The sequence below is a fragment of the Cyprinus carpio genome, chromosome B8 (genome assembly GCF_018340385.1).
Source record: "Cyprinus carpio isolate SPL01 chromosome B8, ASM1834038v1, whole genome shotgun sequence".
In the NCBI taxonomy this organism is placed as follows: Eukaryota; Metazoa; Chordata; class Actinopteri; order Cypriniformes; family Cyprinidae; genus Cyprinus; species Cyprinus carpio.
This window is the reverse complement of record NC_056604.1, coordinates 20,543,201-20,687,379: the sequence shown is the minus strand read 5'-3', so window position 1 is coordinate 20,687,379 and position 144,179 is coordinate 20,543,201. Positions and strand designations below refer to the sequence as shown.

The 144,179-nt window shown below is 36.1% G+C and overlaps 6 protein-coding genes and 1 pseudogene across 12 annotated transcripts in view; 4 read left to right on the top strand and 3 right to left on the bottom strand.

Annotated features, from left to right (window-relative positions):
- LOC109058686 overlaps positions 1-7,973 on the bottom strand; it is an 11,934-nt pseudogene extending 3,961 nt beyond the window's left edge.
- A 2,172-nt stretch (positions 7,974-10,145) lies between these two features.
- On the top strand, positions 10,146-18,715 carry LOC109086200 (eukaryotic translation initiation factor 2D-like). The gene is made up of 7 exons (XM_019100675.2): positions 10,146-10,323; positions 10,412-10,654; positions 10,966-11,022; positions 11,204-11,276; positions 11,354-11,452; positions 11,811-11,930; positions 18,533-18,715. The coding sequence occupies exons 2-7, from the start codon at positions 10,459-10,461 to the stop codon at positions 18,570-18,572; spliced, it is 585 nt and encodes a 194-aa protein (XP_018956220.1). The 5' UTR covers positions 10,146-10,323; positions 10,412-10,458; the 3' UTR covers positions 18,573-18,715.
- Positions 18,716-40,131: 21,416 nt separating this feature from the next.
- On the top strand, positions 40,132-90,576 carry LOC109092015 (solute carrier family 12 member 5-like). Its single transcript, XM_042730083.1, has 26 exons — positions 40,132-40,378; positions 68,805-68,905; positions 68,994-69,125; positions 69,335-69,481; positions 72,910-72,964; positions 73,260-73,390; positions 74,252-74,499; positions 74,590-74,801; positions 75,265-75,432; positions 75,702-75,800; positions 76,041-76,098; positions 76,447-76,621; positions 76,724-76,842; positions 78,000-78,098; positions 78,377-78,496; positions 79,515-79,619; positions 79,762-79,930; positions 80,018-80,213; positions 81,258-81,427; positions 81,753-81,884; positions 81,975-82,082; positions 83,185-83,310; positions 83,707-83,894; positions 84,852-84,866; positions 85,046-85,179; positions 85,288-90,576. The coding sequence occupies exons 1-26, from the start codon at positions 40,324-40,326 to the stop codon at positions 85,377-85,379; spliced, it is 3,354 nt and encodes a 1,117-aa protein (XP_042586017.1). The 5' UTR covers positions 40,132-40,323; the 3' UTR covers positions 85,380-90,576.
- A 3,043-nt stretch (positions 90,577-93,619) lies between these two features.
- On the top strand, positions 93,620-97,698 carry LOC109058683 (ammonium transporter Rh type B-like). Its single transcript, XM_042730084.1, has 2 exons — positions 93,620-94,109; positions 95,092-97,698. The coding sequence occupies exons 1-2, from the start codon at positions 93,663-93,665 to the stop codon at positions 96,091-96,093; spliced, it is 1,449 nt and encodes a 482-aa protein (XP_042586018.1). The 5' UTR covers positions 93,620-93,662; the 3' UTR covers positions 96,094-97,698.
- A 2,602-nt stretch (positions 97,699-100,300) lies between these two features.
- Positions 100,301-113,372, top strand: LOC109054883 (RNA-binding protein 39-like). Of its 7 annotated transcripts, XM_042730080.1 has the most exons (18): positions 100,358-100,574; positions 100,881-100,940; positions 101,515-101,585; positions 102,877-103,026; positions 103,309-103,361; positions 103,466-103,657; positions 105,725-105,790; positions 105,915-105,968; positions 107,264-107,381; positions 107,496-107,648; positions 107,737-107,874; positions 107,968-108,033; positions 108,580-108,784; positions 108,912-108,992; positions 110,186-110,300; positions 110,419-110,524; positions 112,467-112,545; positions 112,648-113,372. In XM_042730080.1, the coding sequence occupies exons 7-18, from the start codon at positions 105,726-105,728 to the stop codon at positions 112,746-112,748; spliced, it is 1,281 nt and encodes a 426-aa protein (XP_042586014.1). In that variant the 5' UTR covers positions 100,358-100,574; positions 100,881-100,940; positions 101,515-101,585; positions 102,877-103,026; positions 103,309-103,361; positions 103,466-103,657; position 105,725; the 3' UTR covers positions 112,749-113,372. The 7 variants fall into 7 exon arrangements, with proteins under 7 accessions (XP_042586011.1, XP_042586010.1, XP_042586015.1 ...); XM_042730077.1 differs by lacking the exons at positions 101,515-101,585; positions 102,877-103,026 and adding an exon at positions 100,301-100,351 and having other exon boundaries at positions 100,486-100,574; XM_042730076.1 differs by lacking the exons at positions 101,515-101,585; positions 102,877-103,026 and having other exon boundaries at positions 100,320-100,371; positions 100,486-100,574.
- A 9,404-nt stretch (positions 113,373-122,776) lies between these two features.
- LOC109054869 lies at positions 122,777-136,530 on the bottom strand. Its single transcript, XM_042730075.1, has 9 exons — positions 136,243-136,530; positions 135,114-135,227; positions 134,957-135,019; positions 134,262-134,432; positions 128,589-128,775; positions 128,098-128,234; positions 123,986-124,032; positions 123,792-123,832; positions 122,777-123,204 (listed from the first exon to the last, which is right to left on the bottom strand). The coding sequence occupies exons 1-9, from the start codon at positions 136,279-136,281 to the stop codon at positions 123,149-123,151; spliced, it is 855 nt and encodes a 284-aa protein (XP_042586009.1). The 5' UTR covers positions 136,282-136,530; the 3' UTR covers positions 122,777-123,148.
- Positions 136,531-142,588: 6,058 nt separating this feature from the next.
- Positions 142,589-144,179, bottom strand: part of LOC109070272 (renin-like) — an 8,465-nt gene continuing 6,874 nt past the window's right edge. The window contains exon 9 of the mRNA XM_019086853.2: positions 142,589-143,053. Within this exon, the coding sequence (XP_018942398.1) occupies positions 142,892-143,053 (162 nt within the window). The 3' untranslated portion in view covers positions 142,589-142,891. The remainder of the gene's footprint in view (positions 143,054-144,179) is intronic.

The window sequence follows — 144,179 nt, the reverse complement described above, 5'->3', positions numbered from 1 at the left end:
CCACTCCTTACAGGTCTTCTTCCACAAGTAACTTCTCTAACGTTCTCAACTTGCTGTCATGGATCACAATGAAAATGTAAACCGTCAACAGGCCACAACCAGCTCAGGCAAGTAATCAACTTTCCAAAAGTGGGGTGCTGACAATGCAAAATGCACAATTGAATTATACATACACACTGACAGAGAGCAAAATAGACAAGGTAATTTAGTTATAGCAAAAAATAATGCATTACAACTGTATATATTTCACTTTTACAGGTATTCCGCGATACAACATTGTTTTCCCCAAGCAAAATAAAGATTGGTTGGCAAGGAAAATTTATGAACCAACAACACAAAACTTCAGGGATGAACTTCTACAAAGGGTACAGGAACGGCGCAGTGACCCTAATGTACGTTTCAAGGACCCTTCCTCTCAAGTTTCTTTGCCTGATATACCGTGCAATATTGCAACAAAACCCAAACCGGACAAGGAGGCTGCTATTGCAAAACATGTGTCAAGGTTTTCCAAGTAAAAGACTGTCAACAGAATACTGTAAAACATTTTTTGGCCTTTTCTTATTTTGTTAGATTTTTCTTTTGGTGAAATGCTATCTCATGATGCATATTTACATATATATAATTTTTTTTTTTGGTTAGAAAAATTTGTATATAGTTTTTGAAACTGTTGATAATAACAAATTGTGCATATCTATTGCAGTGATAAAGAAAGCTCTCTGACTAAAATTCTCCTTTAACATCTAAACTAAAACTGTTTGGCAAACCTTAAACCTAAATTACAAACAAAAGACAATATATTTTTATTAACATTTTTATTTAACAAGTATATCAACAATACACAAATGTTAAATGTAAATATTCAAAAAAATAAAAATAAATTAGTGTATTGACTTGCTTTTAATTTCTTTACATTAGGATAAAAGCTTCTTCGGCATCCTTGAAACCAACATATACTCCCGAGGATGAGGGATATCTTTCCCGTATAGCTCGCACTACACAAGATGGAAGAACTTTCCTGTTGTGTCTTCCAAGTTTTTTACCTTTCAATATCCATTCGAGAACCACGCGGTATGCCACCAGTCTGTACTGACTGTAAACAGAAAAAAAAAATATTAGAAAGTGTTTACACACATAAGGATAGATGATAAAGAAAACACATTGTAAAAAGCTAGGCTGCACGTGTAATTATTCTACAGTCAAAACAAACCTACTTACTCCATAGATAAAGTGCCAGCCGGTCCTTCTGGCCTCGGACGTCTCTTCCAGTTCACTTTAGGCAAATTAAAAAAAACACTTCTAAAACACTTCGACTTAGCAAGGGCGGAAAACCGGGATCCTCGGTTATACAGCGAAATACACTTGTCCCATTGTCTGCGTTATCCAAACTTTCAAGCTGTGGCATGATAATGTCCCAATCGATGCAGCACATGCTCTCCTGTTCAGTTGGCATCGCCTGGCACTGATTACATTTACACCACCAGCTCTCCAATGTTCTCTGTCTTTCGGAAGCTTGAGACTGTGGTTGTGTTGCAGCGGCAGCCTCTTCCATCTCTTGCAATTCAATATCTGTGTATTCAGGTTCGAATAAGTAAGGTTGGTTAAAAAAATTCAAGTCTTCATCTACGTCAAAATCTGCCGACATATTTACAAATAATGGTTTTAACTACCGCGCGCGTGTTCACCTGCTTGTAAACAAAGTTTAGCGCTTCCGGCTATGCCAGCACTTCATCTTGTACACTAGGTGGCGGTAATACTCCTAAGGAGTGAGCAGCCAGTAACAAGTAGTAGTAGAAGAAGATCGTCGTCAGTTTAGTTCTCGCGCATGCGTCATGGAGCTCTCGTGAACTAACGTCAGAGGCCTACAAGAGAGAAAATGAATAGTTGAATAAAGTCGTTCTTTTGTTTGTTTTTTTCGCACAAAAAGTATTATCGTCGCTTGAGAAACGTACGGTTGAGCCACTGTAGTGGCATGGACTATTTAAACATTTTCTTCACTGACTTTCTGGACGGACAAGTTTGGGCCCCCTTAAAGCCAATGGAGGAGTATTCCAGCGCTCATATTTAATCACAAAAATATTAATTTGTGATCCGAAGATGAACGAAAGACTTACATGGTTGGATCAACATGAGGGTGAGTAATTACTGACAGAATTTTCATTTTTGGGTGAACTATCCCTTTAAGGCAATCGGTTTCCTCAAACGGTTTGAGTTAACCTAACTTGTCAGGTTTTTAAGGATATCTGTTTACTCAAACGGTTTGAGTTAAGTTACTTGTCGGGTTTTACAGTGTAGGAACAATTAAATATGTTTTATGATTCAACAGAAAAGCATTTATCTGGAAATATAAATCCTTTTTTATACTAACCCCAAACTTTTTGAACGGTGCTGTATGCATGATAAACTATTTGCTTTATGCATATCCGAATGCATGATACAGAGAACAGACCTTGACTTCATCCCAGACGTGACTCTCTTCCTTAAGAACTCGACTTGTGTGTAGATGTGTTGGAGGAACATTCATTGACTTCTGCATACATCCCGAGAGAGAAACACACTAAGATATGCAAATTATTAAATATGCAAATTAAATAGTCTTACTAAAAGTTAAAGGGGTGGTTGATTGCGATTTCACTTTTTTAATGTTAGTGTGTAATGTTGCTGTTTGAACATAATATCTGCAAAGTTACAAAGCTGAAAGTTCAATGAAAACGGAGATATTGTCTTTTAAAATTCTGGCAGTTTAATGCCTACAAAAATGGCTGGTAGGGACTACAACAAGTTACTACCAGGGTTCGTGACGTAACAAACCCAGATAAACCCTGCCCACGGCAAAAGGCAGCAAAGGGGGCGAGGCCATACTATGCTGCTTTAGAGAAGAGGAAGAGAAAACTAGAGGTGCATGTAAAAATCTATTCAAATATGAATCGCGATTCTGTCTCTAACGATTCTAATGGATTCACAAGTTTCAAAATCAGTGTTCTAAAGCAGTGATTCTCTGTTCCTCGTGTCCCCTGCTCTGCACACACTCTGCATCTCTCTCTCTCTCTCTCTCTCTCTCTCTCTCTCTCTCTCTCTCTCTCTCTCTCTTTCTGCTCAGCTCCAACAATGAACTGTTCCAATTATACACTTATTTTCACATAGCTATGAAAAGCGTTAAACATGGATGCGAGTGCAGTTGCCATACTGTATTAAAGCTTTAATCAGGATAAAGCTGTATATTAAAAGCTAACAGAAGCAGTAGCATTTACAAATAAAATCGTATCTAAAAGTATGAGACAACAACAAACAAAAAACATAGGCCTACCATTAAAAGCCATGCTTGCACAGGTTCTGAACGATCCTCTTCAATAATATCCTCTGCTTCACAATCGGGCTCAAACTGATAAGCAATATTAATGGCGGCATGGTTTACAATACAACCGGAGCACATGCCACTGAGGTGAGTGGCAGGATGTTTAGATGCACACTAGAGGCGGTTTAGCCAATCACAACACACTGAGCTAGCTAACCAATCAGAGCCCATCGCCTATTTCTGAGGGAGGGGCTTCATAAAAGCAGGAAAAGATCAGCTCGTTTCTCAGAGAAGGGACAGAGCGGTGTGGAATAAAAGTAAATTATGTGAAAATTAATGCATTTTTAAAAAACAAAACTAAAACAAAGCATTAACACATGTCAGACTGTACCCCATAAACACAATCAAGCTTAGAAAAAAAACAGTGAACCACCCCTTTAAATATGGAAATAAATATAGGAGCAAAATATTATGTGTATCATTGTCCCCTATATTTACATACATAATTTATACTTGAAAATCAGCATTCAAACTTAATTCTCAAAAACAAGGCTTTAATTGCCAAAATGGTAAAGCTCACATTGATCCAAGATTGGTTCATGAATTGTGCGATGGTCATTCTCTCTGTAGGATCTGTTTTCAATAGCTGGCAAATGAGCTGCTTTGCTGTTGAGTGAAGACAAAAAAGGGATATCACATAATGTATTTAATTATGTTTGAACAAAACGTGGCATTAGAAGTGTTAAATATTATAAAATGACCTTCCTCTGACACCTGTGACCATTCAGGGTTCGGAAATTCATACTGGCCATTCCTTATGCGTTTTTTCATTCCCGGTGAGAGCGGTAAGCCGTGGTTTGAGTAAAATTGTGGATATCCACACAACCTAAGAGGATACATATCGGTTGTGAATGAAAGCAAAATAACATATGAAGCACTGATGTGATATTTCATAACCATCAGATTGTTTTCACTCACAAGATGTACATGATGACTCCTAATGACCACGTCACATGACTTATCATATTTCTCCGGACCAAACACCTCTGGGGCTGAGAGAGAGGAATAAGCTTTAGACTGACTGTATTATGATACCGAATGAAACTCGAAACTGACTTGTCTTCTTACCCACATAATATGGTGTATAGCATGGGGTGGTCAGGCAGTTGTTGGATGTGGTCTCTTTGGCAAATCCAAAGTCTGTAAGCTTGAGCTGGGCATCCGGATGCTTTGAAGAGTACAATAAATTCTCTGGCTGCCAATCAAGAGAAGATTGAAAATTAAATTTAAGAGAAATGCATTGAAATATAGCTTTATGATGTGTGTTACAAAAGTATGTCCTATGTCATTAATTATTAACACCTACTGGTACATTTCACAAATAGCTACAAAGAAATGGCAAGTAACACATTGAATTAAATGTGAAAGTTGTGAAAGCAACTAGAACCTAATAGAAACTAATTTCTTATGATCTTCTTTGAAGCTTTCACACTAGGACTTAACAAGTAATTGGAAACATTTTCAGCAGGGTTTTTTAATGGTCTGAAATACTGATTGACTTCTAAATGAACTCTACATGTTGAGTTGTCCTCTTGGCTTCCAGCAATGAGTGAGTATAAGATTACAGAATGACTGTTCTTCTATAAATGTGCTGTGAAATGTATTCTCAGTTAGATCATTTGCAAGTTTTAATGCAGTTATTAAACCGCCATGTTCAATTAAAGTCAAAGAAACCTAATTGGCTACATTTTAAAATGGAAACCACTGCAGGATCCAACCGTTACATAATATGTAGGATAAGCCAAATGGCCTCAGGAAACCAAGAAAATTTACAAAGTTACAGTATAGCTTTAATAAGTTCTGCCTTAATTATACTTCAACTTAGTGACGCTCATCCAGAGTTTAAACACCATCTCTAACCATTCAGCACTGTTTGTGTGTATCTTTTGGCTAGGTTATGTTAAAGGTTCTATATCATAAAATAATTTGGCTAAACCTGATATAAAAACAGTAATATTGTTAAGTATTATTGCAATTAAAAATAAATATTTTCTTAATTAATACAAATTTTTAATATTAAAAATGTGTTTACAGTCACTTTTGCTCAATTTATTGCATTCTTCCTGAATAAAAGTAATACAAAAGATCTTGCTGACCCCAAACATTTGAACAATAGTGTATAATGTAATATAATGCTGATGCATAATAATGGCTAAACAGTAGCTCACCTTAAGGTCTCTGTGAGCAATATTAATACCATGCAGATACTCCACAGCTTCTCCTATATTTCTCATTACTTCCGAGGCTTCTACTCATTGTGTGAAAGGAAAAAACGAAAACAGAGAATTAGTAATTGTGATGTGTTCAATATTTTCTCATCAGTTTTCAACATGCATGTGTGTTTGTGTGTGTGTACTTGTTTATGCTACATAGTGGGGACCAAATGTCCCCAAAAGGATAGTAAAACCTAAAAAAAATTTTGACATTGTTGATGACACTGGCCTGGGGTCCCCACGAGGGGGAAAAGAAAAATAGTAAATGATGTTTTTCATAAAGTGTAACAATGCAAACAGATTCTGTGAGAGGTAGGTTTAGGGTTGGGTTAGGGGATAGAAAAAATATTTTGGTCAGTATAAAAGTAATGGAAAGTCCCCACAATTCACAGAAACAAATGTATGTGTGTGTGTGTGTGTGTGTGTGTGTGTGTGTGTGTGTGTGTGTGTGTGTGTGTGTGTGTTGTGAGGATCTGTACCTCTTTCAGTGAAAGCTTGATCACCACGTTCCTTAATGTGGCGAAAGAGTTCTCCCCCCTCCATACTGTTTAAGAAACAGATGCAGCATTTTGACTTATTAATCTTTTTTTTTTTCTTTTTTTCTTTTTTTCTTTGTCAGGGACTTGTATTTGAAATGGATAAACACAATACATTTATAAAATAAAAAAATAAAAAAATCGAAAACAATACCCCATCCATAAAAAACATAAAAGAATCCTAAAAAGCTCTTTGAAAAAAATATGTTATGAAGGCACTTCAGTTTGGTTTATTATAAATGGTATATTGGTTTTGCTTTAGTTGTGTTAAAAGCCCTACCACTCCATGATCAGAAGCAAACACTTTTTGCCTTGGTAGTAATTCTCAAAGACATCTTCAATTCCTACGATACGGGGGCAGCTCGATGCCCTGCAGTGAAGCTCCACTTCCCGTCGTGCCTTAGGGGTGTCCCGCAACATCTGAAAGTGAGCGTTCAAGAGCATCAGTCTTCAAATGAAACCCTTATAGATAGCATAAATTAATAATATAATTTGTAAGAAATACCATTTATATTTTCAAATGTATTTTTAAATGTATTTCAAAATGTACAAAAAAAAATTATATAAAAATATATATTCATAAAATGCATATTATAAAAAGCATTTAAATATATATTTTGCCCTCTATATATTGGAAAAAAAAACCCATTCACATTTGAAGAAAAATAACCAAGGAACACTTCACAAAGAATGAATGAATAAATAAATATCTCTAGACTATTCCATCCACAATTGTATTTATCCTAAATGTATAGGCTATTGTTGGAAATTAATTTTCTTGCCCTGCCTAAAGTACATTTGAAAATATATTGTAATTTTTTTTTTTTTTAACTTGTTTTGTGTATTTGTCATGTGGAATAGTTTCAATGGCATTACATAGGCAGATAATGAACGACAGAGAGTGCCAGGAAGGATATCTGAGTAAAAATTAAAAGATAATGGAGGCTATATATAGGGTTTCTCAAATTACCACACTGGCAGAGCTCCTGGAGAATGTCTAGGCAGTTTTTTGAGGAATTTACAAAGTCTATAGCTTAAGTGCTTAATGGATCCCATAAGTTCCTGCCAGTACTCAACAGACGTTAATAGCTCCAGTAACCCTATTATAATGGAAAAGGTTTTAAGGCACCTCAGTTCCTTGACTGCATAACAAAAATCTGATGATGTTTTTACAGGATGAAAATGCCAATTTATTTCCAGGAATACCCGATTGGTCCTATTTGCCAAAGCCTTATAATGATATGAAAACCTGTACTAAAAAGGGACCATGTACAGTAGTATAAACTTTGAATGTCGGAGAGAAATTAATGTAACCACCATACCATAAGACTTTATCATACACAAACATCATTAATAATCACCCTTTTTACATTCCTTTTATTTGCTTGAAAAATTAGAAAACTAGTTTGGTATTGGAACATGCAAATAGACATACTTCTTCAAAAAGTAGGCTATTTTAAAATGATTAATAAAAATAAGTACCTTTAAGGCATAATTTTTCCCACTTTTCTTCTGGAATATTTCCCAGACCTTGCCGTTGATGCCTATCCCGAGCACCTGTCCTGCAAGCTTATACTCCTCCGTTATTACTTTCTTCTTTATCTTCAGTGTCGACTCTGGAGGCACAATGTTAGTCTGATGCTGACTCTCTTGCTGCTCATTGGAAAGCACTGAATCATTTTTATTTTCTGTATCATCTAACATAGTGGTAGACCATGTTCATCTCTGTCCGGGCAGCAGTGAAGACTTTTTTTTAGACCAGCTTAAAGGATTTTAAAAGGATCCAATTAACAGGGCAGGTTTGAATATCTTTACCTGCACAAAACAAATCTTCACACAGACACAACACCTCTCTACACTGATCTTTACTACACAAGGAGATTCAAAGCAGCCAGATATGCAGTTACTATATATATATATATATATATATATATATATATATATATATATATATATATATATATATATATATATATATATATATGCACTTGGACTCATTTGCTCTATGACTGATAAAGTCTTCACATTTAGGCAGTTAGTTAGTCAGTCAGATTTAACAGTGGTCAGTCACTATTGATTTTCATTGCAGAACAGTGTCTCAGAAGAGAACTGAATGATATTAATGACTGGTCTGGAGGTCACCGGTATTTTCCATTCCACATGTTTCAGCGTTGCACTCGCATGCCGCTCAGAGAACAACAGATGATTGAATTACTCTAATAAAATAGCTTTTAAAAAATGACAGATTAGAGAACTGCGTGTCATTAGGTGATTTATAGCGGCTTTTTGCAAATACCTCATCGGAATACTGAGATGTAAGCGTTTCGTGGGAAATCTAACACCGTTATCAAGGGATCTGACAGGTAACGTTAAGTTATTCAACCAGTTTGACTTTTAAACGTGAATTGAAATGAAAGAAATATTCTTGCAAAGTGAGTCTTATTTAGTTTTGACTACATCAACTGTGTTCGTGCACATTATTATTTCAGTCATAACTGTAACAAATAACGTCAGACTTGATATTGAATATGTGCCTCATGTGGTGTTTATTATGTTATTACAAGATACTATGTGCCTTTTACTCATTCAAGATCATCTACTGTATCTTCACATAAAGTGCCTTACAAAATTATTCACATGTTTCTGTGTGATTTCATATCCTTCTATGATATCTTAATGAAACCACTTTTTCCCTTTTAAAATATGTTAATACATAGGAATACTAAGGGTTCTAAACTCAAGATAAATGTGTAGTCGTTAAAAGAAACAAGATAAGGTCAATAAAGACTTTAAGCCAGAGTTCTCCCATTGTTTTCAGATATCAATTGTGAGTTTGTTTGTTGTTGTTGTTTTTTGATGCCTTGTCCTTGTAGTCCTTTCTGTCCATACAGGAGGAAGCTGAGAGCAGATATCTCTGCTGCTTTCCCTTCTCTGTCAGAAGAGGATCTAAATGAGCTGATCCCAAATAAAGAAGAGCTGAATATTGTGAAGATTTACACACATAAGTGAGATGCAGTCACTCTGTACGTTCTCCATAAAAATCCCATATTCATTCAGCTGGAGAAACAGCTGTTTCCAACAAGTGAGGCTGCAGGTAACCCTCAGTTTTTGTTAATGATGATGACATTTATCTGAATCATAAATGTGTGTGTTTTGTTCTCAGTGTACACACTATGGCGATATCCCTCCATTTAACCGGCATTCGTCACGTGGCCGCTGGTTCTCCAGAAGTTAACTGGTGGAGCAGGCCAGCACTTGTTTGTTGTTATTCATAGGGGTGCAAAATAAATATCGGCCGATAATTAATGCGCATCTCCTCAGTAAAGCCAGTTCTCTAATCAGCGGTAAATTCCAATCATCAGACCAGGCAACATTTTTCTAATCTTCTATTGTCCAATTTTGGTGAGCCTGTGCAAACTGTAGCCTCCGTTTCCCGTTCAGAGATGGTATTCTGCATTCCTTGGTTGTAACGAGTGGTTATTTGAGTTACTGTTGCCTTTCTATCATCTCTAACAAGTCTGCCCATTCTCCTCTGACCTCTGACATCAACAAGGCATTTTCGTCCACACAACTGCCACTCACTGGATATTTTCTCTTTTTCGGACCATTCTCTGTAAGAGACCATTTTCTTCCCCATTCTGATGCTCGGTTTGAACTTCAGCAAGTTGTCTTCACCATGTTGCTGCCATGTGATTGGCTGATTAGCAATTTGTGTTACCAAGCAATTGAACAGGTGTACCTAATAAAGTGGCCAGTGAGTGTATATATATATATACATATATATTAAAGGTACAATGAACTGTTTCATTTTAAAAACTTCTTATATGTCAGACTCCACAGGGTAAAAAAAACAAGTCGGATTTATTAGTCATTTATGAATTTTTGATTTCTGACTTTAAACAAAAGTATGTTTATTGTAATAGATTGTTTTTATTAGACTAAAACAAACAATGCATATGTTTACATGAGTATTGCATTTATTATGTGAGATGTAATGTTAAATAAAGCATTAAAAACCCCAGAGTATTTAAAAATGTCAGCAGGAACCTGGTATGGCATTCTCCTCTCACCAAAAAAATGTATTGGTTATTTTGTGTCTGTGTGGTGTTGAAGGGCACTTGTAGCTATTGGCACAGCAGCTGTGTCGAGCTCTGAGATGAGTAACAGTGGAAGTGAAGGGGAAAGGAGTGAATATTTTACACACATACATGGACCAGCTATGGTGAGCTTTGCATTGCAACATTATTCTGTCTTTACTTTCATTTAGGCTTAGTTCCTGCCTCTTTATACATCACATTCACTTTCTACAGACATCTTCTCTACCAGTCACAAACTCTCCAGCATAGGTGGAAGAGAAATGGAGGGAGAGGAATGCGAGGAGGAAGAGCAGGAGGTGCAGGACAGCCCTGATTCAGCTCCATTGGAAACATCTTGTCAGAGCATGCAGGAGCTTAGGCTGGATGAACATAAGCTGTTGAAGGAGGAAGAACTGGTTGAGGTTAAGGAGGAAGAAAACATTGAGGGAGAAGACGGAGACTCTAGATCTCCACAGGGTGAAATGTCTTTGACTTCCTGTCACATGTCCATTTTGTAGCTGTTTGCTACTTTTTTTAAATAAACTGATACTTTAAAAAATGACTTCAAAATGTCAAAATAATAAATGACAGTGAGAACATTTATAGTATTTGTAATGTAACAAAAGATCCTTTTTCCCCCACAGTCCTAAAGGAAAGTACCTAGATATCAAGAAATCCAGTTATAAAAACGTACTAACTATTCACAGATTGTGAGATTTTAGTCCATGTCAGTGTAGCCTTTCTATCTCTGTTTTAGTTGGTCACAATGTTTCTTTCTTCCATTCCAGCTTTCCAAGTTTCTGCAGTGCATGCAGAAGGATCACAGTCTGATTCAGGTGAAGGAGGTGAGTAGGTGTGAAGAACATTGTGGAAGTTGACTGGAGAAACCCTGAGTATGCAGACCATTTCACTGTTAACATCTCATTCATAAACTTTTAATACAATTTAAGTGGTCAGAACACATAATGAAGAAAATATCTGTTGCATTTTTTTTTTTTTCTTAAACAACTTGCACTCCTTTTTCAGGTTATGTTCTTTCAGCATACCAGAGGACTTTGAGCCGGAAAAAGAGTCTGAGGAGGGGGGTGGAGCTTCTGAGGTGAATATGATTACAATTTAACAATTTAATGGTTTCAAATGGATTAAATTGATCTTGTCTCTTCTCTTGTTCATCAGTTATGTTAACATTAACCCTACACTTTGTGACTGTTTGCTGGAGAAGTCTGAATACAAGGAAGTAGAGAAACTGAAATCTTTAGCAGACCTCTTTAGCAGGTAACTCTACACCAGCCTGTTCTTCGTTTTTGTTTAATTTCTATGAGAATCACATAATTGTCTTATTTCAAACCAATTTCCTAAACAGGAACAGCATTAACCCTCTGAAAATAATGTCAGTTTCCCTACTGTGTATAATTGGCAGCTGCTTAAATTGTCAGTTTACAATCAAGCTGTGTGTGTAATCACTAACATATGCTTTAGAACTAGTTTTTACATTTTCTGATAAAATACCTTTTTATGTTGTTGGCTGCATTTGTGTATTTTTTTTTTTCTTTTCTTTTTTTTTTTTTTTGATCATGTGCAGACATTGATCTGAACACATGTGAGTATGGACAGTGTTTCTCCGTATCCTTAGGACTTTCATCAGAATGCAAGCCTGCCATGAGGTGCTGTTTCCAGGTCAGCCTCCTGTGGTTAAGAAAGGACAGATGGAGCCCATAGACATTACTGTTGCCTCCAGGGGCTCCAATAAAAGGTATGAAGCTGTCCTAAGGCTATGACTATATATAGTGGCCCCAATAAATATTTGAATGCTTATGCCAAAAATCTATGAATATAATTTATTATAGAACCCTATATTAAAGTTTTAGAACTTAAATTTTTTGTGCCATTTTGAATTTTAATCAACTGGTTTTAAGATGATTATTAGTAGATATATGAAGTCAGTTCTCCTCAAGTTCACACACGTGTCATATCAGAGTAACCTAATTGTGTACATGTTCTGTTAACAACTAATAACAAGAAAGTGTTGCATTACTTTTTATCTTGAAAATTTGTTTTACATTTTTGAAAGAAGTCTCTTATACTCATTAAGGCTGCATTTATATAATCAAAAGTACAGTAAAAGCAGTAATATTATGAAATATTATTACAATTTAAGAGTGTTTTTCTTTTTAAATATACAGTATTTTAAAATGTAATTTATCCCTGTGATGTAAAGCTGAATTTTTAATATCATTACTCCAGTCTTCATTGTCACATGATCCTTCAGAAGTTATTCTAATATATTTGCTGCTCAAGAAACGTCTCAGGTAGTGTTAATTTCGTTAATGAAACCTATGAAGAAAAATGTTCGTCAACAAGGTTTTTTCCCCTGACGAAAAAGAGACTATGACGAGACAACAAAAATGTCATGAATAAATAACTGAGACTAAATGAATATGCAGTATCGTTGACAAAAAAAGACAAGACTAAAATGTAGTTAAAAGACCAAAAACTTTACCAAAACCTTTTTATTTTTGTTGAAAAAGGTAAAGCCAAAACATTTCAGACTGCTGTATAAGACTATTATGCGAGCGTTCATGTTTGCGGTTGCCAGATATCAAGATCTCAAATCCCCCAGTCAGAGCTTTTCTGTTAAATGGATACGTACTCTGTCTGTTTTTTAGCTTTATACAATCTGGCAACCATTCACACGCCCTCTCTCTGCAGAGGTGCCGTGATCTGAAATCACTAACATACAGTACTGTACAAGTAAGCTGGAGTTCAGCCATCTCCGTTTGAGGTATTCTGTTTAAGTAAGTGAGTGAAGTGACGTGACATACACCCAAGTATGGTGACCCATACTCAGAGTTCGTGCTCTGCATTTAACCCATCCAAAGTGCACACACACAGCAGTGAACACACACACACCGTGAACACACACCCGGAGCAGTGGGCAGCCATTTATGCTGTGGCACCTGGGGAGCAGTTGGGGGTTCGGTGCCTTGCTCAAGGGCACCTCAGTCGTGGTATTGCCGGCCCGAGACTCGAACCCACAACCTCAGGATTAGGAGTCAAACTCTTTAACCATTAGGCCATGACTTCCCCAAATTTTAAATGAAAGTGTCATTTAGCCAGTCTGTGTTCTGTCATGAATCTTGACTATATTATTTGCGATAGTCGTTGCGGATTGTAACGTTACCTATGCAACCTCTGTGCAGCAATATTTTTTCTTGGAATTCTTGGAATTACTATTAAGAATTTCTCTGTTACAATATTTGAGAGTAGGTTTTTGTTACACCAGTTTTCATAACGTAGATAGGGCGAGTGTATATCTGAAGTCTTTGGTGTTTATTTAGCCTCTAATTGGTAGCCGGTCATAAATCTGTACACTAGATGAGGTAAAATAATTCATGCATACGAGTTGATATTCTATTTATTTGTACTTATACTTGTAAGAGCAACTTCTGATGAAATGTAAAAATAACAGTTGCCAAATAACAGCAATCATTGCAATTTTTTTTTTTTTTTTTTCATCAGTTTAACCATGATACAGTAAGATGAAAATATGATAAATCTGTAAAGCCCCTTTCACACTGCGATTCCGGAAAATACACGGGTAATATGTCCCGGCAATTATTTCCGGGTCGCTAGATTTTGCCCCTTTCACACTGCCAGCGATTACCAGGAATATGTGTGTGCGTTCACACACAACCCGTAAAGGTCCCGTGAAGACACGTGGGTGTGACGTGTAATGTACAAGTCGAAAACGCTAGGCATGTTAACTTTCACTGAAGCTGGCGAACGATCTCAGCGTCAGCGCAGAAATTGAAGAACTAACTGATCTCTGCTTCGTTACAGTTTGCACATATTTGTTTTGTCGCGAACGTTGATCTGCCTTAAAAACACACTAAAAGAGTTGCGCGATAACGTGCGTCATCACTACGATACGTCATTAGTTCTGGCTTTTGTTCACACAGCGCTCATTCCGGGACTGAACCTGGCTATGTTAATAGGTCCCCGACCCGGGATCAATCCCGGAATCAATCCCGGGACGTGTTTGCGTTCACACAGAATGCGACCCGGCAATATTCCAGGTCCAACGTGGAGTGTGAAAGGGGCTTTAGTTTCCACTGACTAAAACTAGACTAAAATGTTTAGACATTTAGTCTACTGAAACTTGACTAAAACTAGAATAGGACAAGTTGACTAAATATGATAAAAACTAAAAGTTACATTTGACACAGGACTAAGATTAAGACTAAATTAAAAATAGTTGACAAAATAACACTAGTCTCAGGTTACATATGTAACCATGGTTTCCCTGAGAAGGGAACGAGACACTGCGTCCTCTAGCGGTTGTTATGGAGAACTCCTTCGTGTGACCGGTGTCTGAAGCATACATCTAAACACAACAATAACATTGGCCGGCGACAGCCTATGACGTCACTACTGGCATGACCACAGTATAAGAGGGCCCTGGGAGAACACGTCATCCGCTTGTTCGTCTGAAGCTTCCATCCAAAGCATAGCGAGGCTTCTAGAGGAAACAATGTCTTGTTCCTTTCTCAGGGAATCATGGTTACATACGTAATTTGAGACATTCCCTTCTGAGGGAACATCGAACTGCATCCTCTAGTAGCTGCTATGGGGAACGGTATACCATGCTGCCATGCTGAGGGGAGTGCATGTCAAGCATCAAGGCAAGCACTAAGCAACAACAAGGACGCCTTGACTGCTGACATTATCACCTTTGGCCAAAGGCCTGAGCTGCATTCCCCAATAACTTACCTGTTAAGGGCCAGGCCTCCTGGAACCAGGGTAGAGCTCAAAGGCTTGGAATCAGAAACAAAGAGATTCTTTTAAGGGGATACGGCCAAGTGTCTAGGATAATAGATTAGACCTTGGCCCGTCACCCAGGGGCTACCACCAGCTCTGCATGACCTTGCTCAAAGGAACTGGCCTAACAGGTCCTCGGTAGCAACACCATGCTCAAGAAAGTATCACCAGGGATACATAAGTACCTCATAAGTAAAGTGGGGCCCAAGGTGAAACCGGGGCCTAAGCCAACTCAGAGAAAGTGCTGACAGCGCGTAACCCATACCATACAGGATTTTAGGAACACAGGATGCTTAGTGTGCATCCTTACCACAATGTGGTTTTTAGAAAGAGCACAGATGCTTAGCATGTGCACTAGCCACGATGTGGCTTAGAAGAACACCGTTCCTAAGGGGTCAATGAGGCTGTCTGGCCTAGATACCCTGTGTGACTATAGGGAGCAGACCATTCAGCGAGGGCATGCATACTCAGAGCGCATGTGGATGGAAATGATGTACCTCATAGAAAAATCCTTCATATGAGGGGAGCATCACCAACCCATCATAATGGTAACAAGACTGGTCCGGAGCATTATGTTCATACATAATTTTAAGGTGCGTAGCACCCTGCTCTCAAACGAGAGGGGCACCCAAATGCTCAACTTTCAGCGTGCTCATGGATAACCTTCTAGGGTAAGGGGAGTAGTGCAAGCTCAATCATAAAAGCAGCATATCCGGGAGGCAGAAGAAAGGGGCCTAACAGCCTGATGTTGCTTATTCACAGAGCTCTGGGGAGCTGAGAACTCAACCCTCAGGATGAGAGGGAAACCCCAAACACCAGGAGTAGTGTGCTCATAAGTGACCCTCTTAAGTGAGGGGAGCACAACAGTGCTCACCATGAGAGGAGCCTAAGTGGGATGGTGGAAAGAAGGCCTGACCCCTTTATGTGGCTGCACAGTGGGGCCCACAGAGAGGAGAATTCAACTCAGCTTCAGGATGAGAGGGAAACTCAGACGCTCAGAAGGGAGCAGCATGCTCGTAGGCGACCCTCCATAGTGAAGGGAGTAATGCTAGCTCGTCCAACAGACAGCCCACCGGGCAGGCAGAAGGAGGATTAAGAACCTGGCATGTTTGATAACCAGAGCTCTAGAGAGCGGAGGCCCAACTCTTGAAATAGGAGAGGGACTTGGACACTCAGGCTAGGAGTGAAATGCTCATAGAAGACCCTCTGGGTGAGGGGAGCACTGCTAAGCTCATCCAGCACTGCTAGGCTCAACCAAATAGGACAGCTCATCAGGGAGGCAGCAAGTGGACAACTATCTGGTGTTGCTACCACGGAGCTCAATAAGCAGAGGGCTCAACCTTAACAAAGGGAGGAAAACCATGCTCGACTGAAGTGAGCGGCCAGTGGCCTAGGGGCAAGTTCCTAGCTCTCAGTAGAGAGGAGGACTCACCTGATCATCCCGGGAAAAGAGCCTGTGGCAGCGAGGGGAGCACTGCCATGTCCTGAAGTGGGCTGAGCGAGAGGGCGCATCAGAAATGGGATCCAACTCACACGGGATGAGACATTTCAGCAGAGACGAGTCTAACAACTTGGTATGGCTGCATTTGCGGTAGCATCAGTAAGGCAATTCTATGAAGCATAGAACCTAACCAAAACATCATAGGTTAAGTTTGAGACACTGTAATGCAAGCACAGGAGGCTCCTAACTGTCCTCGGTCAGGTGGAGTTGATGGTGATTCCAGGGGAATTAGAAAGAGGGAAGATGAAGGCAGATGTTAAAACCCTCAGAGGGAGGTGAGTTGATGTTTTCAGGTTTTACTCTGGTCTGGACTAGAGCATTGAGAACACCTCGTCTGGATCACCTCCCTCAGATCTTGCCTACCTTTTGACTCGCGACTCCTGGCCCCACCCGGAGGCAGGGGAGGGGCACGAGTTGCTATACTAGTATTCAGTGCCCATCTCTGATCCTCAGACCGGGATGGGCCAGGACCCCTTCGCTGTTTGGGCTCAGACCTGGACCTCCATGGAATGAAGGACCTGAAGGCAGCTGAGCGTGCCTTCGCCTCCTTAAACTTCTCGACCCACAGTCTTGACGGAGGTACCGAAAAGCTAAGAAGGCGAAACCGGCACATCGAGGAGAAATCCCTTCTCTTGCCTTCTGATATCCGCCAGGTTCACCCACAGATGTCTCTCCATAATCAAAATGGCCACCATAGGTCTGCCCATGGCAGTGGCGGCCTGCTTAGTGGCACAGAGAGCGAGATCCTCATCAGGGGAAGACCCTGACCTTTATCCAGGTCTTTCAGCAGGTCAGCCTGGTAAGCTTGAAGCATGGTGTGCAGTGAAGCCACATTCTGACCTGCTGTTGCGTAAACCCTGCCATTCAAGCAAGATGTATCTTGAAGGGGCTTGGATGGCAATGAGGGAGCCTCGAGAGAGGATGTCTCACCCACAGAGAGATAGCTAGCTAGCGTCTCTTCTACAAGGGCATCTTCTCATAGCCGTTTTCACACATCCCCTCAATACTGGCATAACTGGTATGCTGGAACCTATGGATGCGAGAGGAAAACAGATTTTCCATGCCTTCTCAATCTCTACATGGAGATTGGGAAGAAATGGAAGGCTCACTTGAGCTAGGGTGTTATGGTCAGACAAATAATGCTCATCAAGATGACTCTGCGGCCTGCTTAGCCTGCTTCCATGAAAAGTCAATCCTCACCGTGGCGTGTTCCATAACCCCCAACAGCTCAGAGTACACAGGCCGGGAGAACTGAGAGGACTCCCCTAAGACATTTCCTGCTCTTCCTGGCCGGAAGCCAGCAGAGCACTAGCAGCTCGATCAGACGATGTAAGAGAAATCACATCATCATCCAGCAGCTCGCTCTCGTCCGTGACTGATGAGCGTGAGAGGGAAAATCCCTTTTTTTAACTCATCAGCCAGGTCCACCTGCGAGCCCCACGAGCTAACTTTCCTCCGTACCTCCAGACATCACGTGCTCTTCACCCAAACAAAGGACGCAAAGATTGTGTGTCATCAGGTGTCAAATAACAAGGACACGGATCCACACACTTGTATGATGTATGATTCAGGCACCGGTCTCGCCGAAGGCATTCCCCATAGCGACCGCTAGAGGATGCAGTTCGATGTTCCATCGGAAGAGAACATTTAATATTACTATCAATGTAGAAATCAATTGTGCTGATTAATATTTTGGTGGGAACCATGATGCATTTATTTTTAGGATTTAAAAAAAATAAAAAATCAATAGAAAGTTAAAAAAAATAACATTATAAATGTTTTTACTGCCGATTTTGATCAATTGAATGCATCCTTGCTAAATAAAAGTATTAACTTCTTTTAAAAATTTTTTACTGACCCCTATTTTTTATGTAAATGTAGTGAGTCTATCGTTTCCATTTTTGAAATACGTCCTTCAGTTGGCAAGTTGACAAACTGTTGCTAGGTACCATATAGTCCAGTGCTTCATGACTGCTTATATCTCTGCCTGCAGCCTTTTGCTTGTATATGAGTGCACTTCTTCTCCTTTATTACAGATCGGTATCAGATCCCATGGAAATATGTACAAGGTCTTGACAAAGGTACCAAACCAGGCAAGAAGAAATGGCAGACAAAACCTCAACACAAGAGCCATATGTTGCTGTAATATTTCAAATAATGTCTAGCCTAACCATAACATAATTTCTGCAATAAAATAAATCTGATTTCATTCTGAGCAATCTCCTAAATTAATCTCATACTTGACATAATGTTTTCTCAACAGAGCAAAGTATATCTACATGCCGCAGTAACCACTCGTTCAGAGCTCGAGTCCCTTAAGCATCGGTTTGCCTATGTGATCTAACTGATAGAATGACTCCAGAATGACTGTCATCTTTTATAATGATGTATTGCCAGGTAGAAAAGTATACACTGTCACAAGCAGTGAATTGCAGCTAAACTTTAAGGAATGTTTGAGCAGGAGTCAACGTGTTTTGGAAGAACACAATGGTTTCAAAAATATGAGCCATGGACTGTGTGTTATGTTCATTAATTCTAATGAAAACCCATTAGAAATTGGAGCCCATTTCTAACTTATGGCTACAAAATTCTCCTTTTTGGATATTAGTAGTACAAGCCAATGTTATATTAAAATCACTGAGATGCTGTTATAGTTTTTATAAATTTTTTTTAAAAAAAAAAAAAAAAAAAAAAAAAAAAAAAAAAAATATATATATATATATATATATATATATATATATATATATATATATATATATATATATATATATATATATATATATATATTTAATAAAAACTATAACAGCATCTATATTATTATTATTATTATTATTATTATTAATACATTTTTTCCAGTTTTTATGTTATAGTAAAAAGATTTTTAGGAATTTTATTTTTCAGTTTTAGTTTTAATTATCAAGTTTTTTTTTTTACTTTTATCAAAGTATTAAAAATGAGAAATATTGCATAAAGATAAAATATTGTATAAACATACAGTGAAAATGTTTAACTATAATTGACCTGTTACAAACTGCACAGCTCTATTTTGGTTTGACCTGTTTCAGGTCAACATATGGAAGCCTGTTTCTGCCACAAAAAAAAATAAAATAAAAAATAAAATAAAAAATTAATTGTGACATTTTTACAAGTGACAAGTTTACATTTTTGAATCCAGTTTTTTTTTTCTGCAATGTTTTTCCAACTTTTTTTTAGGATTTTATTTATTTATTTTTTTTTTTTTTTTGTCTCACAAATGTGAATTTATATCTTACAATTCAGACATTTCTTCACAGAATTTCTGAATCTTACAATTCTGATCTTATATCTCAATTCTGAGGAGTCATAATTGCTAGTGATAAAAGTCAGAATTGTGAGATGTCTCCATTATCTTTAAGATTTTATTCCGCAATTATTTATTCCACCATTATTTAGATTTTTTTATTAGAGATTAGAGATTTTTATTAGAGAAAGAACAGCCTTCGGTTAGCACTAAGTTTTTATTTTACTATGAGCAGTTGGCCTACAGAAGCTTAGCCTCCTATTTTACTCTGTTGTGACATTGGTTGGTAGTCTATTAGACCAAACCTACTTCATGGGATTGTATATGTGTAGGATGGTGTGATGAAGGACCTGAATGGGCCAGCGGACCTTGGATTGAAAGCAACTCCAAGAACATGGGCATCAGCTGACCATAAATGATTGTATTAGTGACTAGTGGATGTAGTGCCACTTTGTGGACAGAGGGAGAACTGGCTTAAAGCAAGTCTGATCATGTTCCTGTTCTCAAGGAAGCTTCTGGACTTTGAGATAAGGTGGTTGTTTTTGTTTAACAAGTGGTACAGTTCATTATTTATAATGCTGCATCACCGGATTTTGGATTTTATTTTGGGACACATGAATATACATTGACAATGACAATTTCATTATCTTAGAAATTATATCAGAAATTATATAATCATATTAGTATCAGATTTAATACTGTATGCATAAATATACACTACATTTCAAAAGTTTGGGTCAGTAGGGTTTTTTGTTGTTTAGAAAAAGTAATCAGCAAATATTTCTTGAGTCGCAAATCAGCATATTAATGATTTGTGAAGGAATATTTTTCTCTATTGGATAACAAAACTTGAACTGAATTGAGCTAAATCAAAACACTTGCCTTCTGTAGAGTTGATTTGTGACCCTGAAGCAGAAAACCAGTCATAAGTAGCGCGGGTACAGTATATTTGTATCAATAGCCAACAATACATTGTATGGATCAAAAGTAAAGATCATGTTCCATGAAGATATTTTGTAAATTTTCTACCATAAATATGTCAAAACTTAATTTTTGATTAGTAACATGCATTGCTTAGAACTTCATTTTGGCAACTTTAAAAGCGATTTTTTTCAATATTTTGATTTCTTTGCTCCCTCAGATTCCAGATTTTCAAATAGTTGTATCTCAGCCGAATATTGTCCTTTCCTAACAAACCATGCATTGATGGAAAGCTTATTTATTCTTTTTTTTATGATTGGTTTTGTGGTCCAGGGTCACATTTGTTCATTAGTGTGAAGCTGCTTTGTAACAAGTGCTATTTAAATAAAGGTGTCTTGCCTTGACATATAAATGCCATTGGATTTAAATACGTATGAAGCCAAAAAAAAAAATCTTTGTCTGGAAACAGAGTCGAGTCAGAGTTCTACTCAAATTCTTATTGGCTGATGTACTTATAATGAGGCTGTGTCTATAGTCAGAGGAGCAGCTGTAAGCCTGTGAGTATTCCTCACTCCAGTAAACCAGGATTGATGATTTTCTCTGGTGTTTGTCAATGGCGCTGTTTGTGTTCACATTATTATTCACATTAATATTGTTACTGTGTAGCCTACATTATCTTGTAGAAAGTTAATAGCTTAGTATAAAGTTGATTATTATTTGGGATTATGGATTTATATAAAGTTTCAAATAATTTGTAAATAACAGGATTCTGTGTAAATAACTTTTATAATTGCATGTGACATGTATTTCGCTCTTTTTCCAGGAATGCATTCTATATTTCACAGATTTATATAGAGAGAGAGATAAAGATTTAGAGTGAACTACAATGCAGTTTAATACTGATGTCGTTTCTTCTCGGTTTTGCGGAGGGACATGCAAGGATGCTCTGATACAGAGAAAGAGTGTATATAGCCTAGTATGCAGTAAATGGAGAGGAGACTTGTACAGTAGCAGTATGGACTGAGCCTGATTTTGCAAATCCTCTTAGCTTTCTTGATTTCAAGATCTTGTTGTTGCACAGAACATTGCAAAGCAAACTTGGCTGCATCTGTCATAACCACCCAACAGAGCGAGCGGGTAAAACACACAGAGTAGACTAAAATTATCATTGTAATGTGAAGAATATACCCTTTGAGGAAAAGAACTTATCCACTTATTACGGAAGGTCTACTTTAAAAGAATAGTCTATACTAAAGCGTGAACTGAATGTAATGTTTTCAGACACTTAATTTTGGACACTTTTTTTTTCATTAGACATTTGCAATCATGACGTTGCAATTTAGTATATTTAAAATATCTAAATTTTAAAGGTAACATTGAATAGCATGAGAATAAAATTATAATCAAGTACTTTTCCTGTGCATATTTTTCCTGTAAATACAGTTATTTCAAATGTACTTTAAGGTAATATTTTATTTTGATATTATTACAGAATACACTTTTTTGCATGACCTGATGCTTCCATGGTGCTGGATGTTGAGAACACTCTCATCTGTCATGTGACTGAACACTTCCCTTCACTTGTCCTGATAATCTAAGAACAACAAGAATGTGACAGAGATTATAAATCTAAGTAAGTATCACCCAAAGAGAGACCTTCAACATTTTCTCCACTCTGAAGTTCTTGCCAGAAGAGGGAGACATTTGCTGCTGCGCTGTGTGCCATATAGCTCTCTAAAGCAAAACCAAATCATGGGGGGTCAATGTCAAAAGTCGTAGTGAGTATCTTGTGTCTCCATCAGTTGCTGTAAGTTCTACAGTTCATCTCATCCTCATAGATTGCAGCACATTTGCCAGTTCTTGCTCTGAGATGTTACTCCACTTTTCCACCAAAGCACTTACAAGTTCTCTATATGTCTGAGAGTACATATGTTAGGCATGATTTGCCACTGCAAGACTGATCAGCTGTCTGCAGTCTTACATTACAGGCAAGAATATCATAAATAAATAAAACTAAAACTCTTTACCATATCAAGACTTTTTTTTCTTCTAAATGCATTATGAGTTCAAGAAAAGGACATCCTTCCTGCAGGAACCACATGTGTGCATCTGTTATGAAGTTGACCAAGTCCAGTTTTGCCTCAGGCACTAATCTATCAGCAAAGATCATTTCTGGCATGGGTCCTCTGTGACTCCCTAAGAAGCTTAGCCCAAAACATTGACTCTTGGAATGGTTTCGCTTGTAATCCATGTCATCAGATATTCCTGACCATGAAAAAGATCAAGGCTTTGTTTTGCCTGTGGGATATAAACCGATACATGGACAAACTCAAGCCAGCGGGTGAAACGAAATCCAGTAAAGCTTCTTTTTTTCTTTTCTTTTTTTCTAGACTAATCGGAAAACTACACACTGATATAAATTCAGTTGAATGCATTAGGAAAAACTATTTGCGTATAGATTTTTGTAGATATCTCTCACATGATTTGATTTAATTGAACCCACGTGATTTTTATCAATTAATGACTTGAGATTTTCTCAACTGTATGACCCTCACAGGATCATCATTCAGGACATTAACCAGCAGGTGGCATCCTTTGAAAGTATTATATGATTATGGCTATAGGCTGATCAAAGAACTCAGCACACAAAGAGGATATGGAACAGACACCCTGCCTGTGCAGGATTTGTACAAGTCTCAGTACAGCCTTTAAGTCATATAAACAAGTAAAGGGATCAGATATCAACTTCAAGCCTGTGAGTTGATCTCATACTGTACCTGAGTTCAAGGCTATCGTGTATTCTGTAAAAGCATTACAGGAGATATAACAAGCAGACAGACCAAGAGGGAAAAAAAATCTGTTTCATTATCCAGCATTGCACTCCTCTATCCATAATATTGCTTTCTACAGTGAAAAAGCCATCTCATCTAATTCAGGAGATGAGCACAATTTATAGGTTAAAAAAATACAAAATTGCTATAATTTGCTCTAAATATATATATATATATATATATATATATATATATATATATATATATATATATATATATATATATATATATGGATTATGGACTCAGTGCACAGCCTAATGTTAAAACACCTTGATGGATTTGTTTCTTACAAACACAAAGCTTTTCACTTCACAAGGTGTTAAATAAAGGGAGTTGTGTGGATTATTGTGATGTTTTTGTTGTTTGTTTGTGGTCTGTATAATATATAATATATTCTGACGGCACCCATTCACTGCAGAGGATCCATTGATTGGTAAGTTTTTCAATGTCTGTTCCATTGAAGATACAAACTCATCTACATCTTGGATGGCCAGAGGGTGAGTAAATTTTCATACACACACAGGTTGCATAGGTTTCCAAGAAATTCTCTGGAGTCACTTTAATCAGTAGCTAACCCAAAGACAGAGAGAGAGAGGGGGGTGCCTAGAGCTGATTGGTATTCTGTGCGTGGTGCGGATGCGCTGCAGTTTTCCTCGGCTCGTGCAGCAGCACTCCGCTGGTCAGCTGAAGCGCTAAATGACGCCATGCGCGAGCTAATATGGGTTTGTGCGCGAGGGAATTCCGTTCAGTGATAGTTCCTCTGGGACACTCGCTCTCCTCGTGGATACTGCTGCTGCTGCTGCATAGCCGCGCTTACAAACACTTTTGTACCAAAATATTAATTTTTATATTCTTTCATGATCCTTAGGCTATAAAAGCGATGGTAACATCAAACACGATGTTTTAATTAACATCCACCCTTTACCTCCAGCTACCCACAATTGTTGCTAAGAGCTTATAAAAGATACTGTACAGTAGCCTATATTAGCTCCATTCAAATGCGTACACTAGCATTCTTCTAAAAGCAGTAGCCTACTCATTGCGGAAACGATCAAAAACCGCGAAATGAATGTGTATTCGGCTACTAATGGAAACTGCCACAATGAGCCTACTGTAGGCATATGAACTGGCGCAAAGCGCAACCAGTGCAAATGAACTGTTTTCTGTTTCGCGAATCGGAAAATTACTGCTTTTAACTGCTTTGAGGTGTAACCCCCTCCGGAGAGGATATCTTGGATCGCGGTATTATTTTCCACAACGCTTCTCCTCGTTTTATTTAGACCTTTGTTTAACTGTTTTCCCGCTCCACTTCAATCATGGACAGCTTATTTTTACCAGTTGATAACAAGTAGGCTAATACAGAAAGTATATACATAAAACATAAAATTTAGCGAAATTACCCTTGCATTTATTTATACTTTAAACAAAGTATACTTAAATTTAACATGTATAAACAATAAACACTCAGGTGACACTTTACAATTTACAATATGGTTTCATTTGTTAACATTAGTTACCTACCCAACATGAACTAACATGGCAAATACTTAACAGTAACCTTAGTTAACTGTAGTTTATATACTAAACTATTTAATTTCAACATTTACTAATACATTATTAAGAAATAAAGTTGTGCCTGTTGACATTATTTAATGGATCAGCGCTAACATGAACTAACAAACAACGAACAGTTTTTTTTTTTTTTGACAGCATCAAAGATTAATGCAAATTGTAACAAATGTATTGCTCATTGTTATTTAATGTTAATTTCAACATTTACTAATGTTAACTAATGATACCTTAATTGTAAAGATACACCAAAACTTAGTGTTTTGAACAACACATTAGTAAACGGCAAAGTTTTAAAATTAAAAACATTTTGTACTTTTATTTATCTAATCATTTACTGTACAACTATTACCATGGATCATTTTTGAGTGAAACAATGAGTACTTTTCCTTGGTTGTTGCCCCCTTTCAAATCGCTCAGGATTTATGGCTGCGGTGGTGTAACATGTCTTTCCACTTCTTAATCTGGTGACATCTTTGTTTGGGAGCTTTCCTTTCTGCACCTGTAAAGAGCAAATAATATGCAAGTATCTGTTAGTTAAGGTCTAACGTAATGCATCAATGTGAACTATATTAAATTTATGTTGTAGCAATGTACCTGTTATTTGACAGACTACTTACAGCACTAACTGCAATGTTAGCACAATAAGTGGTTGTGCCCATTTAGTGTGTGGCATGCCAATTAAAGAGAGATCACCCAAAAAATGAAAATCATTTAGTCCCCTTGATACTGTCCATACCTGACAAACCTCTTGGGTTTGATTACCAGCATTCTTCAAAGTATCTTCTTTTGAGTTCTGCAGAAAAACAAATGTCAGGGGTTTGGTAAACCATAAATGACAATTCTGGTTAACTATACATTGAAGTAAATGAATAAACACTTTTCACCATTCATCGCTATGCAGAAATATAACATTGAACACTTCAATAAAATTCTTGAAAAATACACATTCAGTAGATCCAAAGCTTGCTGTTGATCAGGTCTCCTCAGTTAATATTCCCCACAGTTACTGAAGAAAATAACACGGTGAAATGGTCAATGCAGACATTTTACTTGAACTTACTTTCTCATTAGCTCTAATGCTCCTTGCTAGTTCAATCAGATAATAAAGGTGATGTCCACTGTTTTGGACTCAAAGCACTGTTCAATGTTCACAAGTGTCTGAGTAATGTCTGCCATTCCTTCAGCAATGACACTTCTCTTGGTTACTACAAAACATAGAAATATTAAAAGAAATGTGTAGCATGTTAAGAGAAATAATCAGTTACTCCTGTGTGTCTCTACATCCTGAGTGAAGAAGCAATTAAAGTAGAAACAAAAGTGATGAACTGTGATGCTGTGTTTGTGTTGTAGTACGTGTTTTGGCAGAGATGAGCATCTGTACAAGTATAGTCTGCTTACATTTAGCATCTGTAAAAGCAGGACAGAGCTGTATTGCAGATGATCTCTGACATACTGATGCATACATGACTGCAGTGCATTCTCATCATAAAAATAACTGAAACTAGATTATGTATTTAGTTGAGGTTATTGAAAACAACGACTTTATACACATATTATAAACTTTAAGAAATATGGGGAAAAAGAACGTTTATGCAAACGCATTTACAAAAATAAGAATGTGGAAGCTAAAAATACAAACAAACCTTTCTCTTTGTAAATGCTGGACCGCCATCTTCCTCCTCTGTGTGTCGGCGGACTGTAGTGTTGCACGTCAGTTTTCTGCAGCATAAACACTCAAGACCAACACAACACTTCGATCAAAAATGAAAAATATATTGTTTATTTATTTTTAACTTACATTTCACACAAAGCCAAGTTCGTGAGGTGAACTTTTGCAAGTTCCTTTATGAGCCCCTGCACTAGTAAACTACTAGAAATAAATGCTCAAAGATGCTTACCAGAAGTGTTTTATCGAAATTAGTCCATACATCCATATCTCTTGGTAAATAATCCATTGTTTTGTTTGCATTCAAACTGCACAAACATGGCGGACAGCACTCACGAGCACAGGTACGAGACTCCGCCCACTCTGCGCGAGTGAATGTGAATGAATCACCTGAGAGCGCAATGCAGCACGTTCAAAATACATACAAGTAAGCATATATAAGAATGACCTGCTATGTTGCATAAATACAGATTTGCTATTGTTATAAATATGAGAATGTTCTGTCCTATAAAGCACTTTTTATTTTTTTTATTTTTTATTTTACATTTTATTGCAGATAATTTGTTTTTGACAAATTCACGACATTAAACGTGCAGTTAAAAATATAAGATACTGTAAAGGTCTTAAGTCAAGTTTAAAACAGTTTTATGTTAATTATTGCTATATTAATGTAACCATTTACTAAACCGAGTCATTGCCAGAAGTGGCCTGGACTCTACAGCCAGACTCCGGCCAGTTACGGTGAACAGGAATCGGGCCAGTGCTTTACAGCCGCATCACAAACACATGCCGAGTCTGAGCCGATTACTACATGCTATCTGGGTAGATTTAATAGATCATAATAAGGCCTATCTTAAAATATCTTGTCCTGTCAATTCTGGTCAACACATCAAAATAAACACTTTTTTGAAAAGCATATTACAGTTTATTTATTTCAGATGTAGCCTACTGTAAGTAAATCTTTTAAATTGGCATTAATATAACGTAACACTCATGAAAGTGTCTCTCTTTAATTAAAATTACATTACCTCAAATACAGTTTTTAAAATTATACTTTTAAGATTTGAAATACACTGCAGGTGTACATTCAATATATTTAAGCACACTTCTTTTTCACAAAGGTGTCATGCAGGTTAAGCTGGTTAAGCAGTCTAGTAGGAGCGCTAGCATACAGCATCCAGAACACATGTTGGTGATGCTTCCAGGAATATGAGAGGCAGAGTGAGGTGAAAAGATATGCACACCCTCTTATCCATCCAAATTATGACTGTGGTGCTGAGAGGCTTGCTGGACAAAATGGTTTACAACATTTATGTTTTTTACCTTCTTTTTTCTATTTCCCAAAACAGCTTAAATGATTTTGGGAAAAAAAAATGGAGGAAGAGAGAGAGAGAGTCAAATGAAATGGCCTAAAGCAAACAGATCAGGTTTTGGGCCCCTGTGCAGTTTGGATTGGTGCTCTTGAGTCACAGATAATTCATTTCGGCTGGACAGATATCCACACCAGATGTGCACAAGGTATAGTTAGACAACACTGTTATTCTTTAGCATTTTTTTATCCATTCATAAAGATCATTAATGTTTCAAACAGATGCTTTGAGCTTTCATTCATATCAATTTCATCAATTCAAATCAATTCACATGTAATTTTCCTCATTTTGTCTGACAGAAATCACATTAAAATGCTGTAAGATTCACTTCATAAAATGAAACTGAATGCCCGATTTGTTAAAAAAAAAAAAACAGTGTCATGATGACCAGTGTCAAATTAATTTCAAAAGCGGTACAGTTTACAGTAAAACCACATTACCCATTGTACTAAAAAAAATGTTTTTTTTTTCTGTTTTTTTTTTTTCTTTTCATTGTAATCATTTTAATTAAATGTAATTTATTGTGTTTTTTTATTTATTCTTAAAATATTATGAATCAGAAATTGACTTCTCATGTGCTATTTATCTCTTTTACATGAACAGGCCTACATTTAAAAAGTCTGGAGTAAGTAATATTTAAAAAAAAAAAAAAAAAAAAAAAAAAAAAATTAACAGCCTACTTATATTAAGCAAGAATATAATCCTGAAAAGAAAAGTCACAGCACAAAATATTAAGCAGAACACCTGTTTATTGTCAATATTGAAAATAATAAGATATTTTTCTTGTTATTAATTTCTAAGCAATATTAGAATGATCAGCATATTAGAATGATTTCTGAAGGATCATTTGACACTGAAGACTGGAGTAATGATGCTGAAAATTCAGCTTTACATCACAGGAATAAGTCTCAGTTGAAGATATATTACAATAGAAAACAGTTGTTTTATATCGTAATAGCATAACTTTTTTACTGTATTTTTTATAAAATAAATGCAACCTAGGTGAGCATAAAAACTTTCAAAAATATTTATAAAATATTACAGACCCATAAACTGTCCAACAGTATATGTCTAACTTGTAATTAAACCTGCTAAAATCCAGTCAGATTTCCTAAAACATCCAGTAGATCCTTGTTTGATTAGTTCATATATCAAAAGCTAATTTGAGGTTGAACTTTCTACCATGTTGTGCACAGTAGAGCTCTAAGAAAAAAGTACAAAAAGCAAATAAAACATAGGGATACAAAGCACTAGAAAACAGAATGAATTGACAGGCAATTTTCAAGTGTTGTAGCTATGCAGATATGTATAGTTGTGCATGTGGAGAGGTGTGAAGTCGTGGTGCAGTGTTTATGGCTCATGAATGATTCATATAAAAGGCCTCTGGCAGTGTCCTCCATTAAGTATCTGGATGGCTTGAGGGAAGTTATGTTGGCCCTGAGGCTGTGGGAGCTACCTTTTGAAATGCCCTCCAACACTCTCAACCTTTCAAAGTCAAGCCTGCTCTGTTGTTGAATGCCTTCTAGTAACATCTCTGCCATGTGTTCATCACTGATGCGGATTGTATCACTTTGCAGACATTAGTGCCTGTGACAGGCCTGGTCACTGGTCACTGCCACTGTAACTAATGTGTCTTTATGCACTACAACAGTTTGAGATGATGGATGCAGTTCACCTTTATACACATGTGCCTGGACCTGCTCATGCTTTCTCACCATCAACAGTCTTCCCACAACTGTAAGTTGAATTCAAACAACAGTTGCATCCATTTTACACATAGTATGTTAGGGAAAAATCTTGCTTAATGCACTGAATTGGCACAGCAGGGAATTTAAATCATTATTATTATGCAAACCTCCTTTATGTATAAATTAGGCACATTATATAGATTTTATATAATAAAGGTAAAGGTATTTTTTATGTATGGCAGTAATTCCTCAAATTATATTCTAATTATGAGAAGAAAAAAAATTGTCATAACAATTTTTTTGATATTTATAATACCGCACTATTCATACAAATATACAGCTGCATTTTTATTTTAGAAAATGGGCCTTCACAATGGAAGCATCATATTTGTGGGTAATAAGTGTATTTATTTGTATTGAATGTGCACTTGTTGTGTGCTTTAAATATTAACAATGTATAAACAATTGCAGGTAATGTAATATTAATGAGATATGGGCAATTAAGTGTACTTAAAGAGAGTATAATTTCTTGACTGTTTCTTGATAATTTCTTGATGTTTCAATCTTAGGTATTAAATTAACTTTTAAAAAAGTGCACTATGTAATAATGTCATATTAAAAGTTGTATATTAAAGTACATTTTAAATTATAGTTTTAATATTTTGCTTTAAAGTACACTTGTTTTGATTTGTGAAGCACATAAAAGTATTATTAATTGATAGTTGATTATATTAATTGATAGTTGTTGATAATTGATTAATGATATATTTTAAATACTAAATTGAAACTTCATCATTACAAATGTGCAACTAAAAATGTAAAAAAAAAAAAAAAAAAAAAAAACAGTTTTAATAAAAATGACATTATATTTTGAAAGTAAAAAAAAGAAAGTATATTTTAATTACCATAAATGTTAGTCAGTACATACATACCATAATTCAAAGACAATTATGTAAGCATTTAATATAAATTAACTATTATAATTTAAACTATTATACATTTTCATTTAATTGGAGAGAATGCACAATTAAGTGTCTGAAAACATTTCAGCAGTATGCTAAGCTAGTACACTTAATAGCTAACTTGCATTAAAACATCTAAGAACAAAAACTATAAACAATGAGAAATGTTTCATTTCCCAATCCCTAGTTTTAGAAACATTTCATTACCATGATTTCAAATACATAGTTGTTTAACATATTTCAGACCTCATACAGTACATCATAAAACAATTTTGCCTTAATCAGGCAATAAATAGAGGCAATAGAGTACCAAGTTATTTAAGCCAGTGGAATCACTTTGGGTTCCTAGATCAATCGATTCAAAAGGTGGATTTAATTGTTTATTAACAGATTTTGGCAGTTCTTGGTGGAAAAGGTTGACGTCTGTTCAGTTGCAAATCACTCTCAGTGTGAAGTTCTTTAGTGAATCTGTCCTTATGCCTTATGTTTTTCGGCTTGTAGAGTGAATATTTATGAACATTAATTAAAGAGCGATCCTATAGATTTTACTTGCTTTATTTAAGTGGACTTGTCACCCATTGTCACTGTGGGTGTTCATTCAGCAACGCGATTATGTGAGTCTGAACTCAGCTGAATCACGGCATACATTATACTTTAGTGGGGACTTTTTGTATTATAAATGCTAATTTAAAAGGTTGTTACTGAATAATAAGCATGGCAAGAGTGAGCAAGCACCATTTTGCCATCACTGTTCCCACACACACTGTCAGTGGGATTTACTGCAGTGACGCAATGGTTATTATCTTTACAGGGTCATTATAAGGTTGCATGATATACGTGGACATATGTGCAATTCATATGAATAACAGGATCGGCAAAGATTGCCAACCTTCGTGGTAATGACATCAAAATTCACAAATGAGGCATGCATTGTTCACATGCAATATTCATGCTCAACGGGACTGCAGCAGAGAGAAAGACTGGCTCTGCTGTACACATTTACAGCTCATATACTGTAAAAACAGGTCCTTACCCTGTTTCTACATCATCTGACCCTGAAAATGACAAGAGAAATAGTGTTTACCATTTAAATGTTTTTTTTTCTTAAGTTCATTTTAAATTAGCTAAAACCTGAAGGATGACAAATTGATTTTTAAAAGAATAAAATATTGTTTTATTTTTTATCTTTACCTATTCAAAAACTATTCTTCTTTGGTGAAACAAAATACATTCAGGTTGCTTCAGTTATATTATTTATATTTGTAAGTCCAGAATAGAATGTGAAGCACATTGTTTTAGGTTACATGACAACTACATAACATGACAACTTCGAAACTATATTTACATTGCACACTGCAGGACATCCCTTGTGGAAAAAGAAGTGCAATTGATTGAGTCAAATATGCGCTTGTTATGTACTTAATGTCTTTATATGTTTAAAAAGCTTTGGTATATTTTAGTATACAATCATATACTTGTCAGTACATTCAGCAGAATATTCAGCCATATTTTAGACAATCCGATGGTCTGGTGAATTTATGTCAAAAATTTTGGTCGCCCCTCGTGAGGATATCGCACTGTTTAAAGCAGAGTTAGGAATTGATTTCTCTAAACAGGGGAAAAAATGGGGGCAGCTGTGGCCTAATGGTTAGAGATTTGGACTTGTAACCCGAAGGTCGCAGGTTCGAGTCTCGGTGCTGGCAGGAGTTGTAGGTGGGAGGGAGTGAATGAACAGCGCTCTCTTCTACCCTCAATACCCATGGCTGAAGTGCGCTTGAGCAAGGCACTGAACCCCCAGTTGCTCCCCGGGTGCTGGATATAGCTGCCCACTGCTCCGGGTGTGTGTTCACGGTGTGTTCACTTCTCACTGCTGTGTGTGTGCACTTGGATGGGTTAAATGCAGAGCACCAATTTCGAGTATGGGTTACCATACTTGACAAATGTCACGACTTTCACTTTTACTTTCACTTAAACTGTTAAAGAAGAAGGGAAATTAAACCATGGTGACATGTTGTGTGGTATGGACTGAAATCTGTATAGTGTGAGCAGGGAATTCACAACTCAACAATCAGATCATATAGTGTGAGCAGGTAAATCGTGAGCTTTGGCTTGCATGTGATTTAATCATACAGATGGTATTTAACAAAAGCATTGCTGAAATTGCACAGTGTATGTCTGGATTTGAAGTGATGTTTGGTTTAGTTATATTGTGTATTTTCGGATTTGGTTTTTAGTGTTTTACCATTTTGTTCAGGTTTGTAGTTTCTGGCTTAAATGATTTAGTACTACTCCTTAATAATTCCTTCTTGCCTTTATTTTCAATATTTCTATTGATGTTTTAAGGGATGGCCTTTGACTTCAGGACTTTTTTCCCCTGGTTTTCTACAAAGAATACACATATAGACATATTTAGGGTGTTTGTTTGTTGACAAAATTGTCATCCTGAATATGCTTTAGCTCTCTACTGCATAATTGATTTGCCTGGACTCCTTCCTTCCTTGATCTATTTATAAACACCAGTCTTCATTACTTAACTCTCTCTTATGTGCGCGCACACACACACACACACACTTTGTATGTAATTCTCAAAGACATATGACCATTTCTTTATTTCTTTCTTTTTTATTCTTTCTTTCTTAATTTAAAAACCACAGGTTATTAATCACTAGAGTGCAACAGCTCCCGTCCTCTTTTGCAGTGGCCTTGGTTCTAAAAGTATTTTTCCCATTAATTTCTCCCCAGAGATTTTTAAGAAGTCCTAATTAAAGCAAAAAAGTACTTGAAAATCATGGAAAAAGTACAAAAGTACTGTGATGCCATGATGCATTGTGAATGAAATAACCAGTTAAAAGTGACAGATGCAAATAAAACTATTGATTTAAAGATGTTGATTGTGTATATAGGTGTGTATTCTACTTTTATTCCAAAATATGCATGAATAGTGGTTTGAGAGCATAGGGAGACTGATTCTGTAATGTATTTTAAGGGATTCAGTTGGGGAGCGCTATAAGATATCTTTTGGCATGATGTGCTTGTCATTATTCTCTGATTGGTGGAGAATTTTTAAAGCATGATAATGTTTTTCACTGGAAATTCCAATGTTAAGGATGTTTGTTTAATAAATAAGTTGAAATAATGCAGTCCGATGGCTTCAAATGAAGAAGATACCATCAACTAACAATGTTGTAGCTCACTAGGTCTCCCTTTAAAGTTATTGTAAAACAGTTTTTTTTTTTTTTTTTTTTTTTGCAAAAGCCCACATATGAGTCAGTGACATCCTGTGTAATGCTTTGGATTGTGTTGCTAGTTTATGAATGCTTTTTTCTTGCTGTAACTTTCTTACTGCCTCTGTGTTTTATAATTGTCTTTCTGTTGGTCGGTTTTGTGTGAACACTGTTCCCTATTTATTTCTCTGGTCATGATTTATACATGCTTTGCACTCAAGCCTGCACTTTGTCTACACTCCACTGAAGTTAACACATCCTGAGGTCTTCTGTGGAGGGATGATATAACTCTTAGGGAAAACCCCAAAACCTTTGAGAAACCTTCCATACTTCTCTAATGGTACAAATTCAGATCAGATCATGCAAAAAAATTAAAAAATAATAATAATAATTCAGAGGCCACATAAATAAAACAGCAGTGCAGTGCCAACAGTGGCACCTCTTCAAACAAAGTGTGACTCGGCTGAAATAAATGAGACACATGCACAAAAAAACTGTTTATTTTGTGACCATCAGCCGTCTAGAGTTAGAAAAAAATCTACAGTATGTTAGAGACACACAGTATACTTTAAAAAGTGGTAACTTGCATCTGTTACATATAAGAGCTATTTCTACCTGATTTAACTCATAATAATTAGTTTTGTTGGTGTGTTGTTGGATGTATGTATATTAGTTGGTTCAGAGATAAAACCAGTTAATTTAGATTTTTAAGAATACATCATATACTTTACAATCAATGTCTCTATTATCAAAATGCTAACAATTATATCAGATTATAAGATGCCACTGTTTCCTAATAAGAAATTATTGGTTTGTATGCATTAATAAACTCTGAGAACATTATTGACTCTAAAATGATGTTAAAAGGTAATTTACAGAGGTCAAATATTTCTGTGGACCCAAACTGAATAATAATATTACAAATAATATAGAATATAGATATAGAACTACATAAAACCTTAACTGTTTAAAAAAAGTCTGATGTTTAATGGATATATCAAATTGTATGGATAAAACTTCATTCAACTTCATGGGGAAGTTGTGGCCTAATGGTTAGAGAGTTTGACTGCTAACCCTAAGGTTGTGGATTCGAGTCTCGGGCCGGCAATACCACGACTGAGGTGCCCTTGAGCAAGGCACCGAACCCCCCACTGCTCCGGGTGTGTGTTCATGGTGTGTGTGTGTTCACTGCTGTGTGTGTGCACTTTGGATGGTTTAAATGCAGAGCACGAATTCTGAGTATGGGTCACCATACTTGGCTGTATGTCACGTCACTCACTTCATTTACAAAATGTAAAATTTAAGGTATATGTTGGAAACTGAATCTGTGACCTTGCTGTTGTCGGCCGACGGAAACAATAAAATAAGAAAACTGTATGAGCTCAATGGTGAGTTCAGTGATTAGTGAATCATATTGAATTTAGTCACATGCATACATGCTGATCTCCAAAACACTCATGCACAAATCCATGCCAATAACTGAACAGCACACTTAGAAGTTTTTTTTTTTTCCTTTGCAACAGATAACACATAATTTAAGGTCAGAATATCTGCAAGAGTGGAATGAAAGATTCAATATGCTCTTGACTTCCTCCAGGGGTGCATTCAGGACAGGCTCAATTTATCTTTCTGTCTTTTCTTTTAAATGGTTGCTGCTCTCTCTCTCTCCATGGCTGCTCATAAATCTCAGCAGTTCTCGCTGCATTGCCAATAACAGGGTTGCAGACCGAGGCTGTAGCAAAAGGTGAAATCAATGTTCTGCAGCGACTATCATACCTATATTGTAAAAATATATTGTACAGACTTTATTGTTACATATATACTTAACAACAACAACAAAATCCTTTACAAACACAAACTTGTTTGTGATTTAACAAGTGCTTAATTCGCCTATTTGGATTTAAGCAATAAACATAATTCAACTGCCATTAATAGGCTCTTAGATTTTTGGATGTTTAATTTATTTTAATATTTTTCCCATATTCTTTTCTATAAATAATATGTATGTATTTTTTTATTTATTTATTGGTGCTCAAGCAATATCAATTATTCTATTAAATGCTATCATAACCATGTCAAATGTCTTGAGTCTGATTATGAGTCATAAACCTTTACTTAAAATACACATTTAGTATATATATATAAACTTCATGAAATAACTGTCCATCTAAACCTCTAAAAGGCTTTGCAGCTGAATCCTGACATCATGACATTCAAACAGTTCTTGGAAGTCCATCATGTCCTGTGGCATTTCACCTTATGCAATATCAGTTAATGTTAACCAAAGAGCACTTTGTGAAAGATCGCCATCGGAAAGGTAATTTTCTGAACACGGTTTTTAATCTTCACCCCAGTACAGCTGCTGTTCAGCCTAGTGCTCTCTGTAATCCCAGTGAAACGCCCTTGGTTGTCCTGAGGCTAAATGGACAGCTCATTTCAATTCAATTTAAACATTGGCAAGCCTTGATAAAAATGAGAATCCCAAACTGCTTATTGTTTAAACAAGCTTATTAGGTGCTCATATCCATGTCATGTTCTGTCGAATTGAATGTGATGAGCCATTCTTGTTTCATTTTTATCTTAAATGAAAAAGCAAATTGCAACATTTTTCTATGGCCTTAATCTGTGGATTAGGGCAGCTTTTGCAGTCTGAGAGGGTTGTGTTGTGTATATGTGTTTGCGTAAAGATAGGGGGTGCCCTCCGGGTTAAGCGCTAAAGCCGCTTGGCCCCTGATGAAAATGGTATTCAGGATGGATGCCAATCATGGCAGGTATTTGAGATTCCAGCAAACTTGAGGGAGTCGGCCCACATCTGGACCAGGCCTTTCTATTTCACAGCACAGAAGACGTGTGATCCTTGAAGATTCTGTCAGCTCTACTTCTGTCACTATCCATAAATAATGTTTCCTGTCATTGTAAAAATGAAGTGAGCTTAACTGTATGGAATGCACTTAATAGTGTACTTCATCTTCAGTGTATGTATTAAATGAGAGACACTTTCATGAATGTTTCTTAACACACTTAAGTAATCTTTTAAAAGTGCACTTTTAAAGTGCTTATGTTTTAAAGAAGTTAATTTCAAATACATTTGAATGCATCTCATACAAGTTTCAATAGAAATTATGTTAGAAATGACCCTCTGCAATACTCTTTAACCATATTTCAAAGATAGTAGAGTTATGAAATTACATATAAAGAAGTATTTAAGTCCTATTTAAGTGGGTCACAAAAGCACTCATAAATTCAACTAATTGCATTTTATATACATGTAAACTATAATATATTTTCATATAATTGCAGTTAATATACACTTCAGTGTTACATTCAGTATACTTTAAATGATTTATTTTTTTCTGTAATAAGTATTGCCTACTGTTTTTGAAGGTATATGTTTATGTGTACTTTTTATTACAAGGGTGCAACTGATCAATGTGAAAAAAAATATTAATATTCTCAAACATATTAACATTCTGAAACTTGGACAAAAATAAGCAGAGCTTATGCCAAATTTTATTAATGCGCCCTAAATTGTTATATAATTAGAGAATTTGTTTGTTTCATGATATTTGATGTCTAATTGGATGTGACTCTGTAAATATCATGTAGTTTTCTACTGACATTTAGGACTTTTCCTATACAGAGAGAGAGATTTTACTTTTTTTTTTAAATCAATTATTAATTTTAGCTCATTCTGGAAATTGACTGACTATGAACATGCATACAAACATCAAAATACTCTTCTGACAAGTTATTTGGATTTGGGAAAAAATGTCAAAGGTTTGTGAAGGTACTTTAATCTGTGAAGTCTTTTGTTCTCAGTCTTGTCATTAGAACCATATATAGAAATATGTCTTCACACACACACACAGAAAAAGGTATGCACAGATATGAGAACAGATTCTTTAATCACAGAGAAATCTTCAGAGTTCAGAAACATTTTCTGTGTCTTTGAGCTTCTGATGCTAAAAATAGGCAAGATGCCTCACTTAAATGCTTTTAGGAGAAAAAGTGTTGTCTCAGTGGAGATTCACTGCGTGAATACAGCCAGGCCAGCATGTTCTCCTGCTTCTCAAAATCTTATCTCCTTTCTTCACCCTGGACCTTGATACCACTTATCTGCACAAGGTTCATTGGTCTGTTTTTTTTTTATTATTATTATTATTTATTTTTTAATCATTATTTTTTTTTAATTATTTCTTTTTTTTTAATCATTTCCAGAACAGAAATATGAACATTGTATAATTTATTTGACATATTAAAGTCAAAGGTAACAGAGGATTTCTTTTCTATTATAAATCAGAAAATACTGTCAACAGCCAGAAAAAAAAAAAAAAAAAAAAAAAAAAAAAGATTCACTATATTTTCAGGAATAAAATATTATATAAAATCAGGCAAATGATATACAAACAAATCCTTCTGTAAAACTCACAATATAGATAGAATTCAAACTGTAAAGTGCTACTGAAGTTATTTTCTAACTCGTTTAAAAAAGACAGCCTTTAAAAATGCAAATTGGAATTGAAATCTACAAATGCAAATAGATAAAGTGCAATAAAATAAACATATAAAGGTATATTTTTGATGCTTTCTTTCCGCTAGTCTTTCCAGTTAGCCTAAAATGTATGAAAAAACTGTGCTTTTGCCTGAAGTGTCTTGCCTTAAGTAAAAACATTCTAGATTAAATCACAAATTATAAGCATAAAAGTAAAAAAAAATAATAATAATAATGTCTTGAGCTGCACAAGCTGACTTGATGATCATGCCATCCATATAGAAATATACAAAAATTTCTTGTTCAATAAAGTCAAAATGTTTCTTTGTTTAAAATTGTTTAAAACCTTTTTTTCTGGTTTAGCTTTTAGATTTTGAATTCATTGTGGTTTTAGACATTTGGATTCTACATGTATATGCACATATAAGATGTATGAGAACATTTTATGCTGTTCCAAAGCCCCGTGATTGTATCCATACTTTGACCTCCAGCTTCACACAGTGGCTTTTATCCATCAGTGCTTTTCTCTGAGCAGATCTATCATTTATGTGACTAACCATTTGTGTGTCCCTCATTCCTGATGTGTGCTCTTTCTCACCATCCTGCACTTTAGAAAAAAACCTTTAAATTCTTCCATACCTTAATTTATTCTCTGTATTTATAGAAAGCTCTCAGGAAGGAATACTCAGTGGAGTTTACCTCTGAGGTCAGAAGGAAAATGTGTATAAAAGACAGCAGAAAGCACTTCATCTCACAACGACTCCACAACCTGTAGGGTAACGTAGAGCCTGTAAAAGCCTCTGGCAATCACTCCTTACATGGCTTATGTCTCATAAGTATTTCATCACATATAGAAACATTAAGGCAGAAGGTCGAGGTGTTTGATTCACGAGTCTCATAAAATGGCAGAATTAAAATATCGATGCTCCTATGTGATTTGATATCAAACACAGTTTTCTGGAAAATAGGTAACACTTTACAACCATCTAAAACAAATCATGCAACAAGCTGTGCTGCTCTTTTTGCAAGGAAGGGCAAAAATATAAATATCTCTAGCTTTCAGACTTGCAAATTGGAATTTCATTGGACTTGCAAATTAGCAGCATCCAGAACAGATTAGTAACTGCATAGCAACACCTTTGCAACCAAAAGAACATGCATATCAACACGTTAAAATCCACTCTGAGCACCTTAGCAACAACCTAGCAACCACCCATTACACCATTACACATTTTCTCAAAATAGAATAAAATGCATGCAAAACTGCTGTTTTCTTTGGTTGGTGAATTCTCAAGGTAAACAACCTGAGAATGAAACCTACAGTTGTAAATCACAACCACATGCGGTCGTTTTTTGATTTGCAACCTTTCTGATATGAGCACAGTTTGACACAGTGATGATATAGACATTGCAACAGACGCTACATGTAAGCCAAGAAGATTCCTGATCACTGCATTGTGAATATAATGGTGAGGCACAGGCAGCCTGTAGTTGCGCAGCAGAGAGATAGACGACATGCTGTGTGAGTGTTTGAGAAAAAAATAATTTGCTCTTAAGCATTCCATCATTTACATCCCTGCAGCCTCTCTCTGTCCCCCCAACCCCTCCTCCTCCTACAGAGAGAGAGAGAGAGAGAGTCAGTACGCAGAGAGGACTCCAATCTGCCAGAGCACAGCACTGCTCGCTTTCTTGAGAGGAGAGAGGCAGAGAACCACGAGCCTTCTCCTCCTCCTCCATCCGTGTGAGGCTGGTACACACGTTGGCTGGTGGACACAGTAGCAGTGTTAGCATTAGCAGGGGATCTGTGCTCAAACTTCCAAAATGCTCAACAACCTCAACGAATGTGAAGACGGCGATGGGGGACCCAACAGTCAGGGTGAGTGGACTGATCCTGCAACTGCTCTTGGGTGTGTGTGTGTGTGTGTGTGTGTGTGTGTGTGTGTGTGTGTGTGTGTGTGTGCAGAGGATGAGCAAATGTGCCTTTTACCGGTCACTAGTGATGGTACCAGTTCAAGTTGGAGTGTGTGTGTATGTGTGTGTGTGTGTGTGTGTGTGTGACCAGTCATGCACCAATGACTGATAGCTGCTTGTCAGTGTGTGTGGGAGATACAAGATGTCAGAGTATGAGTGCAAATAGTCTTGCACTATCATAATCAGTGGTGCTTTTGTATTTGTGTGCATGTGTGTATTTGGCAAGAAGCATTCAAGGGAATGATACGGTTGGAAATTCTTTTGTGTGTATGTGTGCGTGCATGTGTGTGTGTGTGTGTGTGTGTGTGTGTGTGTGTGTGTGTGTGTGTGTGTGTGTGTGTGTGCATGTGTATGTGTATGCAGCTTTGGCAAAGGCTCGTGCTGCAAGGTTGCTGTGAGGAGAATGATAATGCTTTCTGTGTCTGTCTGAGGAAGTACAGACAGCAGTGTGTGTATGTGTGTGTGTAGATTTTCACACTCTAAGAAAAGTCTGTGAAAATAGACATAATATACAGTTTATATATATATATATATATATATATATATTAAACATTATTAAAATGAACCACTTTCACAACCTAAATGCCTACATTTATACCAAAATAACTTATTTTTATTGGTTAAATCAGGTAGAAATACCTCTTTAAGGTAACAATTGCTTTTTTAACAGTGCATGAAGGAATTTTCTATATTCATTTTTCACAGGCGTTTTACTCCTATTTTGACACTTGCATTGCATTTTTTTAATTTTTTGGGGTTAAAATTAACAGATAATGTCCTTGCAGAAAATTACCAATACCAGTCATTTTTCTATAGATTTCTTTCTTACAATATAGAGGACGAGAGGACTGCTTGTCCTTTTCTCAGACTGTCTTTCCGTTTCTCAATCGTATTTCGTTTCTGCAGGCAGTGGATTCGGCTCCCTATGTCTTAGATCCTTGGGAATAATTGGAATAATTGGAGCATTTTAACAAAAGCAGACTTTTGGTGCATTTCATGTCATTAACCTCTTGGAAAAGGGGGTCTTAGATGCAAGATCTCTGTCTCTTAAAGAGCTTCGTGCCTACAGGTACAGCTCAGCTCCAGCCCGTGAGAGAGGAATTAAATTAGCTTGTACCTGACCTCTTCTCGCATGCGTTCTTATCAGCCCCCTGCAGTACAGCAGAACCTGCACTCATTATGAGTGCTGAAACATTTTGTGTGTCTCACACACGTTACAAATTAAGACAGTTGAGCAAATAGCTCTCTTATTAAATGCAGTGTGGTGTAAGTGTCATGATTGGATTGCAGCGGTTGTAGCAGTGACTCTGTCCGTGGTGCTGAAATAGATGCTGAGCTGCTGGGATCAGTGGAGCTCTCCATGGTTCTGAAATAGTCAGTGATCGCATGCATTGTGAATGCAAACCCATTCCAGGCCCACTATCACTGACAGACTGCTCTGTTTTGTGTAGACATAAGTGGAGCTAGCTGCAGACTGCTGCATTATAGCTTTTGCTTCTTTTCAAATGGTCTCTCTCTCTCTCTCTCGCTCTCTCTCTGCTTGGCTTCCTTCAAAGTCCAATGCTGCCCTGAATTCTCACTCTCTTCCTCCCATCAGGGGGTAGGGACAGTACTGCAGTGGTGCTAATGCCTATTTGGTCATAAAATTCATGCTTGGAAGCTCACCAGCTAAAGCTGTCCCAAAACAGTCTTGTTCTGTCATTCTCATATTATTCTCTCTTGAATTTAAACTCATACTAAACTCAATATATACTTTCAGTATAATTAAATTATTAAATAACTAAATTGTAATGAATGACTGAATAAACATAATATAATATAATATAATATAATATAATATAATATAATATAATATAATATAATAATATAATATAATATAATATAATATAATATAATATAATATATAAACTGAACAATTTTCACTCTAAAATTAATTGTAAATTTGAAAGAGGAAATTTACTTTTTCCATTAAGAAGGAATTCAAAATGTTAAGATCTTTGTAAGTAAATAAATGTAACCTTTTTTTTAAAATTAGCAAAACGTAAGCGTATTTACTTCAACTATAATAGATTTGTCTAATAATCTTATCTGATAAACAATTTTCCTTTGTACAGTATACTACTAAAAAAATTTTTTTTTTTTTTTTTTTCAAATTAGTGTATATCATATCTTCAAGTTTTTTCATTCCTGTGTTTTGCATTCTTTGAAAAATAGCTATTCATCAAAAAGCAACAAGGGTTGCACTTTAAAGTTATTTTTTTGCGATCATGCAGACAATGTTTGGCTGTAAATATGTTATTTTTCCCTACTATCATCATCTGACAGCATCTTAAAATTCACAGACCTGTCAGCTTTATGAACATTCAGTGGAGAGAATGTCATTCTTTTGTATAATGATTTTTCATTTAACAGCCAAGCTGCACTGTGTGAAATGCTGACTTCTGTGAACAGTTAGGTTTGATAAAGATACCATCAGATCTTATGTGCATTACCACTCACAAGTTTTAGCAGCTTCACAGATCATTTGTATTCTAATGACAGTCACTGTGACAATGCAGTTACATCACTCATAGAGCAGCCTGACACATCGGATCGTTTCAGACCTAAGGTGCATTCTCTCCGTGGATAATGAGGTTTGAGATTGCATTATGACACCGGTGATCTTTGGCATTTGTTAGCAGTGAAGAAGGCTGGCCTAGATTAGTTGAGAAATTGGATGGGAGGCAGAAGGAAATTGATTGTTGATCGAATTCAGAGGAACAAATAAAGACCCTATCAAATCACAGCTCCAAATTATACCCACAGCAGTGAGCAAAATGATATATTGTAATACCAGGATTTGAGCAGGTTCCATTTAAATGTTATGTTTTTGAAAAATGTCTCATGTTCACCAAAGGTGCATTTATTCGATGCAAAATACAGTAATATTGCGAGATATTATTACTATTTAAAATAACTATTTTTTTATTTGAATACATTTTTTTTATTTAAAAATGTAATTTATTCTTGTGATGTCAAAGCTGAATTGTCCGCATCATTACTGCAATATTCAATGTCACATGATCGTTCAGAAATCATTATTTTAAAAATAATTCATAAATCATAATTAGTTTCTGTTATTAATTAGAGATGGGTGGGCTAATTTTATATACTGCAATGTAAGACTAATTTTGTATACTGCAATGTAAGAATATTCTGTGAATAGCGTACACTGATGGCTGCTTGTCCTTGTGGTGAAGTCTCAGGTCAAGCAAACATCAGGCCAGATGGCACAGACCTGTTTTAACAGCCGCAGACACATTAAAACATAACAGGACCATCCTAAATTAGGAACATCTAGAGCACTAGCTGTCCTCAAAAACCATACAGACGCTAAAAGTACAAGAGAGAACTATTTGTTCTTAAGCAAACTTAATTGCTTGGGCATTGCCATAAGAATTATACAGAAACCAACCATTTTTACCTAACATGACCTAATGCATTCAGGTTGCTATAGTCATGTAAAAAATATTTTGACTCGAATAAAACCAGTTTAAATACATGTTTGGGTTCCCTTACAAAACACTTTGCAGGCAGACGCAGCCATCATCATAATGCCATGATGCACTCTTTCTTTGAGAAAAAAGGACCTGCCAGGAGCCATAAGTTATGTGAAGACATACAGTATTCATAATGTCGTAATACTACATTTTTGCATAAAGCCTGACTATGAATCCAGTTACATTCTGCGGTATTATAAACTGCACAATACAATGTTACTTCATAAACTCATAAAGTATAAAAATATATTTATAACTCTCCCTCATAAGACACAGATGCTAGTAAATACTATTACACTTCACTGCAGGTTGTTCATAACTGGCATTTGATAAAGACGGAATACAGTGTTACTGGATATGTTTGATGTAAGGTTTTAATCAACACTTCATGTGTTAACAACAGCTTCTCTCCACCAATCAATTCATGGCATTTAAAGCTCATAGTGTGAGTGTCTTTGATAGACAAGCTGCCACAGTCATGACAAGCAACAAAAAGGCAAGCAAGAAAATGCATTTCCTGTCAGCTCATTGCTTAGATCCATGCAGAGTCAGTGTTGGATGTTTATAAACAAAAATATCTTTGGGTGGCTTAGCTCTGAGCTATCGTATTCATTGACAATTAGACTGTTGTGATAATTGGTTGCGATTTATCTTTTAAGACCATCTGGTTATGTTTATTTAATTTTAAAATTTCAGTTATATTTACAATCATCTCATGTGAAGTTGACACCTTTTAAATTTAAATAATATTTTAGGTAGTAAGCAGGATGCAGAACTGTAATTCAAATTTAAATTTCATCCTTTTGGATGTAGTTCTTATGTAATTGTGGCAGTGTAGTGACTGTGTAGATTATGTCACTGCAAAAGACCACGCATTATATAAGAATATTTCCCTAATGCCACATAAAGGATTTTTATATGCCCTCCTGTAATCCTGCTGATGTATTTGCCCTTGATGGATGGTTTTGTTAAGTTGTCATGGCCAGCTGTCTCTGGCAGGTGTCTGGGAAGCCATTTTAGGGTGAGAACAGAGGGGAGGGCAGAGGCTGTGAGGTGAGACATGCTAAAGAAAAGAGCAGCGACAACAGTCTGAAGAGAAAGGAGGAAATGAGACTTCATGCAGAGTGGAAGTTATAAAAAGGTTAATTACATGTTGATTAAACGCTGTTCTGTTAAGACACTGGTTAGTTACAAAGAAACTGCATTATGTAACAAGGAGCATCATGCACAAAATCTTTCAAAGAGGCACCAGTACTGGCACTTTTTCCAGTGACTACGAGAAATTATATTTAGGTGGTTTAACTTTAATTGGGAATGCAAAGGGACCTAGGTATAAATTATAATTTTTAATCTATATATTTCTGTATTGAAATCACCATCAATTAATAATTCCTTTTTTATGGGATATTGCAGAGTTTATTATATATGCACATCATTCACATTAGTTATTCATGTGCCTTTGTAATCTTTAATCTTTAGGACCTATTCATCAGAATTCCTCTGAAACCTTCCACCTCCCCCAGCTCCACCTGTCCAGATCTATATATATTTTATGCTCCTGTGGTAAGAACAGTGAAGTGTCACCTATTTGTAAAGATGTTAGTCATTCCCAAACACGGACTGTGTGAAGTTGTGAACATAGCCATAGAGAGTTGGCAGCACACAGTCTCTGTATTTGACTTGCTGGTTATGCATGAACACTCACTACAGTGATGTCCACAGAAGATTGAGCAGGTGTGATACTTATATCTCTGCCTTGTATTACTGCAGATTGCAGAATGTAGGGCTACTTATCTGCATCATTTTTTGTCTCATGTTGACAAGCAAACATATACCCTCAGAGTCTCTTTATTTGTGTCCACTGGATTGAGAAGAATTAAATCTGTCTGGGGCTTCTGATGTTTGGAGGAAGTTTCTTGGCTACATGACTGTGTGAGGTCTGCAAGTTCACTCTTCTTATCGTCACCTTCCTGCTGTCAGTTAAGAATTCATTAAGTTTGACTCTGAAGTGCCAAATCATAGTAGGCAGTGGCCTTGAAAAAGTAATGAAATTGTTCTTGCATAACCACAATGAAAATTGAAGAGCGAGGTACACATTGAGCTGTTGTGCTCATGCAGATGATGCCAGTTTGAATTCCTAATTCTGTTCACGTACCTTTTCTGTCTTTTCTGGTTATTTAGATAAATAGGCCCATAGATTTGGTGCTTGAATCTGACGATGCAGCACTACAAGATTGCTGACACTAACAGCCCAACAGCACTGGGAACTTTCATTGTTTATATCATTTCATTTGTCTCTGTTTGCTCGTTTACAACAGTTTGTGCATTAGTGGTACAAATTTTTCTGTGAGCCCTATGATGGACTGGCCATCCATCCAGTGTGTTTCCCTGCCTACAGGAAAATGGATGAATAGATATTTCAGTTACTCTTTCTGCAGGTTACATAATTTCATTCATTTAACCGATTTGTTAAAAAACGCTGATTCATTCGGGAACAAAATAAGTGATTTTATGCATTCGGTTCCACATAGTAATATACTACTCTTAATATTTTTTTCACTGAATCATTGTCTAAAGCAATTTTTTTAAGACTAGTGGTTCATTCGGGAATTAAAGTCTTAATGACATCATTTAATAATTTACTTAACTAACTCATTCAAAAACACAGATTCATTCAGCAACAAAACACAACTATTTGGGTTGGCGGAGCAAAAACACACAACTTACCTGGCAATATTGTGTCTAAAATGTAAATTAATGTTAGGAATGCCACTCAAAACTTTAGTTTACTTTTATTTGGTCATGCATTCAAACCCATAACTTAGCATTACTAGTGCCAAACACAGCTGTTTTTAGCTACAGGAATGCCTCCATTTGGATGGCTGTCTTTTTTGACTAAAGGTGCAGTCACCACTGTTTGGGAGATTTTGTGCCTGATATCCAGTCAATTATATATAATTATGTGCAATTGTGAGGTGAAAGTATGGTTGTATTTACCGTTGTTTGTGAATTGCGAATTGCATATTTGCTTATTTACGAATTGTACAAAATCAAGACAATTTAATAGGAATCCATGTGATTGGTAATGTCACATTAGAGCAAAAGATTTCCCCACACAAATTTTGCATCGAGTTGAAGTTGGTCAAGCGAATTCACTGCAGTGACCAACAGAAACCTGCTTGGTTTGAAAGTAGCTTCACTGTGAAATGCATTTCGTACATCGCTATGTTATTGCCAATAGACGATGGACCTTTATTTGCCTGTGAAATTTTATAAATGTTGCTAATGTGACTATACCATAGCAACTCTTTGGTGTTAAAACAGCTAATTTTCATATATTCAGTCACATTTTTCCATACAATGCTGAGAACAATAAATTATCTTGAGAGCAGAGATGGACATGAAGAAATGGTACATGCTGTCCCTGTGAGTGCTGGATGAGTCAGTTTCACCCTAAGCGCACTGTGTGCTTTCTCCATTTCTCTCTCTTTTAATCGCCTATTCTTTCTCTCCCTTTTTCTCTCTCTCCTTTCTGAGTAGGTCGAGGATCTCCTTTCTCATCTGGAACTGTACTAAATCCCTCAGCTGGTTTTCATGCACGTCTCTCTCAGTTCTGTTCTCCATTTTCACTGGTCTACAGTCCTCTGTATTCTAATTTCCTCTTTAAACAGGGAAGTTAGCTGAGCAGGGCTTGTCTTTTGCTATAGAATTGATGGATTTCCATGTTTTATTCCCCTGTCAGACAATAATGTCAATTTAATAGATTTTATTTATGAGAAATTGATGGTCTAATTGCTTTGTGTGTGTGTGTGTGTGTGTGTGTGTGTGTGTGTGTGTGTGTGTGTGTGTGTGTGTGTGTGTGTGTGTGTGTGTGTGTGTGTGTGTGTGTGTTTGTATGTATGTGTGTTTGTGTGTTTGTGTGTGTGTTTGTTTGTATGTATAATCAGTATTGCACATTTTTGACCTTGACATTCATATTGCGCTAATCAGCATAAATCATGCTTGATTTTGCACATTAATAATATAATTAGTAGCTCGTTTCTGCAGTCAGCATGACAGTTTAGTCTTTAGTCATCTCTAGTGACCTTTTCCACAGCTTTGTGTGTTGCATATGAATGGCTTTATTGATAAAGACAACATGATCTCCAAGGGCAAGATGATTTATGACATGGCACGTGTTCACAGACACAACAGATTTCTAAGCAGAGCTTTGCCTGGGGTTTTGTGGCAGTTGACATGTTCGTGCACAAGACAGTGACATATGACGTTCCATCCCATGTGCTAAAAGAAGCTGTGTGTGTGTTAAGTCCAAAACCATGTCCTCTTTCAACAGGACTGTTTTCACACCATGTGCCATTGAAGTCTGGTGAAGTCTGGTGAAGTCTGCCAGTATTGGCTCTTAACACTTTGTCCTGCTCTCCCACTCTGTGGGACGAATCTTTAATAGCTGCTCAGCTGGCTAGAGTTCCGTGTGCGGGAGCTGATCTCTGTAAGCTGGCCTGTTAAGTAGCAGTATTCAGGACTGTCTTAGACTTGTCTGACCTAAGAACGCTTTAATGTCACTGCAACCAGCAGCTCTTAAAAAAGGTCAATTGTGTGGTGTGCAGGGATGAACTGGCCATAGGGAACACAGGGACTTTCCTTAGTGGGCCGGTTCATGTGGGCCTCCTGTTAAAACGGATACAATTTTAAAAACACCAGGTAATTATACAAAGAGTTAAAAGGAAAAATGACTCAAAACCTGAAAAGGGGGTAAATAAATGTATAATCTTTTATTGAAAAATTAAACAATATTTTATCAAACTTTGATAATTGCCTTTTAAACACCTGAGAAGAAAGAGATCAAACTATAATCACCTGTTAGTGTTAGCGAGTGAAGAATAAATTTATTCTCATGTGCATTATGTATTTTGTTATGTTACAGTCTCAGACTATGTGATATTCAAATGATATTCAAATTATGTGGATTTGAAAACCGATGAATCGAAAGGTAATAATTTACTTATTTCTTAGCTAGCAATTTTTTGACGGACGTGATAAAGCCTGTAAAGGGTGAACTGTTTGATTTTGGGGTATACTATAAAACATACTAGAAACATTTGAAATGCTTTTTGCATAGTTTATCATACATTTTTAATAGACGTTTATTTATTGGCTTCATTAAATGACGTTACTCACATGTTTAGCTTTTTTGGCTTTTAATTTTACAGTCAGCTGTCAAAGAAGTTTTTTTTTTTTTTTTTTTTTTTTTTTTTACCAGGAGTGATTTTGAAGTTGTTTTTATCATCTCTTATAATGAAAATATTTTATTAAACCCATGAAAATGCACAGTATATTGTAAATAATTTTTAACTTTTAAAAAGTGTTGTTTCATTATTACCCATTAATAGATTTTGACTAGTATAAAAAAAAAAAACACAAACATTTTTTGCCATCACACCTGTATCACAGTCTCCACAAAAATGTATTAAAGACCACAGCTGTTTTCAACACTGATTATTAAAAAAAGGCAAATCTGTCTATATCTATATATCTATCTCACACACACACAAATCAGGTGACTCTGTGCAGAAAATATGTTTGAATGAATCACAATAGTAATGAAAAAGCTGAATGAATTATGTGGATTTCAAGCATGAATACACATTATGTCTGGTGCATTACATCCGTATCTGATTGTGTGTGTGTGTGTGTGTGTGTGTGTGTGTGTGTGTGTGTGTGTGTGTGTGTGTGTGTGTGTGTGTGTGTGTGTGTGTGTGTGTGTGTGTGTGTGTGTGTATTCTTGTGGCAGCTGCATGCACCATCAGGCAGTAGTTCTCCATTATGTGGGTCAGACTGCATGGAGAGAAAAAGATAGAGATCTGTGTTTGCTGAGCTGAATGCCATCAACACTGTGACTCTGTTTGCTTACTTATTGAATTGAAAAGTTAATTTCTTTCCAACCTTTTCATGCATTCATGTGTTCAATTTAACCAAAAAAAAAAAAAAAATCGGAGGTAAGGTTTGAGTGTGCGCATGTCAGTGTGTATGTTTGCTTGTGTGCTTGTATGCGCAATTAAGGATCTTGTCATAGAAATTGTCCTACAGTAAGAGCGACTCCCCTGGGGGTTCACACAGACAGCTTAAGCTTCAGGGAGCTCTCTAAAGAGAGACAGGGGTGTGTGTGTGTGTGTGTGTGTGTGTGCGGGTGCATGGAGGGTGAAGGTCAGAGATGCATTGAAAGAACCCCTAGCAATAGGCTTATAGGGATAGGTACTCAATCACACTGTTGGACTGCATATCAATTTATCATCAGAGATGTCACAGTTTTACCTAAGGCATGTGATTACAAATGCATTTGCTTTTGGATTTTAACATAATGCAGATTTAGGGTCAGATTTACTAAACAGGGCAAATTAGCATCACAATCCCATAAAAGTACAGATCGGAGTGACAAGTCTGGGTGATCTGCTGAAAATGAGCAAATTAAAGGACCCAGATGCAGCCAGATCTTTTCCATAATGACCAATGCAATCTACCAAGAGCAGTACAAATCAGCAGCTGTGGCAGCCATTTGAAATACAAAACTGGTTAAGACTTTTTTCATTAAATAATGGCGCAAATACCAGTAAATTGTCTACCGCCAACCTTAGTACAGTAAATCAACTTGGCCATTTCCTCCCATAAATTTTGTGTCTGAAAGGGAAAATTATACAAATGAATATGCAGTAGTTATGGCTACAAAAATAACTAACCTTTTTATCACTATTTTTTTTTCACCACATGCCTTTCAATAGTTTACTAATGCCAAAAGAAGTATACGCTTTTGCAAGCTGTTAGTTGATCTGGCCCAAATACACATAATGGATCAGAGAAATATCATAAGTTATCTGTATGGCTTTTACGCCACGTTAAAAGTTTAATTTAAAGTTATAATGTAATGTAAGTAGTGACAGATTTTCTTCTGTATTGTAATGTACAGGGGCGTCGGACTGGGGGTAAAACCAGTACTGATTATCAGGGCCCCAAAGGAAGAGAGGGCCCTTGAAAAGTCTGGAATATATTTTATTTTACCTGGATATTTTCATTGGGGGGTCATGGAGGCCCATCAGGACTGCCTATGCATAGGGCCCGGGATCTTGTGCAACGCTCCTGGTAATGTACATCCAAGTAACACTGAATATCGATCCATTATACGACTCCAGAAAGAAGTCTGACATTTGGCTGGAAGATTATGTCATGACATTTTGAAAATAAATAAATAAATAATACATATCCATGGATGAATCATACAGAAAAAGAATAATAACACAGATTTAGAAAATAGAAATGAATTGTACTTGGCTGATAATGTTCCCCTCCATTGGGCGGCTAATTGTTGTAACTGAATCATTGAGTCAGTGAGCTGAACCCAACTCAGAATCAGTTCAGTTAATCAATGAATAATTTAGATTGACTTTGTTGGATCAAATGATTAATTGAAAAGATCCCAAAAGAATGTTGTTGTTCTTTTTCATAAATCAGACATACCTGCTTTATTACTACCTCATCGGTTATGGTACTTGTGCATCTTTTTAAGGCTTAAAAGTCTTACAGGTTTTAGTTTAAAATTTAAAATGTAAATGACAAAATTTATAGTACACATATCATGACTACTTTTATGCTACTTCTGTGCTGCCTTTTTTATTTGGAGCTTAGAATAGAATAGAATAGAATAGAATAGAATAGAATAGAATAGAATAGAATAGAATAGAATAGATGGGAGATGGTGGAATGGACTGCAGGAGAATGTGATGTCAGTGCCAGACGAGCCATTATGGGAGATTAAATCTGATCCACGCTAAGAGTGACCCTGTGGAGAGAGAGACGCTCAGCCTGGTTTATTGTATTAATAGCTGTCTGTGGGTGTCAATAGCTGTATATCAGATCTGGAGAGACTTTGATTTGATTTCAAGTTTGGTTATACAGTGGGTCAGTACCTGCCCTTCAGTTACCCAGCACTACGATGTCTTTTCTTAAGTATCTCCAAATGTGCATTCATATAGTATTGTACGTAGATTAAAAGGAGCTGTGGAACACAGGATTTTTCTAGCTCTTTTGAAATAAACATCAACCATGAGCGTATTAACATTAAACTGCCCACATCTACATAACAATTCAATTCAGTATTCAGCAACTTGGCCCACCTAGTCACGATGAAATAATCAGAAATTATTTCAGAGACGCAAGAATGAAATACTAATTTCTAGATACATGGGAGGTTCAGCCATAATTAGCTTATTCCAGAAAATTTCAGTCTTAACATGTACAGAGGCAATTTACACTACCAGTACTTTTATTAAGCTAAGATACATTAAAATTATTATGTAATATTACAAAATATTTTCTCTTTACAATAAATGTTATTCTTTTGTACGTTTTATTCCTTATAGAATCCTGAAAAAAAAAATGTATCTTAGTTTCCACAAAAAAATATTAAGCAGGAAAACTGGTTTTAACATTGATGATAATAATGAGAAATGTTTCATGAGCAGCAAATCAGCATATTAGAATGATTTCTGAAGGATGATGTGACACTGAAGACTGGAGTAATGATGCTTTGATCACAGAAATAAATTACATTTTAAAATATATTAAATTAGAAAATTTGTTTTTCGATATCACTCAATATTACCGTTTTTAGTTTATTTTGATCAAAGTAGCCTTGGTAAGCATCATATACTTTCAAAAACAAGAAAACGTAGAGCTTTAATGTAATTATAGAAGTCTTAAATGCAATATATAGATAAAAGTAATAATATGCGGTTTATACTTATACTTTTTCTACTGCTTCTGTTATATGTTCTGTTGTAATATTTCAACTTGAATAAAACCATTGTCAGTTTACAAATCTTTTTTTTTTTTTAAGTGCAGCAAAAACTGATTCTGAGAATAAAATGAATCTACTGTATCTTATACTTATCTACTGTAGCTAAATGATTGGTCATTTTTGAAGAAAAATACAAATGTATATACTTTTTAACCACAAACACTAATCTGGCACTAGCTCGACCTCACACATTACGTAATCACACTCACGTGACGTTGGCAGAAATATATACTTTAAACAAAAAGTGTACTTTAAACAAAAATATATCCTTTATACCATACCTTTTTAAACTGGAGTACACAGATGAAGAACTAACCACGTGTGACTTTTCCAACGTGATTACGTAATGCGTGAAGTCATTCATGGACATCGCAGAGCTAGTGCAATATGAGCATTTATGGTTTAAAAGTATATAGAATTTTTAAGAATATGACTGATCGTTATTAAGACCGTTATTCTTCCGCTGGGATTGTGTAGAGCCCTTTGAAGCTGCATTGAAACTGCAATTAGGACCTTCAACCCATTGGCCTCAATTTAAGTCCACTATATAGAGAAAATTCCTGGAATGTTTTCCTCAAATACTGAATTTTTTTGACATGAGCATCTTTGATGAAATGGAGGTGAGTAAATTATCAGGAAATTTTCATTCTGGGAGTGAAATAATCCTTTAAGGTGCTGATATTACAAAATGCCATGTACTGTAAATATAAAATGTGACAAAAGTCTAGCATATGGCACCTTTAAAGTATAGTTTATTGCAAACAAATGTTCTCAGTGTGGAAGTTTAACCTTGCTGCGCTGAAGGACGCGGTTTGACAGGCTAGTGAAGGTATGTTATGATTAAGCCGTTGAATACCAGTCAACTCTTTGTTGTTACTAAGCAACCTGTTCCCTGGCAACGCTTTACTTGTCCTTCGGCAACCATTGATTTAATTCAGAATGACTGTTCCCTCTTCACTCCCATGCTGTGTCATCTCTAAGTCAATGCAAGTCTCGGGACCAATGACCCTAGACATTAAAGAATGTTTAGAATCCAGATTTAACATTGAACCATTCTCTGCTGCAAGTGTTAAAAAACTGCTGCGTCAGAGCACTGATGCTTTACAGTATTCACATTGCTTCAGTACAGCCAGGACTTTTTATATGGCCATGAATCTGCTCAGATAAGCAGCGTCTATGAAAGGTATGTTTTGACTGGCAGCCTGCAGTGTGAGGAGAGCAAGACAGCTGGGGGATTTCATCAAAGAGTCTGCGACAGGGAGCAAGAGTGGAGACAGAGAAAAAGAAGAAGGGAGATGATTCTCAGGCCAACAGCAGCACCTTTGCAGCTCTGCAGCACTTTGTGTGTCGGTACCTTCAGTGGAACATTAATCTGACAGCTGTGGCCGTGTGTCTGCCTTTGCCTTTGTACGTGTGCGCTAACGTTCAGGTGGCCTATTTACTGAAATTAATGCAATATCTGCCATCCCACAGTCACCCACTCTGCATGTGGGATAATCCTAGTGAGACACACTTCTAGTAAAGCCTTTGAAAGCTAGTGTAAACTGAATAAATCTACCACATGAGAGACACAACCTGTGCTGATCTAGTCTTTGCTGGTGTTTTAAACAGTCTGTTAGTTAAATGGACCCATATTTAGCGGCATTAAGTTGTCACATCAAATTGTGCTATTCCTGTACTGTATCTATAATGCCATTTGTGTTGTAGTGAGCCTCATGGGTCTGTACTGTATACTGTCGGCCTGCTATGAAATGCTGACAACAATGACAACAGTTTTACAGTGTATACTGTACCGCAGGACATAAAATCTAAAATCTTACCTAAAATCTTAAAAAGAGTATTTTTAAAAGCTATTATTGTAATTGCAGAGGTACATTTGACATAATTTTAAAAACATAACGTTTTAGTAAAATTTTGTCGCCTTTTTTGTCATGTAATAATTTAACTGTAGTGTCTTATTCTATATGACAATGAAACGTCAGTTATTATTATTATTTAACAGTTATTAGTTATTGACGTAAGTCAGTTATTATAAATGTACTAAATTGCATACTTGGAAGTATATTTAAATATATTGCATGCGTTTCAATAGAAATGACATCAAGTATTACCATAAATGCTTGTCAGTAAATTCAGCAGTACAATTTAACCATATTTCAAAGACAATAGAAGTAATTATCAAATTATGTATAAAAATGTACTTAAAAGGATAGTTCACCCATAAATGGATATTGTCATTAATTAAGCACTCTCATGTCGTTCCAAACCCGTAAGACCTTTTCATCTGCAGAGCACAACTTAAGATATTTTTGATGAAATCTGAGAGAAATCATTCACAGTGTAGTGTGGAAAAAGTAATTGAACCCTTGAATTTCGTTAGCCTACTTGTAGAGCCTACTGTTCAGTTACTTAAAGATCCTTCTGGGTTGTCTTAATTGCACAGCCCTTTAGGCTATGCCTCAGCATCTGAACTGGCTTAAGGTCAGGACTCAGAAAAGCACATATTTTATCATCTTCAGAGCACAACTTAAGATATTTTTGATGAAATCCGAGAGCTTTCTGAACCTGCATAGACAGCAATGAAACTACCAAAAAGGCCCAGAAAGTTAGGTAGGACATCGTTAAAATAGTCCACGTGAAATCAGAGGTTCAACCATAATTTTTGTTGCTGTCTACGCAAGGGTCTGAAAGCTCTTATATTTCATCAAAAATACCTTAATTTGAGTTCCGAAGATGAACAAAGGTTTTACAGGTTTGGAACGGCATGAAGGTGAGTAATTAATGACAGAATTTTCATTCTTCGATTAACTCTCCCTTTAAGTCCTACTTAAGTGAGTCGAAAAAGCACATTTAAGTTCAGGTAATGGCATTTAATATAACTTTAAACTAAATTACATTTTCAGTTATTTGCCATTAACATGCAATTACTGCTTGAAAACATTCAGTTCTTATTTAAGTATTCAAGTATGCTTAAGTGTACGTCTTTGCATCTATGCATATATATACGTAATAATATTTGTGTATTGTATATTGTCTGTTTCACTACACTGATTCACAATCACATTTACATTTATTGTAATGGCAGTGCTGAGGGATTTCTGCAGAACGTCACACTGTGCAGCTGCAGCACTGCCTTTGGCTATGGTCACAGACAGACACACACACAGCTGCGGTCCTCTCTGCGCTTCTGACTTGTGGTCTGGACAGTCATTATGTAAGACTTGAGTCACTGAATTGGTGTTGAGCTCTCCTGGGGACATGAAGGTTTGTGTCAATAATGTTCACGCACACCACACAAAGGATTTGAGGGCAAAGACTGTGAACGACCAGAGATTTAGACACAGAACAATGCTTGCCATTGTTGCACAGAACCTTTTGACTCTGACTTTAATAGGAAAATGCAAACAGATAAGTATTATAGAAATAAAGAGCCTATATACTGAAATGTTTGTGAGCCCTTTGAAAATTTCTGAATTTCTGCATTAATTGCTCATAAAATGTAGTCTAATCTTAGTTTAACACACAGTTACATACAAGCACAATCTGGCTATACTGATAACACACAAACAGTTGAAATTTTCATGTTTATTGAATACATTGAGCAATCATTCACAGTGTGGTGTGGAAAAAGTAACTTAACCCTTGAATTTCGTTAGCCTACTTGTAGAGCCTACTGTTCAGTTACTTAAAGATCCTTCTAGGTTGTCTTCATTGCACAGCTCTTTAGGTTATGCCTCAGCATCTCAACTGGCTTAAGGTCAGGACTCAGAAAAGCACATATTTTCTTGTCATGAACTGCTGTTCTTACATTCTCCACCTTTACACTTTTAAATTCCTTCAGATTAACATATTAAAACAGAAAAGCGTTATTTTATATTATAATATTACTGGTTTTGCTGTATTTTAATCAGTTGGGCCTGAATTGTGAGATGAAAAAGGCACATACATATACATATATGTAATTCTGAGGGGAAAAGGCAGAACTCCATGATATAAATGCAGAATTGTGAGATATGAACAAATATTAGTTCTATTTTAATATATTTTCAAATGTATTACTGTGAAGGCACAGCTGAATTTTCGCCTGTTACTTCAGAAATCATTCTAATATGCTGATTTCCTGATCAAGATTACAATTGTCAAAATTATAGTAGATTTTTTGGCCAACTGTGCAGCCTTCATAAAATTGGTAAATTGGTTGTAAAATATGGAGCAATATAATTTAGTGTGTTTCAATAAATAAATAAATAACCTAGAATTTAAAATGGCAGGTAATTGTTATCAGGTTGCTGAAAACTGGTGGATTTCCCCAGATTTTCCATCTTTTTTGTTTTATTGGTGACATGGTCTGCCACCTGACAATGTTTGAGAACTTCCACGATAGTCAAATGTCTTACTATGCAAGACTAGTCAGCCTTTGGCTCTGAAACACTAATTTAGATCCACCTCAAGACATTCACAGCACATACAGACGAGCTTATGACATGAGATAAATGACTGCTGGTCTGTTCACCCTGGAGGGCTTCTCAATCAGATCTCCACCATATGTCCAATTCTGTGCTTGTGAATTCAGACAGTTTGTATGTTTTTCCCACACTGAAGCCTTCCACCATCAAGTTTGTTTGGATTAAGCCAGTTGGCATAGTGTTACTTTCTTTGTCACCAACTCCACATTGACAGCTCCATGAATCAGCACTTTTGGCTTGAGGATAAATGCTTGTATATTCAGTCCAACTACTGAGAGAAAAAGCATTTAAAAGATACACGCCAAAACAGACCTGTTAGATATGTCATTTTCCCAAGTCTTGGTTTCTTTCTGCTGCATTAAATACACTTGAGAACTGTGAAAGAGAGTTGACATGCCTCAAGCTCTTCTCATATAATGTCTCCATTTCTCCACCTTTATTACTTCTCTTGTCAGTTTTCTCTAAAACAAAACCTCTCATTGCAGCTTATTAGCAGACATCTGATTCCATATTTAATATTTCAGGTCTTTAACTGTCTTTTATCATCAAAGCTCCTGAATCTGAGGATCAGCAGTTATTTAATTAACAGTAATATCTTTTGTACAATCGCTGGTTTCTTTTCTACTTTACTCAAGATTAAATGGATGTGACCTAATATCATGGTGAAAAGGGATCCGCGTAACAAACAGGAAATCTGGGGCTTAATACTGTTTGGGTTATTTTCTTTGACTCTGCCTGTTCCAGGATTGACCGTGATGCTGTTCCTATGTTCTGCCCCCATTTCTGTCTAGATCTGATAAAATTTGTGCTAGAACAACCCATACCTATAGCTCAACTAGTAGAATTTGGTGTTGATAAGGACAAGGCCATAGGTTCGATTCCCAGGGAACACAATGGCTTATCATGAATGAATGATGAATGAATTGTAAGTTCTTACAATACACACTAAATTCATTAGTCAATTCCTTTTGGTGCTTAATCCTGTTTTGTACACAACAAGAACATAGTTCACCAATTTAAGGGAGTGACAACTGCATTCTACTACCTAACTGACTTCAAAGTGGGTACAGAAATGTATGCAGTGTGTACAAAAATGAACTGAAAAATGAGTTGTTGATGCATTAAAAGTTGTGGTGCATTAAATCACAGGGAACGAAGTTCATCTTGACTCAGTGTTGCCAGATCTTGCAAAAAAAAAAAAAAAAAAGCCCATAATAAATGCAAATCCAAATGTGTTATCTTGGAAGAAAGCCAACCACAACATATCGCGTCCTGTACCTGCCTACTTTATTAACTCCACAAACTGGATGAGCCGAGCCCAAACAACAAGCCTAAAGCACAAATAATCATCATTTATAGAGGACATGGCAACCCTTTGAGAGCACGCGTTTATGTTTGCAGCCTTCCAAACATAAACAAAACATGGCGGCTCTGTTGGTGATTTAGTTAAGATAGCCGAACATAATGAGTCTTCGGTAGCTGTAATATTACTTTGGTCAAAAATTGTGAATACCAAACAATGGTGTCGGTCACGGCAGTTTCAAGAGTGAGCTTGGTTTTGTACACACAAAAAGATTATTCGGCAGAATAACTCCTGTATTTAAAGGGATAGTTCACCCTCACGTCGTTCCAAACCCATAAGACCTGCATTCATCTTCAGAACTAAAATTAAGATTTTTTGATGAAATCCGAGAGCTTTCTGTCCCTGCACAGAGAGCAACACAACTACCAAGTTCAAGGTTTTGAAAGGTAGTAAGGACATCATTAAGATAGCCCATCTGACATCAGTGGTTCAAGATGAGTGAAGGTCTTACGGGTTTGGAATGAGATGAGGGTGAGTAATGACAGAATTTTTTTTTTATTTTTGGGTGAACTATTCCTTTTAAATGTGGTTGTCACTCCTGAAACTTTACAGTGTGTATGTGGCCAAATACTCAGAAGATAATTACAAACCCAATTCCAAAAAAGTTGGGACACTGTACAAATTGTGATTAAAAACAGAATGCAATGATGTGGAAGTTTCAAATTTCAATATTTTATTCAGAATACAACATAGATGACATCAAATGTTTAAACTGAGAAATTGTATCATTTTAAGGGAAAAATAAGTTGACTTTAAATTTCATGGCATCAACACATCTTAAAAAAGTTGGGATAAGGCCATGTTTACCACTGTGTGGCATCCCCTCTGTTTATAACAGTCTGCAAACGTCTGGGGACTGAGGAGACAAGCTGCTCAAGTTTAGGAATAGGAATGTTGTCCCATTCTTGTCTAATACAGGCTTCTAGTTGCTCAACTGTCTTCGGTCTTTGTCACATCTTCCTCTTTATGATGCACCAAATTTTTTCTATGGGTGAAAGATCTGGACTGCAGGCTGGCCATTTCAGTATACCGGATCCTTCTTCTACACAGCCATTATGTTGTAATTGATGCGGTATGTGGTCTGGCATTGTCATGTTGGAAACTGCAAGGTCTTCCCTGAAAGAGACAACATCTGGATGGGAGCATATGTTGTTCTAGAACTTGGATATACCTTTCAGCATTGATGGTGCCTTTCCAGATGTGTAAGTTGCCCATGACACATGCACTCATGCAACCCCATACCATCAGAGATGCAAGCTTCTGAACTGAGCTCTGATAACAACTTGGGTTGTCCTTGTCCTCTTTAGTCCGGATGACATGGTGTCCCAGTTTTCCAAAAAGAACTTCAAATTTTGATTCGTCTGACTGCAGAACAGTTTTCCACTTTGCCACAGTCCATTTTAAATGAGCCTTGGCCCAGAGAAAACGCCTGCGCTTCTGGATCATGTTTAGATATGGCTCCTTTTTTGACCTGCAGAGTATTAGCTGGAGAGACACTGCCACTCTGAGATGCTCTTTTTATACCTAATCATGTTGCCAATTGACCTAATAAGTTGCAAATTGGTCCTCCAGCTGTTCCTTATATGTACATTTAACTTTTCCAGCCTCTTATTGCTACCTGTCCCAACTTTTTTGTAATGTGTAGCTCTCATGAAATCCAAAATGAGCCAATATTTGGCATGACATTTCAAAATGTCTCACTTTCAACATTTGATATGTTATCTATATCATCCCCTTGGAATTATAAGGTTCCAAGTAGTTTTGAGATATTGAGCTTCAAAGTTTTTGTGTTCCATTCTACTGTGTAGATAGAACCTTATTGTTTTTTAAATAAAAAGTCCCATAATGTACACAACATTAAAAAATCTATCAAATAATGTAAATACGTTGACACAGAATAAGAATATGTGAATAACTCAATTTTGACAAAAATGTCAGATAGAACCTTATAATTCCAAGGGGACGATATTCTATTGTGATTAAAATATAAGTTTATGAGATTTGTAAATTATTCCATTCCTTTTTTACTCACAATTTGTACAGTGTCCTAACTTTTTTGGAATCGGGTTTGTAGATTCTCATATCAAAAATGGCTACCACACCCTTGATGATGCATCATAGTAGAGAATGCTTGTCAAAAGAGCGATTTAAGCGATTTAAAGAAATCTTGATGCTAATACATCTGACACCATCCTGTATAATCACTGATGTGTTGACTGGCTCTAAAAAATAAAGCTTCTTTATTGGCATCTGTGGTTCCATGAAAAACCTTTAGAATCTACACAACATTTCCATTGCACAAAATGTTTTTTTTTTTTTTATTTTATTTTATTTATTCTTTTTTATAATGGAAAAGCTTTCTTTAGATCATCAAAATATTCTTAACACTAAGTAAAAATGGTCTTTTAAGATCTGTTCACTGAAACGTTCTTTGGGGAACCATATATGATTCTTCCATGGCATCACTGCGAAAACCCCTTTTTGGAACCTTTATTTTAAAGAGTGTGGAGGATCATTTGTGAGAAGCATTAAATTCTGGGTTATCAGGACAAGCAGTAATTGCAGTTTGGCTCTCTGTGTATATACTAGATAAAGGCCTTTGTCCTAAGGGGAAGCTGTGTTGCACTGAGTGCCATCATGATTAAAAAGGGATATCATTTAACGCTACTAGCGTAAAATAAGGAAAGAGTAGAGTGGAGTGCTGTTTATGAAACAAAATAAAAAGTTTTCTGAAACACAATCCCTTTTAGTAAACAAAGATCAGTTATGTCTTTGGCCATGACCCAGAAGTGATGCAATGTAATTGATTTATTCTCAAGAGACCGGATAAGTTTGGCATTATGGAAGATAGAGGATGTATTAAAATGGCTGCAATGAAAAGAACCTCTAGGGAGCCATTTTTTTAAATACTGAAATGGATAAGATTTATTATTTACATCTTTCTGTATTCCGAAGCATGTACATATCCCCTCTTGCTGAACCTAACTAACGTAACTATTTTCTTTTCAGTTTAGTTTAGTTTTCATCAGTGTAGTAACAAGTTTTAATAGTGTTTTCCCTAGTAAAAAAATGATATATTTAGAATTTCATACTAAGTATAGTTCAGATTTATTGACATATCGCTCAAGACTTTCTGATGTAAAAAATTATAATTAAACATTATTTGGAGTACTGCTTGTGCACAATGCACATTTCTTAAAATCAAGCCTAAAATGTGTTTTAATGTCACCATTCATGAGGATTGTATGATTTTTGAATAATATTGGTCTTTAAATGGAAGATATCTGAAGTATACTTGCAATAGTTCTGCTTTAGCACAATCAAATATGCTTCAGTATATCTTTAGTTGGACCTAAGAACTTCCTCCGTACAATTAAAGTGCATTAAGTACAAAATTAGTTGTTCCAATTTAGCAGACTTTAGCATCGTTAGTCATTGATCAAATATAATCAATTATAATCATCTTTTCTATGAGGGAACGAACAAGAACAAGAAGATCCAACTAATTCTAGGACTTCTTGATGCAGCATCTCTTCCCTAACGCAAACTGACCATTTAACAAGTGCCTTTTACCACCAGGACAAAACAGAAGTAAAGGAGGCTTTACTTGAAGTAAACCAAATAAGACGTGTTCTGTGAGTCATACAGTGAGACCAAGGTGCTTTAGTGAGGACCGTGTTGTTTTCCCCAACAACAAAACATGAATCTCTGAAGAACCTGCTGAGCCAAAAGAAGGTGGTCTGAAGAAGAAAAAAAAGAGTATACAGGAAGACATGAAAATGGTACTTGAGATAGAGGAGAAATGATAACAGCACACGCGTGATTGCAAACTTAGTCAGAACAGCATGAAGGAGGTGTGAAGTGGGATGAAAACCATCACCGACTGCAAACTGGCCAGTAGCCATGCATTAAAGCAAAGCTTGTTTTCGTCAAATTTGGTTTTCAGTTGCCCACCATAACCCTTTCATGCAGTGAGGACACTGAAGCCTCCATCCCACTCCCTCAGTCTCAGCCTGGCTATCTCTGCTGATCAGTTGTGAAGGGAATTGAGGAAGCTCCACACAGTGGCACAGCCTGATATAATCAGCCTCAGGGAGCTTGAGACACAAGCTAACCATTTCTGCAGGCTTCTCAAACACCTGCTCTCTCTTTCAGTTAGATAAAGGTGCTTCAATTCAGGAGTTGACAAAGATGACATTCAGCTTTAGGGAATATATAGGCTCTCAGATCATGAAGTCCTTTAAGGGGCTGGACCCGAAATAGCTTGAATCCCTGGACATCTAAACTGGATTCATAGCAGCTTGATGGTCTGATCTGTATGCTCCAGATAGGCCCTCTTTTTTCCCACTTTTTGCCCACTTCTGGACTTTGGGTTTGTCAGAATTTTAAAAAATTCTAAGTGTTCTCCACATTTTGGGTATTTCCCCTTCTGATAAAGAAAATAAATGTACTGAATATTTTTCTAAAAGACTGCCTTATAATATAACACTTTTATGATGTTTCTTAACACACTTAAGTACACTTTTAAAAAGTAGTTTTGGTAATAATGTCAAATTAAAAGATTTACTTAGAAGCACATTTTAAATTGTTTAATAGTCATTCTCTAAAGAAGTACAATTATTTTGATATGTTGATTAACCTGCTAAATTACATGTAAAGCAGTTGATTATAAATTAACAAAAGTGTGTGATTCAATATTACATTTTAAGATATTATATTTGAAATGTAGCTAAATTGCAACTTTATCATAACAAATGTGCAATTACAAACATTTATATGCATGACAAATAAGTTTCAATAGAAATGACATTCAGGTATATGAGTATTATGAAATTACATTAAGTCCTACTTAAGTGGGTCAAAAAGCACTACTAAGTTAATATAAATTTATACGGTAAACATTTTTATTTAATTGCAAAAAAAAGTGTCTGATAATAAGTATACCCATACAAAATAAGTATATCCACAATAAGTGCTTAAGTGTTCTTCTTTGTCATAAGAATCAGCACATGGATCAAACACACCATAAATATTTAGAGTTATGAAGTACTGAATGTGTTATGAAGTACTAAATACTAAATGTGACCACACAAATGCAAGAGAAAGAAAAAGTGGCAGGCAAAACATTAAAAATGAAAAAGCAGATTACTTTGATGTCATGGGCTGAAATGGGGTTTGAAAAGCAGATTTTAAAACTGTGGATTATAGAAAGGCAAAGGTGCTTAGAGGGAATGAGTGCAGCAGTATTGTCTTAATTTCACTGAACATTCCCACATTAACAGATGTATCTGAGCAACATGGCTGTTTATTTATGGGTTTTGTATTTTCGCCTTTTATAATACACTGAGGATTTGACTTTTTATTGCTTGGTTTTATTGTTGTTTTGTATTAGTTTTATGCTTTCATATTAAATGTGCTGATGTAACAACAATGAACTTTTACTGTTACAATTATCACTCAACAGTGACCATTAGCATTTTAAAAAATGTTTCTGAGCCATATTGTAACAGCATATGAGCTCAACAAAGAGCCAACAACCCCAACTGTGGAAGTCAGACAAAGTCAAATATGATAGACAGTCTGTTTTGCCAAACATAAGTTTAATTACTAGCATTGTAAAAAGCAGCAAATAACAACTAGTTAGCAACTAATTCCTTGTGAAAAAGAAGTGTGCTTGCTTGTATTGAATGTGCACTTGCAATACTATAAAATCTATTTATAAAATTATATTTTATTTTATATCACCTTTTCAAGTTTACTTAATTGTGTTTAAAAAAAAATCAAAGTCATGGTTTTGTTCTTACTTTAAGTATATTGTATAATCGCCTTCTATTTCATTTATATTATCTGCAAATACAGTTTTTAAATATACTTTTTTATAAATTATAAAAACATAATTTTATGCTAAAGTGTACTTTTTTTCACAATAGCTGCTAAGCTAAACTGCATGAAATAAGATGCTCATGTTCTGCTTTAGCCTACTCAGCCTACACAGTTTGCTCATCACTAATTAGCATTTACTTAGTTAGTCTTTGATGGGCTGTGTATATGAAATATGCATAAAGTTACCATGAATTTCTTCCCTTGATCTGCTGTAGGCTTTGACTGACTCATCATGCTAATCACACATGTTGATGTGCAAGTGTTTGGTATGAAGAACAGGGAAGTGCTATAAGTATGGACTGATGCACTAATAATTTCACCAAGCTTAGCTATTAGCAATATCACTGACATATTAATACTACTATCTTACCATTTAGCTAGTACTTTTACAAATAGGTGACTTATATTACACGTAGAAACAGCCTAGAACAACATGGCATTATATGGAACAATACTGATAAAAATGCTAATGAAATGACCAGTGCTAATCTTCAACTGTTACCCCAGTAGATGGCGACAAACGTCTTTTTGAGAGAGTGATCTGAATAATTCATTCAAGCAATTCATTCAAAACACTGATTCCTTCAGCTGAATCATTCACTCAACCAATATGTTCAAGACACTGATTTTGCTGTGGATATGCTGGCTAAAATAGACAAAGTAGGTGGCAATATTTGGTATAAATTGTAAGTTGTATAATATTAACTTCTTATTTGTTGAACCATTGTATGAAAGCAGTATCATAATCGTGTTTGTCTGAATATCATCTCAGGTGTGATTCAGTTATATTGCTAGTATGATATTGCTTAAATATAATTTAATCACATACAGTATTAGTTTATAGCTAATAACGAATAGAACAGGCCAAGAGAGCTGGACTGAGGTGTGTGTGCGCATGTGTGTGTGTCTGTGTGTGTGTGTGTACTGTATGTGTATGTTTCTAATAGTGCAAAGACAGTGAAGAAAAAGTGGTGGAAAGAATAGCTCTTAGAAAACTATAAGCATCAGCTACCTGCTCTTGCCTCTGCAACATTGCAGGGACAAGACATAAAATGGACAGCAGGGCAGAATCAGCAGACCCCCTCATCTAGCAAGCTTTGATGTCTGTATGATGCCTTATAATAAGTCTAGAGATGCTTCAAGTCCCTTCTGGGGTTGTAATAATAAACCAAATGCTTCTGTTATAAATTTCACCACACAGCATGCAGGATCTCAATCTGTATACCAATCGTTTTCTCATTATTGCTCATTACATTGTGAGTCTGCTGGGGTTGTGGGATGGTGTGCGTCAAGAGAGCCAGAAGTAGGAGTTTTTGCTAAGATTAGAGAGAAAAGAAACACATACAGAAGGAACCAAGTGCAAAACCAGGATGATTCATGAGTTTTCAAACTATGTGAGACCAAGGATGCCTAAATGAAATACCTGAAAATGTCTGAAAATATAATATTTCTTTACAACTAATTTTGCATAATGTTCCATGTGTAAACCTTGAAATAAAAACTTAGCTGTCAGTAGAAATAGAAATTTAAGTAAAAATACATTTATATATGATTATATGTTTAGCACAATCATTTCTTGAGGATACAGTATAATCATAGTTAATATCATGAAATGTAATTAATATGATTCTTAATGATTACATATATAAAGTCATATATAAATAATCATTAGATTTTTGGGCCCTATTTTAACGATCTAAGTGCATGGTCTAAAGCGCATGGCGCAGGTGCACTTAGGGCGTGTCCAAATCCAATTTTGATATTTTAAGGATGGGAAAAACATTCTGCGCACCCAGCACATGGTCTAAAAGGGTTGTCCCTAGTTTCTTAATGAGTAATGGGTGTGTTTTGGGCATAACATGCAATAAACCAATCAGAATCTCATCTCCCATTCCCTTTAAGAGCCAGTTGCACTTGTGCCATGGCGGGTTTGTTATTTACACGGCGGAATTTGCAAGTGCAAGGACAAAGCGCATCTCCAGAGATAAAACGGAGCTGCTCGTGCGCGAGCAATAGGTAGCCTAATTCGAATACATGCAATGACTATCCATTATGACATGTAGGCATTTTTATATTGATGTAGCCTACATTGCAATCCTTTAATTTTTATATTTAATATATCCCTTTGTGTGTGATAAGCAGAGTGTACGCACACTGTGGACCCGCCTATACTAGCGCAATCTTTAAATAACAAAAAAACTACTGCACCTTTGACTTTAGACAATGTTTTTGTTAGTCAATGGCGCAGTCTATTTCAGTTCCCTCAAAATAGTATTGTGCAAGCAGTTCGCCTGAACACACCTTGTTTCCAGACCAACATGCCCATGAGCACACAAATGGGTGCAAATGCATTTGCTATTTAAACAAACTGGCGCAGGACGTGAAAATTGCAACTGCGTCGGGCTGAAACTAGCAAAAACCACTTGCGTCTCACCTGGCACCGCATTGTGCGGGGTGTATGATAGGCCCTTTGTGTTACACATATAATTACTAAAATAAAATTGTTTAAAAATCTTTAAAAGTAAGTTGTTGTTTTTTTGATCATATGCAGTAGCACTTTCGTTTATGCAATTTGGTTTAAGGCTGAATTTTATAAATTTTTCTTGCCTCAAAGGCAATCAGAGCATTCAGATCAATTGTGCTTGTTTTGAAAAAGCTAAAAGTTTTTTAAAAAAAAAATCATAATTTTTTGCGTCTTTGTTTTTTAAACTACCGTAGGAAGCACAAGGCTTGGTGGCGTATTGATTCAGCACTGACAGATGAAATTACAAGGTGATGAATTGTGTGTTTAAAGGTCATAGGGTCGCAGGTCAATAAGTAGGCAAATGCTGTGAAAATTAAAATGTACAACGCTTTGCCAGGAAGCATGATTAATTAAACTAATACATCAGATTAAACCGGGCAAGCGAAGAGGCAGGATTCCCTTGGCCATTTAATGAGCATGCTCCCACATATAATTATGTTAGAGAAGACAGGAAAGGTGACAGCATACTAAAGAAATTACTATACACAATACAATTTAGAAATACACACAATTAAAAACCATGACGTATTTATAGGACACAACAGCATCGTTCTGAACTTGTGAGGTTTTATGTTGCACTGCTTCAGAATCAAGCGATCAAAGGTTCCTGTGATAAAGGATGTGCGACTGAAAGCGGTAGTGTAAAAATAGGCTCAGAAGCGGGTTGTTGCTATGGAAGAGTATGTAGAATCCTGGAATTCCTCACCCACACACACACAAGGAGTGCACCATGTTGATGCGCTGCTGTTTTTCTTTACAGTTGCATTTATCCATCCCCTTCCTGTTCTTTCCTTTTAGATGGACAAGAAGTGACAACTTATAATTGTACTGCACACAGCACTTGTAGTTTGTGTGAGATGTGAAAAGATGATCTGCAAATATTGTAAGACAAAGCTGTCTTGCAAAAACAGAGCATATTGAACCAAACATGCTTGTGATGTAAATCTGATGATACAAAATCATTCTGAAGTGCATGCTAATGCGATAACGTTGATCTTACAAGTAAGCAAATCAGTGGGACCAATGTTTGACAAATTGCAAATGGATTATTGTTTTTATTTGGTGTTGATTTTGATGAATTTAATGCATGTAATTATTGTAATAATTAACAGAAGTTTTGCTTTATTTTTTGGGGTTATCCAATGTACTCTACAGTTCAAAAGTTTGTGTTATGTAAGATTTTTTTAAAGGTTTTTTTTTTTTTTTTATGTGTTCTCTTCGGTTCACCAATGCTGCATGGCTACAGTAAAAATATTAATATTTTGAAATATTATTACAATTTAAAATAGCTCTTTATTTTATTTTAATACTTTTTAAATTTAAATTTATTCCTGTGATGCAAAACTGAATTTTCAGCATCATTACTCCAGTCTTTAGTGTCACTCTTTAGTGTAATTCTTCAGAAATCATTCTAAAATGCTGATATGCTGTTCAAGAAACATTTATTATTATTATCAATGTTGAAAACTGTTTTTTATCCTCTTTTATGATTTTTTTGATGAACAGAAAGGTCAAAGGAATATTTTGTAATTTTATAAAAACTGTATCTTTATTGTCACTTTTGGCCAATGGAATGCATCCTTGCTGAATAAAAGTAATAATTTCTTTCAAAATATAGTCTTGCTAACCCAAAACTTACTTCCTTTGTAAATAGATTGTAAATAGCTCAGATTCTAATAAACAATGTTCAATTCATGTATGTTCACAGGAGATGCGACATCCAAGGAGAGCAGCCCCTTTATCAACAGCAGCACCAGTGACGTAGAGAAATGCCAGCAGTATGATGGGAAAAACATGGCCCTGTTTGAGGTAGTCCAGTTTTGCTAATGATTTAAAACAGTTAGAAATGAATGTGCAGTAAGTTTACACAGTTTGTTTGTATGTGTGTGTTGTGTAGGAGGAGATGGACACCAGTCCCATGGTATCTTCTCTGCTGAGCAGCCTCGCCAACTACTCCAACCTGACGCAGGGCAGTAAAGAGCATGAGGAGGCAGAAAACAACGAGGAGGCACGCAAGAAAACCGTGCAGGTAACAAGAACTCTTCCATTATCTCTGCAGACTGCCAAATCACTACTGACCTTTCTTTCATGATCCTTACTCTTCTATGTTGATGGATGGTAGCTACTCATTGACTAGGTGTATGTTGATTAACAAGCAGCTAAAATTGCCTTTTAATGATGCTGTAAATTGAGCATTATGTTCCATGGTGTCCTGATCATTGATTGGTTGATTGACAGGCTCCACGTATGGGCACTATCATGGGCGTTTACCTGCCATGTATGCAGAACATCCTGGGGGTGATCCTGTTCCTCAGGATGACCTGGTTGGTGGGCATTGGAGGCGTCTTGGGAACTTTCACCATTGTCTTCATGTGCTGCTCCACGGTCAGTCTTAAGCACACATACACTACTGGAGGTATGGGGAGGTCCAGTATGCCACTGGGTTGGACACACAAGCTCAAACACTCTACAAATAGGCACACTATCCTTCAGATCTGAATGTATTTTACACAAACAGAAAGGTCTAATCAGACCCGGAGAGCAGAATTCTTTATTACCATTATGCAGCAAGAGCCCCAGGGACTCCCTCTCCAGAGCATATGGTTTCCTTTTAGCCCTCTGCTCCTTTAACTGGAGGTTGCTTAGAGTTCTACAGTCACTTTGTTGTAAGTCACTTTGGTGAGTTGGTTTGTGAGCGTGCCAGACGGCGTTTAAGCCAAGAACATAAATGTAAATACATGAAGTGTTTGATTTCAGAGCTGTCAGTTAAGCACATGCCGCTTCTGCTGCTGGTGATTCTTGTGACGTGCATAAGGCCCTATGAAATCCACTTTATTTTTCCCAGATACTGTGGAATTAATTTTTTTTTTAGCTTTTTTTTTATTAGATTATGTGTTGTTTATATATATATATATTTTTTAGCATTTTAATAATTAGATTAACTGTTTATAATAAAAAGCATGTTATGTATATACATATTTTTTTTAGGGCGCATAAAATCTGTTTTAATTTTCACCAAATTCTGATGTATTTTTTTTTTTTCAAATTCTGCATTTTCAGTTTTATTTTCATTAGTTCAATTTTAATGGTTTAATTAAGTTTTATTAATCAAAAAGCATGTCTAATTAATTTAATTAATAAAACTTTAACAACTTAATATTTTTTTTAAGATTACTAGGGCCCTATGAAATGTTTTGTATTTATTTATTTATTTGAAAATGTGTTTTTTGTCTTTTAATTCATCTGTATTTGTCTGTATTGGCAAACAAAGTGCTGCATAACATAGGTGTAATTAGTTAAAACATGGAAGAAAAATTTGTGATATTGTGTGCAAACATTACAATTTATATATATAATTTTACTATTGTTATTTTGAGAAGTACATTCTACTTTACAATATAAATATTTTTGTCACAATTCCTTCAAGTTAAACCAAACTAGTATTTGGTTTGTTGTAGTTAGGACCTTTCTGTTTAAGTTCATGTGTGTATATGACAAAATGGTGAAATGCTGTCTAAGTGCTGTTTAAGTGACCCTAAGAGCAGCTCTGGAAATGAAGTTCATGTCCTCATATCCTCATGTAATGAGACTGCATAAAAACAGCATGACTGTCATGCATGCTAGTGTATAGTAGATGAAACTGCACCGTGCATTTACACAGAGACAAACAGAACATGTTCATTTTTAAAAAGCAGTCTTTTTGCAGTTTAATATTCACATACACTAGTCCATATAATGATTTGATTAAAAGTGCAGCCCTATTTTTTTCTCTTTTTTTTCCATCTAAAATTTGACAAATTCCAAGTTATACCACTTTTTGACTGGATTCCGTGATTCGATCCATGTTTTCAGCATTATGAAAATTATAGTGTGTTTGCATGCATTCTGTGCATTCATGTAACATATTAGTGGATATTTGCTGCAGTATTTTGTTTCAGCAGTATGTAAGTGAATGTGCAGTGTGCAGTGGCGGGGCCAAGATGTTTTCATAGGGGTGGCCAGGGAGGGGCCAACAACCAGTCTGGGGTGGCACAAAAATCTTCTTTATTTTAATATAAAAATGTGTTTGCTTATAATGTACTGGACTGTTTTAGTGCCTAAAACACAACTAAGTGCAATTAATTTCTACTTAACTGTAACCGAGATATTTGTGAATTAGATCAAGTAATACTGAGTGAATATGACAATTTTTGTATTATTTGTCACCTCCAGGTATTTTAATAAAGGGGCTCACTATAGCTTTATTGCTCATTCAGCTTCTCAAAACTCCCAAATGCTTTCTCTCCAACATCGCATACTCATGGATGAGGCATGCAGATAGTGATAAAAATGTGAAAAAGGCTGGAAGTCAACAGTAGACGTAAATGCCAGAATATAAAATGAGTTATTTTATGGATTTAAATGGTTTCATTTTCTCATATTTTCTAGTATAAGTGCACTGTGCTCACATTTATTTGTGCATTAAATTACAAATAAAAAATACATATCAGCTTGTGCCTTAGGCTATATTGTGATTGCAGAATATATTTTAGTATGCATTTGAGAGATGTTCTTGTGAGCTGCGTATACATGCACAGTTTGCTGCTTTAATCGCCTTTATGTTAATTTCATACTAGGTATGTATGCTCATAGTTTCTTGTGCGGGTTATTTATGATGAAGTGATAGAGCGTGCGCCACATATTTGCATGCCGTTGAAGAGTGTGTACTGTGAGCATAGTAAAACGGCTGATTGGACAGGAAAGTGTGTTTTACTGATATATAGTCTAACAACATCTCATCAGACCGCAGTTCACAGTTGTTCCTCTGAAGCTCATTTGGCTGCTGTAGCTTTTCTTTGCAGTTTTGAGTGGGGTGACCAAAGGGGTTGCCAAGCTTTTTTCAGTGGTGGCCACGGCCACCCCTGGCCAACCCCTGGCTCCGCCCCTGGCAGTGTGGTCCCACTCTGAGCTCTTTCCCCTCCTGTCATATCTGTTTTAATATTGTTTGATATAAAAAAGCTGAATGCTGTCCCTTCAGATTCTACCACCATAAATCCCCTATCATGCCCTTCTGACCCTGCCAAACCTTAGGAAATACACACACACTCACAGAATAATTCTGCAAAGCCACAGATACTGTTTTGTGTGAGCTACTGTCATCATTATGACCTCAAACATATTCTATTACTACTACTACACTACACTTTTCAATTAATTTAATTCAGTCAAGTATATTTAGGTTTATAATGGCTCTGGTTCTTACCTTATTGATGAACAGGAAATGTAGTTTGTGAGTAAAGCAGCAAATTATTAAATTAACGTCAGCTATCTTAGTAATTTTCTGTTACTTACAAGTGAAAATCAATGCACGACATAAATTATAAATTAATTATTATTAATTATTCGGCAGAATATTAGCAAACATGGTTTTCTCCGTTATCTCATACATGACATAAGCATGTCCTGGCCCGGACTGTTTAGTGCAAGTGTGAGTTCAGGCCAGCGGGGGAGTGGGGAGACACAATAACACAATAATGTTACAATATACACAATAATGTTACAATATAATTACAGAATTCATGTATTTATGCAGTGCCTTAACTTAAAGTCAAGGGGCCTGGGACAAAATTATTATCCCCCCATTCCCTTAAGGTCAATGTGTCAGCTATATGCTGTAAACCTCCCCTCAACCGCACAATGTCTTAATGTACTCAAGGTTTCTTTTCTAATAAATACATTTTTCTTTCACGAGTCACTGGAGGACTTAGTGGGGGCCTCTTGTCTCTGTCACTCACTGTTCCCTCTGTATTGATCTTTATTTACTCTATTTCCAGACTATGCTGACTGCTATCTCAATGAGTGCTATTGCCACCAATGGAGTTGTGCCAGGTGAGCAGAATTCAGCGTGTTTGTGTGCAGACGACAAGAGGACGGCCTTCCTGTTGTTCTTCATGGGCAGTTACACAGTGCACAGTACAGCTCCCTACTGTGCTGAGTTTAGCTCCGCATTTGTAACTGTGTGGATGCATGTCTGTCTCTAGGTTTATTTGAAATAACCGTAGCCTGTAGATGTGCCTCTTGTGTCAAAAGGACATTTCAAGAAAAGAATAATATGATGATGGTGTGAAATGCTCTACTATGTGCTACTATATGCCTAATGGTAAATTTGTTTGTGCACTTACAGCTGGAGGTTCATACTACATGATCTCTCGTTCACTGGGGCCAGAGTTTGGAGGGGCTGTTGGTATATGTTTCTATCTAGGCACCACTTTTGCAGGAGCCATGTACATCCTGGGCTGCATCGAAATCCTGCTGGTACATTTTCATTGCTTTTTGTGTATATATATAATTATAATTTTTTCTTTTTTTTTCAAAATTAGCTGACAAGTCTTTCAGGCAATGATGCAAATCATAAATTACATTATTTAGCTTCAGTGTTGTTTTAGTATCATTGAAATACTGAATGTTTTCATTAGTATTTTAGTTTTTTCTTATAGTTTTTATATACATTTGAATGTTTTTATTTTAGTTTAGTTGTGTTTTTGCCATTTTTATCTATTAATTTTTTATTTGTTTATATAATTGTATACATTTTTATGTCAGTTTTAGTTAGTTTAGTACAAGTTCAACTAAACAAAAATGAGAAAATTAGTACATTTGTTTCTTACATTTTTACAACAAAATAATGTGCGTTTGCAAAATACTATTTTAAATAAGTAACTTTTAATGTATACTCTGAATAAGTATTATTTACAGTTTTGATATTTGTACAGTAATTGTACATTCATTTTGCACAACTTTAAAGGGATAGTTCACCCCAAGATGAAGATTCTATCTTCTTTTACTCACCTTTAACTCATTTGTCATTCCAAACGCGAATTTCTTTATTCTGTTGAACACAAAAGAAGATATTTTGAAGAATGTTGGTAGCCAAACAGTTGCTGGTAGCCATTGACTATCTTAGGGAACCAAAAACTATTTAGTTACCAACATTCTTCAAAATATCTTAATTTGTCTTCAGCAGAATAAAGAAATTCATACAGGTTTAGAACAAATTAAGGGCTTGTAAACGATAACACATAAACGTTTTCATTTTCAGGTGAACGATCCCTTTAACCATTGGAAACTTCTCGACTGTTTCATTTTCTTTTCAAATTCTCTTGAATTTTTTTCAAGATCTACATCGTGCCAGCTGCTGCCATATTCAAGATGGAGGGTCTGGAGGGAGCAGAGGCCGAGGCAGCGCTGTTGAATAACATGCGTGTGTACGGTACCATTGTGCTTTCCTTCATGGCTTTAGTCGTCTTTGTCGGCGTGAAGTATGTCAACAAGTTGGCCCTTGTGTTCCTCGCCTGCGTCATACTCTCCATTCTCGCTGTCTACGCTGGTGTCATCAAGACATCTTTTGACCCACCTGACTTTCCGTAAGTAGAATTTTGTGTCCAGAATGTCTCTTTAGGGTACAGAATACATTTCAGGAGTGACTATAATCATACAGCCCTTATCCTGCATAGGGTGTGTGTGCTCGGGAACCGAACTCTTGCATCAAAGGGATTTGACATTTGTGCCAAGACCATTGAGAGAGGCAATGCCACACTCACCACCAAGCTTTGGAGAGCCTTCTGTGACTCTGAGTTCCTGAACGCCACCTGCGATGAGTACTTCACCAGCAACAACGTTAGTCAGATCCAGGGAATCCCTGGAATCACCAGTGGCATCCTGGCAGGTTGAAAACACTCACTTTGACATTTTAATATTCATCACTATATTTTACTGTTTCAGTAATACTTTAATAGCTTACTTTTTAAAATAAATACTGTTTTTTTTTTATTATTATTTCTGTTCAATATGAAATCCTAAAATAAATATTTCCTCAAAAATATGAAGCAGCGCAACTGTTTTCAACACTGGTGAAAATAAGAACATTTTCTTGAGCAGCAAAGGATAGTGTGACACTGAAGACTGGAGTAATGATGTTGAAAATTCAGCTTTGCATCACAGGAATAAATTACATTTCAAATAAAATTACTAAATCTTGGTGAAAATAATATGATCATTTAAAATTCAAAATTGAGTGAGAATAGAGTGTTCAAAATGAATGCTCTCGTTGTTTATTTTATGGTTTTCTTTTTTATATAAATCACGTGGGAGAAAAAAATTGTCTTTTTTTGTTTGTTTGTTCTTTACAGAAAACCTCTTCAGTACCTTTATGGAGAAAAATTCAATCTTAGAGAAGCGAGGTATACCAGCAGTGCTCGACCCTGAGGCCCCAGAAACCAACACTAACCGATACGTCCTGACTGATATCACCAGCTTCTTCACCCTGCTGGTTGGCATCTACTTCCCCTCTGTCACAGGTCAGTACAACAGTTTGAGCACTAGTAGAGGAATTATTCACAAAAATTTCTAGTTTTGGTCTGTATGATGTTTATTAAGGTCTTTTTTTACATTTTAGGTAACATTAATTTGAATCTTACTTATGCTTTTTGTCTTTTTTATGTTCAGTAAAAACAGTAAAAGATCTTTTTTTTTTTTGTTCTCATAATATCCCTTAATTCCAGGCAGAACCTGACCCACAAACGCCAGTGTTTCTAGATATAATACATACAGTATGTGTGTGTCACAGGTATCATGGCTGGTTCAAACCGTTCTGGTGACCTGCAGGACGCTCAGAAGTCCATCCCAATTGGTACCATCCTGGCCATCACAACCACCTCCATCATCTGTATCCTTTACTCCGAAGGCAATAACTGCTCCAGCTTTGCACAAATAAATGACCCGTGACTTTCACACAATGCAGAACTGCACATCTTGGAATGAACAGAATACAGTGTATTTGGATATCCAGGAAATGAAAGTGATATAATCATAAGACTTGATGTTTCCATCTGTGGGAAAATAGCTGAAATAGGGTGAATGCCTTTTTGCTGCTTTGTGTCATTCTCCTAAATTTTTGCTCTCGCAGACATGTCTAGTGTGATTCTGTTTGGAGCCTGTGTGGACGGAGTCGTTTTGAGGGACAAGTGAGTCTGTAGCTCTATTTTGGATTCACTTTGGATTCAGTATAGACAAATGAATTGAGAATTAAGTGGGCACTTTTCAGCTCAGCTGAATAATTATCAAAAAATGTGTGTGTGTGGTCTTGGTAAACCCTATGTTACGGGGACAAAATATCCCAACAAAGGTGGCAATATCCAAAATCCTTGACTTTGGGGGGACATTTTTTGGTCCCCATGAGGAAACAAGCTTATAAATCATACAGAATGAAGTTGTTTGAAAATCTAAAAAAGCAGAAAGTTTTCTGTGAGGGGTAGGTTTAGGTGTAGGACGATAGAAAATATACACAATAACACACTGTTTTAAACACACAGATTTGGGGAAGGTGTCGACGGTAACTTGGTTATTGGCACCCTGGCATGGCCCTCGCCCTGGGTCATTGTGTTCGGTTCGTTCTTCTCCACCTGTGGGGCAGGGCTTCAGAGTTTGACAGGAGCGCCCCGTCTCCTTCAGGCTATCGCCCGAGACGGCATCATTCCTTTCCTCAGGGTAGATCTCTACATTTGCTCTCTGACTATCTCTCTGTTGATGCTTCGATACTTGATCATACTAAGTGTTCGTACTAACTTGATAATATTCTGGATTTGACAGGTGTTTGGTCATGGCAAAGCTAACGGTGAACCTACATGGGCTCTCCTCCTGACAGCCTGCATCTGTGAGAGTGGCATCCTCATCGCCTCCCTGGATGCAGTCGCTCCCATTCTGTCCATGTAAGTAACTCTCTCCAAAAATACACAGTGCACCTCATTCTTTATGATTCCCAGAAAAACAACACCAGTAAACTCTATTGCTGTAATAAAACGTCTTCACTGTGCTGAATAGCCTCTTTTCTAAAAGCCTGTTCTTCAATAATTCCTAAACTTATTTATAGGTATATAGCACAATAAAATGCCATTAATTCAGCATTTTGTATTTGCTAACACTACATCCCCCCTTATAACCTTTGCAGATATGCATTACAAATGAACAGCTGATAAAAGTATGGACTTGTGTAGTATGGACCCTCATGTTTGGGGTTTTTTCTCAGTGGACTTCATTTGTGTTTTTTTTTTTTTTTTTTTTTGCTTCTGGCTGGTCTTTGATTTCAAACGGATCTGGACAAAGTGTCTTATATAACTATGAACATAAAATCCAGAATAATTGAATTCATAAATATTCAACACCTTTAATATTACACACATAAATTATCACTAATGCAGCCCATTGGTTTTTAAAGCCAAGGTAGTTAAATGGAGATCACTTGTGTGAAGTAAAGAGGCTTTAATTAAAGTGCCATAATCCACCGATGGCCTTTCATTTATCCAAGTATCTTCCAGCCTATCCTTAAGTATCTTTAATTGTATTATTATTTTAAAATATTATTTAAAAACTATTATAAATTATTTAAAAATATGTTATTTTCTTTCTGAAGTATAATTAACAATTAATTAAAAATATAGTTTTGTTAATATTATTGGAAACGTTTTCAATTATTATAAAACATTATCTAAAAATTGTGTATATTATTTAGATATTATTTATTTAAATATATTAGCATTTTGAAATATTATATCATTTTGCAATTTTGAAATATAATATCAAAAAATAAATATTTTATTTAATTATATTATTATTATTTTAAAGTAAACATTTACTTTTAAATGGGAAAAAAATTGTACTGTCATTTAATTCTACTGTCTAAATAACAAATAATCTGTGTTTAGTAACTATAATTAAAGTTGTCCATGTGTGTTTTTGGTTTGACATAGAATATTATATAAATAAGTATAGTGGTTCATGACTGCAAAACAAAACATGAAAACTTCCCAGGGGGCAGAATATCTCTTTATTACATATACAGATTAGTTTTTATCTGTTTTCCCCACAGGTTCTTCCTGATGTGCTACATGTTTGTAAATCTGGCCTGTGCGCTGCAGACGCTCCTCAGGACCCCCAACTGGAGGCCGCGCTTTAAATTCTACCACTGGTACAAACACACACAAACACCTGCTCCCTTAGGTTTGTGTCTCTGACAGAACAGAATGTGTGTTTGTTTACAAAATTATTAGTTTGAGGGGAAGAAAGTTGAAAGTCTTTCATAACCTTTCACCTAAAATGAAGGCAAACAGATGTATCACACCACATAAATAAGTGCTTCTTCCACCGCTAAGATCATCTGGGGTGGCTATCATTACTATAAACACAGCTGGCACTAAAATCACAGCTGGACAGATGAGCATGAGATGGCCTGTGATCTCTCTCCAGGGCTCTGTCACTCTTGGGCATGAGCTTGTGTCTTACCCTGATGTTCCTCTGCTCCTGGTACTACGCCATCGTTGCCATGGTAATCGCCAGCTGCATCTACAAGTACATCGAATTCTGCGGGTAAGCAAACCTAAATGAGCCTCAGGAGGAGACGACCGGAGAAAAAAGGAAAAAACTAATGAGTTTCACACTAACTAGATCAATCTCACTCTTGGCAGAAAAGGCATTATTGTCTGTACAGCTATTAGGTTTTTTCATAAGGGTTTATTTAAAGGCCTGACAAATGCAGCTGAGTAATTTTTCACTGTAAATGTATATACTGTAGTTTTAGATGATTATTAGTGGAAGATTGTTGATGAATGATCATCACTTATGTAAATATAAATTTTGGCATGTGAAAAGTGATGAAACCTTAAGGGTCCCTCTTCCTGTCCTGAAATATAATCATAGAAATGTAGTGTATTATTAAAGTAAATTATTAAAATATCAAATGTTTAGGGTCAGTATGAATTTTATTTATTTATTTATTTATTTGCTTTCATGCTCACCCAGGCTGCATTTAGTTAATCAAAAATACAGTCAAACACTAATAATGTGAAATATTATTACAATTAAAAGAAAAAGTGTTCTCTATTTTAATATATTTTAAAATTGTATTTATTCCTATGATATCAAAACAGAATTGTCAGCATCATCACTCCAGTCTTCATTGTGACAGTGAAACCATTCTAATAAGTTATTATTATCACAGTGGTGCTGCTTAATATTTTTGTGAAAACCATATTGCATTTTTTATTGATGAATAGAAATCTTTTGTCACATTGTAAATAACTTTACTGTCACTTTTAATAATAATTCAAAGCATCTTTTAAACAATAGTTCAATTTGATTAGCTTGACAGCATATTTCAGTATCTATTAATGTTAAATGTATAAACCACTCTTTCTTTTTTATTTCTTGTTAAAAATAGTGATGTAAAATAATAGTTAGGTAAGACTTCAAAAAGCTGAATTAAACAGTAATATCATCAAATTATTGTGTTAAACATTTGTAACATCTAAAAGTTATAACTTGAGCATAGTTTAAACACCCAATCCACAGAAAGTTGAATTACTAAATGTGTATTTCTTCCCTGTAGGGCAGAGAAAGAGTGGGGTGATGGGATTCGTGGCATTTCTCTGAGTGCCGCCCGCTATGCTCTGATGAGGCTGGAGGAAGGTCCTCCTCACACTAAAAACTGGAGGTCAGTGACTGATCAGTAATATGCCTCTTCACACAACAAACAAGCTGTAAAGTGTTACAAGCAGTGTATAGTTGTCACATGTAAAATTACATTCATCCAAAATATTGAGAATGCATTTTTTAAAATGTTATCAATCTTCCAGGCCCCAGATTCTGGTGCTCATGAGTCTGGATGCGGAGCAGAATGTAGAGCAGCCTCGACTGCTGTCTCTGACCAGTCAGCTGAAAGCGGGCAAAGGCTTGACCATCGTGGGAGCGTGTGTGGAGGGCACCTACTTAAACAACCAACCACAGGCGCAGGAAGGAGACCAAGTACGCGCACACACACACACACACACACACACGATGAAAGCTGAGCTCCTGCAGAAATGAGACACTAATAAGTCCCATCTCTCTCAGTCCCTAAGGAAGCTGATGGAGGTCGAGAAGGTGAAGGGATTCAGTCAGGTTGTGATCTCTTCTAACCTGCGGGACGCCACCTCACACCTGATCCAGGCTGGTGGTCTAGGCGGCCTCCGTCACAACACGGTTCTGGTCAGCTACCCTAAGAACTGGAAACAGGCTGAGGAGCACCACCGTTGCAGGAACTTCATTGGTAAGACAAAAGACGAGACATGGAGTTGGCTTAGTTTGGACAGTGTGGCAAAGAGAGCACAGCCTCTGTTATCTAGTCAATGCTGTTTTCATGACTTTTGTTGCAGCGTAGCTTTACTGCTTGATAATCCTATGCTCACACAAAAGATTGTAAACTGTCTTTTATGAGCAATGATAAAGACTGCACACTTATATACACAGATTAATATGAACTACATACATATCTATAACTAGGGCTGAACAATTAATCAAAATAACATCATTTTGTTGATATAAATAAATGTATTTTGGTTGATTTAGTGATGCATTTTTATTTTTTTTAAACCAGTAAATTTAGATGTTACATTTTTTAGTGTACTTTGCTATTACACATGAGCAGCTTATGATCTGCCAGATGCAAACTGTCCATCTTTGCATCCGCTCTAATTTTGGGACATGTGTTTGGGAGTGAAACCTGCACCAACCATATTCAAAAACTTGTAATGAGAAGCATGTATCAACAAAAGAGAAGCTTTAAGGGCATCCTGCAATTTTTCATCCACATAAATAATAAATTAATAAATAAATATATATTTTTTAAAGAAATCAAAACAGCCATACATGTGTGTGTGTGTGTGTGTATATATATATATATATATATATATATATATATATATATATATATATATATATATATATATATATACACATATATACATTAAATAAAATAAAAAATATTTTTAAAAAGCCATAAATTGTAATTTTACATTTATTATTATTATTATTATTATTTTTATTTTATTTTTTTTTTTTTTTTTAATTATTGTTTTTATTTTATTTTTTATTATATAATTTCTTTTTTTTTGTTTTTTTTTTATATTATTATGTAGCAATAATGCTTATTATTTTATAGCCATTTTTATATATAATGAACAAATTGTGCTGCCCTATGAACAAGCACAGCAAACCTGGATTTTTTTTTTATAAACGCAATTTGATTTTTTTCTCAAGTAGCCCTGTCCATGAGTTTATTGGGTGTATTGAGTTTACTGTTATTTCCCCACAGAGGTTGTTAGGGAGACCACTGCAGCTCGCTTGGCCTTGCTGGTGCCGAAGAACATCTCTGCATATCCATCAAACGGAGAGCGCTTCACTGAAGGCCACATTGACGTGTGGTGGATTGTCCATGATGGAGGCATGCTCATGCTCCTTCCCTTCCTTCTGCGCCAGCACAAGGTACTGTTGATGGAGTGATCAGGTCAATGTTGCAGCAAATGTTTTAATATTGATGGTAGATAATAGTACTTTATTTGTGGACAACTCTGATCTAAACACTATATAATATATGTCTCTTAGGTGCTGTATTTAACTGAGTAATTGAGGATTAATGCATTTGATGCCTATTGTGTGTTCAGTTAATACTTCATTTCAGTTCTGATGTCTTATATTAGTTGCTGCCTAGTGAGGGCGCTCAATAGCTATCGAAACTGAGATCACATTCAGTTCATGTCTTTGAATGAGATGATTACTACACTGGATAATCATATTGCTTCAACTGTAGGTATGGAGGAAGTGCAAGATCCGTATCTTCACTGTGGCTCAGATGGATGACAACAGCATTCAGATGAAGAAAGACCTGATGACGTTCCTCTATCATCTGCGATTTGATGCTGAGGTGGAGGTGGTTGAAATGGTGAGAAACCAGCACACACTGCCTTCACACACACACACACACACACACAAACAAACCAATGTTCTAACCTGTTCTTTCATTTACTTCAAGCATGAAAGCGACATCTCGGCCTATACCTATGAAAAGACCCTGATGATGGAGCAGCGGTCGCAGATCCTGAAGGAGATGCACCTGACCAAGAACGAGCGTGAGAGAGAGGTATTGTGGGGAAAAAAGGACAATTAAGCATACTTAGAAGAATACTACGGAAGTCCAAGGAGAATAAAAATGGTTACCCACATTATTGGGTGAACTATTCCTTGCGTACTGAATTTAATGTTTTGGACACATAATTGCATGTTCTTTAGAATTAAATGAAAATTTATTATATTTTAAATGCATATTAAATGCAATTAGCTAAATGTTCGAGTGCTTTTTTGACCACCTTTTTAGCACCTAATTACATCTTTTCTTGTCATTTCTTAGTTACTTCAAAATTGTCTTGTATGCGTAAGTCATGCATTTCAATATATTTGTAATTATACATTTGTAATAAAGTTGCAATTTAGTACATTTAATATATAACTTATATATAAAATATATAAAATATAACTTTAAATGTAATATTAAATGACAAACTACAGTTAAAAGTATAATCAAGTACTTTACATGTGCTTTAGTATATAGTCAGTATATTAAGTGTTCTTTAAAGCATGAAAAAAAAATACAATGATTCAAATGATTCTTTTTAAAGTAATTTGACATTATTTGACTTTATTTTTGTTTATTTTTTTTTTTTATATTATTTTATATGAAGTTATATTAAGTGTATTTTTAAGTGTGTTAAACAGTCGTGAAAATGTACACTTAAGTGGCTTTTTATTTCATTACTAAATTTTCTGTAAGTATAATTATATATTTATATACTGCTTTTTTAAAGGGTCAATGTACACTACAAGTGCACATTCAATACAATTAAGCTCACTTCTTTTACACAAGGTTTTTTACAAACACCATATATTTGAAGCAATAAGCTGTGAAAGATACATTGATTTTTACAAGGGTAAACGAAAGTTGTTAAAGTCACAAGTTCACCCGAAAATAAAACTTGTGTCGTCATGTTGATCCAAACCTGTGACTTTCTTTTTTGTTAGTGGAACACAAAAGGAAACATTCTTAAATATATATGTATAGTAGATAAGGAAGAAAAGCTGCTTGGCCAATCAAGCTAGAGAACTGTAACTAACTGTTACATAAAGCGATTAACAGTATAAATCTGATTGTTTGAATCAGGCTAACAGCGCTGATGTTGTCTCTTCAGATTCAGAGCATCACAGACGTGTCCCGTGGCTCTATACGGCGAAAGAACCCTTCAAACCTGCACCCCCAGAGGAGTATCGCCGAGGAGTCTGTGGGAGGAGGTGGTGAAGAGAAATCTGAGGAGGAGGTAGCTGCTGTCTCTCACTTTGTTCTCTGTGCTATTATCCATCAAGTGTGTGACTTTGTGCTTGTTTTCCATTTGAGCTAATCATGCCCTTCTTCCTTCTGGCCGATTAGATGATAGCACGGACCTATCAGACATAAAGATAGCATCTCTTTATCACTTTCTATTTTCGCCCTTCTCTTTCTTTTCTCTCAGTTATTATCTAGAAAACCATTCTCTTCTTGTTAACACCCTGGCAGTGCGTCTCTCTCCCCCTCTCTATTTTTTCTTTATCCTTCTGAGAAAAGAAGGTTATCAGAAAAGCAATAAATTTCTCTTCTCAATTTTTTTTTATTCCTCTCTACCCTCTCACTCTTTTTACCTTTCTCTTAGTCTGTCCGTCTCTCCCGTCCTCGACAGGTTCAGCTCATTCAAGGAAAAAATGCCACCCCCACCCCAACTAGCCCCACCTCCCCTACCTCTCCCACACCACCGGCCATGAGCCCCGGAGAAGAGGTGCAAATGACCTGGACGGATGATACGGAGAAGCCCAATAACCCAGCAGTGGCCAACCCTGAAAACATAAAGGATATGTTCAACATGAAACCGTGAGTCAAGATAGTGACGGTCTGTACTGAGTATGTATTGTATCAGGAGAATACAAAAACTTTTATTTAATCAGAAATGAAATTTAAGTTATTATGGAAATGTTCAGTCAATCAAAGTATTATTTTGTTCGTTGAGGGTGAGGTGCTAGGCAAATCTTTTGCATAAAGATGCATTGACAGTGATTTTAACAACAAAACAACAGGATAAGAAATTTTGCTTATTATACATTTGACTAGGGAACACCAGATCATTGTATTGACACTATAATTTAACAAAACTTAATTACAGAGATGTGCAAGCGCTATTTTCAATGTCACATTTAGGTATTTCCACTGAGCATTGTTCATTGATCAATGTACATCGATCGGTTAGTTGGATGCATAACAAGCCTACAATGAAAGACATAATGAAAGAAAATAGTAGTAATTAGTTTCATCATAAATAGTATGAATTTATAATAATTTAAATAGTTATGAATTTTATAATTTATTTAAATTAAATATGTATAATATAAATAATTGTATTATATATTTATATATAATTATTATTTAATATTTATTTTATTAAAATTCAAATATATAAAAACATATACATTACGTAAACAATGTAAGGTTTTTTTCCTTGCATATTTGCAGCAAACATCAGTAATGTAAGTTAAACTCTACTCTGAAACAGAAACACTTTCGTCATCCTTAGATTTATTGTAGCACTTGCATTCGTTTCAGTTGCTTAGCTCACTTAGGGGGAAAAAACAGTATTTGTCTAAAGATATTTGTCTAATGTGTATAAAAACCATCCAACCTACTGATAGTTTTAACTTGATCAATAATCATCTGAGAAATATGGCTGTCCATCATTTGGTGCATCCTTACATTTGGTTAAAGTCGAATTTGTACTGTGTTACTGTATTTGTGTTATTCTCTGTTCACTGTTATTTTCCTTTGCTTATGCATCAGGGAATGGGAGAACCTGTGAGTACACTTTTAAGATAACACTAATGCTACATTATTTGATACCTTCTATTTATTCTAAAAGATGGCGCACTTAATTATCACATATAAATGTGCGCTTCACATCTGCTAAATATGTAGTCATATAAAGAAACCTCACACTCACAAAAAAAGTCTTTGCAATATGGTGTTTCATTCAGGAACCAGTCCAACGTCAGACGCATGCACCACGCACAGAAACTCAACGAAGTCATTGTGAAGAAGTCACAAGAAGCTAAACTAGTCCTGCTAAACATGCCTGGACCACCCAAGAACCGCACTGGAGAAGAGAACTGTATCCTTTTTCATCTAAATATAAGTGACTTCAGACTTTTTTTACAGTGAAGTTACTTTGTGCTGTCATGTAAATGTAAAAGTTTGCTTCTTAACTTCATTCACACAGACATGGAGTTCCTCGAGGTCTTGACTGAGGGTCTCAACAGGGTCCTCCTCGTGCGTGGAGGTGGACGTGAGGTCATCACTATCTACTCTTGAGGGGCTCAGCTCGACCACCAAATATTCCTCACCCCTAGTCCCTAACTGCATAGACGAAACGTCCCAGTGACCCCAACCTACACCATGAGCAATAACGCCCCAGCACATATCAGATGACTTTGCACTACATAGTCTAAAAAGACACCAGCTTAGTAGATGTCAATTCTTCCACATGATTAAGTTCTATCCCTCTATCTTTCTCTCAATCTTCCTCTTATTGGCTCAGTTCTCATCTCTTAAACTCAACACAGATCAGTAAATGATTGAGTTGGTCTTTTATGACTAATTTCCAAAAGCCCATGTTCTCCACTGGCACCTGATCTAACTTCTCTTTAATTAATATTATATATCATAACAACACTTTTAAGGGACAGTCACACTGGATTTTAAACATGCAAAACAACTGTAGTTTTGGTGGGCACTTCAAAACAGTCCATTTTAAATGTCAAAATGTGGCATTTGTTCGGATTCATCCAGCTTTCTTTAAAAGTTTGTTTTTATCTAAACTTGTATCACACTGCCTTTCAAAAGTTTGGGGTTAGTAAGATTTTAAAATGCTTTTGAAAGTTTATTACGCTTACCAAGGCTGCGTTTATTTGAAATTTTTTTTTTTTTTTTAAGTCAAAATAAAAGTGTTAATTTCTATTAAAAAATAAATAAATCTCTCCAACCTCAAACCTTTGCATGGTAGTGTATATAGAACAAGATTATGAAAAATCCCTAAACTGAGAGTTTCCTCAACATCAATATGATATTTAAATCCTCTATCGGTCAAACATTTTATAGATATTCGAATCGGCAGCTCAAAGTCCAGCAGATTATTATTCTTCTATGTTTGTTTGCATGTGAATGAAAGTATGGAAGTGAATGAAACTCAAAATCTAGTGTGACCTTCCCTTTATGCTTTATATTTTGTTCCTAAACTCTCTCTCTATTGTTTTATTACTTGCCATATAGGGTAAATATAGTGGAATCTTTCTTTGTTGAAAACAAGTCTTCCAGTGTACCACGTAAATGTCCGAGGTGTGTTTTTACACCAAGGACAGAATTGACCAGGGTTTAATGTGAGCCAGGTGTAAGCACTTCTGGATCAATGACTATCAGCTTTGCCCTCGACCATCTGCATGTCCTCAGACTACATCAGCCTTTTAAGAGTCATATATACTGTACAATATGAGAGGGCTGGACCATGTGTGTGTGTTTGTACATGAGTAGTTTCAAAGGGGTTTTATAATATTAGAAGAGGGTTTGAAGGCTGTGTTTCTTTCACAGCTATATTCTCACTTAAAATATCATCAGCAGACATGAATTATATTGCTCAGTCACACACGTGTACATACTGTGAAGAGAGTCTAAACAGAACTGCTGTATAATGGAAAACCCATACGCAGCTCAAATATTCCATGAAGATATAATCCTGAATAATCTAATTTAATAGTAGAATCACATATATATTAAGGGAATGTAAATATAAAAGAATTAGTATTTATATTTCAAATATTTATTTACAAAAAAAAATTATTTATTCATCCAGCAATTTCTGATTGATTGTAAACATGGAAAAACATGGTATTTACATCTCTTGCCAAATCACTATATATAAACCGTGCCATATGAGAATAAAAAAAAGCTAACAAATTTTCACATTTTCATATACAAGAAACGGATAGTGCTGGGTCACGACATTAAAACATATCATGCGTCTGATATTACCAGTTACTTTATAAAGCAGATGCAGTTTTATCATCCTTTTTCACCAAATCAAATTTGTGAACAAAAGCATATTTTAACTGCATAGTATTTTAAAATCATATCTAATGTTTGTCATGAATGTTGGAAATTTTCATTTATTTTTACATTTGTAAAGACGACACTAATTTGCTACATTTAAGCAGCATCTGTGAGCGACTGATGCGGACTGTTCAATTCACGAGCACGAGCATATTATTTAGTTCATGTGTGGTAGAAATAGAAGATATTAAAAGACATTCATCTAAAGAACTATTTTATTTTTTTGTAAAATTGCATCAAAGAAAAGAAGGAATATATTAGATTACTAGATAGACTAGTAAATTATTGTCTTGTGTAACTGTGAGACTTAAAAAAGGAAAATAACTAACTGTATGTTTTAAAATTTTAAATCAAATTGTGCTGAGGTTGCTGCTACTGTCATTAAAATGTAAATAGATTGCACTCCCCCGAAACATAAGACTGAAAACAAAATAAAAAATAAATGCAATATGTATAGATTTTTTGCATTTAAATCAAAAGTGTATTACATTCAGACACCCAAGTTAGCTATAAGTCATTTTTCACATGATGTTTTACAGGGTTTTGGGTACTACAACTCAGAGACAGGAAGTACTTTACTTGCAAAACCTCTCAGAGTTTGTCAAAATGCCAACAACAGTCTGTCCTAATACTATTCAAGCATACCTCATACATTATCATGTCAAAGTTCACACTTGTAGTAGAAAGGTAGTGTGTAAAGGCTGTGGTGTATAAGTTTATAGAAGTGATATTTAACTAAATTGTTGTTTGCGAAAAGAATTTGAATTCTAGCTAAGTACATTTTCTTTATTAGTATTCTAGTTATGCTCAGAACCAACTGATCTTTTTTTAATCCAAAACAGGAATTGCAAAGTGCTACCTGTCATAATTCTTCCAAGTTTATTGCTTATGTTTCTAGCTAAAATAATAATCTTATCTAAAGGAACTTTTGCATTACTGTATGTTGGAATTTACAACACAAAAGACAGGTTTGGCTTGTTTGGAGTCCTATGCAATTACAGTTTAGTTCTTTGAGGGTCTAAAACTACTTTCTACTGAATTGTTTATAGTGGTACTATTAAGTATTATAGATTGAAATCAGAGCTTCCGTATCTGCCAGAGTGACTTGCAGTTCGATGAGAACTTTCCCCATTATTTAAAGTCATGCAAAGGGAAACATGCTGGGACAATGTCGCGATTAAGCCATATTGGCTGTGTGCTGTTGGATACAGAGGTTTCACTCTGCAGCTGATAATGATGATGATGTCCCATTCATCATGAAGTATAGAATATCTGAATTGAATTCACATTGATGCAAAGGGCTTTTCGATATCATTTTATCAGATTTGTCTTATCCTTCCCCAAGGCTGAAGACATAAAGTGTCATAAACCTTGTGTTGTATAGCATGTCATTTCTTATCTTCCCTTGAAGGGGCAGTAAACTCTAAAGTCACCCCAAATTGGCCAAAGCATAACTAGAAATAAGCACTGTGAAAATTCAAAGTTAGTTTCTTCCTCACATATCCACATTCTTTATTTCATGCCCTTACTATGGAGCACCGTTGTGGGAAACTGAAATAAACATCTTTAGAATGTGTATAGATTAATCATAATGCTTTTTATGCAACACTGACTTGTAAGAATCCTGCAACAATGGTACTAGTCGACTAACAGGGCTTATAAAATAACCAGCGAACTGAATTTGAAATCGCAGGTGTCTCAGAAGGTGCTAATGATATTTGTAAGTGATTGCTGAAGCGGCGTGTATGAAAACGCTCAAGTGCAATATTGAGAACGCTGACTTGTATGGAATGAGCTATTTAGCCAGACTTGAAGTTAATCGAGGGGAAAAGAAGTCGCCACGGTTGATTTATCATGTTGTATTGGGATATTCGCTCTAAAAAATAAAGGTATTGGCATCAGTGGTTCCGTGAAGAACCTTTAAAGGAATTATTTGATGAAAATTTACTGACGAACCCTCAGGCAATTCAAGTTGTCGAGGAGTTTGTTTCGTGTTCAGAACAGATTTTGGAGAAATCACTTGCTCACCAATGGATGCTCTGCAGTGAATGGGTGCCATTGGAATGAGAGTCCAAACAGCTGATAAAAACATCAGAATAATCCACAAGTAATCCATACCACTCCAGTCCATCAATAATACCTTCTTTTACTTTAAACCATCACTTCTGTCCAAAATGACTTTTATCAAAAACTGTTTTGAACGGTTTTTGCTTGTAAACTCTGCTTGATCTGTGCATATATTTCTCTCCTGATTCACACAAGATGACATTTTCACTAAAGAAAGCAATTTTGCAGATAAAGGTCTCATATTTTAGCCAAAAACAAAACAGTTTAAAGTAGAAAACACAATAGATTGTTGTGATGTTTTTATCAGCTGTTTGGGCTTATTCTGACGGCACCCATTCACTGCAGAGACCATTGGTGAGCAAGTTATTTAATGCTAAATTTCTCCAAATCTGTTTGATGAGGAAATAAACTCATCTACATCTTAGATAGCCTGAGTGTAAGTAAATATTCAGCAATTTCTGGAAAAAGGTTCATGTCATTAAATATTTTTCACATTAATAAGAAAAAAAAGCTCTTTTGAAAGAAATTTTGTTTGAGGAACCTAAAGTTTAATTGCTATGAAAACTCACTTTTGGAACCTTTATTTTTAAGAGCAAACGAACAGAAGGGGCTTTTGCAGTTGCTTTAGATTGACGGGATCATTCGTTCAGAGCTCCTGATACATGTTTCAGCGTGTTGGTATTTTAACTCCAGAAATTCACCAGTCCTCACCTCAGTCATCGTTTCAAATTTTAAGCATTTATTCTGATTTTCTAATGGCAAAGTACATTTTCAGATACTTCTGAGCTCTGAAACTTTCCCAGAAGTGCGCAAGAGTGTTTCTACACAGCCGACATTACTAATTTCTCCATAGGAGGGCAGTTTGTCACTTTTTGTATGGTAGTCAGTGTAGATCCAAAGACAGTGATTTGATTGGTGATGTGTTTTATGTTTCCTGCTTCGGTTCTCATGAGGAGTCAAAATGGCGTGTGTTTGTGAGCATGACTGTAACGGGGAAAGAGGCGGTGTGTTTCTGTTTCTTTATGTATACGACTGTGTGACATATCATTCTGTTGGAAAAAGAGAGGTTAAACCGTGGCAGTTACTTTTTGTAAATATATGACACATTATAGTTATCTTAGCCTAGCTGTTTAATTTGTGTGTCCATGCAAGTTTAATATTTTAAAAATAAATAGAAAATTGTGTCTCAATTGTGTTGTATGAAAATATATTTAAACTAGATATCTTAAATAATTGTTTTATCTTGTCAAAAGCTTCTATGTTCTACAAATAATGGTTTCTCTGGACCATTTTATAGACTTGTCTGCACAAAATGCAATAAAGTTCAAGTCATTTATTACAACTATTTTTGTGTTTTCATTTGTAAGCAAAAGCAGTAGTTTGTTCTAATATACAGTAAAATATGGAGTTTTTGCAGAGTGGTGTGGAGAATTTTCCTCACAGTTACAATATTTGTACTGAAACATTTCATTCAGAATTCCATCTAAGTATATTTAGACTTAAGTAAAAAGTTTGTTGCTAACTGTGTCTCTCCAAATCAGCGTAGCGCCATTTTGGCAAATCTGAGCTGTACACATGCAGCATACGCTCTTCTGTGCCAGCAGCGCTGTGATGATGCGCTGTTTGCTTTCAAACCAAAGTGTAAATACACATAAAAAACGTATCTTTGTGGCACGGCTGACACCGAAGAGCGTAAGCCGTCTACATACTGCTCAGAATTGCCAAAATGGCGCTACGCTGATTTGGAGAGACACAGAGGAGAGGAATTGTTGAATAAAGTCATTATTTTTGTTTTCTTCGTGTACAAAAAGTATTCTTGTCACTTCATAATGTTATGGTTGAATCACTGATGACAGATGGACTATTCTGACGATGCTTTTCATACTTTCCTGCACCTTGACACTGTTATTTATCTGGCAGTCTATGGGACATTCTCAAACCTACCTGTTTTCATCCAAAATATCTTAAATTGTGTTCCGAAGACGAACGAAGCCTTTATGGGTTTGGAACGACATGGGGGTAAGTGAATAATGACAAAATTTTCATTTTGGGATGGAGTATCCCTTTAATATTAAGAAATGTGCATTGGGCACAAGTAGTTCTCCAAATAAAGTTTAATTATAATTTTTATATCAGTAAATCTTGAGCGATTTGTCAGCAAATATTTTAATAGATTTTAATAGATTTTTAATACACTTAGTATTAAATAAATGTAAATATATTACTTTTTTATCTACAAACCCGATTCCAAAAAAGTTGGGACACTGTACAAATTGTGAATAAAAACAGAATGCAATGAAGTGGAAGTTTCAAATTTCAATATTTTTTTCAGAATACAACATAGATGACATATCAAATGTTTAAACTGAGAAAATGTATCATTTTAATGGAAAAATAAGTTGATTTTAAATTTCATGGCATCAACACATCTCAAAAAAGTTGGGACAAGGCCATGTTTACCACTGTGTGGCATTTTGTCTAATACAGGCTTCTAGTTGCTCAACTGTCTTAGATCTTCTTTGTCGCATCTTCCTCTTTATGATGCACCAAATGTTTTCTACAGGGGAAAGATCTGGACTGCAGGCTGGCCATTTCAGTACCCGGATCCTTCTACACAGCCATTATGTTGTAATTGATGCGGTATGTGGTCTGGCATTGTCATGTTGGAAAATGCAAGGTCTTCCCTGAAAGAGACGACGTCTGGATGGGAGCATATGTTGTTCTAGAACTTGAAAATACCTTTCAGCATTGATGGTGCCTTTCCAGATGTGTAAGCTGCCCATGCCACACGCACTCATGCAACCCCATACCATCAGAGATGCAGGGTTCTGAACTGAGCGCTGATAACAACTTGGGTTGTCCTTGTCCTCTTTAGTCTGGATGACATAGCGTCCCAGTTTTCCAAAAAGAACTTCAAATTTTGATTCCTCTGACCACAGAACAGTTTTCCACTTTGCCACAGTCCATTTTAAATGAGCCTTGGCCCAGAGGAAACGCCTGCACTTCTGGATCATGTTTAGATATGGCTTCTTTTTTGATCTATAGAGTTTTAGCCGGCAACGGCGAATGGCACGGTGGATTGTGTTCACGACAATGTTTTCTGGAAGTATTCCTGAGCCCATGTCGTGATTTCCATTACAGTAGCATTCCTGTATGTGATGCAGTGCTGTCTAAGGGCCCGAAGATCATGGGCATCCAGTATGGTTTTCCCACCTTGACCCTTACGCACAGAGATTGTTCCAGATTCTCTGAATCTTTGGATGATATTATGCACTGTAGATGATGATAACTTCAAACTCTTTGCAATTTTTCTCTGAGAAACTCCTTTCTGATATTACTTCACTATTTTTCGCCCGCAGCATTGGGGGAACTGGTGATCCTCTGCCCATCTTGACTTCTGAGAGACACTGCCACTCTGAGAGGCTCTTTTAATACCCAATCATGTTGCCAATTGACCTAATAAGTTGCAAAATGGTCCTCCAGCTGTTCCTTATATGTACATTTAACTTTTCCGGCCTCTTATTGCTACCTGTCCCAACTTTTTTAGAATGTGTAGCTCTCATGAAATCCAAAATGAGCCAATATTTGGCATGATATTTCAAAAATGTCTCACTTTCAACATTTGATATGTTATCTATATTCTATTGTAAATAAAATATAAGTTTATGAGATTTGTAAATTATTCCATTCCTTTTTTACTCACAATTTGTACAGTGTCCCAACTTTTTTGGAATCGAGTTTGTATCTGTCTGTCAATCTGTCTAGATCATCCAACAGTTAACATATATAATCATACAGCTGAAAGATTCTACAGTATTTTCCTTAAAGTTCAACAAGATTTAAAACACTTATAAACTGATTGGATTTTCCTTTTGCTCATGAATTCATTATCCTTATAACATCTTTCAAAATAAATCTCACTAGCTTTCTAAAATATTCACTTTTGCATATTTAAACGCAAATGAGCGGATCGTTTTAAACTGTGTTATCTGCACTATTAGGAAACAATAATGTAATCTCCTGTTGAAAGTGCATTGCTCTGAACTCAGCAGTGAGCTTCTATCATGACTGTAACTGATTGTGCCACTAATCTTTGCAATAAACATGTTAATGAGTTTCTTTATTCCTTTTATCTTCCTATCTATCACTCTTTTGTGATATCTTTGTGATATTGTGAGTCTATACATTACCCTTTGTTGGAGCTGTAAAACTGCTGAGTAATTTAAAATCCTGGGAATGGTTATTACTAAGGACAAAGTGCAGTTGGCTTCCCCTTTGCCTAAAGCAGCATGTGGGTGATGTAACTTTGTGGTTTAGCCAATGGCCAGCATTCTGCTTATCATACTACAGTAGATAAAATAAATAAGTGTTACAGGAAGAGAAGGCGAGGCAGGGCTGCTGGCAGTGCGCTCAGTTACAGTCAAAATGAAGAATAAATCTACCAATCTCCGTGTGCGGCTCCCTGCGCTAATTTTTGCATTGGAGGTCATGATTGTGGTTCTCTATGCATTCTTTGTGACATATGAAGATGATGCTAATGCTCTTCTACAGAACAACCAGACAAGGCCAATGGAGAACTCTTTGTATCAGAACTATCCATTTTTTGCTGACATTCAGGTGATGATATTTCTTGGATTCGGCTGCCTTCTGGCCTTTTTCCGGCACTATGGTTTTGGTGGAATGGCGTTTAATTTCCTAATTGCCACATTTACCATTCAGTGGGCCATTCTGGTGCAGGGCTTCTTTCAGTTTTACTACGATGGGAAGATTCATCTTGGTGTGCTGAATCTAATCAATGCTGAGTTTGCCTGTGCTGTCGTGCTCATCTCTTTTGGAGCAGTGTTGGGAAAGACGAGCCCTGTGCAACTCCTGGTAAGTGTGTTATTTTTGCAGCAGGTGGCTTGAAATTAGATATTAAATCTACAAAAGATGTTTTGCCTTATTTTCCATTGTCAGATGACTGCAGCACTGAAAAGGTACAGTGGAAAGATGTGTTGAAAATAAACACCAATCTGTTATCTATATTCTTTCACAAAAAGTAAGAGATAACACCTTCATCTGTTATACTGTACGTGTGAGATGAAAATCTGCCATGCACCAATGTTTTCTCTTAAGCAATGCAAGACTGTTTTTCTATATAAACTCTATAAAAAGTTTCTCTCTTAAATTTCACTGCCTGCTGCTAATAGCATCTTCTTTCTAAGCATCCAAACCGGAGCTCGTTATTAATTGAATGTTAATTGCAATTCCATGAGCATTATTATAGTTTGAATTTAAATGCAATTAGCCGAACTTTGGAGTTTTGACCCACTTTTATATGTAATTTTATGATTATTTGTATTGTCTTTGAAAAATGGTTAAAGCGTATTTTTGAATATCTTAAAAAAGAATTTATGGTAAATTAAAATATACAATATATTTACTATATACTGTATAATAAGCCTTTTATTTCATTATATATTTTGCTTAAAAATATGTACTTTCAAGATGTGAAGGACACTATAAGTGCACATTTAATACAATTAAGGGCAAATTCTCATAAGGGTAAGCAAACAGCAGTAGTGCTGCCTTTGAATTTGGTTAAATGATGCATCCTAAGAAACAAAATAATTAAGACGCACACTTCTTGTAGTTAACTTATGAAGCCTTAAAATGCTACCTATGTAGGCAGCACACTAAGTTCTATGATGGCTCAACTGTGTGACTATCATGCTTTTGTGAGCACATTTACATCACTTTATTAGTAGTATACCTCATTTGTAAGTTGTAAAAGGCTTGGATAAATGCACCTGCCGAATGCATGTAAATTTGCACATATCACATATCCTCATTCTACATATTGTGTATTGTGCAGATCATGGCCTTGCTGGAGATCCCTGTGTTTGGTGTCACAGAATGGGCTGTAGTGAAATACCTAAAGATCAACGATGCCGGTGGCTCAATCCTCATCCACATTTTTGCCTGCTACTTTGGACTGGGTGTCACTTTTGTCCTGTACAGGCCCAGCCTAAATGAGGGACACCCAAAGGAGTCGACAAGTTACCAGTCGGATCTGCTCTCAGTAATGGGAACCCTGTTCCTCTGGGTGTTCTGGCCCTCTTTCAACTCAGCGCTGACCTTCAAGGGTGATGACCAGCACCGAGCCATTCTCCACACTTTCATAGGTCTCAGTGCCTCCACAATCACTGCCTTCGCCCTGTCCAGCATGCTCAGCAAGAACGGAAAGATCAGCATGGCCGATGTGCAGAATGTAACACTGGCTGGTGGTGTAACAGTCGGTGCTTCGGTGGACATGATGATTTCGCCGGCTGCTGCTTATGTGCTGGGCATCCTGGGATGCATCGCATGCATGCTGGGGTATAAATACTTGAGCCCGTTCTTGGCGCGCCGGCTGCGGTTGCAGGATCAGTGTGGCATACACAACCTGCACGGCCTGACGGGACTCATTTCCAGCCTAGCAGGAATCTGTGCCATCCTGCTAGCGACCGAGGAAACATACGGCCCCAGTCTCTACCAGACCTTCTCTCATCGGGCCCCTCCAGAGGGAGACCCTCTGCTAGCAGAGTTGCAGGAATTGATCCCAGATCTGGAAGCGGGTTTGGGTCGGACCGCACGGGAACAAGCCCTCTTTCAGGTGGCTGCCGTGTTTGGGACTATTGCGGTGGCTGCAGTCGGGGGTTTGCTGACTGGTGTGGTACTCAAGTTACCGTATCTGGCTTCCCCCAGCGATGAGATATGCTTTGATGATGAGCTCTTCTTTAATGTTCCTCCAGATTACAGCTGCGTTAATGATCCGCAGGACGTAGGTCCTGTGTTCTCAGAGACACAAACAAAACTGATGCTGACTGAAGAATGAAATGAAGTAAGAGGAATAAATGTCGATGTAGGACTGCTGTGAACTTCAGAACTGAGTACTGTGTAACTTGCTAACTGTGATTGTATTTACCCCAAAAAATAGTTTATTTTAATATTTGATGGGATGAGGTTTGTATACTGTGTATCAAAATATAAAGTGTATGATTTTGATCAAATTTTGTGTTTGTAGAATATTTTATATAATCCATTTTCATTTATATAAAAAATAAGTATGCTGCACATTAGTAATTATTATGGAAATAATATAAGTGCAAACTGAACATAATGTTTGCAATCATATTAAAATATATTTTAGTTTAAATTTAGTTTAAATGCAGTTAGTTGAACTTGAGAGCGTTTTTAACTGACAACTTTATATGTAGCTTCATGATTACTTCTGTTGAAATGTGGCTAAATATGTACTGCCGAATGTACTGACAAGAATTTGTGGTAAGGAAAATTATAAGTCATCAAGTCATAGACATAATTGTAATGATAATGTTGCAATTTAATACATTTAAAATATATCAACTTTAAATGTAATATCAAATAGTACATTTGAAATCATAACCCAGTACTTTACATGTTCTTTAGTTTGTTAGTAAACTATAAAACATCTAAAATGTGCTTTAAGGTAAAACGCTGAATTTAACATTATTACAAAATGCACTTATTAAAAGTGACTTAAGTGTGTTAAGAAACAGTCATGAAAGTGTCTCTCTTTAAGTTCACTTAAGTGTTCTTTTATTTCAGTATATTATTTTATCTTCCATTAACTTTTTTTTTGTTTAACATACTTTAACATTTGAAATACACTTCAAGTGTACATTCAATACAAAGAAGTGCACTTCTTTTTCACAAGGTTACAAATGGATGATAAATGATATCTGAGTATTGTGAGCCCAGCCAGACTGACAGAGTAACAGTGGACATCTCCCTCTCTAAACAAAAGATAAACAGGTTCAATCGTTAACAGTTCAAAAACTGTGGAATATGAACTACAGTACATTTATAGGTGATGAAAGTTATCTTATGAAAAGTTATAAATTAACAGGTGGATTGTATGTCTTGGGGTCATGTCTGTACGTCTACAGATAGGCCTAGATATGCACATATCTTAAAGCATATATATATAAGCGTATACTGTATACACAGAGTTGTATTGCATGCATATACTGTAAAAATGTATAACCATGGTTTAAATGTTATTGTATTATTAAGTTAGGCTATAAATGCATCCCAGTTAAATAATGTGACAGTCTTTTGTAATGTAAGGTTATTACTCAAGGTTAGAGTTTGAATACTGACTGATGACACTTTCTTAAAATACATTACATGGAATTAATTTGTTCAAAATCAAAACAAGAAGTCGGCATGATAGCCTTGTTAGCGCGCCAACATACAGCTCTGTAGCACTACGACATCCCGAGATTGAGTCTGGTTTTTTTGTTTTGTTTTGTTTTTTTACAGTCTATGGTCCTGAGTCAAGGACCTTTTCCGATCCCTATCTCGTTCCCACTTCGCTTTCTCTCAGTTCTGATCTGTCCTATCATAATAAAGGCGAAAATGCCAAAAAGAAGAAAGAAAGAAAGAAAGAAAGAAAGAAAGAAAGAAAGAAAAGAAAAAGAAAAGAAAAAAAAAAAAAAGAAAAAAGAAAAGAAAGAAAGAAAGAAAGAAAGAAAGAAAGAAAGAAAGAAAGAAAGAAAGAAAGAAAGAAAAGAAAATATTTTGACCTGCAAAGGTGAATTTTGTTGTTGTTTTGGGTCTGTGTAACTCTTCACAATTCAGTTTTCAGACCATATTATGCAAATGAAAAAATGCAAAACTGAAACCAAACTTTTTTTTCCTTTTTTTTTCAGCCACTTCATAAATTAATAATTGACTTTTTCTCTCCTTTTTTCAGTTTACTAAATTGTGACTTAATAAATGATAATTTGAATAAAAATCTAAACAATTTTCTATTTTTTTATCTTACAATTTGGGCTGTGGGCTGTACCATTAGCGCGCGGGGGGGTGCCTCAGACAGTTTCACAAACGCTTAACGTGGCTTAATGTATTCTACTAAAACAGTGACACTGGAGGACACACCTTATTAATAATAAACATATAGGCTACTATTTACAGACAAGCAGAATAGCCCATAATATGGAAGCAAATTGCGCTAAATTGCACGTTAAGTGTCAGAATATGAATGCACCGCGCCAAGTTTCACGTGAAGCAATTTCCTCCCATTAAAAACTATACCATACACCAGGGGTCCCCAACCCTGCTCCTGGCTATCGACTGTAAATTCAGCTTCAATCCCAATCAAGGAGCCAGGATAGCCGGGTTGGGCACCCCTGCCATACACACACATAACCACCGGAGATGTAGGCTAAAGATTTATTACATTTTATTACAACATTGTCACAAATTATGTAACTCGGCGGCAGCTTATGTCAAAGTCCCGCAAAGTCTGTGACAGGCAGCAACAGCCGCGGGAGCTGAGCATAGCGGAGCAAAACAAATTACTGTATAATGTTTTTCAAATTTAGCTTTTACAGTTCTAACATTACACTGAGATCTATGTAGACGGTTTTCCGCGGCTGATGTTTATGAATAAATCTTTAGCCTACATCTCCGGTGGTTTAATGCATTGGGAGGAAAACACTTAACGCGCAATTAAACACGTTGCGTTCTAATACTGGACCTGTTTGTCTGTATATTAGCATATGCTTTATTATTATGTGTTTACTGAACTTGATCCTTTAAAAACACAGTGTTAATGCATTAAGCCACGTTACGCGTTTTATAATGTCCCCCGGTGGTTGTGTGTGTGTGTGTGTGTGGCAGATAGTTGGGAGGAAATCGCTTCACGGGAAACTTGCGCGTTGTGTTCATATTCTGGGCTCTAATGCTTGTGTGTAAATAGTAGGCTATGCTTTATTTATAAAATGTATGCTTTGCTTTTTTAATCACTGTCTTAATCCATTAAGCCATAGCATTTTCTAATAAAGGATTTCAAAGGGAGGAAAACGCTTGAGACTTTGTGTGTCGCGTTCACATTCTGGTCACATCTGCTTCCCAGAAGGAAACATTAATAAGGTGTAGTATACCGAATTTAGCTGTACTTTTACACCGTCTTCTTCATTAAGCCTATGTGAGGATAACAGTTTAGCGTGTAGCAACCATATTCTCATCTGCTTTCCTGTACCTATACTTTATTAATACATTGTATTAATAATAATACAGATTTTGTGCTTTTTAATTTATACCACTGTCTTGTCTTCGTTCATTGAGCCACGTATTTTCTTTAGGTTTTCAGTGGGGCACAAAACACTTATAACATGCAGTTCAGCGCAGTTTGCTTTCATATTATGGGCTATTCTGCTTGTCTGTAAATAGTAGTCTATATGTTTATTATTAATGAGGTGTGTCCTCCAGAGTCACTGTTTTAGTAGGATACATTAAGCCACGTTAAGCGTTTGTGAAACAGTCTGAGGCACACCCCCGCGCTAATGGTACAGCCCACAGCCCAAACTGTAAGATAAAAAAAAAATGGAAAAATAGAAAATTGTTTAGATTTTATTTATTCAAATGGACATTTCTGAAGTCACAATTTAGCAAAAGTAAAATTGAAAAAAAGGAAAGAAAATGGCAATTGTTAATTTATGAAGTAGCTGAAAAAAAAAATAAAAAAAATAATAATGTTTGGTTTCATTTTTTTTTTATTTTTGCATTTGCTCCGTGTTGTCTGAAAATTGAATTGTAGCGTTACAGGGACCGTTTTGGATATCTGTAATTTAATGTATCTACATAAACTATATCGATTACATTTCACTGCACATAACCAACTTTCAAACGATTTTCAGTCAGAAATATCAAAAATAATTACAAGTAGCCTACACAACAAGTGACGTATTGAATTAAAAGTGAAAGAGATGCTAACTCTTAAACAGGTAACGTTACACGACTTTATATTGGCTGTGAGGTCTGAGAAATTGAAGCAATAATTATCAAATAAAAATAAAAAATATTTTTCATCTTTAAACCATGTAATAGACATTATTTAAAAATCTGGGTGTCAATTTGGCCAATACATTTTAATAAAAATTATTTTATTACAAAAAATATCCCTATATTTTGCTTTGGACGAATGTTTTAGGCAGCTGTAAAGACGCGTGAAGAACTCAAAATTCTCCTTCCTCGACTTTTATCTAACTAACATTACGACACCAGAGGAAACCAGGAAACCCTGCCCCTCACAGCGTCCATTTTGGGTAAAACAGGAAGTTGTCTTGTGAGGGAAACCTAATGACAAACTGAACTGAGCTTATTAAATATCCACAGACACATACATCGGTATTTGTTTTGTCTCGATTGATTATTCGTTGTGTGTTGTGCTCGTCTACAGGCGGATCGGACCGTTTGCTGTGTTTACTGTCAAACTTCACGCGCGCGTCGAAGAGGTCGCGACGGTAACCGAGTGCTAAATAAAACCAGGTAATTATTGCCAACAAGCAGCTTTTGGTCTAATTAGGAGTTGGGCTCAGAATTAAAGGGGAATATAACATAAATAACAGTATTCTGTCATGTATGGATACGAGCGTGGCGTCTACATTAGCTGCTTATGTAATGTTGTTGTTGTCTGGAGAGCGTTTACGTTAGGTTACTGCAGCACAGCTCTACTGTAAGATGCTATTTGTTTGTTTGCTCTGTCGATGAAACGAGTGCTTAAACGGAACCGCAAACTATAACTCGTCATGTTGGCTGTGTTTGTAAAATGTATGTTGCTGTTTTCATACTAAGCAGGTCAGAATGGCGGATGACTTCGACGTCGAGGCCATGCTGGAAGCGCCTTATAAGAAGGTGGGTGGACGACCGGAAGTTGACGAGTGTTTTTTTTTTTTTTTTTTTTTTTTTTTTTTTAAGGCATTTAAAGATTAGTTCAACAAAAATAAGTCATAGTTTATTCACCTGTATGATTTTCCAACCCGTATGGATATCGTTCTAATGATGAGCACAAAGGGAGAAATTTTAAAAAATGCTGATTGAAGCTTTTAAGTGTAACAAAAATAATAATAATAATAAATATTCCAAAAGCACCATAAAAGTAGTCTATATAAGTACAGTAGTCTGGTTCAAGAACTAAAAATCTAATTAGTTTTTTTTTTTTTTTCTGCCTATACATTTTAATTGGTAAAAAAAATTCAGAGTTTCTCCTTTTATTGTTCAGTAGAATTAAGTTTTGGAACGACATTAGTGGATAAACAATAATACATTTTTTATTTGTGTGTGAATTGAACTCGTGTTGTCATATGGCTACTCAGAAACCCTGCTTTTATTGTTTGTGCCTGACTAAAGTGTAAGATTGTGTAATGTGTATGAGAGAGAGTGTGATATCCTGAATTACAAATAAATGCCCATCTATCTCTTTTTATAGACTTGCCTAATGATATCTCACCTCTACTCCCCTGAATACATCTTTGATTCCAGTGTGAACTGTGAAAAAAAGTAAGGTAGTAATTGCGCAATGTATTAATGTACTTTGATCCAAAATACAAATAGACCGCCACCATACACCTTTAAATCAATTTGGTTTCATAACGGTGAATGAATGCCAATAGATGGAACATAATGTGACATGGAGCAGAGACAGTATTCAGGTTTCAGCCATGTCACCAAAAATCTGTTAAAGGTGAATCTGATGCAGTGGAAGAAAAATATACGCTGCTGTTCAAAATTCTGGGGTTGGTAAGATTATTTTTAATGTTTTGAAAAGAAGTCTGGTGCTCACCAAGACTGAATTTGATTAGAAATGTTATCAGTATGATCAGATGATGATCAGTAATATTGTGGTTTGTGAAATATCTTTATAATTTAAATATCTGTTTTCTATTTTAATATAATTAAAAAATTTCAGTATCATTACTCCAGCCTTCATTGTCACATGATCCTTCGGAAATCATTCTAATATTCTGATTTGCTGTTGGAGAAGCATTTCTGATTATTATCAGTGTTTTCAGCATTCTTTAATAAATAGAACGTTTATAAGAACAGTATTATTTGAAATATAAGTCACTTTTGATCAATGAAATACATCCTTGCTGAATTAAAGTATTAATTTCTTTAAAATAAACATCTTGCTGACCTCAAATTTTGAATGGTGTTGTACATACTATACACCATAGACATACGTTGTAAATGGATAAAATCAACCCCTGCCTAACATTTAAAAAAAAAATAATAATAATAAATGATGAACTGAGAAATTCTTCACATTATGGAAGTAATATTTATTTCAAATGGCATTTTATATGGTATAGCCTTCTCATTGGACCCGGAGTCAACAATTGAAACCCTGAAGCCCTGGACTGTACTTGACCTTTACTGAAGGTCATCTTCGGTGTTCAAAGCTGAAAAGAGCAGAATTGTCCTATAAATGAATTTTAAGCTTCTAAATATGAATACTGTCTCTCTACCCAATGTTTTGATGGTCTCTAAAACCGTTGACATTGGCATTTGGTTTGTGCATGTACTTAGTAATATCTCTTTATCGTAAAACTGTTTGCTATTTAGTAAAAATGCATTATTCTATAATAATTTTTATCAGTAAAGGTAGATAGAATTTGTATTTGTTTTTTCTAAATTAATGAAAAATGCCTGTCATAGTTGTGAAAATGAGACAAATGCGGGGGAAAAAAAAGCCCTGAAAATCTTTAAGTTGTCTTTTTTTGGCTGACTTTGATGCGGTGTCTTTTGGGAGGCGATATGACTAAGCCGTGTAAATCCCTGTCTGCTTCAGGACAAGCTGTGAGACAGAGATGGCATCGAGCTCTCACAGTCCAACAACGCAAACTGGGGAAGATCACACGGACTGACAACCTTCACTCTGGAATGCCCTTTAGCAGCTCTATAGCATGACAACAACAAGACTTAGGCTAAAAATAGCAGGGTACCTATACTACCCTAAAAACACATGGCCTAGCATGTCAAGACCTTGAACTTACACAAGACAAGGCCCCCCTCACCTTGGATTATTTACAACAGACCATTAGATTACATTCAATTTGCACATGCTTTTATCCAAAGTGACAAAACGAGGAAAAACACAAGCAATTTATCATAAAGGAGCCAACAATAGTAGCATTTCTGTCTTTTCTCTTATCCCCCTCCCCTCTTAATTTCCAATGTTTCCTCTCCATCCTCATGTTGTTCTTTTATCAATCTTGTTCAGGGTGAAAGCAAGTCCTCTGGCGCAGATGGTCATAATGAGGAACGCAGCAAAAAGTAAGCACAAACCTTCTGTATTTTTGTCATCCTGCTTTTCAGGTAAATTAAGTACAAATGTTGGTATTGAATGAATTTGTGTTTTTTTTTTCTTTTCCACGTAGGAAAAGACGTAGCGGCAGTCGTAGTCCGAGCCCAGGTCACCGGAGGAGTAGAAGCGGGGGCCTCAAGAAGAGCCGCGAACAACGCAGGAGCCGTAGCCGCGAGCGGAAACGTTCACGGAGCAAAGAACACAAGCGGTCGCGATCCCGCAGCAAGGATCGGGGTGGACGTTATCGTGGACGCAAAAGCCCCTTGTAAGTTAACCCCTGATTGTTCAGTTTAGAGTCTATATGTTATTTCTCTTGGTCAGCTTTTCCGAATTCAGGGTTGTAAATTGTCAGTCGGTCATCTACAACACAGTCAAATAGTTAAAGAAATGTGACCCTGGACCACAAAACCAGTCTTAAGTGTCAATTTTTTGTTAGGATATAACAATATTTGGCAGAGATACAACTGTTTGAAAATCTGGAATCTGAGGGTGCAAAAAAATTTAAATACTGTGAAAATCACCTTTAAATTTGTCCAAACGAAGTTCTTAGCAATGCATATTACTAATCAAACATTAAGTTTTGATATATTTACGGTAGGAAATTTACAAAATATCTTCATGGAACATGATCTTTACTTAATATCCTAATGATTTTTGGCATAAAAGAAATCAAACATTAATTGACCCATACAATGTTTTTTTTTTTTGGCTATTGCTACAATTATACCCCAGTGACTTAAGACTGGTTTTGTGGTCCAGGGTCACAAATGGTTCACCCAGAAATGAAAATTCGACCCTCATGTTGTTCCAAAACCCATTAGACTTCAGAACACAAATTAAGAGATCATCTTTTTTGCTTCAAAAAGTTCATAAAGACATCGTAAAAGTAATCAATATGAATTTTGCCATTTAATCCAAGTCTTCCAAAGAAACATGCACACATTGCATGCTTTTATTCCCATATTAACATTAATAAATGCACATGTATATAGCTTATAAAATATGATAAACGTAAGCTCAACTGTGCAAACCTCATTGGTTTTTACCGAGCAAGTAAGCACAGTTAAACTTCCGTTTACCAGATCTCATGAGCTCTACTGTATGTTTTAAAGATGAGTGGAAGTCATACAGGTTCGGAACAACATGAGGGTGAGTAAATGATGACAGAATTTTCCTTTTTTTCACAGACCATGGACCAATTTGAATATATTGCCACATGTTGTGTATATGGGAAGCATAGTTTAGTTTGTTGTAACTAGAGATCGGTCAGTGTCTTGCTAAATGTGCATCTGCTTTGCTAAGAATGCTTGAATCTTACATTCCTTTACGCTGTGGCGCATTGCAATGTTTTTGAAGATGCCTGGTGCTTGTTTTGAGGAATTCTCAGAATAGAAAACCTGGAGGCGACGTCCATCCAGGCCTACTGTGTTCTGGTTCACGGGGGCCACCTTAACCGCAAGTTCATTGGCCAGTTGCAGTCACAAGACTCAGCATGCCCTTATGGAGCAAGCAGTGATCGCCCACTTCTTCAGTGATCATGAATTCAAAAATATATATTTTTCCATTGGGTTTCTTCAGATATTCATCATAATATACTGTAAAGCTCTTACAGAGGCTCTTACTTTTTCAGTGACCACGGTTGCATTTTTTTCCCATAAAATAAATTTCAATATAATATGTGACCCTGGACCACAAAACCAGTCATAAGGGTCAAGTTATAAAAATTGAGATATATACATCGTCAGTAAGCTGAATAAATAAGCTTTCCATTGATGTATGGTTTGTTAGCAGAGGACAATATTTGGCAGAGATACAACTATTTGAAAATCTGAGGGTGCAAAAAAAATCTAAATATTGAGAAAATTGCCTTTAAAGTTGTCCAAATGAAGTTCTTAGCAATGCATATTACTAGTCATTTATTTACTGTAGGAAAGTTACAAAATATCTTCATGGAATATTACATTTACTTTATCTTCACATATAATATACTATGGGGTTAGGATTTGGGTAGTGCAGTTTTTCCACTTAAATTTGGCTGTTTAATATGATTTTTAAAGCAACTGAAATCGCACATGCGATTTCTACCAATATCATTGCATAACTCATGTTCGGTCTCTTTTTCACACTATCAGTAATAATAAAATAAAAATCTTATGAAGGCAGTTTTTTTTTTTTTTTAGCTCAGAACCTATGGTTTTGCCATGGCTTGCAATGGGTTTTCATTGGATACTTGCCCTCGTGCACCAGTATGCAGTAGCCCTGGCATGGCCATGCTGGCTGAAAGTTGACTGCTTTAACACTGAGACAAACCCTTGTTTTATATGTGTCATAGTATGGGGCCGAAATTAAATGGTGGTCCTGGAGGGAAGACCGGCCCACCGCATTTCCCCAAACACAGGTGATCTCATCTGTGACTCTTGCTGCCTGTTGTGTGCTGAATGTGTGCTGATGTGTACATCTGTCATGAGTGATCATACACGTATGGGTAAGAAACACAGACTGATGGAGTATTCTGACTCTAGTCGCAGGCGCTCTCGGAGCAGAAGCCCATTTAAGAAGGACAAAAGCCCTGTCAGGTGAGGCGCTCAGTGAACACCTAAAAAAGGCCTTAATTGGTAACATCAAGTGACAGTGAAAATGACGTGACATACAGCCAAGTACCATACTCAGAATTCATTTTTCTGCATTTAACCCATCCAAAGTGCACACACACAGCAGTGAACACACACACACCGTAAACACACACCCGGAGCAGTGGGCAGCCGTTTATGCTGCGGCACCCAGGGAGTAGTTGGGGGTTCGGTGCCTTGCTCACCTCAGTCGTGGTGTTGCCGGCCCGAGACTCGAACCCTCAACCTTAGGGTTAGGAGTCAAACTCTCTAACCGCTAAGCCACGACTTCCCCAGGATCAGTAGAACCTTTCCAGTGCACAGTGGGTAACCTAGAATGATATTTCTGTTGTATCACTATGAAAACCCCCTTTTGGAACCTTTGTATTTAAGAGTAAAGTTTTACTGCAAATTATTCCATAACCACATGTGACGTTATTTTATATGACACTAAGAATAGGCGAGGAGATATCTGCCATCTTAATGCACTTAAGCTGAGAAAAGGAAATGGGTGCAGTTATTTTTAAAAGGTGTTAAAGGCACTGTTAACTCTTCTGCCTTAAAGTAATACTTCATATCATATATCAAGCCTACAGCTCTCAGTGAACTGGCTAGAAGGTCTACATAACTGTGCAATTGTTTCAGTTCATTAATGTTGTTCAATGTAGTCAAAAGAATACACAAAATGTCATTTTATAGAGAATGATAAGGTCCTTTTTGCCTGATATAAATGTTATTAAAAAGTATTTATTCTGTTTGAAGTCATGGATAATCTAGTCTAATCTAATATAATATCAATTAACTTGATTCACTCCTAAAGAGCCTCAATTTGGTGTCAAATTTAGTATAAAATCTGATTTAGTATATTTAGGCTATGTATATTCTTGGAGTGCATTGTTTGCACTCAATTTCAAAACATAAAAAGCTCATATACAGGTGAAATGTAATGTTTGGATTCTGGTTTTATTTTATGAACTTATTATAAAATAAAAGAACCTATCGAATATCAAGTTATAGCTGAGTGAAAATTAATAAAATAGTCTTGAGCACATATTAGCCTACGGATCTTCTTAATCATTATTTACCTTAATCAAGGTAAAATAAAGAGGTTTTAAGCATAAATGTAACTTATGTTTCACATTTGGCCAGTAGGTCAAGAAAAATGAACTTAAGCTTTAAGACATAAACATAGACATAAAGCTTTATTTCCAGAGGGAATGTTTTGTTTCAGTGGTTGATGACCTGTGTGTTTCTTCAAACAGGCAACCGATAGATAATCTGAGCCCAGAGGAGAGAGACGCCCGCACAGTGTTCTGCATGCAGCTCGCTGCCAGAATTAGACCCAGAGATCTGGAAGATTTCTTCTCTGCAGTGGGAAAAGTATGATGCCCTTAATTAAAACAAACTTAGCTGTGATTAATTTTTTTCTTTCTCCGCATTTACTGATGTTAAATGACAAATAAAGCACAAGAGAGCTTTTGTATCCATTGTGTGGTCCGTGACGTAAGGATGATCTCGGATAGAAACTCTCGGAGGTCGAAGGGCATTGCATACATTGAGTTTGTGGATTCGACATCGGTACCGCTGGCGATCGGCCTGACGGGGCAGAGGGTTCTGGGAGTGCCTATTATAGTCCAGGCTTCACAGGTCAGAACATTAACGGACTGCAAATGTCCTGTCCGCTTCCTAATCCAGTGCATGTGAATCATTTTGTTGATTTATTTGCATATTTCAGGCTGAGAAGAACAGGGCGGCAGCCATGGCCAGCATGCTCCAGAGAGGCGGTGCAGGACCCATGCGGCTCTATGTGGGCTCCCTGCACTTCAATATAACTGAAGACATGCTCAGGGGCATTTTTGAGCCATTTGGAAAGGTGCAGTTGGCATTTAAAATGGTTTTAGATGCATAAATAAGCCGCTAAAACTAGTGAATCTGCTATTTAACGTGAGCTTGTTTTCCCCCTCAGATTGAGGGCATCCAGCTAATGATGGACAGTGAGACTGGCAGGTCAAAAGGATACGGATTCATATCAGTGAGTTCATCAAAATGCAAATTTACAAAGGTTTAAAGGGTCCATATTTGACATTTTGACATCTGATTGAATAGATAATCAGTGGATGAATAGTCAAACATCTTGGTCCTTCCTTATTGTTACTGTCATCATGGATGTGAGTAGAGCTGCATGACTGAATTGCAATTTTTGTGATTGTATGGCCAAAAAGTTTGATTATCAGTATGATAGTAGTATCTATTATGATCTTTATTATTATTATTTTTCTTAAACACAATAGGAGTTATTACTATTGTAATATTTTACTGTGAAATTAAGTCTAGTATTTAAGAAAAATAATAGTTATACTAATTTTGGTTTTATTACAGTTGAGTTCATATCTATGATAACTAAATGATCCATTTTTGAAGCTTTTTTCATACTGTTGTGACTGGCAAAGGAAACAGTATATCTACAAAATAACTATATCTACATAATGCAAAAACTTCATTTCAGAAAGACAAGGACAATTCTATTTTGCCATTGTGTCATAAATCCAGTGCTGATTAACTGTCTATGTTTGTGCAGTTTGCAGATGCAGAATGTGCTAAAAAAGCCCTGGATCAACTAAATGGTTTCGAGCTTGCAGGGAGGGCAATGAAGGTGGGTCATGTTACCGAGCGTTCGGATGCCTCGTCTGCAAGCTCCTTCCTGGACAGTGATGAACTGGAGAGAACTGGCATTGACTTGGGCACAACAGGTCGACTTCAGCTGATGGCAAGACTCGCAGAAGGTACAGATTAAACGCTGCGCATTGCTGTCTCTCAGATGTGCCAATGACTGCTTCAAACTACTTGTGTATTTGTTAAGATATTGCATTGTTGTAAACTCATTTATACGTGTCTCCGGGATGTTTTTAGGTACAGGACTGCAGATTCCTGCTGCTGCTAAGCAGGCCTTACAGATGAGCGGCTCTGTGGCATTTGGAAATCTGGCAAATGGTGCGTCTTTGAGACATTTTCATATTTCTATATTATAATCCATTAAGATTATGGAATTTAAAGTGCACCTGGCAAATCCGAGCAGAGCTTGTTGTTCCCACCATTTATTGATTCTTCAGAAGGTTTAAAGGGTTAGTTCACCCAAATATGGAAATTCTGTCATTAATTACTCACTCTCATGTCGTTTCAAACCTGTAAGACCTTCGTTCATCTTCGAAACACAAATTAAGATTTTTTTCGATGGAATCTGGAGCTGTCTGACCCTGCATAGACAATAATGAAACTGAAATGTTCCCATGTCCAGAAACGTAGAAACATTTTGGAGAATATCTCAGCGGGGTCACGCTAATACGTTGTTTCCGTTCAGGTCAAATCACAACAACGTAGGAAACCGTTCCGGCGTGATGCAGCTGAGATATTCTCCGAAATAGCACCAGGGTGATGCGGAGGAGACAAATTGTTGAATAAAGTCGTTTTTTTTTTTTTTTTTTTTTGTGCACAAAAAGTTTGTTTGTAGCTTTGTATAATTGCGGATGGACCACTGATGTCGCATGGATTAATTCACAGATCTCCATGCTACGTTTCTGGACTTAGGAATATTTCAGTTTCATTGCTGGGTCAGACAGCTCCAGATTCCATCGAAAAAAAATCTTAATTTTTTCCGAAGATGAATGAAGGTCTTACGGGTTTGAAACAACATTTGAAAAGAATTCCGTTTCACACTTAGTGTGATGCAAAGAAGCGAGGCGCTTCACACCGAGCACAAAACAATTACTTGCCTTCTACTAGGTGGCGCCAACCAACAATGCGTTTTCCACAGATATGTATCTTGTATCTCGAATACACTTTTTCGGTGTTTGTTTACACTGGCTTTTCGAAACAGATCCACCACCCCCCTCTTTTGTGCAACAGCAACTGCTCCAGGCACGTGATCTAAGCTCAAATCTAATTGGACAGCGTTATCTAAGCTCAAATCTGATTGGACAGCCTGTTCTTCGCAGAGCGACAGGGAAAAAACAGCACACAGGACGGAAAAAATACCTTACTTTTTCGTGCCGCAAAAGATCGCACCTGGTGTGAATAACCCCATAGGGATCTATTGTTTCGATTCATTGCTCCAAATATTCATTCCAAATTTCCATGTGAAAAGGCCTTTAAAGTGACAGTTCTGTATGTTTTTGCACCACTGACAGCCTCAACCACACAACATCTTGTTCCCAATCCTGGGATGAACCAAGCTATGAACCTTCCAAGTCAGCCACTTGCTACGCACTGCTTGCAGCTCTCCAACATGTTCAGTCCACAGGCGTGAGTTGCATTTATTATTAAAACTATCATTGACAATATAGTGTATAAGATGTCCAATGGCATGTGTCCTTCTTAAAAGAATGAAATTGATTATAAAATTTCTTGTGTTGCTCTGTAGGGAAAACGATCCAGGCTGGGACCTGGAGATAAAAGATGATGTCATCGAAGAGTGCAGAAAACATGGAGGCATTGTTCACATATACGTCGACAAGAACTCTGCTCAAGTAAGTCATCACCTTCATACAGTGGCTATAAGAAATCTACACACCCCTGTTAATGTCACTTTTGTCACCACTTTCAATGCAATATGAAAACCAGTAAAGTTTTACATTTAAAAAGCAGCAACATTAACAGTGTGTGTAAACTTTTTTTTTTTATAGCCACAGTAGTTGAATATTACCAAATCTATTGAGAACATGGTCATATTTCCCATCAAAATGGGAAAATACAGCTTATTTAAAACCAATCCTGTTTTTAGGAGCAATAATATTTTTTTGCATGTCATTATTTTCATCATATTATAGAGTTTGAATTATAAAGTATTTTTACATATACCATTTAAACGTTTAAAGGATTAGTTCACTTTCAAATTAAAATTTCCTGATAATTTACTCACCCCCATGTCATCCAAGATGTTTATGTCTTTCTTTTTTCAGTCAAAAAGAAATTATGGTTTTTAATGAAAACATTCCAGGATTATTCTCCTTATCATGGACTTCAATGGCTACCAAACGGTTGAAGGTCAAAATAACAGCTTCAAAGAGCTCTACACGATACCAGACGAGGAATAAGGGTCTTATCTAGCGAAAAAATATATCATAAAAAAAAAATATATATATATATATGCTTTATAAACAAAAATGCGCGCCTTGCACTGCTCTGCAATGCATGACCATGACTTCAATTAAAACATAATTACATTGAAAAGGTCATGCTTGACGTAGGCAGAGGTTAGGTTTCAAAAGATTTAAACATCCAGGATACGCACACAAAGACCATTTTAAATGATAAACTGACACAAAGATTTGAATATGTCATTGAACATGCAACAACTTTTGAACAGTCCGCCTTCTCCACATTTTTAAACACTGAGTCGGTACTTCATGTCAAGCATGTCAACGTAATTACGAATTACGTGAAGTCATGGTCGCGCATTGCAGAGCAGTGCAAAGCAAGCATTTCTGTTTATAAAGCGTATACATTTATTTTATTTTTTTTTAGAAAATGACAGATTGTTTCACTAGAGAAGACTCTTATTCCTCGGGTGGCATCGTGTAGAGCCCTTTGAAGCTGCATTGAAACTGTAATTTTGACCTTCAACCGTTTGGTGGCCGTTGACCATTTCACCAAAAACCTTCCTTTCTTTTTGATTGAAGAAAGAAAGACGTAAACACCTTGGATGACATGGGGGTGAGTAAATTATCAGGAAATTACTAATCCTTTAAGGGATTTTGTACATTTCTCTTATGCTCACCAAGGGTGCATTTATTTGATCAAAATACATTAAACCAGCAATATTGTTGAGTTCAAAATAACTTTTCTATTTTAATGTATTTAAGAATGCCGTTTATTATTGTGATCGTAAAGCTGAATTTTAAGCAACATCAGTCTTGTCACATGATCCTTCATAGACATGGCATTAAATGAAAAATACTGCTACTGATACTTCACATCATTCTAATATGCAGATTTTCTGCTCAGTTTAAAAAAAATCTGTTTTAATGCAACTTTCTGAATAAAAGTTTTTATTTATTTCAAATGAAACAAATCCCCAAATGTTTGAACAATTGCATTTGTTGTACAAAATAAAACCATTTTTCAATGGTCTTTTTTTTTTAATTCTGTTTAATTTTAATTACATTTTTAAAAAGAAATTTAAATTTCATTTAATGAAAATGACCATATAGAGAATAAAGCAATTATGAATAATTTCTGACCCATTATGGTTATGAAAATTTAGGGGGATATGCTTATTTGACATAATTGATTAAAAATAATATCACAATCTATTGAAGATTATTCATATTCTAAATGCAAATTAGTGTGTGTGATTTTGTGGTAAAATGTGGCTTGAACATGTTTTTTGAGACTCGCACCTACATTCTTGGGTTCAAAAAGGCTGTCTGTCTTTTTTCCCCGGAATTAATTTTTGCTCTTGTTTGGCAGGGAAATGTTTATGTGAAGTGTCCAACCATCCCAGTAGCAATGGCTGTTGTAGGCGCCCTGCATGGTCGCTGGTTTGCAGGTAAACCCATCTCATTTTCTCCCATCTACCACTCTTTCCTCTCCATAGAGTGCCTTTTGTTGTTGTGTATGACATTAATCGCACTCTCCTTCCCTTTAACAGGTAAAATGATCACAGCTGCCTACGTGCCTCTCCCTACCTACCATAACCTGTTTCCAGATGCTGCCACAGCCACAGAGCCCCTGAGGCCCATGCACCGGTGATCCACGGAGTGACCCCTGCTGATCATCTGGATCCATAAGCTTACCCTACAATCCCTTCCCAACTGAACAGAGACAGTCCTGTCATGGAGGGCCGTCTAATGAATGGAGTTAGATTTCACAGTTGGACTGTATTTTCATATTGTATTTTAGCAGGGGTGTTGTTCTGCAATTACAATCACCTTCTCTGCGTTTCGCAAGCTTCAGACCAGCTCTCAGCTTTCTGTACAGTGGTCTATTGATAAGTGAAAACCTGTAACACCGTCGCCCTCTCTAGATGAGCTCTTAAATCCCGAAAACATTTTTTGAAAGGTATTTGAGCATCTTTCCGTTTGTTTGATTTTTCTCATAAGGTTTCTTTCTTTGTTTGGTCTTCAAGTCAAAGTTTTCATTGGTCTTCATCTTTCTGTGATTGGCATTGTGTTGTGAAATACTGGTTCATTTTCCTTTGTTTCTTTATTTTTAAGCAACAAAAGACAACTAGAAAAAAAGATAAATTTTTTTTCTGCAGTCTAGTTGAGCTGTTTAGCTTTCTAATACATCTTTGAATTTATAACTTTTCATAATCAAGAATTGATTTTTCTAAAATCTTCTACTGATTAAAAGACTTTCACAACACTGTAAAAATGAGTTCTGTCTTTGTATTAATGCTGTTATTAAGGGTTGATAGACATGTTTGATTAAGAGCAGAGCACCTCTAGAGGGAGATGTTAGTATGTTTAACAATCTAGTAATTGAATAATTAAGTGTTAAAGGGATAATTCACAAAAATAAATTTACTCACCTTAATGTTGTTCCAAACCTATATGACTAATGTAAAACATTGAAGCTATTTTGAGAAATTATTTTTATGTATTTAATCACCAAAGCTGTTTGGTTACAGACATTGTTCAAAATATCTTCTTACGTAGACAAGTGAAAGAAAGTCGTACAATTTCGGAGTGACATGAGAGCGAGTATATGGCAGGATTTTAATATTTGGGTGAACTTTAAAGTCACTTTAAACTACTGTTTTCTGGATGCATATGATATGGAAAATTATGATTTAAATGACTTTTTCAGATTTTAAAATACTAAGATCAAAACATTAATATTAATAGCTACAATCAGAAACGTTTATATCAAAATAACAAAATACAAATGTAATTATTGGAATTAAGTGTGTAGCACCCTTTGTTAAGTACAGATGACAGCTCTGCACACTCTTGGATGAACTCGCACTCCTTTAGAGAAGTCATTTTAAGGGTGCAGCTTTATTATTAACCTTCACCAGACATGTAAACTCTGCTAGATGAAATAGATAATGTGAAATGTAGTGTCTTGAGCCCTCTGTCAACTTTACTGTGATGTATAACATTAGAATCAATAACAAAATCCCATAATGGGGCATTGGGGCTTAATGAAATATTGCATAAAATCTTGTATAGACGGTTAATGTGATTTATTTGAGCTGCACTGAAACCTTGGGAATTTGCCTCAGAAAGTAGCTTGAATCTGACAAATCTGAGCAGCTAAAGCCAAACCTTCTCTTCCAATGCCAGGATGAACCAGCTCAGCCATAGGCAATATTCCATCTTTCCCAGACAATATGGTGTATATAATGGGTTGTGTCCCGGCTGAAAAGGCAGACTGTATCTGTGAGCAAGCAGCTGTCTGTTTGTGTGTGGTGTGATGCAAGACTTTTGTTTAAAAGCGCACCTTCCAGCCAATCAGAATTAAGTGTTCAGAAAGACTTTTTTTTTTTTTTTTTTTTCTTTTAAGGATAGTTTACCCATAAATAAATTCTTATTATTTATTACCCTCATGTTGTTGCAAACCAGTATGAATTTCTTCTCCGGACATAAAGGAAGATATTTTTAAGAATGTTGATAACCATTTTTGGTACCATTGATTTTATTGTACAGGGGAAAAAAACTAACAAAAAATAATTGTTTTTTATTAAACCTCCGGGACCAGGATTGAGAAAGACTGATCTAGTGGCTGCAGAAATGCAAGTATCTAAAACAACAAAGGACAAGGTTCAGGGGTATAAAAACCTCAGAGTGGGTTGAATGCAGATTACAAAAAAAAAAAAAAAAAAAAACCTAAAAGAGGACACAATGTTCAAACGTTCAGCTTTTGCATCAGCTCTCAGTGGACTGGTGGACTCGAGTTCTGTGAGACTTCTGTAAGAGCCATACCGACCATGACATAACATTAGTAGCCAAGATAGGTTTTTTTGGCTCTGTGTATCCAGCTACTGCCTTTGAAGAATCCTGTGCCCCATCTGTGGTAATAAATCAAACATGACATTAAATCAGCCTGATCTCAGAGACACCGTACGATCTGCCAGCCAATCTGAGTCATCTCAGTGAGTCTGAAAAACAAATTTTGCGGTTCATGTTGAGAATAGATTTTTTTTTTAATACAAATCATATGCTTCAGTGGCTTGTTTGCATCCATATTACATTTTAATATATTTATCTTATTATATTACTTTTTACAAATATATTTAAATACATGACATACAACTTCCAAAGAAAATGACATGCCTTTGTGTCCTATTTAAGGGATAGTTCACCCAAAAATGAAAATTGGCATCAGTTACCTACCCTCAAGTTGTTCCAGTATGAGTTTCTTTATTTTGTTTAACATTAAAGATGCTATTTTGAAGAATGTTGGTAACCAAACAGTTGCACTGACTTCCATAGTATGGGGAAAATTATGTAAATCAATGGCTACCAGCAACTAGTATTACCTGCAAATAGGCCAACAGTTTAAAAAATAAGATTTGAAGTGTAGGCTAAGTTACACTAAAAGTGCATAATGTCAATACAGTTAAGTGCACTTCTTTTTCACAAGGGTATCAGTACAAAAAAAAAAAAAAAATATCGAGTAACCCTTAAGAAAAAGAAGTTTATTCAAGTTTGCTATTAGTATACTTCTTTTAAACTAAAAATAGGAAAGTATGCTTTAAGTTTACTTTTTATGTACTTCTCAGAAATGGGCTTTATGTACTTCTCAGAAATATACTTAAAATGACATTGAAGTATACTTGACTTATACTTACAAAAAGTCTAAATATACTTGAACTTTACTTAAGTATACTTAATAAAATAAACTTGAAGTATACTACTTTTTGGTAAGGGAAGCTATTCCCCTTATTTTTCAAAGAGGGGTAACTGCACGAGACTTCTGGAGAAAAAGGAGAATCTCAAAAATCTATTGGCGAGAGACCACTTCCTTTTTTATAAAAATCTAATGAAGTAAAACCCATACACAGTTTTGGCTTTGTGTTCATGTTCTGTAGAGTTGACACGTTGTCTTGTTTACTGAGCAGAAGACCTCTAGAGGGAGCTGTGAGCCTGTTTACACACTGTTTTCCATTGCATGGTAACCTTTTGCGACATTTGAAGTTTTGGAAATTACATTACTCTTAAGTTTCATTTGTGGCTATTTGTACGAAAAATGCATGCATACGGAATGTTTCGACTGTTTGAACCAGTTACAACAGCTGATTATCTATTTACACATATATGTGAATATGGTGTGGAGTTGTCATTCATTCTGTGCTTGTTCTATTGTGCTGGGCAGCTTGAGAAACAAAACCGTGTAAATGCAAAATATTAGGCATACCAAACGTCTGTTTGATACTAGGAATATAGGAAGTGGTCAACAACAGAGTATCATAATATGGAGAGCCAAACACTGTTTTCCCTACTAGCAGAACAGGAATGCTCTACAGGAAAAATCCATGTGAAAAACACCAGCGCATATCAAAAACAGAACTTGATGTTCACAGACATCTGTGATAAAGGCTAACTTTGGCAGGAATGAAAAAAGCGTGGGAGAGAATGAGAATTAATTGCAGAACTGCAACTCGTGGCACAATTGGTTGCCACAGTTTTAATTTTTTGTGCATTTGATGTGCGTGTTTACATCGTAAACATATTTATAGACGTGTTTGCTCACTTGTCTTTAGACATTGAGATCTTTATGATGTTAGTGATATCAAATGAATATAAAACAAAGTGAATTTTATTACAATATAAAATTACTGTTTAATGTTTGAATATAAAATTAAATTCAGTCCTTTGATTGTGAAACTGAATTTTAGTCAGTTTCACATGATCCTTCAGAAATCATTCTGATTTGCTGCTTAAGAAACATTTCTGATGATCAGTGATGAAAACGTGGTGCTTAATATTGGAAACTGTGATACATTTTTCAGGATTCTTTGATAAATACAAAGTTCAAAGGAACAGCATTTACATGAAATAGAAATATTATGTAACATTATAAATGTCTTTACTGTCACCTTTGATCAATTAATGCATTCTTGATGAAAAGTATTAATTTCTTTCTAAAAACAACAGTCTTACTGACTCCAAACATTTAAACGATAGTATACAGAATATTAGTTTTATAAAAATTAAAAGTTTTAGAGAGAAGATTTGTTTTTACAAAAAACCCTGTGTCAACCAACCCTGATTCCCTTTCAGTCGGTCACTCTCGACGTCACATCGGTGACCGACGAATTGGGATATCGCTTCGATAGATCAATCTACTTTGAGTGTAAACTAAATGAGCCAGTGCACATTGGCATGCAATTGTTGCATCCAGCTGCCGCTGATCACAGTGTGAGTATAAGAAGGCAGCATGTGCAGTGCATACCAGCTTTTTGCTTTGGAGCTGAGCGACAGTATCGTTCTACTCACCTCAACTGTGTCTGCTGTGAACTACAAGTTCAGCACCCTCTGGGAAGCTTTCTGTGTTGGTGAGACAGCACTTTCATCGGTGGTCGTTCCAGTGTCGAGTGGTTTGCGCACTTCAGGCTGCACTACCCCCTGTCGTGTTGCAAGCTGCCACCCCACTGTGTGCCTCAGCACTAAAAGAGCATTGCCGAGAGGGTGGAGCTCGAGTGGAATCCTCCACTGCGTCCTGAGACCTCGAGGCTGGATGATTGGTTTCTCGGGTGGCGGACACTGGTTCTCAGCGCCCCGCCCCAGTGCCTTTCTTCCCGGAAGTGCATGATGAGCTCACCAAGTCGTGGACAGCATTTTTTACTGCCAGAAACCAGCCAGTGGGCTCCTCCTCCCTCACCACCCTCGATGGTGGTGCAGCGAAGGGGTATTCGGGAATCCCGCCAATGGAGCGGGCAGTAGCAATGCAATTGTGTCCTAAGTCCGCCTCCTCTTTGCTTGGAGACCTGGTGCTTCCTTCCCGTGTCTGTAGGCATTTGTCTGGTCTAACCGGCAGTGCCTATGCGGCTTGCGGGGAAGCTGCTTCCACCTTACACGCCATGGCATTACTGCAGGTGCACCAGGCTAAGGCACTGAAGGACCTGTACGAGGGTGGTCACGATCCAGAAGTTCTGAAAGAACTCTGAACCACCATTGACCTCGCGCTCCAAGCGACGAAGTTCACCGTGAGATCTCTGGGTCGTGCGATGTCCACGCTTGTGGTCCAAGAGCGCCATCTCTGGCTGTGTCTGGTGGACATGAGGGACACATACAAGGTTCGGTTCCTCAATGCCCCTGTGTCCCAGACCGGCCTCTTTGGCGACATGGTCGAGAACTTTGCCCAGTAGTTCTCGGCCGCCCAGAAGCAGACTGAGGCAATCCAACACATTCTGCCCCGGCGGGCAGCTGCTGCCTCCACCCATCCACCAGCCGCAGCCTGATCATTCACCGAGGGCGGGCCCCCACGTCCACCTCCACTCCCGCGCCTCAGCCGCAGCAGCCTCCAGCAAAGCTGCGTTGTGGAACCTGGCGGCAAACGTAAGAGCAAGCGGCTCTGAGACAGGTGACCCAGAGATGGAGGGATCTGTTCTTCGGGAGATGGTGAACGCACCACTCCTTCTTCCGGAGGAGGGCCGGGTGGAGAATCTGGTCCGAATGGACAACACAGCGACCGTTGCGTACATCAAGCGACAAGGTGGTCTGCGTTCCCGTCGCATGTCGCAACTCGCCCGCCACCTCCTCCTTTGAAGCTGGAAGGTTCTGAGGTCACTTCGTGCTGTTCACATTCCGGGCCTGCTCAACTGTACAGCCGACAAGCTGTCTCGAGCAATGCTCCCGGGAGAATGGCGACTCCACCCCTGTACTGTCCAGCTGATTTGGAGTCGTTTCGGAGCTGCTCAGGTAGACCTGTTTGCTTCTCCAGAGACCTCTCACTGCCAGGGAACTCTCGGAACGGAAGCACTGGCACACAGCTGGCAGTGGGGCTGTCCATTCAGATCTGGTTCCCCGAACTAGTGCTCCTCACGACAGCCCCTTCTTGGCGGAATCCTCTGAGGAAGGATCTACTGACTCAGAGAAGGGGCACCATTTGGCACCCGCGTCCTTTGGAAACTCCATGTCTGGTCCCTGACCTACCCCAGGAGGTAGTGAACACCATCACTTTGGCAAGACCACCATCTACAAGACACGCTTACGCTTTGAAGTGGAACCTGTTCGTCGGGTGGTGTTCTTCTCGCCGAGAAGACCCCTAAAGATGCCCGATTGCGGTCGTGCTTTCCTTTCTGCAGCAAGGGCTGGAGAAAAGGCTGTCTCCCTCCACCTTCAAAGTCCAGGTTGCTGCTATTGCTGCGCACCATGACCTGTGAATGGGAAGTCTCTAGGTAAGCATGACCTCGTCATCAGGTTCCTTAGAGGGTCCAGGAGATTAAATCCTTCCCGGGCCCCCCTCAATATCGTCTTGGGAACTGACTGTGGTGCTGAAATCACTACAGCAGGGCCCATTCGAGCCTTTGCATTCAGTTGAGCTAAAGTTTCTTTCATTGAAAACTCTGCTCCTGCTTGCACTGGCCTCCATCAAGAGGGTAGGGGACCTGCACGCATTTTCGGTCAACGATTCATGCCTAGAGTTTTGGCTGGCTGACTCCCAGGTAATCCTGAGGCCCGGCCCGGCCCGGCTACGTGCCCAAGATTCCCACTACACCCTTTAAAGTGGTGAACCTGCAAGCACTGCCCCTAGAGGAGGCAGACTCAGCCCTGGCTTTGCTCTGTCCTGTCTGAGCATTAAGATGCTACGTAGACCGGACACAAAGCTTCAGGAACACAGACCAACTCTTTATCTGTTACAGAGGCCGGCAGAAGGGGAATGCTATCTCTAAGCAGAGGATGGCCCACTGGATTGTGGATGCCATAACCCTGGCTTATCAGGCACAGGGTGTGCCCTGCCCATTCAGGTTGCGAGCTCACTCAACTAGAAGTGTTGCATCCTCCTGGGCACTGGTTCGTGGTGCCTCGTTGACAGATATTTGTAGAGCTGAGGGCTGGGCGACCCCTAACATGTTCGCTAGATTCTATAGCCTTCGTGTAGTGCCGGTATCCTCATGTATTCTCACCACAAAAGGGTAGTGCCACCGAGAGGCCCCGGTTAGTGTCGGCTTGCTAAAACTGCTCCAGAGTGTCCGTACTGTAGACCCTGTTAAGTTCCTCCATCACCCTAGGCAGCTGGACATGGCAGAACGTCCGGCGCCAAGCCTTCATGATGAATCCGCGAGAACCATGGAAGGCTGGGTTCCATATTGAGATCCAAGCGTTACTCGTATGCGTATAGTCCACGGTATAGCCTTAGAGCCCGTGTTTTCCCGGCAGACTTCTGCCTTCCAAAGAGGGTTTTAATCACCTCAAGTTTCTCCAGATACACCTAAACAGATGCTATGTGTGTATTTGCTTCCGAAAACTCCTTCGGGAAGGATGGGGCTTCTGCAGCGTCCATGTTCCAAGTGGAACGGGTACGTTTTCCCAGTGTTATCCAATCTCACACAGTGAGGTAGTGCTTTGACAATGGTGAGTGGAACTACTTGTTCCTAGCCCTGGCCTACACCTAATAGGGGCATAGGCGGCTCGCACAGGGCACTGGAAGGGGCAGCACCCATGGCGCTTTGGTAAGGATCCCAATTCGTCGGTCACCGTGACCGTAAGAGTGACCGACTGAAAGGGAACGTCTCGGTTACGTATGGTTACCCTCGTTCCCTGAAGGAGGGAATGCAGATGTCTCGTCCCGTCGCCACGGTTGCTGTACCGCCACTGAGTGGCCGGGTCGCCGGTTCAGCAACTCCTGGTATGCATTGCACCTGCTGCCTTCTTATACTCACGCTGTGATTAGCGGCAGCTGGATGCAATAATTGCATGCCAATGTGCATTGGCACGTTTAGTTTACACTCGAAGTAAATTGGTCTATCGAAGCGATATCCCAATTCGATGTGACGTCTCCGTTCCCTCCTTCAGGGAACGAGGGTTACCATACGTAACCGAGACGTGTCTTTTATTTTATTGATTAATGAATTAATTATCGTTCTTGTTCTCAAATGCACTGATGCCACTGTCTGTTGTGTAATTGCAAATAAAATGCCATTTAGATACAAATAAATACAACCTTCATCTCACTGCGGACCCTTCATAAAGTAGCCTTAACCCTGTGTAGCTTGTGTATTTGATTTGTTTTCCGAATATTCATTTTGGTTGTGACAGGATTACACCCAGTCAGCCTTCAAATCTCATTCACAAGAAGCTACGTCCTGTTTTTCTGCTAAATATAAGCTCTTCCTTTTTACTAAGACTGGCTTGTTTTAATCTTTAGCAAACGTCCGAAAATCTCTACCACATTTCTTTGGTTTTAATTTGGAGAGAAGTCTGTGAATGTTTAATGCTTTTGCCAAATGGTGACACACTCCTACAGAAACTTAGACAGAAACAAAATGCAAATTAAAAAGCTCAAGTGGGTCGCCCGGAAACATTTGTGTCTGGAATTGTTTTCTTCTGTTTTGTTATAGTAGATAATATGCCACCCTGCTTGGATTTTGGCTTTGTGTGGAAAACCAAAAGAAAGTTCCCATAATATAACTTATGAACAATATAAATGAGCAAAATAGCCCTCTTAAAATGTACTATTCTCAGCTCAAACAACATTTTCATGTCAGCATGTCACCAAAAAAAAAAAAACGGAAAATAGGCAGATATGTGTAATATTAAAGGAACCGTTCACAAAAAAAAAAAAGAAAATCAATCAAAGAACAGGTTTGGATAAATGTAGCATTACATCACTTGCTCACCAATGGATTCTCTGCAGTGAATGGGTGCCGTCAGAATGAAAGTTCAAACAGCTGATAGTCCAGTCCATCCAATGTGAAGCAAAAAGCTGCATGTTTGTAAGAAACAAATCCATCAAGAATTTTTTTTTTTTTAGCTTCAGACCATTGCTTCCGCCTTAAATACAAGTCTCTACTCTATTCATAATATTGCATTTTCCATTGAAAACGTTGTCTGAATCAGGAGAGAAATATGCACAGGTCAAGTACCTTTTACAGTCCAAAACGCTCCAGTTGACATATAGATTTTGGAGTGAGAGGACAACAGTGGATGGAATTTTTCACTTATGGGTTGTGTTATTATGGATTATGGCCCCGTTTTTTATTTGGCCAGTTTAAAGTTAAACCATCTTAATGAGGGATTTGGTTTTTCCAAACACAGTTTTTTGATTCACATGCCATTCATTGATAGACTGGAGTCTTGTTGTGAAATATTAGGGTGTGTTCATCAGCTGTTTGGACTCTCATTCTGACGGCATCACTGCAGAGGATCCACTGGTGAGCAAGTGATGTAATGCTAAATCCATTCTGATGAGGAAACAAACTTTTCTGCATCTTTAACAGCCTGAGGGTGAGTACATTTTCAGGGTAATGATGTTAAGGGTGAATTAAATTTTTTAGTGAGCCTTTTTTTTTTTTTTACATGCAGTAACCAATAAATGTTTTTGACCATTTTAACTCAATCTCAATTAAAATATATATTTACAATGAAAAAAGTGTTTCATTCATCCAATCAAAAATATTTAGGGTAATGATTCACATCTATATTTTTTTAACTTGAGCCAATGAAAAACAAATAACTTTGCCTAAGGGCAAGTTATTTATTTTTCATTGGCTCAAGTTAAAAAATATAGACGTGAATCATTATCCTATTTTTTTTTTTTTAATTGGATGAATGAAACACTTTTTTCAGTGTACTTCATACTGGAAATGGAAAGAAATTAAGAAACTGTTCTGTATCAACACATTTTACTGTAAGATACTGTTCACACATGAAAAATAACATAATAGACTGACGAATGAAACCAACTAGGATTGAATGATTTTCCTCCTCTAGCTCATACAGTAGGTATAGTGGATTGATGTAACTAGCATTATACTGAGCATGCAATACTTTGACTTTTCCAGTAGTCCAGAAATATATGTTTGTAGTAATATACACATTTACATGTGTACAAGGTCCAAGGTGTATGAGTTATCTTGACAGAGCAGACATATCTCTTCAGTTTGCTTCCTCTGATCATGGCCGTGGTCTTCCTGAAGCGTCAGATAGTCTATTTCACTGTTTATACTCTGTTGTGAGCATCCAGAAAGAGCAAATCAGTTAGAAGGCAGTGGAGAGGTGTGAGCCAAGCTGTGTCCGTCGGTCATTCATCTGGTCTATGAAAGATGAGAAGGAGAATTAAGTATATGAACACATATGCACTATAGTTAATGTAAAGAAGTGCAAAGACTGCTGAAAAATACTCCTGAATATATACTCAAAAACATAAAATACTCAAAAAACATTTCATATTTTAGTATGCTTATTTATTGATTTATTTATTACATTTAATTCATTTTCATCAACTTACGATGACCGTCCTGCAGTTCCTGAGATTGGAAAACCTTATAAGAGCCAAAAATTTAACCAAGAATTTTTATATATTTTTTTATATATACTGTATATCACTTGCTGTGTACAATATTCAGTCATGTTTTGTGTCCTTCCTAGGACATCTGACTCCCACTTTTGGAGAAAAACTGTCTGTGTGCTGAAGATAATAGCTGAAATTATGAGCATCAGCAGTTAAGTCGGGAAAGGTACGAGGAAGAAATATTGATAAATCAAATACCAACCCAATATCACATATCTGTGCTAAGTAATGAGAACTATATAATTTATTTTTATTGCTATTAATTCATTTTTATTGTCAATTTTTATATTATGAACTCAAGCAATGATTTATATTTAATCATATACTTACATACTTCCTCTTGGATTTCAAAGTTTTCGACAACTTGTAATCTGTAAGAGAAATTAAGATATTCCATGGCTAGATGTTTTGATATATTAGGTCATAGATGGTACAAAGCATTCAAATATATGAAATTTATATACGACAATATGAAAACAGCAAAAAACTGTTCAAGATAATAGTAGGACAAAACTCAAAGTTACCCCCAGTCTGATGAAATTCTTGTTCTGTAAAGCTGACGCTGCAGCTTCTGTTGAGGAAACAGAATTATAACTGAAATTATATATGCATAAGGAATGTCACATATTCAACAAATACTTTTTCACTTTATACTTCTCGCTTTTCATTATTCTCTTTAAAAGGCAGTAATAGATCAAGTGTGAGCCTAAGGATTCGTAAGACAGGAGAAATCTGTTTGTTTCTGGCTTAAGCCATTTCTGGCTCCAGTGTTAATTTTTAACGAGGCATGAGACGTGGAAAAATATCCATTCCAAATCCATTTCACGCCTTTAAGAGGCCTACAAAAACTGAACACTGGTGAAACATCTACAATAATAAATAAATTAAAACATCAGTACTATCAGATTACACTGCTACAGCTTTCAATAGCTGTTAATGGGCAAGAATTCCTTAAACATACAAGGCTGACTGGAAAATGTGCATCAGCTATTTAGACAGCTTTTTATCTGTGGCTCCAAAGTGGCTTGTAAACACTGCATTTACGGCACAGGCGACTGTTTTAAAAATCTGCATGCTCCAGCTTAGCAGCTGACAGTGAGATGAATGGCGATGCGAATGGACATTGGACAATCTTAAAGAAAACTACGCTTGTCAATCCATTTTATTGGGACTTTAAATAACCTTTTTTGTTTTCTTTTCTTTTCTTTGTTTGGTGATGTTTTGTATTATACATTTTTCTTTTCCTGTGTTTTCTCTTTTTCAAGGATTTAAAAAAAATACATGTCTAAATAATGCTTTTATTGTTGGATGATTTTATTTTTATTTTTTTAACAATAAAAGCATTATTCCAACTATTTTTATGTTTTAGTTATACAGCACCTTGGTCAGCACACATTGCTTTTAAGGTGCTATATAAATAAACTTGACTTTGTACACTTAAGAGAGTAATGACAAGCTACGATAGTCTTACAGTAAATAATATCTCCTGGAAAATATATGTATTGATGGCTTGATCAGAAGGAGACTACAAGAACAATCAGTACATTTGTGTGCAAGAGCTCTGGATCGTGGTCTGTATTTAAAAAGAGCCACATGAAAATAATCTGAAACAGTGAAAATTATTTTTTAAAAGTTGTAATGATCCCTGTGAAAAAAGAAGCACACTTCATCATATTCTTTAAGTACTTATTAAAAAGGACATAAATGTGAACTGAATGTAATGTTTTCAGACACTTATCTAAATGTTAATTACAGTTTAATGAAAATTTATTATAGTTTGTATTTATTTCAATGGGCTTGTTTGACCCAGTTAAGTTCATATGTAAGTTCATAATTACTTCTATTGTCTTCTGTTGGTTAAAGTGATTTGTTAAATGTAAAGAGCAGCATTTATAGTAAACTAAAATATACCTGAATGCCATTTCTACTGAAACGTGTATATATTGTAAAAAGTGCTATATAAATAATGGTGACTTGACTTGATGTGTATGACATGAATTTACATGTATTTGTAATTACACATTTATAATGATGAAGTTGTAATTTAGTACATTTAAAATATATAGTAACTTGAAATGTAACATACAATTAAAAAGTATAATCAATTACTTTACAAGTGCTTTAAAGGAAACCTATTATGCCCCTTTTTACAATATGTAATATAAGTCTCGGGTGTCCCCAGAATGTGTCTGTGAAGTCTCAGCTTACAATACCCCACAGATAATTTATTATATCATTGTAAAAATTCTTATTTTGAGTGGAAGCAGAAACATACTGCATGTGCATCGTGCATGTCTCTTTAAATGCAAATGAGCTGCTGCTCCTCGTCCCCTTTTCCTGAATAGGGCTGTGCCTTTACAGCTCCTTTCTCAGATACTCTGCTAAGAATTTACAGTTTTTTTTTTTATTTTAATGTTTGTTATGCTGAAATCATGTGTTTTAAACCATATTAGTTTAAACTTCTGATACAGTTTTCTAAGCACAAACATCTGAAGCATGCGCAAAGAAAGCATGTTAGTACTAAACTCTCTTTCAAATAAAAGTTTATGTTAAAGGGATACTCCACCCCAAAATGAAAAGTTTGTCATTAATCACTTACCCCCATGCCATTCCAAACCCGTAAAAGCTTTGTTCGTCTTTAGAACACAATTTAAGATACTGGATGAAAACCGGGAGGCCTGTGACTGTCCCATTGACTTCCAAGTAACTTACACTGTCAAGGTCAGGAAAGTATGAAAGACATCGTCAGAATAGTCCATCTGCCATCAGTGATTCAACCGTAATGTTATGAAGCAACGAGAATACTTTTTGTACACAAAGAAAACAAAAATAATGACTTTATTCAACAATTCCTCTCCTCTGTCTCTCTCCAAATCAGCATGGTGCCATTTTAGCAAATCTGAGCAGTACTCAGGTGGCGTACGCTCTTCTGTATTAGCCACACCACAAGGATACGTGTTTTACTTGTATTTACGCTTTGGTTTGAAAGAAAACAGTGCATCAGCGCAGCACGGCTGACACAGAAGAGCATACGCCGCCTGCGTATTGCTCAGATTTGCCAAAATGACGCTACGCTGATTAAGTCGTTATTTTTGTTTTCTTGGAGTACAAAAAGTTTTGCTTTTCATACTTTCCTGGACCTTGACAGTATTACTTACTTGGCAGTCTATGGGACAGTCTCAAGCCTACCGGTTTTCATCTAGAATATCTTAAATTGTGTTCCGTAGATGAAGGAAGCTTTTACGGATTTGGAACGACATGGGGGTAAGTGATTAATAACAAAATTTTCATTATGGGTGGAGTAACCCTTTAAAAACACACCTGAGTTACAAAAACAGTCGGTTATGTCTGTGAAGGTAAACCACTGGGAAAGGAATTGTATGTTTATTTTAGATCTGTGTGGCATCAGCGTAATATACAGTAAATAAATCTATAAATCAACTGCTCTCTTGTCTCCTCTGAGGCTGGGACTATAAATAGTGTTCTGTGCTCATCTGAATTTTTGCCAAACTGGTACACTGCTGTCGTCGCTTGCGAAAACACATTGGCGGCACAATGGGTGGAAACTTACAGATTAAGGGCAGTAATATTATAATAAGATCCCCTTTCTACGTCACGGGGAAGTGAAAGCTGATGCGCTTGTTTTTTGACAAGCTTGCAGAGAAAGGCTTACCAAAAAAAAAAAAAAAAAATGCTGGGTTAATCTTTTTACAAAATGCACTTTTTTAAAAGTATGCTTAATTGTGTTAAGAAACATGAAAGTGTACTCTCTAAGCCTCCAAGTCAAAATTCCCAAGCATGTTTTTGGGATACACCTCTACCACTGATATCTACAGAGAATTTCAGTAAGGTGCTAATAGTGTCATGCTGTGGGACTGCTTTTCATTAGCAGGTACTAACATATATTGCAAGAAAACCTGTTTTGGTTTGCTAAATAATGAACTCTTGGGTCTGACTTGGGATCCTAACCTGAATAATCTGGAGTGATTTTCTGGCCCACATTTAGGCGAAAAGATTTAATTAACTGCTGCAACAAAGTAATTTAGTTCTTACGTTGTTGCTTATGAAGTATGTAGTATTTCATTTCTTGATAATGTGAAAATATTTTCCACTATGAAAATGATTCAAGAATGCTTCAATAATCACCCAACTTTTTAAAGATGGCTTTACTTTCATTTCCATTTGAAAAAATAAAATAAAAAATCACATAAGGCTGTTTTGTCATTTCATCTGATATTAATAGTCCAGCACAACTTCTATAAAAACCAAAGGCTTTCTAGTGTTAAACATACACACCATTACAAATCAATACCAGATTGAGGTGAAGAACATTGTGCCGGCTTTCATCGTGATACACTACATAGAAGCTTGCCAAGCCTTTGCAATAACTCAAAATTATGTTTGTCACTGCCTGTCACACATATATGTCAAAAAAAACACCAGAATATATAACTTTATACATACAGAATGCTGCTGAGAAGTGGTCAAACTCATGTCATAGTGTAAAAATCATTGCTTTGCCCATTTGACCTTATGGAAATTTATCACATTATAACATATTGTGTATAATAGTTCTGGACCCAAATAAAAACGCTCAGATGGCATTTATGTCTGTGTTTATGGGGGAATAGCATACCTTTCTCTCTAGTAGGCAGTAGGCAGTGAGTAAGATAAGAAATCCTCCACATGTGGAGACCACAATGAAGCCCAGCCTGTAAAAATCATCGCTGAAGGACTCCTGAGGATCTTGCCCAAATAATCCCACCGCAACCTCTTTCAAAAGACAAACATGTGGCTTTAATCATTGCTGGAGGGATGTGTCAGTGTGTGTGTGTGTGTGTGTGTGTGTGTGTGTGTGTGTGTGTGTGTGTGTGTGTGTGTGTGTGTGTGTGTGTGTGTGTGTGTGTGTGTGTGTGTGTCTGTGTGTGTCTGTGTGTGTGCTTGAATATCATTTCGGTCTTGCCTACAGCTTTACTACCTGTGTGTGTGTGTGTGTGTGTGTGTGTGTGTGTGTGCGTGTGCTTGAATATCATTTCAGTCTTGCCTACAGCTTTACTACGTGTGTGTATGTGTGTGTGTGTATGTGTGTGTGTGTGTGTGTGTGTGTGTGTGCGTGCATGCATTCACCTGTGCTGGTGGTTAGCTGTGTTGCAGTAGGGGGTAGATTGCTGCTATACTCTTGCTCGCAGGTCCAGTTCACAGGAGTGTTTGTGGTTGTAATGAGGTGCAAGTAGAGGGACAGAACCTCCTCGACTCTTTGAAGTGCCTGGACAGGAGACTCATTGTATTGCCTCTCGAATGCTACAGGGTCCTCCTGCGGAGAGTGAGAGTGAAAAAAAACCCCAAAAGAAATACAAAGGGATGGGGTTTAGCTCTATTTAAGATTGTTTTGGTGGATTTTAAAGGGATTGTTCACCCAGAAATGTAATTCTGTCATCATCTTATCAAACTCATGTTGTTCTAAAACCATGAATGTTTTTTTTTTTTTTTTTTTTTTTTTTTTTTTCAGTGGGGCACAAAGTTTCAAGCTTCAAAAAGAACACAAAAGTACCATCAAAGAATCATAAATGTCATCCATCCCCAAAATATTATTATTTTTTATATTTTTAGTTTATATATACTTTTACCTTTTTATGAATAAAAGGACAATGACAACTGTTTCTTCATGTCAAATTAAAAGTTTTAAAGTAAATTATATATTATTACTTTGTAATAATTGTCATTCTTAAAGAAATACACGTATTTTGATATTTTGGATAAGTACTTGATTATTGTACTGAATTGTAGTATTGTATTGTTATTTGATAATTACATTTAAAGGTTTTATATTTTAATCTTCATTACAAATGTGCAAATACAAATGTAAATACATGCCATACAAGATTCAGTGAAATTATATTTTAAAGAATATTTTAGTTTATCATAACTGCTTGCCAGTAAATATAACCATATTTCAAAGGCAATAGAAGTAATTGTGAAATTACAAAGCTGTGCTGAAATCTGACTTCAGTGGGTCAAAAGCACTCTTAAGTTTAATTAATTGCATTTAACATAAATTTAAATTATAATAAAATTTAATTTAATTTCAAATAACATGGAAGTGTCCAGAAACATTCAGCTCACACTTAAGCATTTTTTTTTAAAGTATATTAAATCCCTAATAAGTGCTCTTTTTAAAAGTATGCTGAAGTTCTTTTTCAGAAAGGATATGACTCATTTGAAGATCAGGAATTAAATTAAAGTCATTGTTCACTGAATATCTTGACATCCACACATTTCCTATACTTGAGTCATGAGGAAATAGTGGTGTCAGTTTGATGAACGAATAAAGCCTTAGATGACTTGGATTCTTGATGCTTTTATGTTTATTAAAAAAATAAATATTTTTAGTGTGTGTGTTTCACAGAAGAAGATCGTCACGACTTGTGTATCATTACATATGAATTTTTTCATTGAACTTATTTAAGATAAACCAACAAATATATACATATATCTGAATTAAAAACGTCTCTCATGCTTACCAAAGCTGCATTCATACATGCAAAAATACTGTTGAAGTTTAAATTGTCAAGAACGGAGCCGGTTTATAAATTAGCCTCAGTATGTTTCCTGCTTTGATCTGATGGGGAACTCCCTATGATGACAAATTGTCTGTTCAGTATTATCTTCAGTAAAGCCAGAGCTAGCATCTCCTTAAGTGTAGTTTGAGTGGATCTTGTAATCCACATGCTTTGTTTCATGCCATGAGAGATTATGTTTTGATGAAGAGGCTATACTGAAGGAGAGTTTCTGCCTCATGCCACACTTTAGTACATGCATTTTCAATTAGGAATTACATGGCATTGTTAATAAATCACTTAAAGTGCCTTATTGGAAATGAAAGAAAAATAAAGCTCATTGAAAGTATGTACAGAGACTGTAGTAATGCCTTTTTCATAGAAGTATGACAAAGTAACAGCATGACTTCTTTTTACTTCTTGTACTTGAACCACATTTCTCACGCACAACTGATATACGACACCAGCAGCCAGATGGAAAAATTCTCAAGCCGAATGTTTTAGAAATATGTTTTCAGATAAATGAAAAGGAATGCAAATGCTTAACAGTGCTTATTTATGCTTAATAAAGTGTAATAATAGCCACACATATGGGCCAAAACGTTCCTGAGTGATGTTTCTGAATACAATATTTAAAACTTGTTTGTGATTTCAGATAAGACCTCACATACGTACAAACACACTTGAAGTGCAGACAAAAAATCAAGCAAACATGCCATCTCTGACTGTCAGATTTGAAATGTAGGCCTTCGAGTTACTCTGACTATCATTCTGATAACCTTTAAAGGCAACTTTTACAACAAGGTGGAGAAATATTTGTTAATGCAACAGGCAATATGAACTAACAATAAACAAATTTTTTACATCAATTCATCTTTATTGGTATATGTATGGCAAATTTCTGTAGATTACCAAAATATCTTTTCATGTTAAAAGTTGCATACGTTAAAAAGTTGCACATTACCTGATTATTAAATGCTGTAAGAAGTAAATAACACCTAATATGAAAAATATATGTTAATAGCATTTAATGCAACGAACAGTAGCCTACTTTTATTTATAGCATTTATTAAATGAAGGTAAATGGACAGTCATTAATGTTTAATGCAGCTCAAAGGTGGCATGAATGCACACTGCAATTGCATAAACATTGCTATGAGCAGGGCTGTAGCTGGGGTTTGCGGGGCCCCAGTGCAGTTTGTACCAGTGGGCCCTGTTTGAAATTGTTTAATTTGTATGTTCATTTTATTTATTTATTTGTGCTATTTACACAATGTTTAAGTTTTAAGTTTGTAGGTGTCAAGGTACAGAAACGGAATAATCAAATGTAAAATAGCACTGCACAGTCTTCACTGTAAAAATTAAATACACAGTCAAACCAAACTTTAATCAGACACCTTCAACATTTCTCACATTATCATAGTTTATTTGCTATAGTTTAGAAAATGGTAATTAAATATGACAAGAACTCAGAGTTAAACTGTGCAAATTCATCTTGATAATGTCAGGTAACTCTGATAGAAAGGTATGTAATGGATTACAATCAACCAAAAATTCAGACAACTGTTAGTATGACAATATTTACACAAAACACTTCAAAACACTTAAGCAAATCATGGTGTGTCTGAATAATTTTTGGTCCCATTTTTTTTATATAAATTTTACTGGTAGTCCACTCTATGAAGAATTTTTGGGTATAATATGTCACAGTTACTTTATTTTGCTATACTCACTTACATAAATGAACTATAGTATCCTGCACCCATAGTAAAAAAAAATATATATATATATATCAACAATTATATCTGGTGACTGAATAATTTTTGGTTTGACTGTGGATTAATTCTTGTTAAAACTACAAAGTAATTCAATCAAGAGCAGTGAGCAATTTTCTTTCTTTCATTTTCTTGGATTAACATTACAGCAGCTAGTAGCTAATTTAGGCGCTGTCACTTTAAGAGACAATGCACCCATTATAATGATACACATCCGATTTCTTTCTCCACTGTTTACTTTCACTTTAGACATAACCGACAGTTTTTTTCGAGGATACTCTCCAGGACGGGTATTTTGACATAATTTTGTATTTATTTGTTGGTACAAGAGCAAGAAAAGGCAAATTCAGTGTTCAAGCGCTTTGAGACGCGTCTCTTCTGCGTGCGCCCTGTGCGCACAGAACACCGTGCGTGGGTGCTGAATTGTGTTCTTTCACATCTTTTTCTGTTTGCATGTTTAAACTGCGATTTGTATTTGTTCGTTCAGGTGCAGGAGGACATGAAGGAGAGCTCGGTTCGGTGTTGCAAATATAACCACTTTATTCAACAATTCCTCTCCTCTGTGTCTCTCCAAATCAGCGTAGAGCCATTTTGGCAAATCTGAGCAGTACATAGATGGCATACACTCTTCTGTGTCAGCCGCGCTGCACCGATGCGCTGTTTGCTTTCAAACCAAAGCGTAAATACACGTAAAATAAGTATCTGTGTGGCGCGGCTGACACAGAAGAGCATAAGCCGCTTGCGTACTAGTCAGATTTGTCAAAATGGAGCTACGCTGATTTGGAGAGACACAGAGGAGAGGAATTGTTGAATAAAGTCATTATTTTTTCTTCGTGTACAAAAAGTATTCTTATCGCTTCATAACGTTACGGTTGAATCACTGATGACAGATGAACTATTCTGACGATGTCTTTCATACTTTCCTGGACCTTGACACTGTTATTTATTTGTCAGTCAATGGGACAGTCACAAGCCTCCCTGTTTTTATCCAAAATATCTTAAATTGTGTTCCGAAGACGAACAAAGCTTTATGGGTTTGGAACGACATGGGGGTAAGTGAATAATGACAAAATTTTCATTTAGGGATGGAGTATCCCTTTAATATGTCATTTTAAATATAGAAATATGAAATTATACTTTTTAAATACGCAGCTAAGTTAACAGTATTAAAGAGTGAGTCATGGAATCATTATTTAAACTGATTTGTTTAAAATGGTTGATTCCTTCAGAATAGTTGATTGATTCAGGAACAAATGGATCATTGAATCATTGACTCACCCAGTTTGTCCAGAACTATGGACAACAGCGAGTATTAAACAATATCAGACCACCAATCCAAATGATCCTTATCTTATAGTTGGACTGAATGATTGATTTTCAGATGTCAGGAGAATGATGTAATGTTTATTTTAACATGGTATATATACTGTAGTATCTCTACAAGAATACATATGGCAAGAGCTATTTTCAGTCTGCTGCATTCTTTCTTATTTACTTTATTATTTTTTTACTTTTTTTTAATTGTTTCCCTTTTTCACAATTTACTGCAGGTAAATATAATTTTTAATTTGTAAAAAATTTTTGTCTGTCAAAATGAGGGAAATGGCTTTGAAATATTATCACTCAATGATCCAGTTATTGAACATTTGTTCTATTGAACGAATGTTACATAATGTAGACATTACTACTGTGAAATTTAACACATCTGTAATATTGCTGCAGAAATAATCGAGCTGGGGTTATTCATGGTCTGTTGAAAGTAAATTGTTAACACTTTTAGACACACATTTCCTTTTAATGTCGGATGGTTGAAAGTAGAATGTCACCTCATTATATCCAGTTTTTGAACATCTGTATTTTTGCATTCATAGAGTGAACCTTTAACTGATTTTTTACAGTTTATTCCCATATTTCCCAAAAAGCGTCAAAAGGGCATAGGAAAAATGTGTATAAAGATACTTTTTTGATGTGTAAAGAAACCATGGATGTTAAAGGTTCTTCATGGAACCATAAATGCCAATAAAGAACCTTTATATTTAAGAATTGAACCTTATTGTAAAGTGTTACCAAAATAATTGTTTACTGTGAGTTCATGACAATTCACTGATTAATCTTAAAGTAACCTAGCGATCCATAAGTAAAGTGAGGGTTTTTCTCCCTGAGAACAAGATATTTAAGTATGAGCGGTTTTGGAGGTTATGCATTACAAGTAACGCGAGTAACATAATCAGATTATTTTTTTCAAGTAACTTCTAAAGTAATGTAGTGAGGTGCAGAAGCACTTCCTTTAGCCTGAGGCTTATTAATTTCACTTTTGGTGTGAGAAAGGGCCTTTACAACTGCCAAAATTATAACTTTTGTGATTTTTACTTATTAAAGAATTAATGAGCAAGCCCAGCCCAGGTGACAAATAATGCATTACTTTTAAAAGGAACTTTCCCCAACACTGAGTGTGAGTGTGCACACACCTCCAGTCGCTCGTCCAGTGAAGGTATGCAGTGTTGAGAGTAGATGTTGAGAATGAGGTTCTGTATGGAGACCACTGCTTGAGCACTTCCTGAGCCCCGCACATGTTTGAAGTGGATGTTAAACAGTTCAAGCACCCTTGGCAATGCAGCTTTGACATAACACACCACGCTCTAAAAGACAAAGAAGATAAATGAGTAAGAAACAGCTTGGAAAAACCTGGAGAACAAAATCTTGCACATTAGCATGTGTACTTGACTTTGCTTTCAAAAGAGATCAGACATTTAGTTTTGGTTTTGCTGGTGTTTACATTGCTGGTTTAGTGAATGGATATTACTGAATTGATACTAACACTATGTACTTTGTGAACTATCTTCTGTAAGATGGTATGATTGACTTTTTGCTTTAGATTTATAGCCTCAACTAAAGTCTTCAGAAAAAAAGTCTGTTTTACAAAGTAACTTAAGAGACATCTAAGAGCTTCATCAAAATGCATGCTGAATTCAACCATGTCAAGGGTGAGAGATGACAATTTGGAGTGAGCATCTAATCTAAAACACACCTCTGACTTTGCTGCATTTCCAAAGCCAGATTCAAAACAGAAGACTTTGGAATAGAAGCTTGTATTATGGAAAAAAACACAAATCTGTTTTTAAACACAAAGCAGGGGAAGACGGGGTTTTAATGATCCTCTTACCAGGTGTTTTCTCTCTATGAATGTATATGTGATTGAACAGCCAGTCCGTAACTGGTTGCTGATCTGAAAAGTAAAAAGATGAATAGTTAAGACAGAGGTGTTACATTTGAAATCAAAGGATGACTCCATGAAGCTTTATTGTGATCTGGTTCCTCACCAGTTGTTTTAGCTGAAGCAGGTGGTCCATGGTTATGGCATGCTTGCAAGGACCAGGGATGTCCATCATGGAGAGGGGAACACACAGTAGCATGAGAACACACACATTCTTCCCCTGTAGTGATAGGCAAATGAAACACACACTTGACCATAGACAATGAAGGACAGACACAGAGAGAGAGAGAGAGAGAGAGAGAGAGAGAGAGAGAGAGAGAGAGAAAGATGTTTGTTTTTCTATCATCAGGGGACTCTTCAATACAATAAACCTAAACATGCCTCTTACATACACCATTTTGCATTTTAAAATTTAGATTTTTTAAAGATTTTTTATTTATTTTAATAAGCAATTCTTCCTTATGCAACTGTCTGATATATATAAATGTGAATGAATATGTTTAATGTGTAATTATAAATATATTTTATTATATATATAAAAGTGTATAAAAGTATTAAATAATATAGAAAAATAGAAATGGTGAGAACGCTTCACTATTTTCTTCTAACTTCTGTCATGAAAGCTATTCTTGCAAGTTCCTGGAAAGTCAAAATGAAGAATTACTGTCTTTTATTTTTTTTATTTTTTTTTTTGCCAGGTATGCCACTGGCATCTGTCTTCCCTCACTATCAATACATCTTTTCTCTTTCATTCTTTATCTTTTCTGTTGCTCTCTTAGCAATGCATCCTGCTGTTTCTGATATTTCTGCATCTGCTCCATCTTTTTGAAATGTTGTTTGATATTATGCCATTAACTTTAACAGCCAGCATGCACTAATCTAATAGTCAATAATCCTCCAGAGAGATTTAACCACAGTCTGGTCACTTTGCAAATAAATACAAAATATATATATATTTTTTTTTAATTAAAGGTAAACTTACTCTTTATTGACAGTGTAGCACAAGCAGATGTACCATATCAGTCGATGTGGTGACAGACCAGAGAAATGCATAAATACTACCCCTTAATCGCCACTAAATCATCTTAATATGTCAAAAGACTAGTACCCCATAAAATGAGAATATGTAAAAAAGCATTGCTACTTGTCTTTTCAAAATCAAATCAATAAGAGAGTGGGTTTCCAGCTTTTAGAAGGACCTTGAGCATAGATCCATTGAAGACCTTCAAGCCTACCTTGGTTCTGTAGAAGTGAAGGAGTGTAGGGTTGTTCATCTGGCTCACCGATCCAGCAGGAGAAGTCTACAATCCTCAGTTAGATGCATTTGAGCAGATCCAGGTGATGTTTTGCTGTGCTGAGTTGAAGCAGAATGACAGAAAAGCTCATAAGTTAATAAATCCACCATCAAAATGAATGTGCAGGCAGACAGTGAATTTACAGTGCATTCTTGACAAGCACAATGATTAAACAACTGGTGTCTCAGGACCTCTCTCTGTCCCTTCCCTTCACCCCCTCCTAGTCTTTTTCATTAACTTCTTCCCCGCCTTTTCAAGCCCACACCTCTCTCTTCCTCTCTTTTCCTTACATTCTCATGTTTCATAATGGGTTTATGAAAGCAAGGCTTCCTGCTCACTATGTCTTTTTCAATTTAAATCCTTTGCATGACAACGTTTTACAGATGATGCAATGAATTATTTGATTTTAGACTCATGATCTTTCTCTGTCCCTCAAACAAACCCCATTACTCTTATTAGGACCTACGATGGTCCCTAGACTCACTGAACTATAAATCTAAACCTATACCTGTTTGTGATCAAAGTTCTCACACATTTTTTCCCCCTTTCTTTTGCGTGCAGAGATGTTATCCGTGTTCCTGGGATAGATTTTTACCTTCTGAAGCATGCTGAGAGACATCTTAACATGTTAGCTGTCAGAGCAAAAGTCATTGCTCTCAAGAGAGGGAAGAAAGACAGACTTGGTTAAGATTAAAGAACGAGGTGAGACGTGAAAGGACACCTGGTTTCCAATGGATCTGAGATATTTATGTTGACTGCGAGTATGATTTATGAATTAATGTCATCTATATTACATTTAAAAAAAAAATCTTACAAAGTTATCTCTAAGATTTTTTAAAATGTTTTGAAAGTCTCTTACACAGGAAAAAAAAGGTAAGTTTAAGGTAAGTGGTTGCCAACAATTTATTTTAGCTACATTTAAAAAAAAATGTTTAAAGTTAGACAACTAAATTTATTTAAATGTATTTAATTGTTTATTTAAAATAAATTGTTTGCAACCACTTACCTTAAAATAAATTTAGTAAATTCAATGAATAATTTTTTTTTCAGTGTATGCTCATTAAGGTTGCATTTATATAATCAAAAAAGTTAGCACAGTAAAATAAAATAAATATGACAATTTAAAATAATTGTTTTCATGTTAAAATTTAATTTATTCTTGTGATGTTAAAGCTGTATTTTTAGCATCATTACACCAGTCTTCAGTGTCACATGATCCTTCAGAAATCATTCTAATATGCTGATTTGCTGCTCAAAAAACATTTCAATGTTGAAAACAGTTGTTCTGCATAATACTTTTGTGGATATCTTGATTTTTTTCAGTGTTATCTATAAGTTCAAAAGAAAAGCATTTTTTAAAAATATAAATCTTTTGTACCTTGTCACTTTTGATCCATTTAATGCATACCTGTTGAATAAAAGTATTGCTTCCTTTCCAAAATAAATTTCCTCATGTCAAACTTTTGAACAGTAGTTCAAAATAATAGTCAAAATATTTAAAATAGTCAAAATTATTTTCTATATCCTATAGATGATAACCTGTTGCTATCCAGCGTGACTGCAAAAAAAACAAAACAAAAAAAACATGATTTCGATCATGTAAAAATAATGAATCATTGTATTATTATTTTTAAAGAACCATCCAAGTAACTTTATCCCAGAATAATATAATATAATATAATATAATATAATATAATATAATATAATATAATATAATATAATATAATATAATATAATATAATATAATATAATATAATATAATATAATATAACATAATATAACATAATACATTTCTATTAGTGCTGTGAATCGATTAAAAAAATAACTAATTAATCACACATTAATACCACTGAACATTAAAGTTTTAAAATATACTTTAATATTACAATGATTTGACATTCAATCTTCAAATTAATGTAGAAACAACATAAAGACAGTACGTTTTTATTATTTGTTTAGTAGTCATTTATTATAACTGAAGGCGATTATAACTGATACCAATACTACTTATGTACCTAGGAATTTTTTTTTCCCTAATATTTAACCATTGACTATAGCTATTCAACATTACAGAATAATTGAGAACTATCAATTTTAACATTTATTAGACTTTAAAAAATAGCAACTTCTAATTTAAGTGAACTTAAAACAATCTTCACATAAACCCGTCATAATAAATGTCATACCTGTGCCCTTCAGCAAGTAGGAAATACAGAAATTGGCTATCAGACACTAAATTCTAAATTAGACGAATCCTTAAAGCTACAAAAGTTCATTGATTTCGTCTTTTTTCTTTTGTTCTTTGATTAACAGACATCACAGCAGCTGGGTTATTAGGTTTTTTGGCTGCTATTACTTTAGGAGCTGATGCTGCTGAACATGATGCAGATCTGATACATGCATGCTTGTAGTTTCATTCCCACTTTATTAATATGAAATGATACAGGCTACAGCTGTGCAAAAGGACAGGAAAATTAATTTTTACTGACAAATGGCCTGACAACAACTCATCTGACCGCAGTTCACTGTTGTTGTACTGAAGCTCCTCATCACCTGTACTGTTTTACACTAGTGCCTGGTGCTGAGGCGAAGTTAGAGTACGCGTCTGTTTGTAGTGATCATAAAAAGGTTGTGAATCTAAATAAACACAATTCTTGTCGAGAAATAAGAGACAGTAGCAGCAGTTGTGCATGGGGTGGCCAACCCTAGTCTGCCCCAGCGTTAAATATTTTTAACATGTTAAACTGGAAAAATGAAGAGATGAACAGATCAGATGTCTTGCATGTGTGCTTGATCTAAGGACAAACTGCTCTGGGGCACTGAAGTTATCAGTTTGCAAACAAAAGACGCATTTGGTTCTCTACTTTGCCTGTGAACCCAACCTTTTTTACATTGTCAAGAACATTTTAGTACTTTTTGTGTGTACGACTTACTGCTTATTCACAAAGAATTATTGGAACTGATGATAAAAACCGCTGATGAGATATCACAAAGACTGACTGTGAGTTTAGATCTACTAAGTTTTTCATGAATGCAGCTGCATTGAGGGGAAGATAATGTAAATGTTATGTATTATTACATTTTAAAATGATCTGGATAAACCTTTTCTTGATATTTTCCTGGAATGCTCCTTTGAAAATGGAATATGCCTTTGGGAATGTCACATGCATGGACTAAACAGCATATCTACCATCTAGTTTGAAATATTTATAGATGTCAGAGACTAGCTTATTGTAAATTTCGCTGTGTAGTCAATAAATGTGTGTTATGAGACTTTGTTTGACCTTTAGTTTTGTTTTTGAAGTACAGGAACAATGGAAGGATGTTGTGCATGAATGCTCAGTGTCTGCCTGTTCAGTGACACCAGGGCAAATTTGATCAGATTTGTCTTCATATCATTATTGTTCTTCAGCATTTGCTTTTGTGTTTCTTGAAAACGGCTTGTCAAAGCAAATAATTATCTTTTGGTTTCATCCTGCACCCTCACAGCAAATTTTCCTCTAGTTAAGTTTCAGTCTTACTGTCTGGTGGATTTGATGACATGTAATTTACAAGCCAGTTTTGACCAGAGAAAAAAGAAGAAGAAAAAAAAACCTTTACTTAAAAAATACTAAGGATTCATTTGACCTGTTAAAAAAATTCAAAGCTGAATTTTCAACATCTTTACTCCAGTCTAGTGTCACATAATCCTCCAGAAATTATTCTAATATGCTGATTTAATACATTTCTTATTATTATCAAGGTTAAAACAGTTCTTTGATTAATAAAAAAGTTCAAAAGAACAGCATTTATTTGAAATATAAATGTTTTGTTACTTTATAAACGGCGTGCATTCTAGCTGAAAATTATTACATCAGATATTAACCTCATTAAAAAACATTACCGATACCACATTTTTAAACAATACTACAGCTCAGTGGTGGAGTTATTTAATAAACAAGACAGATTATTTAAAGTGAAACACAATCTTTTAAAAAAGGAAATCCCAACATCCCATTAAAACCATTTAAGTCTGTGCTGTTGTTTGTTAGGTAAAGTGATACTATGAAAGAAAATTGATGAGCCATTTAAAATCAATATAGAACATTTTAAAACCCTATTAAATTTTAAAACCAAAATTTTAATTTGATATTTTATCCAATAAATTATTATGATTTAGTAAATACACTATGATGTGGACATCTGTTACAGCTGATGTAACCTCTTTCAAAACATACAGCAGCTAAAGAATGTGCATCAGGAATGGTAGGAAAGAGAACGAGAAAAACAGAGAGACAATATAGTGATAAACTCTGTAGCTCCTGCTGAGGAAGGCATCTTCAGCGTGACTAAAACAGCAGGAGATCATATCTCGCATTCCATTTCACAACCTTCTCAACAGAAACACTGCAAGTCAAGCAAGTTTCTAAACACACACAGACTGGGACAGAGAGACAAAAACATCAAAATTCAGTCGATATGTGTATATGGTTGAGCGCTCTAGTGTAATGAAGATGTTCTGCAGCTGTTCACCAGTGCCGGGCTTTTGTAAGAGCTTCCAGAGACGGGACAGACAGTGAGGATGGTCAAAAGGGGTAAACATCTCTATCCATCCTGACATTCGTTTGGCCTCACATGCTCCTCATATGCTTGTTTGGATTGTGTTGTTCTGAGAGAGGAAAAGAAGTGTTGCCAACAAAAAGTAAAGTTGCCAGCTAAAGTTGTTTTTGGTTTATTTAGTGTTCACAGTATTCACACATTGTAGGGCACTAATCTGTTCCTGTAAAATCTGTTCCTGCCACATCTATTGAGGATAATACAAATAAAAACTTCCACATTGTGGTTGCAATAGTGGAAAATTTGAATGCAAGGGGATTTTGGGGATATGGGTTTTGTTTATGTAGCAAGCATTAGTACAGATTATTTGTTATATGTAACTTTAAATATGATATAACTAGAATAAATATATATGATATAACTATAATTGGTTTTATAACTTCTTTTTTTGGTGCGGAAGTCCAAAGGGTGTGTCTTTTTGAGTTACTCCGTTTTTCAAAACTTTACACATTTGGTTCAAACTAAAACCAAATGTTATGGTCAGTGAAACCCACAATGAGTCGCTCAAAGGAATAAAACAATGTTTTTTTCTCTCTCCGTCTGTCTGAGCTAGTTCTTAATAGTCTTTATAAAAACTTCTGAATGAGGACAACACATTTGACTGAAGAACAGCTTCCTGTCTTGATCGACTTGTGGTTTGTGGGAAAATAAATTTGCTAACATATTTCTATTGAAGTCAGAGTAGGCCAACGCTATCTCACGACCGAATCGTACATATTTTATGAGGTGGCGAATTCGTACAACTTCACTCGTACGATTTTGTACGATTTGTCTAGACCCCAGTGATGGGTAAGTTTAGGGACGGGGTTAGGTGTAGGTCATTCGTACAAATTCATATGAATTGTGCAACTCATAAAATACATACAATTTAGCAAAAATCTTATGAATTTGTACAAGTGAGGCTGTACTAATTCAAAATGAATTAGCCACCTCATAATATATGTACGAATTGCCATGAGATCGGGCTGCCATGGTTCGTCATGAGCTTAATTGTATTAAATGTGTAGTGTACTTCAATTCTTAAAATAACTGGCCTTGCAAATAATATACTAATGAAATAAAAGGCCACCCAAAAATGACAATTCTATCATCATTTACTCTCTGTCAACAAATTGTTTCAAACCTGTATGAGTTTCTTTTTTTCTGTAGAACACAAAAGAAGATATTTTGAAGCATGTGTGTAAAAAGTTGACTGTAGCCATTGACTTCCATTTGGACAAACAAAATGGATGTCAATGGCTGCCATCTGTTTGGTTACACACATTCTTCAGAAGAAAAAGAAAAGAATGAAACTCATAAGGATTTGGAACAAGTGATAAGGAAATTATGAAAGATTTTTCAATTTTGGGTAAAGTATCCTTTGATTATTATATTTCTTATGTTTCTTACACACTTTTAATAAGTGTATTTTGCGTAATGTCAAATTAAATGTTAAAAGTTACTAAGATTATTTTAAATAATTATCTTTTAAAAACATTTTATCTTGCTTTTTTTAACTTGATATTAAATTTAAAGTTAATATATTTTTAAATGTAATAAATTTCAACTTCATCCTTATAAATGTGCAACTACAAATACTAGAAATGACAGTATATTTTAGTTTAAAAGTACAATTAAATCATATTTCACAGGCAATAGAACTAATTTTGAAATTACATATAAAAATGTATTTAAGTCCTACTTATTTGGGTCAAAAGTACTCTTAATTTCAATTTAAGTAATTACATTTAATATAAATTGAAACTATCATACATCTTGATTTATTTGTAAATAACATGCATTTAAGCGTTACATTCAGTTCACACTCAAGTATATTCTGTTCAATTATTTTATTTCCATAATAAGTACTTTTTAAAATCATGCTTGAACTTTTCGTTCACAAAGGAAGCTATAACTAGCTATTATTTTGATAGATCAAGTATCCTGTGTGTTGTTATGCATGCATCAGTGTAATAGCAATCTGAATTTAGGATAGCAGAAAATTAAGTGTTTCTCAAACTGCACGAGCAAAGCCAATGCGATTATTTCCCCGATCAAATTCTGTATAATATCGGGCTATGAAGGTCGCCCCCAGGATCCAGATGGGACCAGTAGGGGGTGGCACATCCAGCGCGTTGAACGTCACAGTGCAGATGTCCTCCCCGAACTCTGACTGCTGTAGGCAGAACAAAAGATAAAAAAGAGATATTAGAAAATCCAATGCAAGTCCATATAGCTGTAACATAGATTGATGAATCTCAAAACAGATGGTACACTTCAGAAGTCATCAGGAATAGCATGCAAATACAACATGTGGCGTTTCGTATTTAATGAGAAAAGGCACTTAGTGGAATAGTTTCCAGACTTCAGTGCTAAATGAAATGCCAGACTGACAGTGTAGTACAGAGTCAGCAATAGTATTTCTAATGAGAACAACACTTCAGTTAAAGCTAAACATTATCTGAGTGAAGTTGTGAAAAATACCACAACACTAACTAGGGAGCTTTTAAAAAATTTATGACAAAGGTCAACATCACATTTACATAGTTAATGCAAATTTGTCATTTGTTAGTGGTTAATGCAAGTTCAAGAAATTTTCACATTTTATTCTACAATATAAAACACATCAGCAATCACCCCACTCTTTTTGTTTTTGTTTTTTAAGTGTTAATGTTGTTAACAAGTGGCTAAATAAATTGAAAAATAAGTGTGCTTAACTGCATTGTATGTGCACTTAAAAACTACTTGCAGATAATATAATATAAATTAAATAAAGTTCATTTAAGTTTATAAAGAGTACACTTTCACAGTTAAGTATTCTTTTAAAAAGTGCATCTTGTAATAGTCAAATTATTGTATATTTAATATACTTGTTTAATGTGTTAATCTTTTTTTTTTGCCCTTCAAATAGATTGCAAAATTCATTAAAAATGTGTAATTACAAATATTTAATATTACTTTGTAATTACATACAAGTTTCAATAGAAATGGCATTAATATGTTTATTATAAATGATTGTCAGTACATTCAGCAGTACACATTAACCATATTTCAAAACCAATAGAAGTAATTATGGAATTATATATATTAAGATGTACTAAAGTACTTAAGTGTGTCAAAAAAGTTTGACTAATTGAATTTAACATACATTTAAATTAGAATATATTTTCATTTATTTATGAAATAACGAACAGTTACGTGTCCAAAAATTACAATCAGATTGCACTTTTAAAGTATATTAAGCATTCTTTTTAAAATTATTTTTTCACTAGTGTAGGTTGTTGCATATATTAAAATTTTCA

What these genes read in the sequence shown, in the direction of transcription:
- LOC109086200 (XM_019100675.2), top strand. Translation starts at nt 10,459, where the DNA reads ATGGAGGGAGAGGAATGCGAGGAGGAAGAGCAGGAGGTGCAGGACAGC. An exon ending in AGACTCTAGATCTCCACAGG is followed by an intron (nt 10,655 to 10,965) that starts GTGAAATGTCTT and finishes CTTCCATTCCAG; the next exon opens with CTTTCCAAGTTTCTGCAGTG. An exon ending in AGGGGGGTGGAGCTTCTGAG is followed by an intron (nt 11,277 to 11,353) that starts GTGAATATGATT and finishes CTTGTTCATCAG; the next exon opens with TTATGTTAACATTAACCCTA.
- LOC109092015 (XM_042730083.1), top strand. Translation starts at nt 40,324, where the DNA reads ATGCTCAACAACCTCAACGAATGTGAAGACGGCGATGGGGGACCCAAC. An exon ending in GGAGTCGTTTTGAGGGACAA is followed by an intron (nt 76,099 to 76,446) that starts GTGAGTCTGTAG and finishes TTAAACACACAG; the next exon opens with ATTTGGGGAAGGTGTCGACG. An exon ending in AGGCGCAGGAAGGAGACCAA is followed by an intron (nt 79,931 to 80,017) that starts GTACGCGCACAC and finishes CATCTCTCTCAG; the next exon opens with TCCCTAAGGAAGCTGATGGA.
- LOC109058683 (XM_042730084.1), top strand. Translation starts at nt 93,663, where the DNA reads ATGAAGAATAAATCTACCAATCTCCGTGTGCGGCTCCCTGCGCTAATT. An exon ending in CGAGCCCTGTGCAACTCCTG is followed by an intron (nt 94,110 to 95,091) that starts GTAAGTGTGTTA and finishes TGTATTGTGCAG; the next exon opens with ATCATGGCCTTGCTGGAGAT.
- LOC109054883 (XM_042730077.1), top strand. Translation starts at nt 100,890, where the DNA reads ATGGCGGATGACTTCGACGTCGAGGCCATGCTGGAAGCGCCTTATAAG. An exon ending in CCGCATTTCCCCAAACACAG is followed by an intron (nt 105,791 to 105,914) that starts GTGATCTCATCT and finishes TTCTGACTCTAG; the next exon opens with TCGCAGGCGCTCTCGGAGCA. An exon ending in GATGGCAAGACTCGCAGAAG is followed by an intron (nt 108,785 to 108,911) that starts GTACAGATTAAA and finishes GGATGTTTTTAG; the next exon opens with GTACAGGACTGCAGATTCCT.
- LOC109054869 (XM_042730075.1), bottom strand. Translation starts at nt 136,281, where the DNA reads ATGAACAACCCTACACTCCTTCACTTCTACAGAACCAAG. An exon ending in TGCTTCAGCTAAAACAACTG is followed by an intron (nt 135,020 to 135,113) that starts GTGAGGAACCAG and finishes TTTACTTTTCAG; the next exon opens with ATCAGCAACCAGTTACGGAC. An exon ending in TCATAGAGAGAAAACACCTG is followed by an intron (nt 134,433 to 134,956) that starts GTAAGAGGATCA and finishes TTTGTCTTTTAG; the next exon opens with AGCGTGGTGTGTTATGTCAA.